This window comes from Mercenaria mercenaria, chromosome 10 (genome assembly GCF_021730395.1).
Source record: "Mercenaria mercenaria strain notata chromosome 10, MADL_Memer_1, whole genome shotgun sequence".
Classification (NCBI taxonomy): Eukaryota; Metazoa; Mollusca; class Bivalvia; order Venerida; family Veneridae; genus Mercenaria; species Mercenaria mercenaria.
The window spans coordinates 73,831,489-73,975,667 of NC_069370.1; the positions used below are offsets into that span (position 1 = coordinate 73,831,489).

A 144,179-nucleotide genomic window follows, 5' to 3' on the forward strand; every position below is an offset into this window, starting at 1 on the left:
AAATGTGAAAGTAGGTACTAGGTAAAAATCAAGGTCAAATTTCAATTCAGAACACAAAAGTGGTCCAAATTTGAAGCATGTAGCTTCAGAAATGTGAAAGTAGGTCACTAGGTCAATCTCAAGGTCAAAGTTCATTTCGGTACACAAAACTATGCATGTTGTCAAAATTTGAAGCCTGTAGCTTGAGAAATGTAAAAGTAGGTCACTAAGTCAAAATCAAGGTCAAATTTCATTTAGGAACACAATACTATGCATGTGGTCCAAATTTGAAGCCTGTACCTTCAAAAATGTGAAAGTAGGTCACTAGGTCAATGTCAAGGTCAAAGTTTGTTTCGGTGCCATATTTGACCCTAGGGGGATAATTTGAACAAACTTGGTAGAGAACCACTAGATGATGCTACAGTACAAATATCAAAGCTCTAGGCTTTGTGGTTTGGACAAGAAGATTTTCAAAGTTTTTCCCTATATAAGTCTATGTAAACCATGTGACCCCCTGGGCAGGGTCATATTTGACCCTAGGGGAATAATTTGAACAATCTTAATAGAGGACCACTAGATGATGTCACATACAAAATATCCAAGGCCTAGGCCCTGTGGTTTTGGACAAGAAGTGTTTCAAAGTTTTTCCCTATATAAATCTATGTAAGTTATAAAAATAAACAAAGGGCCATAACTCACTCAAAAATTGTGAAAAATTGTTGAACCAGTCTGATTTTCAGAGGGACACAACTAGGCTATCAATACATCATTCTGACAAAGTTTGGTCAAAACCCCCCCCCCCCCCCCCCCCCCCCCCAGCAGTTTCTGAGGAGATGCGATAACGAGAAATTGTTAACGGACTGACGGACCACGGACGCAGAGTGATTTGAATAGCCCACCAAAAAAAATGCCTTTTAGATACAAACCTTCAAGATTGATGTATTATTGAGTATTTCATCTTAGCAAAAATAAATATGGCTGGAAAAAAAACCCAGTCAGATGTGCAGGCATATAACTGAGTCAGAGTGTTTAAATATATTAAAACATGGTTGAAATAATTATATATTTTTTATAAAGTAGTCTTGAGTATTTATTTTCACAAAGATTGATAGTGATTATAGCGAAATTTATTCCTAAAAAAAATTTCTGATTCTAGAGAAACAGACAACTTCCCCACATGTATAAGAGATTGAGGAACAATGATTTCAGACACAGTCTCTTCTGTCAAATTGTTATGGCAAAACTTTCACCTCATACAGCACTATGGATAATAAATTGTTGTGTATAATATGTCCTTGATAGATTCTCTTTATATACAAATTGTATCAACTATATAATGTAAATAAAATAACTTAAAATAGTTTGAAAATAACTGATATGGTACTGTTGGTATAAAGATATAAACCAGAATGGATATAGACCATATAAAGGTTCAAAGTATAAACTAATATATTACTAAAAATCAGAATATTCATTATGTTAAGGTATACTGGTTGGGAACCAGATTCCAGACAGAACCAGTACTAAACAAATAAAATAACTGCTTTATTTCAGCATTATTTATGAAATAGTTTAATCCCAATCATTTAGATGACTACAAGGAAATATTTTTTTCACAAGTACAGTAAATGATTATGTAAAATTCTGAAATATTCTATCCCCGGCGTTTACAAAATTATCGTCCTTAGCATTGGGGCATGTAGATATCACTGCAATTCTAACTTGTTGAGGTAAGATAAAGATATAAATAATCAATCTGTTTATTCCATATATAATTTACAACAAAAATTACATTTTAATTTCATGGTATTCACTTTTTACATTCAGGTCTGATAACTTTGCATTATATCAATACAATATCTACCTTAATTATCAAATATTTGTGTAAGACAAACTTTGAGTTATAGAAAGTTGGTTTCTGCTGCTTCAGTTGGAGCTTTTTACTGTTAAGTTATCATCTACATACTTTTTTCTTCAAAATAGCGGTCATCCTCAAATTATATATCCGGTTAGTTTACCCTATGGAGAAATTTACCACTTTTAATGACCTCATTTGAGCTAAAATAAAATTTACGTCACTAGGATGGAGAGCTGGTATTTTCGGTTGAAATTAGAGCTGAAGTTTATTTGGTGTAAGGTTAAATTTTGTTCAGTAACGTCTAAGGAAATAATGAATGTTAAACAGAGAACTTCGTCTACAATCTGGTTCCCAAAATGTATACTGACAGACAACTAAAAAAATACAATATGCTGACTGCATCAGAAATTAAGAAGTACATGGTTATAATGTAAGATCTGGCCTCATGTTCACAAAACATTTTCAATCTCAGCTGAGTTTAATTATGAAACTTTATTTGTCATTTATTGCATGTTTAAAATCAAGTGTTAAATTGGTGACTATTTTCAAGTGACTGTTCAGTACTGATGGTCAGTCCAAATTTTAGTTTCATCTTGAAGTTCTAGTCAAATTTCAGTCTCAAACTCGACTGAGATCAAACAATGTTTTGTGTAAATGGGGACAGACAATTTTCAATCAAAAGCACAGATAATGCTTTAATGTTTAATGTGTGTAAAGTTATACTTTTAAACAATCATGAATAAAGTTCATAACTTTTTATTTTTCGTTTGTTTTTACCACTTACACACTTCAGACAATAATCAGTACCAACATTGTCCAAGACACTCAGAGAAAATGTTTGACAATGTACACAAACATAGATATGTCAATAAAAATCCACTAATCATTATGATCATCATATTGAATAATTTACACAATTCTTCACAGTAAACCTACGCTCCTTCACCTTGTGATGAAAACTAAACAATTTTCTTGGTTTTTATTGTTAATATAGATAGTATTTACACAACTAAAAAGAAACTAAAAAGACAAAATCAATCCCACACTATTATTTCTAAGTGTATAATAAATGGCACGGAATGTGAACAGAACTGCTCATACATTTCATATCAATGCTGATTCAATATTCAGTATTATAATCACTTACCGGGTACCACAAACCAATGAATACCAGTATACATATAAAACAAAAAATCAAAGCTATGTACAGGCTGATTAGGTTTGACCAAATTCGTTTAGTATTTGAACAAAATACAGCTATACTTATTTTTTCATATAAGAAATATTTCAATTTAAATTGATTTTTAAATTTGTTTATACGTTTAAGACTGAAAAATTAAAGACCGGATCTGGTCTGCCTACTGGAATGTTAAAATGATTAGAGAAAGATTTATCCTTCATTTGCTGATTGTACGGTCTTTTTAATCAATATCAGATGTACAAAAGCTAAATACAACTGGAGTTTTTTTCTAGTCTACTGCATGTTATCTTGGTGCTGTCTAAAACTAACAAATTTAGCTTTATTTTCACAACTTACTTTTGACACTTAACTCGGTTTGAATATTTTTTCATCATTTGTACCAACTAAATGAAGTAGATCTATCAATATACAGTCTAACCTGTACTAACGGTCACCTCCGATCAGCGGTCACCTCCGTTTAGCGGTCATTTTATGACGCCCCCGACGGATTTTACTCTATTTTATCACTTTATTCAGCGGCCACCTCCCATCCGGGGCCAGCAGCCACCAAAATTGCCTCCCGACCACCGTATTTGACCCCTTTCTGCGGCCATGTTTCTTCCAAAATTAATTATTTTAGGCGATGATCGCCGATGATACCCGATTTTTGAGAAACACGTGATTGGTAAGTCTCGCGTGACTTCACCACACGGACGCCAAAATGACATGAGCTTATCAATTAAAACTGATAACCAAAGGTGTGATCCCCTTTTTGTTCCGATCAAATGGCCAGTAATTATCGGCAATTAGCGTGTCACCTTGTGTCAATTTTGTTTTTTTCACAGTTTGATCTCGGTTAAAGATAATACTCGATATCTAATTAGAAGCATAATATTTGCGATTCTTTATATTTCTTTAATCAAAAGACTATTAAATGTATATGAAAATTATTGTGTTTGAAAGAAATATAAACCACTCGATCTTTTACGGAACATAACGGCGATATTAGATTTTAGCATAGACAGTAAGCGCGGAGAGTACCTTCCCTTACCAAAATGGCGAAAATTGTAAACAAACTTGTTTTGAAGTTGGAAAATTGTCTTTAACAATTTTTGTTGTTAAAAAAAATCACACTGGATTTTTAGATTGCTTAGAAGACAATTCGTATTACGAAGGCAAATGCATGTCAAGGTATCTTGGTAAAATAATAATAGAAACTGAAAAAGAAATGGGCCTAAAGGCTAAACTGGTCAGAAGTCTGAAAAATACATATACTGGCTGCACCTCCGATCAGCGGTCACCTGGCTTCAGCGGCCAAATTGTCTGCTTCCCCTGGCTGGCTGCTTAAGACAGGTTAGACTATAGGTATAACTGTATCTAGCTCTGTTTCATAATCTCTCTCCAGTAAAATGAATAGCGAGACAAGAAAACAAATCATACTGAAAACTGTTTACCAACAAACCTTGTTTGTCTAAACATAAATTACACATATCATAAAACACAATCTTCCTGGAATTGAGTAGTTCTGTTGATTATGTAATGTCTGCATCATTTTTATTTGCGTTGGAATTTACTAATACCACTGACTTTAATCTATTTTTAGCACTTTGTACATAATAATACTGATACATTTTCCTTTCCGTTTTGTGCTAAGTAGTTGAATTATACCAACATCTTTAACTTTTCCCTATCTTCAGTGCTATGTAGTTGAAAATTTACTGGTATCTTACACTCTTCTTCCTAATTTTAGGTTTTTATTTAAATAAAACTGAAGTTTATTTTGATTCAGTGCACAAAAACCCACCACGTGGTAATGATATATAACTTCAGAAAACAAAATCAAAATTTGATGTCATTAAGTTAAAGAAGGTGGCTGTGTAAGACAAAATGAAGTTAGAAAAAAAAAAATCTAGGAGGTTAGCTGTGTGGTTGCTCAAGGGAGGTGACTGCGTAAGACAAGGTGAAATTAGAACAAAACCTCAATGTAGTAAGTTAGCTGTGTGGCTGCTCAGGGGAGGTGGCTGTTAAAGGGAGGGGTGGCTGCTCAGGGGAGGTGTGGCTGCTAGAGGGAGGGGTGACTGCTCAGGGGAGGGGTAGCTGCTCAAAGGAGGGGGTGGCTGCTTTAGGGAGGGGTGTCGGCTGGGGGGATGGCTGCTAAAGGGAGGGGTGGCTGCTCAGGGTGGGGGATGGCTGCTCAAGGAAGAGGTGGCTGCTAAGACAGGTTTAATTGTATCTTTATTCAGCTGTAACGTTATACTTGAGATTTCTTTCAACAGAACTTGTACAAAAAGGAAATATTTTCAAAAACAGTTAACTTTCAAGGTAAGAACTGATTTTAACAACAATCAGTTAATAATATATAAATTAACAATAAAACTACATTATAATACATGCATATAGACAAAGCCTACACATTTTTCACTTTTCATAATTTGGTCACAGTGACTTTGTGAAAAGGTTATTCCTAATGCTACGACATTAAACACCACTACAGAATTAAAATATGATTATTTGCATTGAACAAATTCTAACAAATATTTACATCATACATATGCTGCGAAATCATTTCATTTCAAGGGCATGAACTTTCATGGTTTTATCACAAATAGCTACTTCTTGGGGAGATGAATTCACGGATTTTCAACTTTAATTTTTTTTTACAGTATTTAACTTTTTAAGCTGAAAGAATGGGAATTTTACTCGTTTGTTGCCATTTAATTTCGTGGGTTAAGGCAACTGCAAAATCCACAAAAATTAGTCCCCCACGAACATCAATGACTTCACAGTAACTGACTAACTAGAATATATCCCATGTTAGATATATCCTCTATTTCTGACTACTTTCCCACAAATCTTTATATAGCTTTATCAATGTTACCATAAGAGAGGCTGAAATTTTAAAAAGTGTATTAGGAAGTGTGTACAGAATTTCATTCAATGCCTACTATGTGGTACTGTTCTCAGAGAAATTGATAGAATCTTTCACAGCTATACACAGCTTCTCTAAACTAGGGTCAAATATACTGTGCTGGAAATACATCCCTCTACTTTTGGATTAAAGGTCCAATGCATTATGTCTTTAAATCTCCACCCGTTACAATCTTCAACTCTACACACTATGGTACACACGTTTAAAATCTCAATCTGTCAACTACAACTCATTCTAGGTTCTACATCTTATATTAACAGTGAAGAATATAATGACAATTTAGTAACAACCATGCAGAATGTGAATTAAATGACAATACATGTGAAACAATGAAAAAAATTCTCGTCAAAATCAAAATTAAACACTGATCAAATAAACAAGTATTCAAATAAGTTATAAATAGAAAGTTTCAAAATAAACAACAGAACACTTGACAGGGCAGTGAAGATGTCAGTTACCTATATTTCTGTCTACATGACAGCTGAAGATAAACTCATTCATAAAACAATGTTTTTTTTTTCCAGAATGGATCCATGATGTCATAGAACCCTTTCTAAAGAGAGCAACAGCAAAACACTATTAACCTTTCTCTACTGGAAACAACAAGATAACTGTCAGAGGACAACAGCATGCAATTTTTCAAAAGCTTCTCACTAAGAAAGTTAAATTAATGAACAATTAATAAAAACTAGTACGAAAAGGGCACCAATGTCAAATCATCAAGTTTCCCTTCTTATTATGCTACAAAAATGATAAAACAGGTGAAAACAAAAAAATCGAAAAAGGGGCAAAACTTTATGAAAATGCAAAAAAGCTTTGAAAAAACCTGCACACTGTATGCATTATCATAACAGAGAAGAAATGCGTGAAGTTTCAATCCATGCCCACTAGTGGTTAGTACTTAAGATACCAGATTACATAAAAAAAACTTGCCCAAAGAATGCTTAATTTAAAAGGGGCACAACTTCGTAAAAAAATAATGATACAGTTTTAAAACCCGAGTACTGTATATCAGGTGAACACATGTGACCAAGTATTGCAGTGGCAATACAGAAGTCCCCTACCAATGGAAAAATGTCAATAGTAACCTTGACCTTTGACAGACAAGCATAGGTCACGTGTTGACACATTGTCTTATCATGATTTCTGTGTAGCACTAAACTAATCCAAAAATAGATATAAGAGTCACATAAAAGGAACAAGTGGTGTGTGAAGTTTCAATCCATTCTGACTAGTGGTTACAAGGAAACCAGCTAACAGACAAACATACAGAAACTTAACAAAATTTTGACATAGACATAAATGCTGATACCCACAAAGTGCTGAGTGCAATAGTTCCACCTATTCTTCAAATAATTGAGCTCAAAATGGTTACAAACAGATTTTCAAGTAAACTGGTCCATCAAATATCACGTGACAGAAATCTTTCCATCTTGTCAATAAAAAAACTAATAAATTCCGTAGTAACAAACACAAGTCTACCAACAATAACATGTAAAAATATTCTAAGTCATAAACATGTATATCCCACATGCATCACATGCTAGATATGATACTCTTCCAACTTGAATTAATACACAGAATGGGAAGATTGTTAAGTTTCAGTTATAAATCAAAACAGTACTGGTAGCCACTTACAGGGGTTATTTCATTTAAAATGTCTCAAAAAAGCAAGAGCTTAAAAAAACCCTATCATTTTGCTTCTTCTAAGGGTTGAATTTTTAAAGGAAAGAATGTTTTCTTATAATTAGTATTATTACTTAAAAAGGAATGAAAGGAAAAACAATCCTTTATCTTCAAACTTACTTGAAAGAAAAATGTAAGTATCCTTTTCTCATCAATACAATGAAATAAAAATGAATCAATACTGTAAAACCATTAACATTTGTGGGGGACTTATTTTCAAAGTTGTGTCAATCCACCAAATTAAATCTCTACAAATAACCATTTTTCCCTAATTCTATCTTGAAAGTTTATAACCCACTAACTCATGTCCCTACAAAATATTTGACTTTCCTGAAACCATGAAATTTTACACTTTATGAAATTGAATGATTTTACAAAATTTATTTTCTCGTAAAACTTTTCCTCTTTGAGGAATGTTTCTCATTATCCCATACATAGTCATGTACCAAACCCACATATATCTTGCCCATCATCATACAGTAATAAAGAAAATTAGAGTTTAAAAAAAAGTGCATTTTACATCACCTTAACAATATTTGACATAATTATCCCAGTACAGTCTTAACAGTATAAAACCTGTGTTTTTTTGAAAGACTTAAAAGATTTAAAAAAATTAATTGAATGGTCAAATTCAACAGAAGTGTTTTTGTTTTTTTTATATATATATCTAATTCTCTTGTTTTGGTATATTCTCTAAGTAAATTTAACCAATATCAGTATATGTCAAATTCTGTGAACATATATTGAATAAAATATTTTGAAACAAAAAATCTTTCAAAGCTATAACTTATGTTAACTTGAAAATGAAATATGGAACGCTTGTCAAAATCTTCAGCTACTCTGTGAGAAAAAAACAAGTATATAGGATTATGTCATAAAAGTCATGAATTTTGCAATTTTTTTAAAACAGGAAAACACTTCCTTCTGGTGGATTCTTCTAAAAGTCTAACAAAGAAAAATGTGAGTTTTGAGACCAGTCTAAGAATGTAGCTCTGCCATTGGATAATTCCAAAATTATGTTTACAACAACCAATCAGATGTTGGGAATTTCAGACTGGTCTTCAAACACAAGTTTTACACCCTAGGACCCTAGTCTCTAGACTGTCCTACTATAGACAGTATGAAGAGGAACAAGTTGATGATGTCCAGATAAAGGTTCAGCGCAGCAAAGATGTACTCCTCCGGCGAGATAGAGTACTTGTGTTTCCCGCCCATCATCATCTGTGTATCAAACACAAGGTACTGAAAATAAACATAAATGGGTAATTAATGTGTTAAGATTAAACTATTTAAACAACAAGAGGGTCATGATGACCCTGAATCGCTCACCTGAGTATACTGAACCACATGTTTCAAATGGCAAACTGATGCTAAAATATTAGAAAGTAGATCAGTAGGTCACATTTATGGTCAATGAAAGACAGTTTAAAGATTGGTGTGCAAAACTGTACATGTCATCCAAATTTCAACGCTGGATCTTAAACTAGAGTGGTCACAAGCAAAAGTTTACACACGGACACACAGACGACGTAGACCTACTGACCTAGTTTTTGACCGCAGTTGATCCAGTTTCGAACTTGACCTAGATATCATCAAGATGAATATTCAGACCAATTTTCATACAGATCTCATGAAAAATATCGCCTCTAGAGAGGTCACAAGGTTTTTCTATTACCTGACCTAATGACCTAATTTTTGATGGCACGTGACCCAGTTTCGAACTTGAACTAGATATCATCAAGTGAACACTGACCAATTTTCATGAAGATCCATTGTAAAGTATGGCCTCTAGAGAGGTCACAAGGTTTCTCTATTTTTAGACCTACTGACCTAGTTTTTGACCGCACATGACCCAGTTTCAAACTTGACCTAGATATCATCAAGGTGAACATTCTGACCAATTGCCATGACGATCCATTGAAAAATATGGCCTCTAGGGAGGTCACAAGGTTTTTCTATTTTTAGACCTACAGACCTAGTTTTTGATCGCAGTTGACCCAGTTTCAAACTTGAACTAGATATCATCAAGATGAATATTCAGACCAACTTTCATACAGATCCCATGATAAATATCGCCTCTAGAGAGGTCACAAGGTTTTTCTATTATTTGACCTAATGACCTAGTTTTTAATGGCACGTGACCAAGTTTCGAACTTGAACTAGATATCATCAAGTGAACACTGACCAATTTTCATGAAGATCCATTGAAAAGTATGGCCTCTAGAGAGGTCACAAGGTTTCTCTCTTTTTAGACCTACTGACCTACTTGTTGACCGCACGTGACCCAGTTTCGAACTTGACCTAGATATCATCAAGATGAACATTCTGACCAACTTTCATAAAAATCCCATGAAAAATGTGACCTCTAGAGTATTCACAAGCAAATGTTTATGCAGGCACGGACGCTGTGCGATCACAAAAGCTCAGGTGAGCTAAAAACTAGACATAAAATAAATTTTAGCTAACTAGAGTAGAATGCAAATAACACAGCAGTTTGCACTACTGTAAAACATGACTGAAAATTAACCCGTAGTTCATAACCAGCCAAGACAAGTATTTAGAATTTAAAAAGGTATATAACTGCATAGAGTATTCAACATTAAAAATTCTAAGTGTTATCAGTGATTTTGAAGTCAAACTATTTTATGCAATTGGACCTACAACTGGTATCCTGAATTCTATTATGTATTCTCCACACAAGACTTCAACTTTCTTGACTCGAACAAAAAGCCTTGTGTTAGTTCGAGCTATATTATTAGCAGATGAATGCAGAAATAGCACAAGAATACTTTAAGTGCAAGAACATAGCTAATAACTGTCCACTATAGTAATGCAGTAAGTTATATCTACTCACAGCTGAAAAGAGAAGAGCTCCAAGTGATGCGTAGGCCAGGTTTGCAAACTGAAAATAAATACAGACAAAGATAAAATAATGAGATATTTGTAACAATTGAAACAACACATGGGTTTTTGTAACATGTGTACATTAAAATGACTCACTGAAAGATTGATGGTGTACCTATTACAGTAAAACCTGTAGTAAAGAACACCTTTGAAAACAATCTGACTCAAAAAGACCACTACAGTGAAACCCTGCTAGCTCAAGCATTGATGACTCAAGCACCCAGGTTCACTTGATCAATTCTTGCAGTTCCTGGCCATTTTCTATGTCTGAATCTCTGGAAACCCTGACTAACTTGAGCATTTTGCTTGTCCCCTTACAACCTTGATTTATTAAGAGTTTTACTGTAGTTTCTTTTCAGTTTATTCAGTTACAGTGTAACCTTTAATTAAAGACAACCTGTAAATAAAGATCACTATTTGACTCTTCAGAACATGGTCTTATACACAGGTCTGACAGTATCTCCAAACTGTTTTAAAATTGAATTTATTAATTGTTTTTAATACAGAGGTCTAATAGTAACTGTATATTACACAATTTCACATTTCAAATGACTTCAACTTGTTGCAACACTCTTTTCTTAGGAATTCACAGAATTATATTTCATAATTATTAGTGTCCCTTTCTTTTTGCTATTTTTGTACTAAGAGTTACATGTACTCAGCATAATTTACAAGTGACCTGTTTGCTTTTACTAATATAAGGCCAGCTTGGCTAAGTCTGTGTCATAATTATACTAAGAAGTTACTTGCCACTGCAAGAAAATGGCATGAAAGACAGGTCCAACGACTGTAAGGATATTAGGGAATCAATCTGATCAATTTTCTTCACAAAGCGATATCGGGACAGATCCCTCTACGGTAACATGCGATATATATACAGAATGAGATATACAATCGAATTAAAAAAAGTGGTCTTCCGGCATGTGCACAGAGCGTCTGACTTCGGATTTTTTGGAAGAATATGCTTTTCCTTGTGCATATTAAGCATCCACATAACTTGTCCAAACCGCAACATCTTGCACATCAGTACAAATATGCAGTGATACAAACGTGCTGATGGTCTGTAACGATTCCCGACTGAGGCATTGCCTTATTTCATATTATTTACTAATTTACATTACCAGGAGTGTCATGTTCAACAATTCGGTTGACAATAGTAAGAGGCACCTGGTAGTCATTTATGCATAATAAGATGAAGATGATTTTGCTTGAAAATCGCATCTTTTTTAACAAAATGTCAAGGGGTGAGATCAAAATATGGATACAGAAGCATTTAGTCTCTTTCCTTCTCACCTCTCCGTGTACTATTTATAGTAACATCATGTAACCTGGGTACAAAAACACCATATTTATCATACCTGACTCTGGATGATAGCACACAACAGTCCGAAGCAGAACAGGACAATGAGAAACACAAACAGCATGCCGCCCATCATGGTGAAGTCCCACTGAAATAGAATAAAATGTTTTTGCATTCCACACAAAATGAGTCTTAAAGTAATATTTGAAAATCCTGCACACATCTCTCTGATTATAACCCCAAGAATAAAATTTACTTATGAACAAAGGTAACTTTGCCATTTTCCCATTATTTTTCCTTGATGTAGGATTTGACCTTACATCACTTTGGTCATTAAAGAGCAATATAAAAGAAATCCCAAATGGCAGTAAATACATTTATAGATTGAATACCGGCAAGATGCACATCAAGGGCTAAATGGAAAACTGTCATAACTCTTTTACTTAAAGATGTACGAGCGTTTTTTTTCAGGATATCCGCCATTTTGAAAAATGTTTCTTCGAATATTGCTTTCTAACAAAGTTTTGCCAAAAATTAATGCTAAATAATTAAAATATGGCTAAAAATGTACCATTTAACCAAATTTATTATGCTTTTTGCGAAAAAAAATTTTTCACCCTTATTTTTGGCTGGCATTTGCCTAAAATTAACGTAAGATTTACAATGGGGTAGGGGTAGGTAATTTCAAATATCTATTAAAGTAGATCAGGTTTGGTTTTGATATTTTTCTGACTGATACATATAATGTTAAGCTATAAATAGAATAAAACTTTTCAAGATAGCACTTTATATTATCTAGAAAATATAAATTAAAACAAAAAGAACAAAAAATATCAAAATTCACCACTTTTTAGCTGTTTTTTCTTAATAAATCTTTTAGATGCACGGTGACCCCAACTTTTTTTCTTTCCATTTTGAAGCATTTTTGTGTGTCTTTAATGCTGCAAAATATTTTGAAAATCTTAACGTCAGAATTTTTTTTGTAGATCTAAATAGGTTTTTTCCATTGAAAATAATGTGAGTGGGGTAATTATGTCAACATGTAACAAGAGCCATGTTACACATGGCTAATCCCCCCGCCGGGCATATTATAATTGAAGGCTAAAGTTCCTGGCAAGTTAGTGTCTGAAAGTATTAACTTTGGGGAAAGCTTTGAAGAACCGTTTAGTTGTGGTCCGCATCAGGGGTTATAAGATGTGGAAGAAAGAATAAGTCAGTAGTGAGGTGGTTTACTTCTAAATTTTATTAATTTTCATGAACAGTATAGCTATGATGTTTTTCTATATGGCTACTGTAAAAAGAAGGAATGGAAAGCTAACAGGGAACAAGAGTGCCAGAATGTCGCAATATATGCTCGTCAAAGCAAATTTCTTTACTCTAGCAGCTGTATTTGCAAATGGAATGTTAATTTTGTGGTTGTTTAGTAATCATTGTAAGTCTTTTGTTTTTTAAAGTCCACAAAAAAACTCCTTACCAGGTAGAGATACCTTATATATAATAAAATACACCTAAAATTGAAGAGTAACATCTATGTTGTACCACAGAAAAGTGGTCTTGTTTTTTTTTTCCTAGGGTCAATTATAAAGATGTTACAATATAAGTTATTTATAGTAACAACTAAGGGAAGTTAATCTTTAAAAAAAAAAAAAAAATTGCAAGTCCACACAAAAATCTTTATCAGGTAGAGATTGGTCAAAATACACCTCAAAATTGGATTTAGCATGCTTGTTGTACTACAGAAAAGTGGTCTCGATTTTTCCCTACGACTAGTAATGAAAAAGTTACAATAAAAGCTATTTCAAGTGACAACAAAGGGAAGTAATTCTAAAGAAGGGAATTGCGCATGACACTTCATCTCATGATGGTGTATAATTGTGCCAAGTTACATCAAAATCCCTCCATGCATGAAGAAGAAATGCTTCGGACAAAGTCATTCTGGTATCTGACCTTTGGCCTCTAAGTGTGACCTTGACCTTAGGCCCAGTGACCTGGATCTTGCGCATGACACTCCGTCTCGTGGTGGTGAACATTTGTGCCAAGTTATATCAAAATCCCTCTATGCATGAAGAAGAAATGTTCCGGACAAGGTTTTTATTCTTGTATCCTTTGACCTCTAAGTGTGTCCTTGACCTTAGACCTAGGGACCTGGTTCTTGCGCATGACACTCTGCCTCGTGATGGTAAACATTTGTGCCAAGATATATCAAAATCCCTCCATGCATGAAGAAGATATGCTTCGGACAAATTTTTTTAAGAAAATATGATAAAGGGGAATAACTCAAAAAATAGGCAAGGTAGAGTTATTGTTCTTGCACTCTGTACTTCCTCCCAATGTGTTCTATCAGTGTATGAAGTTTGAAGAAAATCACTCCAGTACTTTTGGGGTTATGCTCCGGACAAAATGTTTTAAGAAAATATGATAAAGGGGAATAACTCAATAAATAGGCAATGTAGAGTTATTGTTCTTGCATATTGCACTTCCTCCCAATGTGTTCTATCAGTGTATGAAGTTTGAAGAAAATCACTCCAGTACTTTTGGAGTTATGCTCCGGACAAATTTTTTTAAGAAAATATGATAAAGGGGAATAACTCAAAAAATAGGCAAGGTAGAGTTATTGTTCTTGCACACTGCACTTCCTCCCATGTGTTCTATCAGTGTATGAAGTTTGAAGAAAATCCCTCCAGTACTTTTGGAATTGTGCTCTGGACAAAGATCGTTGCGGACGCACGGATGGAGAGCATTTCTAATATCCCCTTCGCCTTTGGCGGGGGGGATAAAAAATTAAAGAGATTTGTTAGTGACATTTATGCTTATATAATACTGACATCACCATATGTTCATATTAACCTGTAAGACCTGAAATCTCTATAAGATTAAGTAGGATATTATATGTTTTATATAGTACCACCATTTTTCTAATTTTACAAAATTTCAGAAATGCTTAAGCAGTGGGTGAAGAAAATGCCCTATAAAATTAAAACGAGTTCGGTGACCTATGTTTTTTCTGCTCTTGTTTGTCTTAGAAACTAATGTTCTTCAAGATCACAGGATATAAAAAAATTCTTAACGTTAGAAAAAATTCACTCGTACATCGTTAATATGAACAATTCTTGCATTGTTTTCCACAATATGAAAAGAAAATGATAACAATACTTTACTTGTAAAAAACTGGTCTTCACCTTTAACTCAAATATGATATTTGCCTTTGAAAATAAGAATTTCTGACATACTTCCATCAATGGAAAATGCTGAGAAAGCTTACAGACTGATGTGCAATGTTAGTAATAATGGATGCAGTAAATAATAATGCTCAACCATGCTGTGGGTTCGAACCCGCTGGGATGACAAGTGAATTCTTACGCAATAATTACTGTTGATTTTTGCGAGGTAGCTCGCCTAAGAGTGATTCCAGTACTCTGGGACCATTATTACTCATGGGGAGATCATTTTAATGGATTTTATTGCCAGCTCTGTCCATGAATTTAAATCCCTTTAAACAAGTAAAGTTCAAAACTTGAAATCCATGAAGTCATATCTCACAAAATTTATAAATGATTTTACAAAACGCATCAAGCTTTTTACATAATGAAACTGAATTGAGTTTTGTTTTAATTATATCAAACAGCCTTTTCAATTTATCCCATTGTTTTTTTTTTAAACATTTATATATTCCCCTTCTCTCAGGATGGTCAGTACGTCTACTAGTATTAAAGCAGTTTCAACCATCTTTTTTATTTCTTATCTTCTAAATGTTATGGCAGTTTTCCTTCAGACTGCTTTTCTAACACAAACAGTCAATGGAGTCCCCTTCCTAGGGTTCTTTCTGGCCACACTGATAGATGAAAGACATTAATAAAGTACATGTTACACAATTACCTTTGTTTGGAAAGCAAAGATGGTCAATGCAAGTGATACAACCTGCAAATAAACAAAATTATGACTAAAAAAGTTGAAATTTCAGTGGTTATAATGGCTTATTTACTATAACCATAACAACCATTCAAACTAAGAATCCAGAACAGAGCCTAAACTAAGAGTACAAAATTAAAATAAATAGTTTCATGAGATACAGGAGCAAAAAAAAAAATGTTATAAACTCTACAAAGAAACTGAAATATTTTCTATCTGGATACTATAAAACCATATATTTTTGCAGGCTAAAACTTCACTTTATTCAAAACTGAAACTGGTTCACAAGATAGAATATTTGCCATATATTGCCAATCTGTGAAATAGATAGACATTTTTACAAGAGGCCAAAATTGGCCCAAGTCTCTCACATGAGGAGGATTGCGATATTTCGAACTTGCTTATGAGCATGTTTTGTCAACATCCAAAAACAAGAGGGTTACTGACCCTAAAGCGCTCTCCAGTGTACAAGGCTTTAAGTGTGCTTGTATAAGTACAGAGTTAGGTTTCTTCTATGTTAATCCATATTACATACATGTCACACACACTTTTGAAACTAGGGCAATAATTTGAACAATTACAGTAGACATTGCAATCTGATGTCACACGCCAAATATCAAGGCTCTAGCTATTATTGATTCAGAGAAGAAGATTTTCAAAGTTTATAGTAAATACATGTCAGACACTGGGATGTGGCCATCTTTTGACCTTAGGGCAATAATTTGGACAAGTATGGTGTATATGTAAAGGGAAAAGTGACCTCGCCCCCTGGCAGCCATGTTTTTTGACGAATCAGAATAATTTGAATAATCTTGGTAGAGGGTCACACAAGAACCATTTGTGTAAAATTATTCTAAAATCTGGCCAGCAGTTTCACACAAGAAGATTTTTAAAGTTTCCACTATATACATATAGGGAATAATGACCACGCCCTCTGGCGGCCATGTTTTTTGACGAATCAATATAATTTGAACTAGCTTGGCAGAGGGTGACATAAGAACCATTTGTGTGAAATTATTTCAAAATCGGACCATTGGTTTCGGAGGAAATGTCGTTTGAAGATTTTTCTATTTTGAGCTCTGGCGGTCCCTATGTACAACCAAGCGGAACCGTTTGAACAAGGCAGTCTGAAAGACAGCTAAATCCCCCGCCACTGCTATGGATAGTGAAAGGGTAAAACCTTTGATTTTAGCTGTGACCTTGACCTTGAACTGACATGGCTGACTCATGAATTCTGCACAACGTCTTGATGAGGTGATCATTTGACCAAAGTTTCATGAAAATCCTTCAAGGGGTTTAGGAGATACAGAGCTGAAACCTTTGACCTTCAGTTGTGACCTTGACCTTGAGTTGACATGGCTGACTCATGAGTTCTTGATGAGGTGATCATTTGACCCAAGTTTGATGAAAATCCTTCAAGGGGTTAAGGAGATACAGAGTGGACACGAAATGGAAGGCTCAAACCTTCGACCCTTAGTTGTGACCGTGACCTTGAGCTGGCATGGTTGACTCATAATTTCTGCACATCGTTCTGATGAGGTAATCATTTGACCCAAGTTTTATAAAATTCCTTCAAGGGGTTTAGGAGATATAGAGCGGACACGAAATGGAAGGCTCAAACCTTTGACCTTCAGTTGTGACCTTGACCTTGAGCAGACATGGCTGACTCATAAGTTCTGCACATCGCCTTGATGAGGTGATCATTTGACCCAAGTTTGATGAAAATCCTTCAAGGGGTTTAGGAGATATAGAGCGGGCACAAAATGGAAGGTTCAAACCTTTGACCCTAAGTTGTGACCTTGACCTTGAGCCGGCATGACTGACTCATGGTTCTGCACATCGTCTTGAGGAGGTGATCACTTGACCCAAGTTTTATAAAATTCCTTCAAGGGGTTTAAGAGATATAGAGCGGACACAAAATTGAAGGCTCAAACCTTTGATCTTGCTTTGTGACCTTGACCTTGAGCCGGCATGGCTGACTCATGGGTTCTGCACATCGTCTTGATCAGGTGATCATTTGACCCAAGTTTTATAAAATTCCTTCAAGGGGTTTAGGAGATATAGAGCGGACAGAAAATGGAAGGCTCAAACCTTTGACCTTGAGTTGTGACCTTGACCTTGAACCGACAAGGCTGACTCATGGGTTCTGCACATCGTCTTGATGAGGTGATCATTTGACCCAAGTTTCATGAAAATCCTTCAAGGGGTTTAGGAGATATGGACCGGACACGATTTTGTTACGGACGGAAGGACGGAAAGACGGACGGACGGAAGGACGGACGGAAGGACAGACGGACGCAGACCATTCCTATAATCCCTCCGCCACGGCGGGGGATTAAAAACTTTAGTAGAGGACCATCCAAGGAACATCCATGCCAAGTTTCATCAAATTCCATTCAGTGGTTATCGAGGAGATGTCTTTTAAACACAATTGTTGGCGACGGACGGACGGATGCATGACGGACGACAGACACAGCGTGATCACAATAGCTCACCATGAGCATTGCTCAGGTGAGCTAAAAATTCATTAAAAGTTATTCAAACCTTCGTGTTTTTTTTTACTAAGAAGGTATATCCTAAAAGCGGCCAAGCAGAATCAGATGAAACAAAATTAAGAGAGGACCATACAAGGGTGCTACAAACCAAGTTTGATGAAGTCCAGCAATAGATTCATGAGAAGAAGTTAATAAAATGTTTTTCCTACTTCTTGCTCTAACAACCCCTAAAACAGTTACCTTCAATTACCCCTATTTGGACAAATTTGGGAGATGACCTTATGCTACCTAACAGGTTTGATGAAAGTTCATCACACAGTTCATTGGAATAAGTTGTTTAAAGATATTTCAATTCTTAGCTCTAGCATCCCCATAAAGGGGCCAAATATTCCCATTTGGATAAATCTAAAAAAGTATCTTACAATGATGCGACAGACAAAGTTTGATGAAGTTCAAATAAGCAGTTCATGAGAAGAAGTTGTTTAAAGGTATTTCTATTATTAGCTCTAGTGGCCCCTTTAAAGGGGCAAAGTGCCCCAATCTGAAAAAAAAATTGGAAAAAGCCTTAAAATTATGCTACAGACCAAGTTTAATGAAGAACCATCAAGCAGTTGATGAGAAGTGGTTCAATTGTTTTGTTTTTTTTTATCTATTTTAGCTCTGGGAAGCCCTGAACCATCTGACATGCTACTGACCAAGTTTGGTGTGATTCTGACCAGTAGTTTCACAGAAGAAGATGTTTAAGTTCAAATGTTGATGTAGGATATTTTAGATAAATGTGACACAAACTTGTATCCCATATATGCATATTTTTGACAATCAAGGGCTATAACTCTGGTCTGACTATAAAAAATCTTAAACAAAATCCCAGGTGCACAACTTCACATGCTGAATCATATTCCTATGATGTTTCATGACCCTAGGTCATATACCTTTTGAGATATGTGCGACACAACTTTTATGCCTCTTTATGCATATTTTTTTACTAAGTCAAGGGCCATAACTCTGGTCAGACTGAGTGATATCTCTAACAAAACCCCAGATGCACAACTTCACATGCTTAATATTATTCCTGTAATGTATCGTAATACTTGGTTAAATACTTTTTGAGATACATGCAACACAAACTTATGCCCTTTATATGGGTATTTTTGACTAAGTCAAGGGCCATAACTCTGGTCTGACTGTGTGAGATCAAAATTAAAACCCCTGGTGCACAGCTTCCCATGCTGAAAATAGCAATCCTGTGAGGTTTGATGACTCTTGGTCAAACACTGTTTGAGATATGAACGACACAAATTCCGATGGACGGAAGGACGGATGCATGGACGGACGTTCCTACATACGGGTACCAATGTGGCTACCCTTTTGTTCTCTCTATTGTTCCTTTAGCGTTGTAAAAGAAAAACAGCCACATAAAAGCTAACAAAATGAATGACATCAAAAAAATAGTACAGTTACCTATTGTTCCTATAGCCACCTAAGTATGTAAATGTAAGCTCGGACAGACGGACGGACGGACAAGGACAACTTAAAAAATTTTGGGGGGCACAAAAAACAATACATAAACTTTTCTGTTGAGTATGGAGAAAATAAAGACTTACTGCAGTAATTCCCACTGCAATGAGGACAGCTTCTGTGTCATAGTGACTGGAAATAACAAATAAAACATATTTCATAGTGACCAGAAATAAGTAAAATATCCATTCTGCCATTAAAGAGTTGGTTATCTTACTACAATTTGGACATGTTAAGAAAAAATATTAACAAAATATAATTCTAGCTTAGTTTACAATCACATTTATTAAATTTATCACTTACGAAATACGTATAACTGTCCCATATTTTCATGAACATTTTTAATTGATTTATATATGTGAATTTTTGTTATACATATATGTTTCCTAGAAAACTACAGCATAATAAAAGGATTTGGGTTTATCTTTCTATTAGTTTTAACCAAGTTTTACGCATTTTAGAGTTTCATAACAGTGGAAAATGTATGAGATTTTCGTTTTACTTAAAAGCAAGTATATTTTCCACAATGTCATGCAGCAACACAATGAAGTGTACAATGTAATTGTTCAGCAGCATAACAGCAGGGTGAATCTTAAATTTCTATCTTGTAAAAGACTAGTACAGGGACTTTAGTGTAATGCTACATTAATTACTTTCATTTTAATAACTCATTTTAAACTGTCTATTATACTAAATAAAACATTTTAAAAAGGCCTCCCCTTATATACTTTTTGTAAGCTAAAACCATGGTAGTCTAGACATGGGTACACAAAAACTTTTACTGGGTCTTTAATACCAACCATATTAATATGGCTTTTTCCATAAGAAACTTGCTAACTTAATCTAAGTTAGTCAATTCCATTTTCTGGTTACTCAGAAGAAACAAGAGCATGAACTCTGGTATACATATTAAGGTAATAGATCCATAACGACAATCGGAAAATTTCGTTTTTTTACGTATTCTTCGAATGCAATTTCAGCATTCTCCGCTTGTTATGAGAAATGACTTTCTGTTACGGCCCAAGCATACCGAAATTGTTCACTGAAGATAGGTAATCACACGGATATTGCCGACTGTCATGGGTCCACAGGTAATCACACGGATATTGCCGACTGTCATAACGGGTCCACAGGTAATTACACGGATATTGCTGACTGTCATTATGGGTCCACAGGTAATCACACGGATATTGCCAACTGTCATTATGGGTCCATAGGTAATCACATGGATATACACGGATATTGCCGACTGTCATTATGGGTCCACAGGTAATTGCTCGGATATTGTAGACTGTCATTACGGGTCCACAGGTAATTGCTCGGATATTGTAGACTGTCATTATGGGTCCACAGGTAATTGCTCAGATATTGTAGACTGTCATTATGGGTCCACAGGTAATTGCTCGGATATTGTAGACTGTCATCACGGGTCCACAGGTAATTGCTCGGATATTGCCGACTGTCATTATGGGTCCACAGGTAATCGCACAGATATTGCAGACTGTCATTACGGGTCCACAGGTAATCGCACGGATATTGCCGACTGTCATTACGGGTCCACAGGTAATTGCTCAGATATTGTCAACTGTAATTTCGGCATAATTCATGAAAAATTGGTGCAAGAGTTATGGCCCTTGTGTCATATGATGTGGGTGATAAGGTGGAACAACTATTTTAAGTTTGAATCAAATCCATTCAGAAATAACTGACTGAGATAGAGTGAAAGTGTATCAAAACTTTAACCTGAAATTCTAAGTTAAAAGGGGGGATAATTCATGAAATACTGGTGCAAGAGTTATGGCCCTTGTGTCATATGATGTGAGTGATGATGCTGAACAACTATTTTAAGTTTGAATCAAATCTATTTAGTAATAACTGAGATATAGTGAAAGTGGATCAAAACTTTAACCTGAAATTCTAAGTAAAAGGGGGGATTATTCATTAAATATTGGTACCAGAGTTATGGGCCTTGTGTCATATAATGATGTCGAACAACTATTTTAAGTTCAAAGAAATTCCATCAAGTAATTACAGAGATAAGGAGAAACAAGAGCTGTCACTAATGGTGAAAAAAATGCCCCCGCAGCACCTTGACCTTTGACCTGGTGACCTTGACCTTTGACCTAGTGACCCCAAATTCAGTAGGGGTGATGTACTCAATAAGTACTATCAGCAGGTGAAGTTTGAAGGTCCTGGGTGAAGTGGTTCGCGAGTAAAGTGCCTTCATGCAAAAAGTTAACATTGGCCCCTGTGACCTTGACCTTTGACCCCAAAGTCAGTAGGGTTGGTGTACTCATAAAGTACTATCAGCGTGTGAAGTTTGAACGTCCTGGGTGCAGTGGTTCGCGAGTAAAGTGCCTTCATGCAAAAAGTTAACATTGGCCCTGTAACCTTGACCTTTGACCTGGTGCCCCAAAGTCAGTAGGGGTGGTGTACTCAATAAATACTATCAGCATGTGAAGTTTGAAGGTCCTGGATGCAGTGGTTCGCGAGTAAAGTGCCTTCATGCAAAAAGTTAACATTGGCCCCTGTGACCTTGACCTTTGACCTGGTGACCCCAAAGTCAGTAGGGGTGGTGTACTCAATAAGTACTATCAGCATGTGAATTTTGAAGGTCCTGGGTGCAGTGGTTCGCGAGTAAAAGGCCTTCATGCAAAAAGTTAACGTTGGCCCCTGTGACCTTGACCTTTGACCTGGTGACCCCAAAGTCAGTAGGGGTGGTATACTCAATAAGTTCTATCAGCATGTGAAGTTTGAAGGTCCTGGGTGCAGTAGTTCGCGAGTAAAGTGCCTTCATGCAAAAAGTTAACGTTGTGACGAATGAACGAACTAACGAACGGATGGACAGTTGAAAACTAATATGCCTCCCTTCGGGGGCATAAAAAGAAAAAGTGTAAAAAAACTTTAACCAAGGTGGGACGTGGAGACGCCGACATCGGGGTGAGTATGACAGCTCTCCATATACTTCGTATAGTCGAGCTAAAAATGCAGAAATATTCTGACGTATGAACACTCCTCTAAATTCCCATAATGCAATAGTGATTATAACAAAAGGGAAAGCATACCTTGAAACAACTCCTAGCATGAAAGCTTCAAGTCCTGTCTGAAATGAAAAATATAAACATATCTTGTAAATATAAAATAAAAACTTCCATCTTTTAACAGTTATTGTTCATTCATCTTTTTAGTTTATTAATAATTATAACACAACTTTTATATATTAAATCACTCGTCCATAGTTTGTGATATTGCCCAGTTTATATTCAAAAGAAGTTTGTTCAGATAAAAACCTGGCTTGAAAATACTGTAAAAATTTACTTCTGATGTCATCTCATTAAACACTGACCAGTACTGAATGGCTTGCTTGGTAAGTTTATGATATTTAATACAGAAGAACTCTTTTTTGGCTTTGCAGCGCACCTACTTATGTTGGCATTCTCAAATGCTGTAAGAAATGAGCTAGCTCTTTTCATAACTTGGCATTTTTTTTATAAAATTTAAGCAAAAATATAATAACGACACATCACAGCTACTTTACAAACCTTCAAATCAAAAAGTTTGTTGAAAAATATCCGAGACCCAATATGTACTTACAAAGAGCCCAAGAAGGATGAAGTTTGTTGGGAAAGATCTCCGAACATTCGGACAGCAGGCCAGGGCAATCAGCAAAACAAACGTCAACACCCTGAAAATATAGATAGATTCATCAAATGAAAGAGTCTTCAACATTTGTGTCAAGCAATATTAAAATTCTTCAATGGACGGCAGAGTTATGGACTGGACACAAAAATGTGGATGTACTGACTTATAAAATGACAGATAGAAAAGCACATTTACCAGTTGGTTAGTAAAATTGGTAACCAATTAATCACAGATTTTCTTTAAAATAATGCAAACATCAGGTATTCATTATGCTTTCCTTTGAGTATATTTGTCAAATGAGCATCTTGAAATACCTTATAAGAAATATAAATATAATTATATGAAAGTTTTGCTTTTTATAGGCATTAAGAATGTCATCTGAGGTAGTAACATCGGAAATCTAAATAATAATATACTTAAAGAGTGGTGTCTAGATTTAAAAGTCAACCGTCAATAAATAAACAGATTCCATACATTTTATTCAGTTAACCCTTTGGAAGATTTAACATTTGCCCAATTATTACAATAAACAACATTCTGATCCCTAGAAATTTCCCCTGTTTCTCATGTGCAACACTTCAGCTTTATATATATGCCTTATGAGCTCTATATCTATACGAAGTTTCATATGAATATATGATTTCCGTGCAAAAACAGCAAACATGAAACCTTTTCTAAATCTAAAACTTAAACACAGAATGTTAAAAGAATTTTGCCACATTAAAAGGACACATGGGTTAATCATCAAAAGTGATTATAATGATTATTAATCCATTAATATTTCTCTGTAATCAGACTGAATCATTATCATGTGTTTTTGTCTGATAACTTTAATCAATTACAAGCAAAAAAACAAGAAGCTGCGTTCAATAATCGCTTGATGCCCCCGGTGGCATCCTTGTTGATACAAAGCAACCTAAGTCCAAAACGAGGTCAAGGTCAAACTGAGGTCAGGTGATGTCTGAAGATGAGGAATGGTCAAAGGTTACATCTGCATTAGTATCAAGTCATTCTAGTAAGGGGTATAGATGCTAGACCAAACTGTCCCATTTTGTTAACCAAGAGATGGCCGATATAAAGCAACCTAAGTCCAAAATGTGGTCAAGGTCAAGGTCAAACTGAGGTCAGGGGATGTCTGAAGATGAGGAATGTTCACAGGTTAAATCTGCATTAGTATCAAGTCATTCTAGTAAGGGGATTGATGCTAGACGAAACAGTCCCATTTGGTTAACCAAAAGATGGCCCATATAAAGCAAACTAAGTCCAAAATGAGGTCAAGTTCAAGGTCAAACTGAGGTCAGGTGATGTCTGAAGAAGAGGAATGGTCACAGGTTACATCTGCATTAGTATCAAGTCATTCTAGTAAGGGGTATTGATGCTAGACGAAATAGTCCCATTTGGTTAACCTCGTACAGACGGACAATCACTAATCAGCAGATGTCGGGGGCATAATAACTTAAAGGAAACACCTTAGTACTTTGGAAACAACTTACTTTATCACTTAAAATATTATTCTATATGTTTGTTTTGTTTCTTTACTATGGATCTGACAACACTTTTGAAAATAAGTTATGTAACAGTTAACTTAACATGTGTTCCTAGATTTTGTACCTGTATAAAGAAACTGACAACTTCTAGACAAAAATCAGACACAGAATGAGTTTAGGCATTACAGTATTTTCTTCTCTTATGTAGTCATGGAGAATAGTTTTCTCATCCAGAGATCAAACTTCTGACCTTCTGCTCAACCTTCCCAGCTAACTGGCTGGGCACTTAATATTTGTATAGCCACAATGCATGGTTTTAAGGCAGTCAATCCGTAACGACAATCAGAAATTTGCATTCCATTATGTATTCTCTGTTTTAGCATTTCCCATTATAAACAGAAAGCCAGTTGCTTGTACAAGCTACATTTTCATCAATAGAATGCCGAAATGCCCTACCGGAATATGTATTCTAATATGACTAACAATGCTTTTAATCATCACAACGATATAATGTTGATGTCATGTCGACGTGATATTTAGCGCAATGTATACATCTAGAAATAGCGCTTTCAAATTTGATCAAATGTTTTACTTAATAGCATGTTTTAAACGAAATGTCACATTGAACAACTGTCTTGATTAATTTACACATATATTAAGTTGGTTATTCCCTTTGCAGAATAATTCGCCACCTTTTGCACCCAAACTGAACTCTTCTGCAAGTCGTATTACCATTTCTTGTCCTGGCGTGCATAAACAAAGAGCGTAACGACCTAACAGTTGGCGCCATGCATGCGCCAAGAAACAGTTCTGTCATATTTGATCTAAATTTTACAATAAAATTCATAGTAGAATCGAAATAATTTATAGCAAAGCGTTGTTTTAACACTATTTATACACTCGGGTGGTTATACGTCGTTCGAAATAATTCACTCGGGCTGCGTCCTGAAATTATTACGCCTGGCGTATAACTGCCCATCATGTATAAATAGTGTTAAAGCACCGTTTTGCTATAAATTTTTTCTTAATTCTAATATGCTTGTTTCTGTTAAAACATGCTTATGCTAGAATGACTTCACGTTTATGTGCAATGACATCAATGTTTTTGTTGCGACCAAGAAAGAGCGCTACTCTATTCTATCTACTGTTTTAGATTAAGGGCATATTAGAATCGAAATAATGTATAACAAAATCGTGTTTTACCTAAATTAATACACTCAAAATAGGTTACACGTTACCAGAATAATTCACTCAGGCTATGCCCTCGTGAAATTTTTCCGCGGACGTATAACCTCTTTCCGTGTATTAATAATGTTTAAACACGGTTTTTCTATACATTATATCTTAAATCAAACAAATTACCAACTGTCCATAATATCATGGTTCTAAATATTTATAAATATCTGTACAAAACTGCTTTACCGGCTGAGCATACTTACATAGCTACAATCATCAACCATGGGTTGGCATACGAGTATTCTTTTGCTGCAGGTCTGTAAAAAGATCAACATGTGGCAATGAAACAATAATAAATTAATTAAAATTCAATAAAATTACAACTTCCTCTCTGCATCAAGTTTATCTCTTGCCTAAATTAAGTACCTATGGTATAATATGGTATTAATTTGCTATCTCAGATATTTTTTTAATTATTAGCTAATAGACAGTTTGAATGGGTATGTGCACTGTGTGTGTATGATGTAAAATCTCTATGTAAGTGTCTGAGGTGTTAAGATTTAGAATATTACAATTTTCACACAATATAGCAGTGCATGTTCAAAATGTAAACCTAAACCTGATATCTTGTTAAAACTTAGATCTAGAGTTACATGTAGTGAGCAACTCAATCAAATTTACCGTGCAAATTTTAGAAGACACTTATTCTGTAGACCATCTTGGGGTTCCAATCTCTACCCTTCAAACTATGTATACTTTAAAAGGTACCACAGACCAACATCTTAGCCCACTAAGCCAAAGTGAAATTTTTCATGTATACAGCAAAACTAAGTACCGTAATGCTGACCTTGACCTTCACCCCACTATTCAAAACTAAACTTATCATAAGGATAATGCTTTTTTCCAGTTTCCTTGTGCCTACTTTCCCCATATGCAATCCAAACATTGATGTTAATACAAGCTACATATATGCCAAGTTTCATTTCAGTGTGTAAATCCAGACTAAAGTTTTTGAGTTGTCAAGATGCGTTTGATGCTGCCTATCCATCAGTCGCTACCAACCCCCCCCCCCCCCCCCCCCCCCCCCCCCCCCAACATCCCTAATCTAACAACCAGGCTTTCAATTTTGAAACAAGAGCCATGTTAGACATGGCCAATCCCCCCGCCGGGCATATTATAATTGAAGGCTGAAGTTCCTGGCAAGTTAGTGTCTGAAAGTATTAATTTTGGGGAAAGCTTTGAAGAACTATTTAGTTGTAGTCCGCATCAGGGGTTTTAAAGATGTGGAAGAAAGAATAAGTCAGTGGTGAGGTGGTTTACTGCTAAATTTTATTAATTTTCATGAACAGTAAAGCTATGACGTTTTTCTATATGGCTACTGTAAAAAGAAGGAATGGAAAGCTAACAGGGAACACTAGTGCCAGAATGTCACAATATAATTATGCACGTCACAGCAAATTTGTTTACTCTAGCAGCTGTATTTGCAAATGGAATTTTAATTTTGTGGTTGTTTAGTAATCATTGTAAGTCTTGTTTTTCTATGTCCACAAAAAAACTCCTTACCAGGTAGAGATATCTTAAAATACACCTAAAATTGGAAAGTAACATCCATGTTGTACCACAGAAAAGTGGTCTTGTTTTTTGCCTACGGTCAATTATAAAAATGTTACAATATAAGCTATTTATAGTAACAACTAAGGGAAGTTAATCTTAAAAAAAAAAAAAAAAATTGTAAGTCCACACAAAAATCTTTACCAGGTAGAGATTGGTCAAAATACACCTCAAAATTGGATGTAGCATGCATGTTGTACTACAGACAAGTGGTCTCGATTTTTCCCTACGACTACAATAAAAGCTATTTAAAGTAAAACAAAGGGAGGTAATTCTAAAGAAGGGAACTGCGCATGACACTTCATCTCATGATGGTGTATAATTGTGCCAAGTTACATCAAAATCCCTCCATGCATGAAGAAGAAATGCTTCGGACAAAGTCATTCTTGTATCTGACCTTTGGCCTCTAAGTGTGACCTAGACCTTAGACCTAGGGACCTGGATCTTGCGCATGACACTCTGTCTCGTGGTGGTGAACATTTGTGCCAAGTTATATCAAAATCCCTCTATGCATGAAGAAGAAATGCTTCGGACAAGGTTTTCATTCTTGTATCCTTTGACGTCTAAGTGTGACCTTGACCTTAGACCTAGGGACCTGGTTCTTGCGCAAAACACTCCGCCTCGTGGTGGTTAACATTTGTGCCATGATATATCAAAATCCCTCCATGCATGAAAAAGATATGCTCCGGACAATTTTTTTAAAGAAAATATGATAAAGGGGAATAACTCAAAAAATAGGCAAGGAAGAGTTATTGTTCTTGCACATTGCACTTCCTCCCAATGTGTTCTATCAGTGTATGAAGTTTGAAGAAAATCCCTCCAGTACTTTTGGAGTTATGCTCCGGACAACATTTTTTAAGAAAATAAGATAAAGGGGAATAACTCAAAAAATAGGCAAGGTAGAGTTATTGTTCTTGCACACTGCACTTCCTCCCAATGTGATCTATCAGTGTATTAAGTTTGAAGAAAATCCCTCCAGTACTTTTGGAGTTATGCTCCGGACAAATTTTTTTAAGAAAATAAGATAAAGGGGAATAACTCAAAAAATAGGCAAGGTAGAGTTATTGTTCTTGCACACTGCACTTCCTCCAATGTGTTCTATCAGTGTATGAAGTTTGAAGAAAATCCCTCCAGTACTTTTGGAGTTACGCTCCGGACAAAGATCGTTGCAGACGGATGCACGCACGCACGGACGGAGAGCATTTCTAATATCCCCTTCGCCTTTGGCGGGGGGATAAAAAGGCTTGATTAATCAAGTATCTAAGCTTTTCCCCCTTTTCACTGTAAACTTCAAATGCTGTTGTTGTTCTTTTTTGCACTCACATTAAGTAACAACATTTATTTTGTTGTTATTGCTTTTCTCTCATTCCGTCAGATGAGTCATAATTTGTCATAATGACTGCCTGACCATAGACAATCATGATATAAAGTGTGATGGCCACAGGTCCAAGCATTCTGGATTTACATATCTGAATCATTTAAGTCTCAAGGTCACAGTGACCTTGGCAATTGACCTCCAGATGTGAAGACTACACCACTGATCATAAGGTTATGATGCTCGATGGCCATACTGGTAGGATTCAGCACTAGCCAGGTATTGATAAAACATTCAGTGTCAACGTAACTATGACCTTGACCTTTAGATTTACTGATCATAAAAACTACACAGGTCATTTACTGATCACAAATAATTATCCTATGAAATTTGACAATCACAGGCAAAAACATTCTCCAGTTTTGGATCTGACTCTAGGTCACAGTTAACTTGACCCTTAACCTACTGATCCCAAAAGCAGTGGGGGTTATCTAGCCACCACACAATCATTCTGTGAAGTTTGACTACTGTAAGCCAAAGAGTTCCCCTGTTGTTGATCCAAAACTGTTTTACTGCAGTCTCAAGGTCACCTTGACTTTTCCCTTTGACGTACTGACCCCCAAAATATTTGGGTTATCTACTGACCACAGGCAGTCACATGAAATTTGATGACTGTAAGCAATAGCATTTTCTAGTTACTGGCTAGAAACCAAAGTGTAGAGGCAGCAAAATAAGTGCTAGATACTTACACATACATGAAGATGCTCATTATTGCTATAGTAACAACAATCTGCATCAGAAGTATTCCATACACCTTCCTGATAAATCCTAGAAATTACAAAAAAAACCAAAGCAACCTTTATTTTTCAACGGTATTTCAGAAGTAGTTTAACATAGAGCCATATAGGGATAACAGGATCTGGACAGTTGCCCTCCAGGACATTTTAGATGGCTGACAGACAAACAACAAACGGGTTACGGGTATCAAATAATCAGGTATGCTAATAACAAGTCAAATCTCCATGAACAATTCTTGCCTCATTCAGGGATCAGATTTAAGACCTCCTGGCTGACAGTGTAGCATTTCATACCAAAAGAACATGGCAAAATCACTATTCCAATTTGTGCATAATTTCAGAGCTATAAAAAAAATTTGATTAATACCCTAAAATACCACTCTGTCAGAGAAAAGAAGGGCCCTCAATTCTACTATGCTGGGAATGCAAGTGGACATAAGAATAAAGATGAATATGAACATTCCATGGAAATCATGTGTATGAGCGTCACTGGAGTCCCAGAAGTTTGTACCACAATTTTAATTGTAACAGACCAACCAACCAACTGTAAGATGATTCTATATGAGTGTATATCAGCATAATCAGAGTCTAGGGGAACGTTTTAAAGAATCAAACTTTTGCACTCTGATTATGACTGTTTTGCAAATATAAATATGTCCACTGAACACAGGTTCTCATTATGCAAATAAGTCTGTCCATAAAAAGATGGTACAAATTCACAGAGGGTCAAAACCCAGAGAAATGTTGCCCACTTCAAAATTGAATATTATGGTGTTCAAGATCCTTGATATTTTTCAAAAATTAATCATCAATACATAAGATCAAAATAAAGTTCTGTATAAAAACACAATTTCACTTTAAAAAGGCAGGATATTTACCTAATCGAATCTCCTTGTCTGAAAATCCGGAGAATTCTCCGGCTAAATTTGCCTCCTCGTCATACATTTTGCCTGAAATATAATTTCAGAAAGTCAGGACAGTAGTTTCCAGCCGTATCATGATCTTAATACCATTGTTCATTATATACATATAATAATATATCTACTTCATGACTCATAAATTCCGTTTATCTCATTGGTCGATAACTGGTCACATGGAGGTCCATAAAAAGTGATATTCACCGCAAAAAATGACATTCTTGCAAACAAAATTTAAGAGGCAGCTATTCTTGAAAACAAATTCACAAGCTATACTAAATCTAGATCTGTCATCTGGTTTCTGTAAACATGTAATCCAATTTCAATAAAACTCTGTACTGACCGTCTGTACACATTTTTTCTTAGGAATGATCTGAGATATCGAACTGAGATATATACCATATATTGCTATTTTTTAAAGTATAGTCATTACACTTATTGTATGATAATTTCTGTAAATATCTAAGCCTATGGACCTAACTAAGGTGATATAAACCTCACCTGTGACCATCATACAGTATCTGTTTGATACATATGAAGGAAGAAAAAATAACATTGAACTGAAAAAAACTTTTATATTTCTCCATTATTTTTTCATTATCCTCTGACGGAAAATGCACTTATTGGTGTTTTTTTTTTTTAATAATTAATACAGCTGTATAAAAAGGAAACATAACTAAAAATGAATGAAGAATATGGAAACAACGACATAAAGCTTTACATTAACCTTTAACAATAAATTTTAACAAATTGTCAAAAAAAGTCAAATTCGCCTCTTTAAAATAACTGAAAGAACATGCTTCACTTATGTCAAAATAGAACGAAAGCATAAATAGACCCTTTTCCCACTGGATTACAAAAATAGAACAATATGAAATGTAAATTTTATTTTTAAAGTCTGAGCTGTTATGAGTCATCACTGTTTTGTGTTGACATGAAGAACAACTTCCATTGGTTGTACTTTTTTAAAATGTTTGTAACTGTTTTACATGCTGTCCTTTTTCTGGCAATTCTTTTAATATTTTAAACTTTTATAAAGATCTAAACAATAAAAAAACTTTTACAGACAACGTTTTACTTACTATACATAATGTAGGTCAACTTGTTAAAACTTGCTGCATCGGAGTAAAATTTTTGTTAAATACAGTCATGTACTGATTATATACATATATATTATTGATGTAACGTATTTGTATGTAGATGAGACTAAAATAAACAGTAAATATATAAATATACTTAGTGAAAGGGCCGTCATTTAACATTTTTTTAGGACAAAATTCTACCCCATTCCCCTCTCCCAAAAGAATTAGTATAATGACATTTGTCTATACAAGAAGGCTTTCATAATGTATTTTGCAGTTTTCCTAATTGTTTCGCTTAATAAGTAACACAGTTTATCCACTTTGCTTTTCTGCGTGTAAAAATTGTCTGTTAACTTGTCACCAAACACTTCCTGTCTTACATGATTATTTTCATATTTTAATAAAGGCCGAAGAAAATTCAATAATAAAAATTATTTTGCCTAAAAATAATTACTTTTATTTTTCCCGAAATTTATGGCTATCTCGTTGCTAGGTGTGTTAGCTATAAACTATCGTCGTTGTCAAGTAATCCAGTTTTCTAGTTCCTTGTCTAAACATAACAGATTAATGATAAACGCCTATTCGTCAGGGAACCACTCGAGCGTTATATTAAATCGAGAGCACGTGCAATCTTCTCAGTTGAACTAAAGGTGTATTGGCTAGCGCTTCAGATCGATGTTAAATTGAATAGCCATGCCACGTGGTCGATGCAGAACACGCCTGAAAGGTAGAGGCGAGCCAGCCTGTCGAGATGATTATGAAGGGAAGGAAATGAAAGGCGAACTAGACGGCGGATTTGCCAGAAATTCCAGGCATCAGACAAAATGCCGGTAGGTTTGTTATTGATTTCGAACAAATTTCGAAGGAGTCGCAATTAATTCTGCAGTTTGGTAATGACAGTACTTACGTCAGTAAATAGTTATACACAGTTAATCTCTTCCCGTTAACATCTTGCACCGATTATGAATTGTGTATTGTATTAACTGTAAACTTAATACGGGGTGTGTGCGACCCTATTTCTCATAATTTTACAGATTCGAACCAAAACAATTATGTTGCTAGTTCAGTTAACTGTCGTAATAGTTTCTTGATTCCGACAGGCAGTGGTACTTTCAATACACGTGATTCACATAGGGCATTTCCGTTTTATTACTCGTATGGTGCTCGCAAAGTAAATAGTAACATCGGTGACGTCACATTTCATAAGACAGTGACACTGTTGTGCTCATTTACTTCCCGCAATTTAAATAGCAAATTTTTTGAGTGTTTTACGTTAATGTCCGCTTTATGGGACCGTCGAATAGTTTAGTATTGCAAGGGTATAGTATACGGATTAAGATCGGATGGGTTATGGAAACCAGAAAGATTGTAAGGAAAAATATTTATACATCGACGCAACTGTAAGATATTTAAGTAGGTTTTCTCAACACTATTAATTACGACCCTCACTTTGCGATAAGTTTTACATGACCAGGAGAATCTGTCGGCATGCAAACGCAGGCATCAGCACCTGTTAACGTTGGATCAGGTTAGGTCATTTAACTCTTTCGATATCATAAACAAATATCACTAACAAATTCACTGGTTCAATATTAGACTTAGATGTACTTACATTTTCCTCCGATTGGTTTCGGTAATGATCTTCAAATACACTGCACGGGAACACGTGCATCCATAGAATCGAAAATTTAAGATCCACAATACTTAATCCAAAATAAATAAAGATGTTGAACTTGCTAGGTTGTATAATACAGGTATAATGTACATGTCAGGTGGGTAATTTAGGCCCTTCCTTTGATAAATGTGTTTTCGCAACATTATCTGAAGACTTATTTATTAAATCTCTTTTCAGCATAGTTTGTCAAGTATAGAGGAATAATTTTCTTATGCTGGGAAACAAAATATGATTGAAATTTAACTAAACACACCGACGTACATATATATCGCTACATTAATTCATGCAATGCACATTGTCTTCGCTTAATATGTCACTGTCAATTTTGAACTAAATTCTTGTGTGCCTCATGTATTTTTCATGCAAATCATGTAGAGTTGTCATCACAGATTACAAAGAATACCGTTACTTTGTAGTGCATCTTTGAAATAGAGTGACGCATGTTGTTGATAAATTTTATGTAACTCGTTCACTGTTATTTTAGGCTAAATGCTCGCAAACGTTTTACAAAAAAAAAAAAAAATAAAAAAAATCGCGTGGTCTATTATAAAAATAAGATTCAAACGTTTTTAAACAGTATTAGTTGGGCAGTTTGTTCTTTGTTTGGTGTTCAGGATTGTTAATTGTTGCACTACTACGTTTGTTAATTTGGTGAGGAAATTCTGTTTCGTTGAAGCTCAACTTTCCGTACATTAAATTTGAAACGATTGTTACGTTTCCCGAAACACATTGTTACTTGAATTTTTCGAAGAAACGGGGTCAGAATCGTGATGTCTGTCAATTTAGAGGCTGAAAAAACATAGATATTTTGTTATTTTCCATACAGAACCGGATTCTATTATATTATTATAGATTCTATTGTTACCAGAGTCAAATAAGATATCACGAAAACTTTGTTAATTCAAGTTGCGGCCTCAAAAAAAAAAAAAAAAAAAAAAAAAAAAAAAAAAAAATCTTACACCATTCTAAACTTTAAAACTAAAGAGAAATCGATTGAATTTATACATGTATATGTGGCTAGCTTTCCTATGATATTTTATTGGTTGTCATTAATTCTTAATAGTATTTAGTTAGAGCTGTTCGTATTTATTTCTAAGGGCACTGGTGTCAGTTAACATGACATTTTAAAATGGTGTGACATTGCAAATAACAGTAGATAGAACTGTTTTGCACTTGGTTTCCCGTTATATAGTGTCACGTTTTTGTTTGGTGTTAAAAGCTAACTAATGTAAGATTAGGTCATCATAGTTGTAAATATGTAGCGTTAAGATATACTGCCAATATTTAGCTGAATCCAATATCACAGATCATATTAATGGTTCTTAAAATTTTGGAAGTCATCATACTGTATTACAACACTCTTGACTGATGATTTTATCACTGGAGTATGTATGTGTAGTGAGCAAAACTTCAGAGCTGGTTATCATGGGATTTGGTTGAAATCTGTAACAAACTACCAGTCGTTTGTTTACGTTATGTATGAATGAAAATTTTTTGGTTGTCTTAATTTTTCTCCTGTTCCAGTAAGTGAATTCTCTCCGAATAGCCCATGTAGCACTATATCATGTTAACGAAATTCTGTAGTTTTTTGACCTTAGCCCGGAACCGGATTTCATAAATCAGTGTTGGTTTGTTATATAAATTATTAAAGTCGGATTTTTAATATTTAAGTAAAAAATTTCTTTGACAAACCAAGCCGAAATTATTTACTGAAGACAGATAATGTTAACGTCATTATGTATTAGAATTACAAAATAAGGTTGAAATTGTGTTTTCGTGTAAGTTGAATATCTGGACATATTTCATGCTGTATAGCGCAATCTATTTATAGAACGATTACGTATTTAGAAGTAGAAAAGCGATAGCGAAACATTATTGGAAAAGTCGATTATTCAGGGTCTTCATAGTAAAGTATGGTTTTCTTTTAATATACGATTCGACAGAAGTACAACTACTTTAACACGTTATTGATAAATATATCGACCTAGTTCCGCAGTAGATCTATTCATTTATAAATACATGTATAATTGCACGACAATTTTTAGGGATGTGTGACCCATCCGCTAGCTTCGGTATTCTACCGCAGTATTATTATAAATCAATAGGGCAGACATGCCTTGATGTATAAATCCCACACGGTAACTTAAACGATAAAATGTTTGATAACTATGATTTTCTTCATTAAAACGTTTCAATACAGAAACAAATTTTCAGTATGCACTTAACTTTTTTCATTGACAATCTTCTTGAGTTCAACGATGCATGAGAACCAAAAACAAGCAAACGATAATACAATGTATAAACATGCAGTCGTTTTAATTAGTATCAAGTTAATCTATACTATGTTTAAATTGGTACCGTAGTGTATTGGATTGTGTTGTCATACCCGACCCGATTGAGGCCTGGTAAACTCATTGAAAAGCTAACCAAAATGCAGTAACAACATAATGCTTGTGGATAAAAGGGATAATGCTTGCGGATAAAAGGGATAATGGTCTTTCTGGATATTGATGTATAGCCTTGAAGGGGCACATATCAACATGGTTGGAATTGAATTTAATTGAATTACATTAGGACATAAATCTTAAGATAAAACGTGTATCCAAACAAATATATTTTAGGTAAGCATTTAAGTTAGTTATTTCTTTCAAAGATAGAACTATAGATTATCATCATGATGATGAACAAATGATCCGAATCACTCAAGACGATAATCCTTCCGCTCCTTGTTTCATACATTGGCAAAACGTGATCACGTGATGTTGGCGGGATTTGCTCTACTTGTCTTTCAAATAGCCTATCCGATTATGTTATAGTTATATGGATGAACCAGTTTGGTTTTAAAGAACAAATATAATTGTTGTAAAGTTGAGATAGTATTTTTTAGAATTTAAGAAATCGTTGCACAGAATTTTTGGGGGATAAATTTTGGCAAATTTATTGTGGCCTGGAAAAATTCTGTCGACCGTGGGGGCGATCGGGCGTGCTTTGGGACGTTTTGATGGTACGGATGTTACGGTGTATATTAAAGGTATTGCTCTAGTGCCTTGGCAATATCTGACTAGCCTTGCTTAAATGTATCATAGCCTTGCTGATGTCATAGCCTTGCTCATCATATAATATTTGCCTCGCTTAGAATTACAGTACGTTGCCTTGCTCCATTGGTCCGCTAAATGTTCCTCATTACTTTGCAGGTAACGTCGAGTTATGGGGAATATTTAATTTACTGTGGTGTACTGTAGCCTTGCTCATTATAGTATTTGCCTTGCTTAGAAGTACAGTACGTTGCCTTGCTCCGCTAAATATTGTGGTGTACTGTAGCCTTGCTCGTTGCTTAGAATTACAGTACGTTGCCTTGCTCCGTTGGTCCGCTAAATATTGTTGTGTACTGTAGCCTTGCTCGTTGCTTAGAACCACAGTACGTTGCCTTGCTCCGTTGGTCCGCTAAATATTCCTCATTGCTTTGCAGGTAACGTCGAGTTTTGGGGGATGTTTAATTTACTGTGGTGTACTGTGGTATCCCTTGCATCCGTGTGGCGCTGCTTGTTGCTCTACAGGTAACGTGGAGCAATGACGTGGTGCTTTACGAGTACGTCTGGTTTCCTCCCGGTCGACTGGTTTTTCAAATAGCTTTCATTGGAGTGGCCATACTCTGCCAAAATATGATAATAACTTTATATTGAAAGGAATATTTCATAGGTTGAATTAGCACTGTTTACAGTATCTTACGTGCCGGTAATTGAAATATGTGACTGTATTCATATCTGAAATGTACAAATAAACATGTAAAAATGTGAATGCTACTTGTCTTCTGGTTATAATTTCGGGTAATAAAATAATAAAAATTATTTTGCCTAAAAATAATTACTTTTATTTTTCCCGAAATTTATGGCTATCTCGTTGCTAGGTGTGTTAGCTATAAACTATCGTCGTTGTCAAGTAATCCAGTTTTCTAGTTCCTTGTCTAAACATAACAGATTAATGATAAACGCCTATTCGTCAGGGAACCACTCGAGCGTTATATTAATCGAGAGCACGTGCAATCTTCTCAGTTGAACTAAAGGTGTATTGGCTAGCGCTTCAGATCGATGTTAAATTGCCCACCCGCCACACCCCAGTAATAATAATAATAATAATAAAAATTGTTGTATACTACAATTCATTATATTTTGTACCTTTAATTCTGTTATGACAATCTGACTGTTTTGTGAAGTATTTATGTTGCAGATAATATGCTGCCATTGGGTGCCAACTCCGGAAGTGATCAGACTCCAGGTACTTTCCACAGACATTAATTGAACGGATTCCTGGGCTACAAACAATTTGTGAAACAGACAAATCTAAAAGGATATCATTCTTCCGGACTGTTGCTTTATGAGAAATCAAAAGGACAATTTAGAATTAATACATGTATAATTTTTATTACTAAAATTCCAGTTAATCATTTCCATATTTATATACAATTATTTTTATGTCACTCCTAATTGTAAGGGCCTGGAAAAATTCTGTCGACCGTGGGGGCGATCGGGCGTGCTTTGGGACGTTTTGATGGTACGGATGTTACGGTGTATATTAAAGGTATTGCTCTAGTGCCTTGGCAATATCTGACTAGCCTTGCTTAAATGTATCATAGCCTTGCTGATGTCATAGCCTTGCTCATCATATAGTATTTGCCTCGCTTAGAATTACAGTACGTTGCCTTGCTCCATTGGTCCGCTAAATGTTCCTCATTACTTTGCAGGTAACGTCGAGTTATGGGGAATATTTAATTTACTGTGGTGTACTGTAGCCTTGCTCATTATAGTATTTGCCTTGCTTAGAAGTACAGTACGTTGCTTAGAATTACAGTACGTTGCCTTGCTCCGTTGGTCCGCTAAATATTGTTGTGTACTGTAGCCTTGCTCGTTGCTTAGAACCACAGTATGTTGCCTTGCTCCGTTGGTCCGCTAAATATTCCTCATTGCTTTGCAGGTAACGTCGAGTTTTGGGGGATGTTTAATTTACTGTGGTGTACTGTGGTATCCCTTGCGTCCGTGTGGCGCTGCTTGTTGCTCTACAGGTAACGTGGAGCAATGACGTGGTGCTTTACGAGTACGTCTGGTTTCCTCCCGGTCGACTGGTTTTTCAAATAGCTTTCATTGGAGTGGCCATACTCTGCCAAAATATTGATAATAACTTTTATATTGAAAGGAATATTTCATAGGTTGAATTAGCACTGTTTACAGTATCTTACGTGCCGGTAATTGAAATATGTGACTGTATTCATATCTGAAATGTACAAATAAACATGTAAAAATGTGAATGCTACTTGTCTTCTGGTTATAATTTCGGGTAATAAAATAAAGAGTGATATTGTATCTACTTCCCTATGGAAGACGTTTGAATGAATATATGATTATTGCAGGAAGTTCACAGCAACCTGTTCATGGGTCAAGTTTGCAACAAGCTGTTTGCAGCAACTTTTTCGCAACAAGTAGTTAGTACGCAAAAACTTGCTCACAAACTTGCTCACAGCAAATCTAATTTGCATGTGAAAAGTGAACACCAAACAAACATCCCACAGTAAGTGTAACTACTTATTTAAAAGTGTTTGCACCATGTTCATCATATATTTGCTGCATGATCAAAACAGTGTTCAGTGCAAACTATAATATTTCTGTAAGGGACCATATTTATTAAAAAAAAAAAAAAAAAAAAAAAACACTACTTTTCCAATTCACTCCATTTCAAACTAATACAAAATTCCTCTGCTAATGGACTCTGACCAAGTCCTCTAAAATAGAGTGAGGGCCCTGAGCTGTCATTTTGTCCAAGTTAAATGTACAGGGTTACTGCTGTCAGTAGCCAATGGCTACAGGAAGTAAATTCTGGCGCTAAAAATCTTCAATAGTGGTGCCAACAAAAAAATACAACAAAAAATCGGTGATGAGATTTTTCTCACGGACGTACACTGGAAATCGATGCAAGGTAAAGGTTGCACGTGATCGATTACATGATGTGTTGTTTATATCACCTGTCACATAATGACACTTTGAGATGTGTGTTTATAGTAGTCAGTGACACTTCCGTTGTCAAATTAATTGTGTAATTGGATTAACTGACGAGTTTCATCACCCAGCTGATTAGATAATTATGCATGCAGTGGCTGACATTTGTAGCAAGTTCAAAAGAATGAACAGCTGGTGAAAAGAAATGTTGCTTAGTAATGTGATGTCATTATTATTTAGTTTTAAATTAGGGTACAATTATCTCATGAACATTAAATGAATGGCTAAAAGAAAAAAGTATGTTTCTGTGTATCTGATTTTATAGTTTTTATGTGTTTTTTTCCAATACAAATGTGTTTTTTTATATTATGTGCTGTTTCATATGTCACAGTTAAGGTAGTTCTGCACATTCAGAATGAAAAATTTTCTACAGTGTAGAATTTGATTAAACTCTGATTTTTCAAAACTTTAGAATATATTCAGGGAATCCAGCAAATAAAAAAGACCGGGACATGTGCTTGATTTTTTGCTAGACTGATTTGAAAAATTTGGCCCTCACGCAATTTTTCATAAATAGGAGTCTATGGGAAAATCATAACTTAAATTTCTTAACATTTTCACGAACAGAAATTTTTCTACAATGTAGATTTTAATGAAACTTCTCACAGTTGTAAATAAACATATGGTCTATAATGTGATGAAATAAAATGTATATGTCCATGTGCTTATTTTTGATTTATTTGACCATGATTAAAGTGAACCACACATTGCACACTAATTTTAAGACATTATTTTGAATTATGTTTTAATATCATATTTTAACTTTAGAAAGATAGTAAAAATGCCATTGTAATATATTTACTCACAGGCTGCCATATTAATTCACAAAATGATTTTCATTTTTATTCTATGCTTTCGGGATAAATGATGTACATTACGCCATCACTTTCAGTTTTATCAAACATGCAATACTACCTTAACTGATGTTTAAATGATTGAAATAAAATTTTGATATTTAAATGATTGAAATAATTTTTTATTACTTTACATGTGTTTGTTACTGACTGCCTGTTATTGTTAATATTATATCCTTAATAACGAAAGTGGTATGTCGCCTGTCACTGCACGCATGACTACTTGCTCCAATTTTTTCTGATTGGCAAATTTGTTGTCGCAAAGTCAAACTGACCAAAAGGAAACCCTGAATGTACATATATTAAATATATAATAATTATAATTTGACCAAGCTAATTAACTAATTTTTAAAAACAAAACAGAAAGTAAAAATATTCAATTACAAATTTATTCAATAAGAAATATAAATAAGATGCTTAATTAGAGCAGTAAAAGAGCTTACATTTTTAAAAAGTAAATGTTTATCCTGCATAACAAAATAAATACAAAGAAAACTGTGATATTATTATGACGGGTGCGACCCTTTATGTACCAGTTCATTTATGTACCAGGTACTTTATGTACCACTTTGAGACTTAATGTACCACATATATTATATAGTAGCTATACTTTCTATCTATATACCTATTGTGCATAGGTGATAATAGGTGATAATTTGGTTGTAATTTACTGTGAAATTGTTGATTAAATCAACAATATGGGCCAACATTTTAAATTGACTTAAATTAAATATTTAAAGTGATTAAACAGTTTAATTAACAACGCATTTCACAAAATTGGAATAAGAAACAATTCATAGAGATCAATTAATGCTGGATTTTTTTAAAATTTTATTTTATTTTATATGTGGTACATAAAGTCTCATAAAGTGGTACATAAAGGGCTGGTACATAAGTGGACTGGTACATAAAGTCCCACATTCATTATGACTACTGGTACTGATGATAAACCCGGACAGATGATAAAGTAGACCAACTTGGAAATATTCGACTGCAATCGGTTGTTTATAAAATTGAACACACCATTTAATAGTTTCCATTTACAACACCAACTGGTGTAAACAAAAACAAAATTGTTAAATATTCAGTATAAATAAATGACTTACATTTATTTGTATAAAAAATATTTATCCAAAATAACTAAGGACGAGGGTGTTTTTTTGCGCATGCTCACTGTCAAAACATGAAGGCCTGACATTTGGTAAGTTTTCATTACTTGATATGGAATGACTGTTGCACCTTTTTGGGGAAAGTTTCAATATAATAATGCCAAAAAAAAAATTGTAAATGACAAAGTGTTCGAATTTATCATCAGTCAACGTTCATACAGTCCCCATTTTACATACCCCTTTCAGGGCCTCACTTCGTGTGAGTTTGCTTACTAAATATAAATTTGAATAATGTAATGTTTTCAGCAAAGGTTAAGCTTTATTTTAATACCGACCATTGATTACAATTTGCAGAAATAAAAAAGTTACAGGTAAAAAACCTCATTTTCTGTTCGGGTTTATCATCAGTACCAGTATCCCAATCAAACTCTGAAAATCTAGCCACGAAAGAAAGTAATGACAAGGACCGTGGTGCATGTTTAAAAAAGCTGTATCTAATATATTTATTTACTTTTGAGACAAATCTGTTAACATCCACTTTGGGTTTCTTTTGCTGCCAAAAATCTGCTACTAATATCGTCGCACCACGTAATTTTACGCACACCTATTTCGACGCCATTTTTGTTTTGACCTCGTTCTCGATTAACTTGGGGTTTCCGATGACGTAGTTACTCGGTGTAATGACAGAAAACATCATGGTTACTTTTACCGATAAAAAGTTGGAAAGTTCAGGATTTGAAGATATTTATCAACTTACATTTATCCTATACATGATTTTTAATGTTTCTACTAATGCAAATTTTCATCCATTTTAAAAACTTCCCTGTGGAAGCTTAGATTAAAAAAGCTACTGGAAATTTTGTTGTACGTCTGCAGCCGACTTTGGTGCTATCAAGGTCACATCACTGCCATGTGACATATGTAGTCGCACTATTTTATGCACTGTTTTGGAAGGTGTACGCATTATATATCAATGCGACCATTACTACACACTTCATTTTTTTTCTCTTGTCAAGTAGGCTGCGAACACTGGGATCATCTAAAGTTTTGTATAAAACAAAATGTGCCAAATTCCTCTGTAAACACTGCAGTCCAGAAAAATGAAAGAAAAAACATCAGACAGTGTGTATTAAAAAAGCAGAGTGACTATTTATGTTCTTAGCCCCTTATGTTCATGAATGTTAAAATGTTTTCAGATTTATTTAATCCTTTGGCCTTAATATTGATTATCTACTTGCATCTGCTTTTGTGTCAAGTTTTATTGCAGCATCCATGACAGTTATGGTGTAGCACATTACTTACAGTGATTGCACAAATATTTAAGCCAATCAAAAGCTTCGTAACAAGTATCATGTAGGATGCGTCGAAATAGGTGTGTTAGAAAAAAGTATGGCCGACCACACTAGTTGTTGTTTACCTTTTGATTTCTGGCAGTCAGTTGTTTAGAATAAGATGTTATTGGTATGATTCAGTGCATAAAAGGTTAGTGCACATGCAACATCTAATAGAGTCACGTATTGGTACTGAATGAAAAAGCGCGGCCATGTTGCTTGTTATGTGCGTCGAAACTGGTGAGTCTGGGATACACACAGTATCCGAAAAGTGAACTGTCCAAATACTGTGAACAGAACATACCACCCACCATGTGATTTCTTATGATTGTCATCTAATATTGTATTTACCAATTTATTTCAAATATTTATATGTAAATAACTGTGTCTAACACAATACCTTGACGTAAACAGCTAATTCAGAGTTCTGAAAGTGGAGTTTTGGATTTTTAATGAGATGTCAAGGTACACAGACGCTTGTTCCGTCAATTCCAGAAATGGACGATTAACAGAAGGAAGTCCAGAGATACGGATCCGTGGAAATAGGCGGAAATTTCCAAGAAGGAAACAAATTTCTTAAAAATACTGACAGATTTCTAGTAAGGATTAATATGAAATAAGGCAAAGCCTCAAAGCGACCTCAAAGAAATCGGATTTATCTAAAAATATTATGCATCATTTATTTGTCACAAAGAAACTATTCACTAGTCACAAGAACTGAGGAGAACCTATTCACTGAAAAAGTCTACATTTAGTGTCACCATACTTATAACAGTGAATATCATACGTTGCAAAATTTATGGGAAGCCGGTGTCACGGTGACGTCATTACCGCGTTCCCGTTTCTTTTTGCTTATTATGACATTTTTTCCATTTTCTGACCGATGCTCGATCTTTTAAATGAAAACAATATTTTTTTCCAAACAACTGGAAATCATTTTTTCATTATTGTTAAGTGATGAATAATTTTTAGCAATTGAATGAAGTTCTGTATTCACTCCGGAAAGAAGTACTTCCTGTGAGCACCAGTCCGCTAGGGTGCGCTTTTTTAAAACTTCCGACGAAACTTTTCAAATCCATCACCAAGTGTGAAAGTATACTTGCGTTACCGTAAAGCTCGATTCTCGAGCAGGCCCTTCGGGCCTGCTCTTCGAGCTCGCTATAAATGAATTCAAATCTGGCATAAATAAAGAGAAAGAACGTTTGGCAAATAAGTGGGAACGTATAAAAACCAAGGATGAAAATCCAACATGTAAAGCCACGTTCTAAAAACACAGCCTCCCAAAACGTTAAACAAGCACGCGACCAACAAACACACACTCACACAAAGAAAACATACTAAGCACTGCATGCCTAGAATCTCTATATATCTATATACGGGTTCTGAAACTAACATGATGTTCTCCACTTGTTCTCCATTGATTGTTTAAATTTCTAGTGTTACCTTCAAATTGATTCAACTCTCTCACCGATTCTTCGAATAAGTCAACTTTTGTATGCAATGTGGAAGTTCCATGACTTACAAAATTGTTTCAAAAATTTTCCCTAATCAAGAAAAAAGAGATAGAAATAAAGCAATTATTTCCTTTTCCTTCGCTACTGACTTAAAAATTTTGACATTCAGTGATGGATTTGATCACTAAAAACTGCAATGCAATTTTACACATCAACCTTCAAAATAAAGACCGCCAATATTTATGCATTTTTTTCGTGAATAAAGGGATTGAATCCCTTAAAGAAAACAAGGACAAATATCAAACAGGGAATGCCATGTTCCAAAAATGCAACCTCCCCAAAAGGAAACCCACAGCAAGCAGACGTGCACACTACAAACACACACACACGCGCATACAAAGCAAACACACAAGGACAAAACGAACAAATAAAGGAACACAGTGGAGCACCGCCTTGGAATGGTTAGTGGCAAAAACACCACTTGGGAGCTTAAACTGGTTTATGGTGTCCACCCAACCTCACTCTTACCCTCACCAAGTTCCAAAAAAACGGGATAGTGTAAATAAAAGTAATCCCTGTCAGTTGAATATCTTAACAGACGTAATGGAAACAAAAAGGAATGGCATGTAAACACAAAAATGCTCCTGTATAAATATATAAAAAGCAAACCTTAAGAACAAAAACGTATGTACTCAATGCCTTTGCAGAAGACAGAGCAACAAGAGAACATCCTTAAGGGCCCAACGAAACAGGCCAAAAGACAGATATCAAAACAGTTCAGTTCTGGTGGGATTTAAAAACTGCATATCATAGAGTCCTCCCCCTCTTCCGTAAGACACAATCAAAGAGGGAAGCGTAGTGTCCAACTGTAAACGGGTTGAACACTAAACATGCGGTATGTCTCAAAACAGCTGGGCTGTAACCAGACTTTCCCTGTTTGATATTTGTCTTTGTTTTTTCACAATGTTGCAAATATCTATTCTAAGAAAAAAAATGTATTCTTTAAGCAATACCATTTGCCCCTAATTCAATTTATACTGGACTTCCTTGGTATTTCTACAAACGATCCTGACAACTTCATTGTATCAATCCATTTATTACTTGAGAATAATTCTGTCTTCTAAGCAAAGAAGGACCAAGTCAGTAATTGCATATAATTTTAATAAATCATGTGGGATCTGTTTAATAAGTTTGTAAGTTTCTATATTTCATGAATATCAAGAATTGATGTCCTGTTTGGGAATGCAGTTTTCCGTCAGGAAATGGTTGTTCCCATTGTAACTAATTGTGAAGCTTTATCTTTGTATTGCTATGAAAGGAATTTCATGCTGAGCCTTCCTCCAGATACACAGTCAGACTTTATCACTCCATTTTACAGTACTTCATGCCATCTGGATGATATTTAAAGTAAAGATATTTCGGTTTTACTCAAATGGTCAATACTATTTGTCACAAGAAGCTCAAGTTATATAATATAGCTGAGGATTCTGATACCACTGTATCGTTTTTAGATTTACACCTCTCTACATTTATAGTAATATAGGTGAAAAACTGATGGTTTTGTCTTTTGACAGTTCCTGTGATACGCAGGCTCCATAACCTCAGATCCCCTTCCTAAATTCCAGTTTGTTTAGTTCTGCCCATTGTTTTCTCGTTTGGGGCAAACCTTTTACTTTATCTGGGGACCAAACGCCGCTCTTCATGGAATTACACGCCTCAACACGTGTATCATTGAAGGTTCCATGTTCACCGCCGTTTGAATACATCTGCGGATGTCTCTAATTTGCTTTTTGTACTTTTAGCATGTGTAAATGTTGAGTTCTGCTCAACCCGGGGCTAGAGGGCGTGGACGGTAGCATGCATTTCCACTACCGTCCATGAACAGGCTCAATCAAACCGAGCCTGCAACATTTTCGTTTTTGTCGTGTTGAGCGACCTGTGAAGTTTCCACTTTTCTCTATTTTAATATAAATTTTGTAAGTTCCCCTATTTAGACGGGAATGTATCTCGTGCAAAATCTCATAGGATATAAATTTTTCAATCAGCAAGTTTTATTAAAGCATGAAGTCATGAACGTGATTTATGTTGTTTATGGTTGTAGAGATAAGAGATAATATACAACATGCGTACTGCATAACTATAAGCATAACTATACGTTTACTGGGTCCTTAGTTATTTCCACTTCCAGTTCACAGATTGTAATAATATGCATAAGTACTTCACTTCACATTATCTGTTTACATTATAGTTATATAACAAGAACTTTCTTGTTATTTTAAAACTATATACACTGGTCTCAACGCTGTGTTATATAGTCTATGAATTACCTACCTTAATCACTTTAACTTTAGCACCTAGGTGAAAATTCAGTAAACACAACAGAAAATTTCTTTAGTGTAGTGAAGGCGTAATCAATATATTACCCCCGAAAAAAAACCCCTCCTTTAGCAGGGATATTTTGATAATGTCCTAAATAAAGCATCCTGTAGATGGAAATTGGTGAACTCAACTATAACATGACAATAGATGAAAAGTGAAAGACTTTGAAATAGACTTGTGATATTTTTGACTTAGTAAACATTGTGTTAAAACTTTTTTTTAAAACAAAGCTAGCCCTATTCTTACTGACGATGTATGAACAAATAGTAAAATCTCAGGTAGCACGTATTACTTTGACTTTGGACTGCGGGATTACTGTAACTTCACTGATACCCAGTTAAAACAGGAGACGCAAACAATCAGAAGATATTGTTTGTTCTTATTTTTAAGTTTTAAATATCTTAATACAAAAATTTACATTCTAATCTTAAAACAAACCTTTTGCAATTAGACACGTGTCTTATTGATGTAAACAGAATGTACAGTGATTTTAGTGATCATTGTTTTAGCAACTGCATGCACCTTTTAAGAGAAAAAGAGTTTGACAACGACCAGCTCCCTTTATGAAGTAAACATTAAGAATGCAGTACACAATACGAGAATTTATTCAGTAAATACAATAAAAAAATAAAAATCCCCCACCTCCCTCTCAAAACTAGGAAAATTTTGGAAAGCAAGGAAAATCGTTCGTCGGTATTATTACAAGAAAAGAAAAATGAATAGTTCATTGACCAATGTGTTCGGGGTAATAAATCTGCTAGCTTTGAATTATAGACAAACAAAAATTGTGTAATATTCTAACCTTGTAAATGTTGTCTAAAATATTGGAAATGTTTAGAAATAACGCAATACATGTACACGGAAATCGTTTTAGTATAACTTCAATTAATCCATATAACTAAGTTCAATCTAAACTTTGTTTCCATCCTGTCGATTCTTCTTTTATAGATAAATTATGTATCGATAAAGCCTCATGAATAAATCTTTTTAAAATAGCACGCACAAGTAACATCTTTACACAAGAAAAATGAGCACCTTAGATAAAAAAAACTTCCATACTGTCACTGCACTATCCGTCATTTCTAAAATATTTGAGTAATCAATTGATACACAATTGATCCAGTTTTATTTACCAATAATTCAATACATATCTTTCAGCATTTAGATCAGGCTACACTTGTAAAACAACTCTTCTAAGACTAATCTGGAAATTCTTTATTGTTGATTGTCAATTGCATAAGTTAAAGTGCATTGGAATATGACAATTCAAAAGTGATTAACAAGAAATATATAAAGATGTTCATCAATGCTAAAAAATTAGATTCTGTGCTTTTTAATATTTTCCTTAATGGCAAATTTCAAATTCAATAAGCGATACAGATTTGTATATGATGATTATATTAGAACTTATGACCAGCTACATGTTAAAGCAAAATTACCATCATTGCATGTAAGAAGACAAAGAACAATGGCTATAGAAACCTTTCAGAATTTCAAACAATTTGGCACCTCCAGGTTTATCAGACTGAATAAATAAACGTTCAAATTCATATTATTTTAGATATTCTAATATATTACAGGTACATCAGGTCAGTACAACTAAATTTTGTAAGAACAGTTTTAGGTATGCTGCCCCTGTATTGTTGAACTCCTTACCTGACAACTTCCAGCAAACAAATAATTTTAATAATTTTAATAATTTTAAAAATCTTATATCCTTCTGGCCAGGAAAGGTGTGTACTTGTGTGGCTTGTCGGTAAGTATAACTTGTCCACAATGCAGTGGCATGTTTGCCTTTCCCGAACCCCTGCTTGTTTGTCTGTTTGATTATTTCTGCATGATTTTTCCAGTACTGTTATAAATTATTATTCCTTGTGCTTCTATGATTATGTGCTAATCCTCCAATACCTTATTTTTTAAGCTTTTTTGTAACTTATTCTTGCTTGTTTTAAATGTGATGCATGCTTGTCTCCGTATTATAATTATATATGCTTGTTTTATTCCAAATCTGAGATGATTATACTAATATGTTCTCCTTAAACCTGGTTTGAAGGAATACACGTTCTTAGCACTTTTTAGTCTACACATTTGTGTCCGTTTTTCTCTTTCAGTTTCTTAACCTTAGGTTCTTAACTAAATTTTAGGCCTCTGGTCATGATTAGCATAACCCACTCAGTTTTTACTTTTGCTTTGCTTGTATACTATGCTTAGCTTTGCTTCTGTGTGCTGTATATGCTTTATGTTTGTGTGTTTTCTTTGTAGCTCTTTATTTGTTCATTTAAGGATGTACGAGCGCTTTTTTCAGGATATCCGCCATTTTGAAAAATGTTTCTTCGAATATTGCTTTCTAACAAAAGTTTTGCCAAAAATTAATGCTAAATAATTAAAATATGGCTAATAATGTACCATTTACACAAATATATTATGCTTTTTGCGAAAAAAAAAATTTGTCACCCTTATTTTTGTCTGGCATTTGCCTAAAATTGACGTAAGATTTACATTGGGGTAGGGGTAGGTAAGTTCAAATAACTATTAAAGTAGATCAGGTTTTGTTTTGATATGTTTCTGACTGATACATAAAATGTTAAGCTATAGATAGAATAAAAGTTTTCAAGATAGCACTTTATATTATCTAGAAAATATTAAATTAAAACAAAAAGAACAAAAACATCAAAATTCACCACTTTTTAACAGTTTTTTCTTAATAAACCTCTTAGATGCGCGGTGACCCAAACTTTTTTCTTTCCATTTTGAAGCATCTGTGTGTTTCATTAATGTTACAAAATATTTTTAAAATCTTAACGTCAGAATTTTTTTTGTAGATCTAAATACGTTTTTTCCATTGAAAATAAAGTGGGTGGGGTAGTTATGTCAACATGTAAAAATTAAAGAGATCTGTTAGTGACATTTATGCTTATATAAAACTGACATCACCATATATTCATATTAACCTGTAAGACCTGAAATCTCTATAAGATTAAGTAGGATATTATATGTTTTATAAAGTATCAACATTTTTTCAATTTTACAAGATTTCAGAAATGCGTAAACAGTGGGTGAAGAAAATACCGACTTTTGTTAGTATGTCTTGCCGACTTTAAATAAAATTTGTTGTATTGTATTGTATTGTATTGTATAGAAAAGTCCCTATCCGCAGATAGGGTCTCTTTTCGATACAGAATGATAAAGCGTTTTGTAACGTCGATAACGATTCGGATTACTCGAGAGTTTTCGTAGGAAACGTCACCATTGGAAAAGTAAAAAATAATTGTTATTTTAGCATATTTTTAAAGTTTTCTTTAAGTATATTTTATTCCTGTTACAACTAATTATACCGTATACACATAAATGTCACTGCAATTTTGTGTCTTCTGGTTTATCGTCACCACTTGCACACGGGTGGGGCTCTATGTTCGGGTCCTGGAGCTTTGGTCTGTCTTTTAGACAGTTTTTTGGTGATTATTATTTGATAATAAATGACAGTTTTGGATCTATTATAGGTGTAAAACTAACAAAGGAACTTTGTTTTTGAACTTTACTTCACTGTCACTGATAACTTTTATGCAGTATACCGCACAATGGAAATTGTTAAAGGAAGTGGCAATTCGGCTCTCCCGTAAGAATAGTGAAAGGCCCGCAGGTGGTTACTCTTACGGCAGTTTTGTATTACAATACATTGTACTAAAGTCATTCAACTGATATATTTTCAACCGATTTCGGAAATGACATGTAATCCAGGGTTTCAGAAATCTGCAAATTTATTGGTAGCCCATTGGGCTACCAAAATTTTAATCTGGTAGCCGGAACATTTAAGTTTATTTGGCAATGGTCATTTCGGTTAATTTACTATGTGCTTCTGTACTACAGTGGATGGAATGATTAAATTTCATAATTTTAGCCATACACACATTGTTATAAATTTTGTTCTCTTAAATAGCAATTATCATTACTCTTTTTTATCATTTTAAAAGATAAAACTAGATGTATTTAAACTGAGAAATATTACAAGGAGTACTCCTGATAGTTAAATTATTGCAACATGGCAGTGTAAAAGGAATGCAAATCAATTTTCATAAACTTGCATTTTTTTAGAGCTGTATGAATTGTGATTTATCTCAAAATTATTTAAAGTTGACATAATAATTCTGTCTGATTCTAAACACCTGTCTGGTTTAATAAGCGGACTAGAACCGCGTATATAACGTCTCTCAGTTTCTTGGCACTGTATATTCACTTATCCGAAATTATGTTTGTCCAAAATTCTGTATACTTTCTGATATTTTGTTAAATCATGGTCGATGTTTTTGCATGTTAGGCAAGTTTATAAATTGAAAAGCATAAACAGTTAGTGTAGTGCAGTTCGCTCGATAAATATTGAGGTCAGCGAAACCGAAAGTACACTGGCAGGTGGCGCTAAAATGACGTAATTTTAAGACTGGTTTGCATATTGCTTTAAACAATACCGATCAGCGTATTTGATGTTATAAGATCAGTCTAAAATCACCCGTGCACATGTTTTTGTAAACATTTGCCTGCGGGTACGATTAAACGGTTAATTGTTTGCCGATTGTGACAGTAGGTGGTAAGATAATTAAAGCCTCGGGCGTGTATCTCTTGATAAACAAGAGGATTATAGACAACTTTCAAAATTATATTTGAATACTAAATCATTGATTTCCGGGCTAACCGATACGGAGTTTCAAGGTAGTCCGGCGGGCACGCTCTGAAAAAATTTAGTAGCCCGACAGAATTTTCTAGTAGCCCCCGGGCTCCGGACATGGGATTTCTGAAACCCTATGTAATCACATTTGGTCATTGTGTTACAAATAAAATGTCCAGTCTGAATTGATGCAAGGCAGTGGTTACGATTACGTTACCGTAATCCTAGCCTCCAGTTCTAGGAATACGGAACTGGATTAGGGAAGTTTCGTATTCCTAGACAACCCTATGAGGATAGGCTAGGATTATGGAAGTATTTTAAGAGGCATACCGTAAATGTTAGGACATGCATAAATGATGTTGTAAACTTACTTATTTCACTTAATTTTTCATGCCTGCCTTATTATTTTGTGTTTTATATCCTCCGTTTTGGGTTAGTATAATCCTAATGGTGGCTCGCGGAAATATATTAGAAATATGAGTGTCAAAGTTAGATTTAAAAAAAAAATTCTATACTTTGCCATATTGTATGTTATTAAAGACCATTTGTGTTGACTAGATGAAAAAAAAAATGCAGGTATATACGAAATATAGATAATTCTATAATATTTCCGCGCACCGCCATTAAGATTATGCTAACCCAAAACGGCCGAAGCACGAAATATTTAGTGAAATTAAGTGAAATGAGTAAGTTTACAATGTCATTTATGCATGTCCTAACATAAATTTGATGCCTCTTAAATACTTCCGTAATCCTAGCCTATTCTCATAGGGTTGCCTAGGAATACGGAACTCCCGTAATCCTAGAACCGGAGGCTAGGATTACGGTACCGTAACTTGTATTGGAACTTGTATTGGTCTTGTAGAATCTTCTTGAGTCCTGGAACTCGTCTTCTACATCTATTAAAGTTTTCTACCAAATTACTAGTACACTTCCGGTGTAAAATGGTTGTTAACAGTAGAGTCATAATGATGGTTGATTAATAAATGTTACTGGTATCAAATCTAGTATCACCATGATATCTATCCAAATGTGTCTTGAATTGTAATACATTATTAGCACTGATAATATTGTCAGGCAAACTGTTCCACATATCAGTTGTACAAACACAGAATGATCTAAGATGAAACGTTTTCAAACATCTGGGTTTTATCAACTATTTATTATGACCTCGGGTTTGATTGTCTGCAAATTCAAACATACCATCCATAGGAATGTCATCAATATTTTCTATGATTTTAAAAAGTTGTATTAAGTCCATGCGGTTTCTTCTACGCAGCAATGTGGACAATTTCAATTCTTTTAACCTATCTTCATAACAAAGATTGTACAACTCAGGTAAAATCTTGGTGTTTTGTATAGAATTGATAGAGTTTCTCTATTCAGATAAGAAAATGAAAGTTTAATGAGACCTACAAGTCTGTTTGCACGATTTACTGTTAGGGTTATATGCTTTTTAAACTTTAAATCATGTTCTATATGAATTCCCAGATCCTTTTCACTGTCAACAACTGTTAAATTTCTTACATGTCCATTCTTGTCTGACATTTCATAGTCAAAACAGGGGTTTTCCTTCCCAATGTGCATGACCTTACATTTATCTATATTGAAGTACATAAGCCATTTGGATGTCCATTCACAAAGTTTATCAAGATCTTCTTGAATTGTTTCAAAATCCTGGAGATTGTGTAAGTCCTTGTAGAGCTTGGCATCATCAGCAAATAATTTACAGTATGATTTTACAAGCTGATGTTTCACAAACGTCAAGTATAAAACTAAATTAAAGGGCAATAAACATGTTTAGAGTGGTAAGAGATTTGTACTGTTGTGAAAAATTTGCATGTATATACACGAAACATAGATCAATAATTCTCTAACTGGTTTAGTTGAAAACACTTGGTCAATATTTTTTAGTGTTTCAGTATTAATAACGTAATATATTTACATCTACATCTGTACAACCAACAAAAGCGTTTTCCGATTTATTTAGAAGACAAATTTCAGTTAAATAAGTATTTTACGCTTACGATAAATTCGATGTATTAAAATTGTTTGTTTATGTAACAAATGGAAGGAATAAAATGTAATAAAATGCGTTATACTAAGGGAAATCACTTCCCTTTTTTGTCCTCTGGATTTCCTTACCGGAAAAGTAAAGAAGTTTGGTGAAAGTATATCAGTCAAATGAATTCAGTATGATGTGTAACACAAAACTGCCATAGGAATAACCATCTGCGGGCTTTTCAAAATTCGTACGGGAGAGCCATAGGAATAGACACATTTGGGCTTTTCACTATTCTTACGGGAGAGCCGTAAGAGTAGCCTGCGAGGCTATTCCTACAGGACCGTAAGAATAGCCACTTCCTTTGTAAAACAGTCCAACTAATTTGACATGATCCTAGGAAATATCAAAGAGCTATAAAAATAAATAGATCGGCAACTTGAAAGGCATATAGAGCAAATCTCGCCCATAAAAACATGACAACTGAATGAGATCTCGTTTACCGGAAGTAACGCGTTCTCCATGCACCATTTTGTATGCGAAAGCAATTATTCATCGGTACATTATCCTAGAGTAATCGTTTTTCGCGCACCTAACAATTTGCGATCGATTTTCTAATGAATAATAGGTGGCCTGAAATATACTAAATTTTAATTGTCTTTGCCAATCATATTTCAGTCCGTAGCAATGTTTACATACTTTACAAATCCTGGGAAACCCCCACTAGCTTGTCATAATGCTGTCTATCCAATATGGTGGAGGTCAGAATTACGTCGTCATAATTCGTGCACTGCATGGCAAGTGTAATATGCAGTCCAATGCCCGCGGAAATTTCAAAAGATGTGCCGAAATTTTGCAGTAAATAAATCTTACGAATTTTAGTTGAAATGTCATCTTATTAGTTAAGTATATAAATGCATACAATTAAGATTCAAACTGTCAACAAAATTAATGATAGATAAACGTTCAAACAAGAAACAGAATTTACATGTTTTGTCTTTGTTTATGTCATAACTACTCCTCTATGGTGGTACAATGTACCCCATGGTATGGACAGTAAAAAATGTCCTTTCCACGCTGCCTGACGACATTACAACAATATTTTAAATGAGTCCAGTGTCTGCAATTGTCAAACATGCACTGGCCCCAATATGTAAAATAAATATTATTTGACTTGCTATCTGTGATATAAGGGCCTCATTCCGTATCGGCACCGTACAATAGTTAGCATTCATTAATATGCAAATAATAGTCACATGATCTGGGCATCCTTGGATGTCGGCTCAAGTAGAAACAGCTGTAAAAAATTTTCGTGGTCAATATTTTATTTTCTGGGCAGAATTCCGAGAAGCTGTTTTGGAATTAGTAAAAATAGAGGTGAATCTACAGAATCATGCAAATTTTATGATAACCTATCGGAAAAGACTTTACTTTCCGCATTTTTTTTTGGGACGGCGCTTCCGTGTTTACCTTTTGCAGAAACACCTCTTATGACGTCATACGTTTATGCGTACACAAATGGGATACCGGAACAAGTCACTGCGCGATTATTGATGTGCGTGAAAAACGATTACTCCATGATAATTATCACCGTATGACCACGCTTCTTTTGATGGTAAGAAACGTGTACTTTGTGTCTTAAGACTATTTCACATTAAACTTAAGTTGTTTTAGAAGCTAACATGTATTTTAAATGTAGTTTTAAAGGTACAAATTGTAACTCCATGCTCGCCGATGCTTGTTTTTACTAAGATAACGCTGATTCACGCTCTGACACGAGATCACGCTAGATTACAGCCAGTTGCCATTCTGTTTATTTTATACTTCTTTGGAAATATTGAGTTATTTTTCTTATGGGCAATATCTCCACTAGCGTCAAACACCTGAAAGACCAAAATAGTGGAGGAAATTCTGATGAAATTGACATTGCTGCATATTTTATGTTTAAATGCTGCTTTTTTGCAAATATGAGATGAATTCAAATTTATAAGACTTACATGACTATCAAAAGAGATTCTGGGTGAGCTATTGCGATAACTCGTTGTACGGCGTCTGTCCATCTGTCCAAACTTCTTTAAGTAACATCTCTGAAATGGTATGGTGGAAGTTGAGGAAACATGGCCCAGATGTTCGTTGGATGGCCTTCTTCCAAAATTGTTCAGATCTTCTAACGACATATCCTCCTAAACCACTGGTCTGATTTTGAAATGATTGAAACAAATGGTCCTTATGTAACCCACTACCATGATTGTTCAAACTGTTCCAGTTCATAAAAAATAGCCACCTGGGGCGTGGTCACTTTTCACTATATGAAATCTTGAAATTATGAAACTGCAGACCTGATTTTAAAATGATTTCACACAAATGGTCCTTGTGTGACCATCTACCAAGATACCGAATTCGGCGTCCCCGTACGCATTATTGGTCCTGGTATACACGGTTTAATGAAGCTTGGGAGTCCCTGGATGCAAGTTTCTGCAGTGGGACGCAAACTTTAACTCCGTAATTAGTTGTTTTCAAACACCTGCAAATACACAAGGTTTGACTTTGAGCTATATAAGTGGGCGGAGTACTCGCTTGTCATCAATAGCCGCATATAGCCAATCAGGGTTGCCCATTTGCATTACACCACGAGACATGACGGCATGTGTATTACCTATGCAATTACATGTTGTCTTGGTGTTTGCATAGGTGACAACTGCTGATTGAAAATGGATAGTTTATAAAGTTTTCAAGTAGTTTTGATTGTTTTCTCACGTACTAATAACATGGCAGAATTAAAGGATATTTAAGAAAAAGTTATGATTAGTCTTAATTGTAGTTCTTCGAGTAATTTTAAGATGCTGTTGATGTGGTCGTACCGTGATTATTTCTCAGCAAAATTTCAATTATTTTCAAATTTTGTTGCAATGAATGCTGGGTCAGCAAACATTGTTGAGTATAGGGGTAAAGAGAAATAAAAATGATGCTAGTGAATCCTCAGACTCTTGAGATTGATAGTGACATGCAAAAATGAGATGAAATGCACTGTGCGTTATTGTATTCCAGAAAAAAACAAATGTTTTAATGCAATGTTGTTAATAAATAATAAAGTATTGCATTTCACCTATTCTGTATTTACCTTTTTAGCTCACCAGAGCATTGTTAAGGTGAAGTATTGTGATTACTAAAATAAATGTCACTTAACATGTCTGTACAAAAGAGGCCAAAGTTTTAACGAAACACTTTAGTCTATCTCGGTCTACTTAGGACTGCAAGTTTTACAGCTTTGGGAGTCCCAGGACTGCAACTAAAAATTGCTAGTGAGAATCCTGTATGAAACTTTTGTATATTACATGTATATTTATGTGAACATATTAAGTTCATTTATTTGTGAAATAATTACACTTTTTGATTGCTTACAGGCGAAAGACTAGATTCATTGTGACACAGTCAACATGCCATGGATTGAGGGTATAGGAGATGAAGTGACCATTGGTGTTTCAGTTCTTCTAGGTCTTTGTATACTGTTTGTTGCCTGGCTGTCTACAGGTATGTACACATTTATCAAATAATACATGTCACTTGGAAAATCCATTGTAGTACTTATTTCAGGCTAAGAATTATTTGGAGTAGGCTGTTAGAGTGAGTACATCTGTACTCGGGTTTTTAGCTCACCTGAGCCAAAGGCTCATGGTGAGCTTTTGTGACTGCTCTGCTCAGTGTCCGTCGTGTGTCGTGTGTCCGTCAACATTTTCTAAAAAAATCTTCTTCTTGATAACCACTTGCCAGAATTACACCAAACTTCACAGGAATGATCCTTGGGTGGCCCCCTTTCAAATGTGTTCAAAGAACTGAATTCCATGCAGAACTCTGGTTGCCATGGCAACCGAAAGGAAAAACTTTAAAAATCTTCTTGTCCAAAATCACAGGGCCTAGGGCTTTGATATCTGGTGTGTAGCATCATCTAGTGGTCCTCTACCAAAGTTATTCAAATTATCCCCCTAGGGTCAAATATGGCCCTGCCCCGGGGGTCACATAGTTTATATAGACTTATATAGGGAAAACTTCGAAAATCTTCTTGTACAAAACCACACCGCCTAGGGCTTTGATATTTGGTATGTAGCATCATCTAGTGGTCCTCTACCAAGATTGTTCAAATTATCCCCCTAGGGTCAAATATGGCCCCACCCCGGGGGTCCCAAATTTTACATAGACTTATATAGGAAAAAAGGTTTAAAAATCTTCTTGTCTGAAACCACAACACTTAGACCTTTGATATTTGGTTTGTAGCATTGTCTTATGGTCCTCAACCAAAATTGTTCAAATTGTACCCCTGTGGTGAAAAGAGGCCCTGCCCTGGGGGTCCCAAGTTTTATATAGACTTATATAGGAAAAATCCTCTTGTCTGAAACTGTAAGACCTAGGCTTTTGATATTTGGTATGATGCATTGTCAAGTAGTCCTCTACCAAAAGTGTTCAAATTATGCTCCTGGGGTTAAAAGAGGCCCTGCCCTGGGGTCACTTAGTTTTTATGTGAGTTATATAGGAAAAATACCTAAAAAATCACTTGAACCTATTTCCAAGACTGTTTAATTATAATTACCTGATGACCCAAAGTAATATGATGTCACTTGACTGTGACCTTGACCTACTGACTTACTTTCTTGTTTTTAAAGATACAACCTTGAAATTTTGATGATGTACACTGTTTTGCACACCAATCATAAAACTGAATTTCATTGACCATGAATGTGACCTACTGACTTTCTTAATATTTTATCATCAGTTTCACATTTGAAACATGTAGCTCATATTACTCAGGTGAGCGATCCAGGGTCATCATGACCCTCTTGTTTGGGAATAAAATGTCATTTTTATATTGGTATAACCGACATAGTTGTGCCCACTCTCCCAACTCCTTTTATTTGGGTCTTTCCATCCATTTTTGTTGGGTGACCGGGGTTGGCATTAAAGCAGGAAATACTCATATTTTCCCAGGATGTCTTTTAGCACATATATATTTTCCTGCCCCAGGGAAATTCCAGCCAACCCTGTGGGAGACCCTTTACCAAGCTTATTAAAATTATTGAGATTAGTCAAAAGTCGACAGAGTTAAAAATAAAAAATCTCAAAAAACTACCGGTATTTCCTTTCAAGGTGACAATCTATCAAAAGTGTTTAGATATTATTTTGATTTGTCACAAAAAAAATCTTTAAACGCCATCTTCTGATAAACCACTGAAATGTTTCTTGGGTCACTTCTACTAAAATTGTTTGATATTAATTGGACACAAAAAAATGAATGCCGGGTACAGGTCTAGTCCTCCTTAAACGGTTGTATGAAAAATTTGAAAATCTTCCGCTCCAGGTCTGCAGACCAGTTTTCAAAGAAATTTGGCAGAACTGTTTCTTTTCATAATTATGTATTTGAGCTATGGAACACTGGTGAGTGATACAGGGCCATCGTGGCTCTTTTGTTGCCCACCTTCTACTGGTAAAGTTAATCCTCTAGGTATAACTTTTCCTTTTTTGATTCCTTAATTATGGAGATAATATGAAAGGTTGACAGTTTATGTACTAATAAACTTTGATAATGTGGCAGTTGAGTCCAATAAGTCCAGGGGCGTTCAAAGATAATTCGTCACAAAATTATGTTGGGGCTATATTGCAAAGTAATTATTAGTTACCTGTACTGGAAAATAAACAGTGTCTATTGTATTGAGGTCAACTGCCACATTATCTAAGCTTATTAATAAGCTTGGATTGTCAACAAGTAATATGTGACCTAAGAGTGAAAGTAAGTGGGAGGACTGGTATTACTGTCTTCCGATTTACATCTAATTTCTTTTTTGAATGAATATTTAACAGTAGTATTTAACAGTAATTTCAACTTACTACAGAATGACTAGATCAAATAAATTGCAACATCAATTTTGATAGTTTGTACATTTCTAGGCATTCTTAACAATAGGCTACGTAAAAAAAAGTCAATGATGCAATATTCTGTAAGATGAAATGTGGCTAACTTTGCAGTTGCACTGTAGACAAATATTACAGCGTTCTCGTACTTTTTTGTGTTTCAGGAATAAGAGAGATACCATTTATTAGTGTGATTATTGTGCAGCTGACTCGACGCAGAGAAGTGCAAACTGAAAATAGCAATACAAATTCCAACACTGAAAATGTAGAATCTGTAAACAATTCAAGTGGAGACAATGCTGAAAATGCAGATCAAGGGGAGGCAACTCAATCTACAAGTGAGACTGTAGTTGACTCCAGTAAGGATACTGCTGGTAGGACAGAAGTTGAAAAGGAGAATACAAGGGAAAAATCAGAACCGGTTGCTTCTGGAAGTGTCTCAGATTTGGGAACGTATATCACAGAAACAGGAGAAGTACAGAAAGATTCTAAACAGACAAATAATGAAACAGATAACACTGATTTAGATACTGTTGATAACATTGAACAAGAAACTGATGCCTCTAATGAAGCTGTCAGCGCGGAATTTGAGCCTGAAATTTGTCCTGTTTCAAATACAGAACTTAGAGAAAGAAGAATTAATTTCTTTTCTAGCCAGACACCAGGGAAAGTGCCTTGTGACAATCAGTCGTTGAATCAGTCTGAAGAGAAATGTCCTGAAAGTGATAGAACAAACAGTGAAAGTAAACCTTCCAGTGACGTAAAGCCAAAATCTTTGTCCAAACTTGCTTCTGATCTTTTATCTGAACCCTTACTCTCAAACAACAGCCCTAGTAATGATTCTGTCAGTGTTAATAGTGAACCCGCAGATACCAGCATTAACAGGGATTCTGCTGAACAATCTGGTTCCCAGTCTGAAACAGGAAGTGGTTTGCAGGATCCCGGGTTGGAACCTGGCGAAATAAGAGTGAGGATAAAATTCCTTAATGATACCCAGAGATTGGTGACTGCTCTTGCAACAGAAACTATTGGCAACTTCAGAAGGTAGGTTTATAGTAGTATTAGGAATCTAAATTTCTTAGTTGATTATTCAGCTGACCAGTACAAGTAATGTATTTTCTTGTTCATTGATTTAAGGCTGACACAAGGCTGATGTTAAAATTGCTTCAAACAGCTCTTGTCAAATTTTGAAGGAATACAGAATCTCTCTGGCAGTTCTTTGAATAGTATGTCCATGACAGAACAATTTTAAGCTTGTGTTTTTTGAAAAACAAGAAAGGCTATTGTAATCGCCCTGGCATCAGCATTGTTGTCACCATTTTTAGCTCACCAGAGCACAAAGTGCTCAAGGTGAGCTATTGTGACAGGTCATTGTGCGGCATCTGTCGGCGTGTGTCATGCGATGTGCATCGTCCATCAACATTTGCCTTGTCAACACTCTAGAGGCCATAGTTGTGACCCAATATTTATGAAACTTGGTCTGAATGTTAGTTTTGATGATCTCTAGGTCAAGTTTGAAACTGGGCCATGTGGGGTCAAAAACTAGGTCACTAGGCCAGTTCACATGAAAATCTTGTTAACACTCTAGAGACCACAATTTATGTTTGAAACTCATGAGAATTACTGTAAACCTAGAAATGTTTTCGTGCTTTTTAAATTAGCGCCTTTCGCAGATAGTATGTTTCCGTGAAATTAAATAGCCGTGAAAAACTCTGATCTAGCAAAAACGCGAAAGATTCTAGCTTCAGCTTAAATAGATCGACATAAAATTGTTCTGTACTTAAACATACCTGGATATTAATGACTCAAATTCCAGTACCATAACTGTATAAAATGAGTGCACAAGTCCACATTAACTCAATTTATTGACAAGTTATTTCTGTATGATGTAACAGCCTTTTCAATATTGATCCGTCAGGCAAACAGGGGATAAAACAGAAACAATATGCATCTATCGAACGACATATACATGTAATTTGTAGTCAGCAGCCAATGCGATATATTATTTGTAAGTAAAATATTGTGTCTATTTCTGCTAAGTGTGGTTTAATCGCCTAACAAATGATACTGCTTTATAGCCTTTAAATGGCAAACAAATGACAGTGTAATAACAGCAATTTACTGACTGTCAATAATCGGGTTTGTGAAAAAGTCCGTATCTAAAAAGGATTTCTCTCTATCTGTTCTGGGGGCTTTATCTCACGCTGTACCTCTGGTCAGATTGCTCTGTGTCTGTACTAATAGAGGATGATTTTCGCGCCCTGTGCGGCTACGTTTCCTATTTGTAAAGCGCCTTTGAACATGTTTATCATGAAAAGGGCGTTATATAAATCTGGTATAATAATAACCGTTGATATGGATGAAAATGATTGGGGTACATTTATAATTAAAGGGTACAATAACTGAACGTTTTCGAGAATACTATCAATGCAACTATGCCGTGACTCTTACCCTAGTATACTAAATATGTTCACTTGCGACTTCATTTTCGCAGGATTCGCGATGGATATGGTTCCGCGAATATTTGTATCTGCGAAAATGTCCATGTTTTGAAAAACGCGAAACATAGTATCCGCGAACATTTCTAGGTTTACAGTAGTCAGAATGTTTGTCTTGATGATCTATAGGTCAAGTTCGAAACTGGGTCATGTGGGATCAAAAACTAGGTCACCCAGTCAAATCAAAGTGAAAGCTTGTGAACACTTGAAACTTGAAAAATTTGAAACTCCTGAGAAGTGGTCAGAATGTTTGTCTTGATGACCTTTAGATTAAGAATGAATCTGGGTCATATAGGGGTCAAAAACTAGGTCATCCATTCAAATCAAAGGAAAAACTTGTTAACACCCTAGAGGCTGCAGTTGTGTCCCTATCTTTATTAAACTTAGTCAGAATGTTTGTCTATATGATCTCTAGGTAAAGTTTGAAACTGGGTCATGTGGGGACAAAAACTAGGTCAGTAGACCAGATCAACTCTGGTGACCACCAAGCAATATAGGGCCATCATGGCCCTCTTGTTTCCAGGTTAATGTTGTATGGCAGTCTTCTCAGTTTCACTATAATAACTTCTTTGTTACTGCCCCTGCGATCACCAAACCTCACAGATGGATTGGTCTTCCTAAGGGTCAGACATCCTCTGGTAAAGAGTCATTTACCCCAAAGGTCAAGGTCACTGGCTTTCGATCTATTGTAATGGTTAAAGTTGTTTGGTCAACTTCTCAGTTTCATTGTTTTTTAGCTCACCTGTCACATAGTGACAAGGTGAGCTTTTGTGATCACCCTTTGTCCGTCGTCTGTGCATGCGTCCGTCTGTCAACAATTTCTTGTCTGCGTGATAGTGGTTTCATTTATGATTTTATTTTAACCAAACTTGCACACAACTTGTATCACCATAAGATCTCAGTTCCTTTCTTGAACTGGCCAGATCCTGTTATGGGTTCCAGAGTTATGGCCCCTGAAAGGGCCAAAATTAGCTATTTTGACCTTGTCTGCACAATAGCAGCTTTATTTATGATTTGATTTTAACCAAACTTGCACACAACTTGTATCACCATTGTATAAGATCTTGGTTCCTTTTTTGAACTGGCCAGATTCCATTATGGGTTCCAGAGTTATGGCCCCTAATACGGCCAGAATTAGCTATTTTGACCTTGTCTGCACTATAGCAACTTCATTTATGATTTGATTTTAACCAAACTTGCACACAACTTGTATCACCATTGTATAAGATCTTGGTTCCTTTCTTGACCTGGCAAGATTCCATAATGAGTTCCAGAGTTATGGCCCCTGATACGGCCAGAATTAGCTATTTTGACCTTGTCTGCACAATAGCAGCTTCATTTATGATTTGAATTTAATCAAACTTGCACGAAACTTGTGTCACCATAAGATCTCGTTTCCTTTTTTGAACCGGCCAGATCCCATAATGGGTTCCAGAGTTTGGCCCCTGAAAGGGCCAAAATTAACTATTTTGACCTTGTCTGCACAATAGCAGCTTCATTTATGATTTGATTTTAACCAAACTTGCACACAACTTGTATCACCACAAGATCTTGCTTCCTTTATTGAACTGGCGAGATTCCGTCATGGGTTCCAGAGTTATGGCCCCTTAAAGGTCCAAAATTGGCTATTTTGGCTTTTGCAGCCATATAGAGACTTCATTTATGGTTTTAATTTGATACAAACTTCCAAAATATCTTCAACAACAATAAATCTTGGATTCCATGACAATCAGATCCAAATATAGGTTCCAGAGTTATTTTATATCTGATTACCTCCCCTGATTGTAATCAAAATGGATTTATATCAGTAAGTACTTATAGGACTTATTTGAAATTTCATTATTGTTATTAGTTGGACTGAGACAATCAGGGTAGATAACTATGAACTGATTATATGTCAAATTACCTCCCTTTATTTCAAATTAAAATGGGTATATCTCCATAACTAATGAATTTCATTTATGTCAACAGATTTATTTGGCAGATCCTTCTTTTGTTCACTTACAATATATATTTTTTTTAGTTACTTCCCTTTTTACGTTAATATAAATAGCTTATTTTTAGTAACTTTTTTATTATTGGCCGTAGGGAAAAACCGAGACCACTTTTCTGTGGTACAACATGGATGGTACCTCCAATTTTTAGGTGTATTTTGACATATCTATACCTTGTAAGAATTTTTTTTTCGTTTTGGTTAAATTTCTTCCCTTTTTTGTTCCTGTCCTTTCGACTTAGATATTTCTTCTGAGGACCTTCTTGTCCTCAAGTGCAATGATAACAGGTGAGCGATATAGGGCCATCATGGCCCTCTTGTTTTCTAACTACTGCAGGATAATGATAAAACCTCACATAAAGATTAGTGGTAGTAAGTGGCAGACAGCATGCAAGTTAAGGGTTGGGTACCCTGAAGTTTAAGGTCACTTTGGTCAGATATTGTAATAGTGTCACTTTAAGTTATATAGCTTGCTTCTGAGTTTCATTGTATCTTCTTGAACTAAATTTTTAACTCTCTTCTTGAATTTTGCCTTCAGTCAAGCACTTGCAGACAAACATTGGCACCCGCTGATGATGCTCTTTTAAAATAGTTGTGTTCTTCCAAAAGCTCTTGTTCATATTGGATTTAATTGAAATTCCTTATACATGTGCATTCATAGAATAGCAATTTTGCCAAACAAAAGGTTGTTTAACGAGTATTTTTAATTTATTTTGTGGAATTTTTAGGACATCAAAGTTTTCTTTACCGAACAAGAGTCATTTAATTTATGTTTTATTTTTTCAGGAGACATTTTTCGATGGAACTATCCCAATCAAAGTTAGTGCGTTTTATTTTTAATGGACAAGACTTACGCAATGACTCTTCAACATTACAGAGCTACAATATCGGTGATAATAGTGTCCTTCACTGTTTAGTAACGCAACCACCTGCGGAACAGCATGCTGGTAACCATGGTGATGACGAGGGATTAGATATTGGCGTCTTTATGTTTCCCTTATTCGGCCTTCTACTTGGCATTGTTTGGTATATGCGATTCATGTATCGTCAGTTCTTCAATGTGACGTCGACGTTGACACTAGGCGGAATAACTTTCTTGTTTTTAGCTGCGTTCATGTCTTACGTTAGAGGGCAGAGGAATCATGAACATATTGATTGATGCTTGTAGCTTGTGTTAAAGCCATTAATTTACAGACGGGGTTAAATTGTTCAGTATTTTATCACATTAACAGAGAGTGACAAAAATGCATCATTTTTCATTAATTCACATAACAAAAGAAAATGAAAATTGACATTATAATTACTGGTTTGCTTGTGAGCCAGGTGAACAAAGTTTTTAGTGAACAGCGATACTTTTGAATAATAAAAATCATAATAATACCAAAAGCAGCTTTAGCTATATACATATTTAGTTACTGGCTATTTTTTGTCAAGCCCACTTGCAGAAGCGAAGACACAGTGTTCCAAATGACTGTTCGGTGTATGCGTCTGTCCATCCGGATTTGTTTGCCCAGACCATAACTTTGACATGCATGGAGCAATCTTGTTTATATTTGGCATGAATGTTAACCTCAGTGAGATGGAGTGTCATGCACAATTCCCAGGGTCCTATCTCAGAGGTCAAGGTCACAGTTGGAGGTCAAATGTCATGTCAGATCTTGTCTGGTCCATAACTTTTACATGCATTGAGGAATCCTGTTTATATTTGACATGAATGTTTAACTCAATGAGACGGAGTGTCATGGGCAAACCCCTGATTCCTATCATAAAGGTCAAGGTCACAGTTAGGGGTCAAATGTCATTTTAGAGTTTGTCCAGGCCATAACTTTGATAAGTATGGAGCAATCTGTTTTTCTTTGGCGTAAATGTTCAGGGCTGTAACTTTGCCATGCATAAAGCATTTTTTTTTATTTTGCATAAATGTTTGCCTCAATAAGATAGAGTGTCGCATGCAACTCCCAGTCCTTTTGACAGCTGGTGGGCTTGACATGTTGCCCATGGGCATCTAGTTTTACTAAAAATCTGTGAGTATTTAAACTCTTTACCACAAAAAGTTTTAAAGATAAAATAGTTTGAGGGGGATTATGGAAGGGAGGGGAATGGATCTGTATGTTCTATTTGATTTCAAGTAAAATGATGCACTGGTAAAATTTTGCATGTAAAAATATGCATTTATCCACATGGGACATATTTAAGATTTTGCAATTGAGACAACTACCTGTACTTTCAATTGTTTAGTAATTGTAAGTTAGAAGTGATGTGATTCATTTCATTGTAAGTTCTAGAAGATAGATAGATAGATTTATTTCAACATAAAATGTACAATTTACATGGCGACTTATAATTAAAACATACAATCAAACAATAAACAATTATGTATGAATTAATATAGCCATGTCAATCAACATTATATGTTAAGGATCACACAAAAAAGAGTTAAAATAAACTCTTATTTCCATTGTGGTCCTTAAGATATAGTATTGTATGACATAGGAAGAATAATTTATCACAGTAAAAAAAATAAACACAGCAAATGCCCGAAGATAAGTTTGTATAAAAATCCTTTGCTTAAAAATGATTGACTAGTATAAAAAATTATTGACTAGTAAAAAAACACAATGCAAAAATCTATCTATAATGCAATCTAACTAAAAGTCATATTAAGCTTAAAAAATGTTCCTTAACCTTACGTTTAAATGAATACATGGTTGTGGCATCCCTAACATTTTGTGGCAGACTGTTCCATTATAAACAACAACCATTATAAGCAAATGTTTTTTTCCCAAAACCTTTGACCACTGGGAGAGCATATCTCTTACTATCTGACATTGAAAAACCTGTACCATCAAAGGAGGCATTTGCCTTTGCTCTGAACCTTGTGGGATAATCATGAACAGTATTGATAGGGGTAAAGTGTTCACTTAAATATGAAGGAGCAAAATTAGAATTTATTTTATAAACATGACAGAGTTATTTGATTAACTCTACTTGAAACTGGAAACCAGTTAAGACGTGAAAAATGCTTAATTCTAATGTGTGACATGGGATTTAAATTCAACACAAAACGTATAAGTTTATTTTGTGTGACCTGTAACTTGTGTTTTAATTCCTGTGTTAAACTATTAAACCAAGTAGACGAGGCATAGTCGAAATGACATTGTACAAGTGATGTAACTAAGAGCTTTTTTGTGTGCAAAGTGAGGAATTAACTTTTACGGTAGAGGAATTTTAACCGAGCATTGGATTTCTTAATAATAGACCTAGCCATTGACTCAAATGACAAACTTTGATCAATGGTTGCACCAAGATATTTAACTGAAGATTTAGATTCAATAGTTTGACCATTGCAATTTATATCAAGATTACCATGTTTTTTTAACCTTTGCACTGACCCAAAGTCTTACCAAGGTGAAGAGATAGTTTATTATATACAAGCCATTGACTGACAATATTCAGATCCTGACTTAAGAGATTTTCAATATCACACTTGTTTTTGGCAGACACAAGAATTGCTGAGTCATCAGCATAGAGAAGCAGCTTGTTTTTTACAACAGCTGACATGTCATTCACATAAATAAGAAAAAGCAGAGGACCTAATATAGATCCCTGGGGCACACCACATGTTATATTGGCAGAAGAAGACAAAGTACATGATATTTCAACCAATTGGTGTCTATCAGACAAATACGAAGAAAACCATCTGATAGAGGACTCTGTGAGACCCAATGCTCTTAGTTTCATTAAAAGAATTGAGTGGTTGATGGTATCAAACACCTTTTGTAGATCTAAAAGAACCATACCCACAAGATGACCTTTATCCATCTGAAAACGAATATAATCTGTGAAAGGATGTGTTTTTATAGAAACACAATGTATAGCCTGAACAAAATTTAGAAAGATTCCATACTGCATATAAGTCACTCCAGGAATAATTTGTATCTAAATGTGTATATTTTATGTAAAATATGTTCACAACCCTGAAATTACAGAAATTTGACCTTAATGTGTATTTTCTATGTACAAACAGTCTTACCTGTAATTATGATTGATTTGTTGGGGGAGATTCACTGCTCATAGTTATATTGGTTTTTACAACACTTAAAAAAAAGACAGTTGCACTTATTCTTAACCTTTAGCCTGCTGGTGGCGAATATTTCAGCCTTTGCGACCAGTGCAGACCAAGATCAGCCTGCACATCTGTGCAGTCTGATCATGGTCTGCACTGTTCGCTATTCAGTCAGTAAATTTTCAGTGAACACCCCTTCAAATAATAAAATGGTATTGCCCAAATTTAATGATGGACCAGTCCATTTAGGAAATTTAGCAAGCTAAGGGTTAAGAACATTGTTCAACAAGATCACATGATTTATTTGCTGTTAACAGCACATTTGATTATTATTCAGTTTTGATATGTGAATACTTAAATTATAGAATAATTAAGAATTGTATTTTTATCTTGACTATTTAAAGAATATGTAGAGCTAATGATCTCATCTGTTTGTCTACATTGGTGTCCTGATTTGGTTAAGCTTTCGTATGTAAACTTGTTTCTCAGTAACCTACATTGGAAGTGGATTGAAATTTCACACACTAGTCTTGTTCTTGTGATGGTCTGATTTGCAATGCCCCGGTTTCAACTTGAAATTTTTGTATGTCAGTTGGTGTCTCGGTAACTGCCAATGGGAACAGTCTGAAATTTCACACGATGGTTCACTATGATGATTTGGCATTTTCTGCACATGTTCCATAATTCTACTTTTCTTTTTTGCAAAGTTATGCTCCTTTTTTGACTTAGCAATTTTTGGTATGTTTTTTGTTTGTTTGTTTGTTTGTTTGTTAGCTTGTGTCACAGTTACCACTCATGGGTGATGTTAAAAGAAAAAATTTTCTCTTAAAACCACTAAATTTAAAGGGAAGTAATTTCATTTATAAAATAAAACATTTTGTAAGTCTCCTTAGGTATATAGCCTTGTTTTAAATGTTTAATAAAAAATGTTAGAATTTGTTAAAGAAGTCATCTTTGATCTCTTAAGTTTGACCTTGACTTGAGAAAGGGGCATAGGTTTTACATGTGACACATATCATGTTCTGGTGAATGATTTTGCCAAGTTATAACTAGGGCTGGGACGATTTCAAAATTTTGAAACCGGTTAATCATTTGTTTGAAATCGAATCGAACCGGTTAATCGGCCGCCATATTAAAAATGCTGTTTTTTTCCTGACGACCTTATTAAGGTACTTCCAGTAGCTGACTTCATTAGGAACTTACCAACTTGATCGTTTGCAAGCAGTGTGACAATTAATAAGTCATATTTTGGTGTATTTTATTTCAAATATATCACAACATGCAAATCTCAGACTACTGATTATGTTCAGTTGATGTGTTTTTGCGGAAATATACTGTGGATCTATGTGCTGGTTAAAGAAATGTATAAAGATAAAGAATGACTCGTGATGTTTATTGTTTGAGAGCGATTACCGATTTTGCAAAATTGAAACCGGTTTCACATAGTAATCGAATCGAATCCGATTAACCGAGTAATCGTCCCAGTCCTAGTTATAACAATATCAATCCATGGATAAAAAAGTGAAAGTTTAGACCATCTTTGAATTTTTGAGTATGGCTTGGACCTTTAAGCAAGTGGCCGTGGGTATGTACGTAACACATAGTCTATGTATGAACACATGTGCCATGTAAGATCAAAATCCCTTGATAGATGGTAGAGTTGTGGACCAGGTGAAAATGGGGCATTCTAACAGACTGACAGACAGATGAGGTGTAAACCTGTAGTTTGATGAAATTGGTTTGCAAACAGTAGCGGACTAATAAGTGAAATTAGAAGTGTTTGCTGTATATGCTTGGGGTAGAGGAATTAAGCCAAAGAGTGGTAAAAAATTTGCAATTAGGAAAAAAAAACCCAACTGTGTAGTTTTTCATGAAACTTACTTTCAAGTCAACCATTTTCTGTCAAGCTTTTTAGTAGTAATAATGACAATAATGTCTATTTCAAGAATCAACACAGTTGGACATGGCCAGTCTTCGCTGTGAGCCATGCAGTTAATGTTTTATGGTAATGGATCTGTAATGACAATAAGCAATTTCTGTGTGATTTTGTATTCTTGTTGGCTAGTTTGCCATTTTCAGCAGAAATTGTTATCTATTTTCTGAGACTGTCGAGAATAGAATTTGGAGAATATGACTGGATTTTCCTATTGCCAGTATGAGTCCACTACCTTTAATTAACTACTACTAGTACCCAACTTTGTATCTGTAAAATCAGAAGCTGTTGAAAATAGCATATGAAGAATACAGTAAGAAACTGAACATGTCCATTGTTATTATTGGTTCATAACCTTAAGCAAACTACTACTCAACTCTGTTTTATTTTGTTATTCAGTTAGTTGTCTCGGTCATAACCTCTTGTCGTAGTGTTAATCTGTATTCATTATTTATGCATCACCCTGGTATAGTAAATTTGTTTATCATTTATTCAGTCCGTTTTTTTGGTTTTGTTCAATTGTTGGCTCATTTATTCAGTCAGTGTTTTTGGTTTTGTTTAATTGTTGGCTCATTTATTGTTTTTGAAGTGATACTGGACTTAATAGTTTAATTGTTGTTATGTTATAATATGCAGAAGATTAATCATGTTATAAATTATTATATTTTGTTCATAATTGTGTTATTGTAAATATTTATGTTATTAAAGTTGAACATGGCTAGTTTGAAAAAAAATCCTCATGTATAATATCATTGTCTCAAAATTCATGTTGATCCTGTTTCTTCATGAAACATTTAAGTTACACCTGGTCAAGCACTAACCTTACCTTTTTGTTTATATTGCTTGAAATTCCGTAATACTGCCATTACAATTAAACATGAAGCCAAATACTTGTTGTTGTTTTGTTTGTATGTTTTGCCAATAGTTTCGATTGTTTCATGTACTGTAAGCATTGTTGTATTAATGCAGCATAACTTTGTTGCTACAACAAAAATTGTAGTTTTTTGCTTGTCATTACAGATTTGGATTTGCACACTGGCCATAGCTTTATCAGATCAAGTGGTTCCAACGTTGTTTGAACGGTGAATTTTACGCCAATCAGGTGGAGAAATATGGCCGATACTACAAATTTCCGGTATCATAAGTATGATTTAAAGGAATTTCTACCCGTTAAATAACGGATCAAATGAAAACGATGGGTGCACCTGGAGCGCAAATGTGTCTATGTTTTAGCACATGTGTCCATTTAGCTGAGATTTGTGCCGTTTATTCAAACACTTCTGTACAGTCCGGCGGGGGAAGGAGATTTTTTACAGTTTTTGACAATATCGCCTCAAATGTTGTGTTTATCGGGAACAAGTAACTGTTAAAACACTTTTTATGTAAAGGGCTACATCTTAAAACAAAGCGTGTGTATTTTCGTAGATTTATTCAGAGTTGTTTCTGAAAAATCGGCCGAAAACCTAATGCAACGCCGTTTCGAGTGGGTCGCTATGCAACGCAATCAAGTGGATACCGTTCTGTGTCTTACTTGCGAAGTCTTATCCGTCTTAAAAACAGTCATTAAGGCCTAACAATGAATAAATTTAGAGAGTTTTATATCATTATAATGATCCCGCCATTTCTAATACATTGTACTTTTACATTTTTATGCTCGCTTAACATTTAACATATTTTTGTGGACATTGTCAAGAAACATCAACACAAAAAACATAAAGCAAGGATGAACACCGAACAATATCATAAAGTAAATAATAGTATTAGTTCGTTAAAACAAGAACCATTTCACTGATATTTATCTCCTCCGCGAATGGTACTGAACAGCATACTAAAGGCGGATTGACTCTTTAAAATCAGTATAGTTACAGTTGGTAAATTTTAGTCCTTTAAAACCAATACATTGCGATTTCATTACTGTTATGCATTTAAGCTGTTCATACAAAATAAATAAAATTTGGTCCATGATAAAAGTATTGATCAGTTGTTTGTATATATTTTCATTCATATTCCTGGTGAAACGTTCATTTATTTTCAGAGAGATAAATCACAGAGACCGTTAAAATTGGTCAGGGAAAAGACAAGATTTTCTTTTTGTCCTCCATAAAACAGAAACGACGTAATAAAACTCTATGGTCGCCGTTCAAAAATGAAAATACAAATGAAATACAGACACCAATAAAAAAAAAACGGACCAGCAATTCTAAGAGAGACGTGTCACCAAGCACACGATTAAAAGCGTTTTCTCTATGTGCTCAAAGTGAATAAAAAACACACACAAAAACCCCCCGAAAATTCTGCTAATTCCAACTTCAAGCACCAAAATATCAAGAAAAAAAACCCTGTTCACAATAAGGAATTAGAAGAAAGAGTTTTATCTGATGAAATGTTTGAAGAATTAACAAAGGAAGAGACAGATTTTTTAGATATAGACATTGCAAGCGACAAGGCTGTCCTGAGACAACTTTCTGAAGCAAAAGATACATTATTTTACAATATTTCTAACTCTTATCAAATCGAATAAGTACCCCTTGGCAAACTTTATTTACAGACAGTTAAATAGTATAACTGTGACACGTCTCTCTTAGTATTATTGCTAGTCCGTTTATTTTCTTTCACTGGTGTCTGTATTTCATTTGTATTTTCATTTTTGAAAGGCGACCATAGAGGTTTATTACGTCGTTTCTGTTTTATGGAGGACAAATAAAATTTTGTCTTTTTCCCTGGCCAATTTTAACGTTCTCTGTGATTTATCTCTCTGAAAATAAATGAAGGCTACACCAGGAATATGAATGAAAATGTGTACAAACAACTGATCAATACTTTTATCATGGACTAAACTTTATTTATTTTGTATGAACGGCTTAAATGCACAGCAAATCAGTAATGAAATCGCATTGTATTGGTTTTAAGGGACTAAAAAGTAACCAACTGTTACTATACTGATTTAAAGAGTCAACCCGCTTTTGGCATGCTGTTCAGTACCATTCGTGGATGAGATAGATATCCTTGAACTGGTTCTTGTTTTTACAAACTGTAACTATTATTTACTAAATGATCTTGTTCGATGTTCATCCTTGCTTTATGTTTTTGTGTAGATGTTTTTTGACAGTGTCCGCAAAAATATGTTAAATGTTAAGCGAGCATAAAAATGTAAAAGTACAATATATTAGAAAGGCGGGATCATTATAATGATATAAAACTCTCTAAATTTATTCATTTTTAGCCTTTAATGACTGTTTTTAAGACGGATAATACTTCGCAAGTAAGACACAGAACGGTATCCACTTGATTGCGTTGCATAGCGACCCACTCGAAACGGCGTTGCATCAGGTTTTCGGCCGATTTTTCAGAAACAACTCTGAATAATTCTATGAAAATACACACGCTTTGTTTTAAGAGGTAACCCTTTACATAAAAAGTGTTTAAACAGTTACTTGCTGCCGCTAAACACTATATTTGAGATGATATTGTCAAAAACTGTCAAAAATCTCCTTCCCCCGCCGGACTGTACAGAAGTGTTTGAATAAGCGGCACAAATCTCAGCTAAATGGACACATGTGCTAAAACATAGACACATTTGCGCTCCAGGTGCACCCATCGTTTTCATTTGATTCGTTATTTAATGGGTAGAAATTCCTTCAAATCATACTTACAATACCGGAAATTTGTAGTATCGGCCATATTTCTCCATCTGATCGGCGTAAAATTCACCATTCAAACAACGTTGGAACCACTTGATCTGATAAAGCTATGGCCAGTGTGATTTGCATGTTGCCAAGGTGCAGATGTTAAATTCACAAACTCTGAGTGTTGCAGATTATACAGAAAACAACAAAGATACAGGAAAATGAGACCCCTTATAAATGACCAACAGCTTTTTCCAGAGAATTGCAAAAAATAGTTGCATTTCTTTTGTATAGGCCACAATTGGTTGAATGATTACCTGTGGTCAGTAGATGACGGTATTGTTTTTAGGGGACAGTAGATGAAAGGTTAAGGACACAGTGACCTAGAGACTTAAAACGGTTTCTGCTCAGTTATTAATTAAGTCATCAAACTTTGTAGGATGACTGACAATGGTTAATAACTGACCGCTATTGTTTGTAGGGTCAGAAGGTCAAGATGACAGTGACCTCAAGACTAAAACGCTCCGTAAGTAAAGAAGGCTTTGCCTACACTCCACAAACTTTATATTAAGATTATTGCAGTAGAAGACTCCTTCAATGTTAGGGATCATTAAGTCAAAGATCACTGAGGTACGTCATAGTGATTTCAAGGCTGAAATGGGACAGGCCATAATGGTAGTACACGTGGTCAGAGACCACCAATTCAAAAAAGTACAGGGAACTTCCTGGGAATGAGGTGTTTATACCTGAGAATAAGGTAGCGTCTGTGCGTTCTGATTGGTCAGTCATGTAAACAAACCCAAGAAGTGATTATTTTTTTTCAAAATGGAATATTTTTACAGTATTACATCATACATTTTAACAAAATTTGCTACGTTTTATGTGTATTGAAAAAAAGTTTTATCAAATAAATTTCTCCCACCATGACAACGATGTAAACAGGGGGTCACCTCATTCACACGAAAATTACTTAAAGTATCACTATTCATATGTTTTTTGTCCGATATTTTGATTGAACTAAGATAGTTCTTGAAAAAAATGTCATTGGATATACATGTTTCGATTAATGGAAGGCTGTACACGCCATAATGTTATAATGGAAGTCTATGGGAAAACAATTGGTGTTCTCTAACCACATGTTTTACAAACAGCTTGTTATGTTAAGTAAAATAACTTTACTTGTGCATTAACTTACAAGTTACTTAAACAAATTGAAAATAAGAATAGAAAATGCCCTGAACCTAGAGACATTACAACATTTTAACCAGTTACCCATACATGCTACCCCACCATCGTTTTTTGTGCATGAAACAGGAAGCGCTTCAGTTTCAGAAGCCTACCATACCTCTGTTACGTGTCTAAGGCACCTTTTTACAGAATTGTTCTGTATAAAAGTCTCATCTGAAAGAATGTTTGTAATTTTAATTGCAGAAGTTGGAATCAAACTAATGACTGGTTTCACTTTCTTGCCACTGAATCTTTATTTAAATCTTAGGCTGAAATAAATCTGCTTCTGTCTAGATATACTTCAGATTATCTCCCTTTTGTCTAACGCGGTGAGAGTGCAAATGAATCTTCTGAAAGTTATATCTGGTTATTTATATAATTATTAACCTAAATGTTGTTGGCTATCAAATTTAAACTATATCATAAAAAGATATAGTTTCAGAAGCCTACCATACCTCTGTTACGTGTCTAAGGCACCTTTTTACAGAATTGTTCTGTATAAAAGTCTCATCTGAAAGAATGTTTGTAATTTTAATTGCAGAAGTTGGAATCAAACTAATGACTGGTTTCACTTTCTTGCCACTGAATCTTTATTTAAATCTTAGGCTGAAATAAATCTGCTTCTGTCTAGATATACTTCAGATTATCTCCCTTTTGTCTAACGCGGTGAGAGTGCAAATGAATCTTCTGAAAGTTATATCTGGTTATTTATATAATTATTAACCTAAATGTTGTTGGCTATCAAATTTAAACTATATCATAAAAAGATATATTTGAAATTTAACATTTAAGACCCAGCTTTTAAATGGCTTTGTATGAAAGGGAAATAACTCAATATCAGTCAAGTCAATGAAATAACTGCATGCTTAAAATTAAATATAGTGTGTTTTAATAGAAGCTGCTTTTATAATTCTTGATCTGTAACCATGCAGTGAAATAAAATAACAGATGATAATCAATATAAACTTTTTAATGATGATAAGCTTGAGTACTCTATGCTTGTGACATAATTACAAGCCAGAAAAGATAAAGCAATGATTTTTCTCTAGAAGCCCAATGTCTTAAGTCATGGCAGTTATTTTTACAAGATACTTCTGTACATGATGTACATCTGTGTCTTACATGTGAAGCCAACCTTCATCATATTTGGTCAGAGACCACTAATTCAAAAAAGTACAGGGAATAAGGTAAGTGTATACCTGGGAATAAGGTAAGATTTGTCCGTTCTGATTGGTCAGTCATGTATACAAACCCAAGAAGTGGTTATTTTTTGCAAAATTGAATTTTTTTACTTCATTAACAATGTTAAATCTTTATATTTTGACAAAATTTGCTACATGTGTATTGAAAAAAGGTTTTATCAAGCGAATTTCTCCGGCCATGCCAACAATGTAGTCTCATTCACAAATTACTTAAAGTATCACTATTAGGGTTTTTTCAACCAATATTTTGGTGAAACTAAGATAGTTCTTGAAAAAAATTGTGATAAGATACACTTATTTCGATTAATGGAAGGCCGTACATGCCATAATGTTATAATGGAAGTCTATGGGAAAATAATTGGTGTTCTCTGACCATTTATTAATTAATCCATCCATCCATCCAGGTTATCCCATTCACACAAAAGTTACTTATATAAAGTATCACTATATTTTGTATATTTTGGTGGAACTAAAATAGGTATCTAGTTGTTGAAAAAAGCGTGGTTTCGATTTATGGAAGGCCGTACACGCCATAATGTTATAATGGAAATCTAGGCTATGGGAAAACGGTGTTCTCTAACCTGTAACTAAATACACATTTATAATTTAATGTCAACCAAGTTTTAAATTAAAAAAAAGAGTTAGCTATCATTGTTCTATATCCTATATGCATCTGCTTTTCTCTTACACTTACGAACGTATTCTCATGTATCATTGTCGTCTCAAGTTACTATGGCAACTATGTACATTCCATAACGGAAGTAAGAATTGCGTATGCTCGGCGAATTGAATTGTGGGATTGAATTCCGTACACATGAAAACATAGCGTCGAAGAATAAAGTCGAAAATAGTGTATTATTTAATTTTCTGATTGCAAAATGATAAATTGAACAGTTATTTCTTAACAGTACAACAAATTGTGGAAAATTATCAATATGGATCCAAAGATAGCGAAGAAAACTCAGGATACACTGGGAAAATTCATCAAGAAACCGCCGTTGACGGAAAAACTTCTGACAAAACCACCGTTTCGGTTTTTGCACGATGTTATGACATCTGTGAGTTCAATATTAAAAGTGCAAAAGGCTTTGCTTAGTGTAATTTATAATATGTGCGCTTTTGAAAGTAATCAAGTGATGCAAACATTTTTGTTGTCATCAAAAAATTCTACCCGAAATAAGACTGTTTACTAGCGCTGACAGCCTCTGTGGCATAGTAATAAGGAAACTTGGGCCTCTTTGGCCAAGTGGTTAAGGTCTCTAACATCGAATCACTTGCCCCTCACCAATCAATGTGTGTTCGAAGCCCACTTGGGCATTGAATTCTTTTTTTGAGTAAACCGGCTGGATGGTTTATGGAAGTTTGGTGGTTCTATCAGGATGCCTGCCCGCGGTGAAATAATGCACGAAGAGGCATCTGGGGTCTTCCTCCACCATTAAAAGCTGGACTGTTGCCATATGACCTATAATTTTGTTTGTGTGACATTAATAACAAAAAGAACTGCCTCGATAGCCTAGTGGTAGAGTGTCCGCTTCGAGTGTGGGAGGTTGTGGGTTCGATCCCTGGCCGTGTCATACCAAAGATGTGAAAAATGGTACTTGAAGCTCAGCATTAAAAAATGGAAACTGGCCTCTTTTTCTCATACCCTCGTGGTGATGGATTCCATCACGAATGAGGTGTGGAGAGTGATTAATACAAATTTAAGAACTTCCTTCACAATCGACATAAAATAAATTATGTATTAAACTAAACTAAGAACAAAAAAGTATGAACACTTGTAAACACGAATTTTAATGACTAAGTAAAGAATGATCAGCCCTATCTTAATGGACAGTTGCTTGTGAAGCCCCAAACCTATGGTTACTTATTTCTGGGGTCAGTCTGCCAACATTATATTGTTTCCCCTGCCACAACAAAGAATGATAATTTTCAACAATGTTCAGCATCATATGATTATTAAACAGCAATATGTCATTTTTTGCCATTCTGAAAACAAAATTTTCTTATTTGTCATTTTTCTGTGTCATCCTTTCACCATGTGTTACTTGGAGAAATTCATGGGTAAAATGCTTTTTATTCAGTAACCTTGTCAATTTTAACAAAAAATATGCATCAGTTGGCAACGTCAGCATTGGAAGTAAGCAGCCAAATAACTCGCGCGTACCTTAAGATTTAATGGGAAGACACCATGATGTATGGCAATGCTGATGGCTATAAATTAAGGCATCATTTATCTAAATTTTATCATTGAAAGGTATTATGATATATATATATATAATAACATGCACTTCCAGTGTTGTCTCAGACCTGGAACAACTGATAGGGGGACTGGAAACCGGCATTTATCTTATCTTATGCTGTCGTCCAATCGAAGCATATGCCGTAGGTTATTCTGCTATTACTCAAACACTTACGCCTTACAGTTTAACTCGTCATTTCAGTGAAAATCTGGGAAAGCATTTGTTGAATTTTTTGTTGAAAACAAAAGTTCTGCCATGAAATTATTGCCAGCATCTGTTTTTAAATGGAAAATATCTACATTAATGTTACTTTTCGCCCTGTGAAAATGGCTAAATCTAGACTTGTCTTACCCAGAGAGAAAGATGTCGTTTTTTACATGATATTTGCCTTGTTGATTCAGAGTATTTAGAACAAAAAAATTAGGACATATTTTAATGAAAATAGCAAGTCAAAACTGTAAATTGTTGCTTGAAAATATTTGTTTATGATATTGCTCTGTTCTTCACCATTTAAATGCGTGTTAAACCTAGATGATTTTCTGCGGAATACTAAATGTAACTTCGTTGTCTGCCTTTAAAAAAAATATTGTTATTTTAATTTAAATACATTGTATTTTTCACACATCAGTTTTAAGATTAAATTTATTAAACTAATTTTTGGAGTTTAAACAACAATTTCGTTTGAAACATTCCCTACGTTCAAGAAGAATGTTTGTTTCTGTATGTAGAAATCTGACATTATAAACATTAATTATAATTATGGCTCTACAGGATTAAGAAAAGTGTCAGATTTCTGTTATTTTCCATTTTTTTTATTCAAATCCAACAAAAATCGGCCCTTTGATAAAGGTTTGAAGTTACGTGGTAAAATATTTCTTCAGGGAAGTAAGCTCGAGTTAATTCATAATAATTAAGCATATCACCACATGCAGTCGCATGCTGTTTTTGCTTCAGAATCCCTTTAGATCAATCTCTGATCATCTAAATATCGCCACTTAACATGTGACTGGTAAACCCTTTGAACAATAAGTGTTATAGCTCCATGATTAACATGAGGTAATATGCTAATTATACGCTAATCGATAGTGGCGAAAACAAAGTATCGATCGCTAACGACTGGTCGATATTTACAGGTATGGACGACAGCATAATACAGATAAATGTATTGATTTATACAGAGTTTCTACTCCCCGTATTAGACCTTCCTGCTCAGACCAGATGCTGTATTTGGCACTGGATATATAAGATACCTTCAGGAATGATATTTATTTAGTAGGCAACACAAATTAATAAAAGTAGTGACTCTATATAAAGGTTCAGAAATATACACCAGTGAAGTGAAGACTTGATATGAGAAGTTTGAGAACTGAACTTTAGTCTTTAATAAATTCTATTTTGTACATGCACGTAATCTAAGTTGTTCTATTTAAAACAGTTAGAAAGTAAGTTTAAAATGTGTTCTTGTCTTTATAGATAATTAAAACAACCGGAGTCATGAAGGGTCTGTTTACAGAGTCTGAGATGAATTCAGAAAATGTAAAGGTGAGGAACTCCAACATTTGTTCTTTTTTTTTTTCATATTTTTTCCTGCAAGCACTATAGATCCATTTATGATAACTGTGAAAATTTTGCTGGGTTTAATTTTCATTGGTTTCATGATTGAGAAAAAGCCTTACATTTTCATGCCCATGAAATTAAATGATTACAAAGTTGCTTAAAATGTATAAATGAAAAAAAAGAGAAAGAATATAATATAGGATTGTAAACAGTAAAACTTCTGATTTTATAATGTACATTTGTAAATTTTTGTTATAGCATGAGGGTATGAGCTGCAGCAACAAATATGCTGAACGAAGTACATATATACCTGTTACCAGTGAATTCAAAAATGAATTCAATTTTGTTGTCTTGAAGTAAAAAAGATATTGTATTGGATGTCTTACATTTATTTAAGTGATATTACATTGAATATTTCAGGACAGAGATAGCAAAATAGCATTTTTACAGAAAGCAGTTGATTATGTCAGTAAGTATCATCATTGTATTAATAAATTTGATAAGTATCAGCTTCCATGAATGATTTCATACTAGGGAAGTCATTAAGTTATGCCTTCAATGTATTACCAGTCATGGCGAAATACCGTCGGACAGTCTGACTTGTCTGACAAAATGTGGCTAGGTCCGACATGGAGGATCAGGGCGTTGAACTTTATATTCGATACAGTACAGTGCAGATCAGTTTTTACTACCACCGAAGTGTTTTACAGCCCAGTTTTCTTATGAACTTGAAATATGTAATAAATACCTTTAATATCATTTTTTTACACATTTTTTGTTTGTTTGTTTTTGTTAAAGATAATTCACCGTAGTTTCAGTGATGTTAAACATTAGCTTATACTATCTTCATTATTTAATTACTATTTTTATTTATTTCTAGATGCAGCTAGTTCTAAACAGTTAACTGTGAAACCTGCAAAAGTTGTGGCTGGCCATGAACCAGAAAAAACAAATGAATTTCTTCAGGCATTAGCTCAGGCAATTAGCTCAAAAGTAAGTTTGATTGTACCAGTATACTTTTTGTGTATCAAAGTTTATTCATAATTGTCACTAGTTAACCATTTTGACAGCTCCTTGTAAAGAGTGCTACTCTGGGTAACACGGTATGACAGATAAAGCAAGATACTGAACACGCTCCAGTTTCAGTTTTCTGTAATGTTATATTATGTCAGTGTCTCTGACATATAGCCATCACTGGTCCGTGATACAATATGTTACTAAGAAGACTGATGTTATTGACTTTAGTTGGAGGACTCCTGAGGAGAGAGGGATATAAGGCCTGGTAAAAAAGCTTTGTTTCTGCTGGCAATACCAACCCTATTATTTTACCTTATACCTCAAAGTTTTTATTGCACAAAATAAAATACTAAAATTCATAAAATGACAAAAGGTTACTTCCCAATGATACCAAACTAATTTTCAATAACAGTAGTATTGTACTTTACAATATATATATACACAAGCTTGTTAATAATGAATTACACACATCGGTGAACAATCTTGTCTGGAGCCTTTACTATATTGCAAGTAAATGAACTATGAATTGCTGTTTTTAGCCTTGGACCGTACTTCCAGCTGTTAATCTGAAAAAGTATGTTTGCAAATCCTGTGAATATTTCAAAGAAGTAGGTGGAGTTCAGATAATTAGGGGTGTAACGATACATCGAACTATCGATGCATTGCGATACTAAGTGTCCCGATAGCATGCATCGATAGAAAAGTCACGATCCAATAACAATCGCCGATAGTTCCTTCAACAATCGATAGTTTCGATAGTTTTGAAATTTTTGTAAATCAGAAATAATTTATAATTTAAAACCAGAAACTGAGCCAGCTTTCATTGCGCCTCGGAAAATTTAACGTTCTCCATTACAATAATTACCTCACGAATTAAACTACCATAAAGGGCTGAACATCTGTGATGATAATTAATAAATTTAGTTTCTTATGAAACTTTTGATTTAATATTATTTAAATAACCTGTAATTTTAGATGAGAAAGTGTACTAATGGACAGGGTAAAAGAAGGCTATATACTTGTATTATACAGCAATCTGTTCGTATGGCCCTTCATTTAGTGCTGTAACTTAATCCGATCCGTTTAATTTTCGTCTTTTTGATGCTTTGGGTTATTAAACATGTTGACATTCGCACAAAATGGCCGATTCATTGAGTTACCTATGCATAGGTTTATTGTTTTACTTATTTTTCCGAAGCCAAGGAAGCAAGAAATATTTAATGTTAGAATTATTTCTGTCGTTTACAGTTATATACAAACATCTAATGTGTGTTTAACAGCAATTATAAACAATGCCGTCTCTTAACTGTGTAACATGCCAGTTGTAAGCTTTACTGTATAAAAATGATGGCCGATAACTATTGCAATATATCCAATAGTACCTGCAATTAGAATAGTATCGCAATAGTTTTTAAGCACTATCAATAGTATTGCAATAGTCAAAATTGGCCTCAATAGTCACCCCTACAGATAATGTCCTGAGATGTGTAATTCATAGTTGACAAGCTTGGGAATTTTACCTGATTCTGTGAAGTTTAAACTATGCCCAAAAGTTCAAATTATGCACCTTGAACATGCTTCAAGGAGTTAAATATGTAATTAATAATAGACACACTTTAAAGATGTTACTATGCTCAGGTAAATATCAATCATTGCATATTAATTAAACCTAAAGAAATCCTCATCAAACAGTTTTAACTAAGCCAAAGTAAAAACAAATGTGTTTGCTGCAGTCACAATTAATGTCTGTATAGTAACATTATTTGTTCCAAACAAACTTCCATATTTTTGGTGGCGTAACATATTCATACTGTGTATGTGTGGCAGCTGTAAAAAGTCTACAGGAACTTGGATTCAAGGTTGTTATATTTTCTGGTCTTTGGGGATCATGGAGTTTGTTCAATACCTATGTAACAGAGTTCTGCTTAGGCTGGTGCTAGGGAGTGTAAGGCGTGTTGCACTTTCTATAACCTTTTATGAACAGACTCAATCAAACTGAGTCTGCTATTACCTTGCTTAGTTGCTTCTGTGCTTCCAAAGGATCTTCTTGTAGATTTTGTTACACAGTTATTAGTATGTAGCATTATTACATTACTCACAAACATGTTTATTTTACTGTCACATAGATAGTATGTGATAATTTTTCTTATATTCTAATTCAGATATGAAATTTCAGCATAATATACCTTTAACATGTAAAGTTTATGCACTGATGTTTGTAATTGATAATTTACAAGCTTATTATAAGGTATTCTGCTATTTGGCACTGTTTGAATTTATATTAAAAATTTAAAAAGTAAAGTATTTTGCGATTTGGTAACATTAAAATTTATATTCAAATCTCCATGTATTCATAAAAATTTATGTTTGAAGAGTTTTTGAGATACAAAAGAACAGTCTGAACTAAAGCAGTTCTTTAGTTCTTTCACATGCCCAGTGTAAAGCATTGATACATTGCATGTGTAAATAAAAGCCACATTGTAGAGATTTAAAACAAAAAGGTACTAATATTCATTTTACATGAATATTTATTTGATATATATAAAATATTGTATAATGCATTGAATATAACTGATTGCATCCAAATACAATCACTTACTATGGTTGCATGACTCACTTGTTGATTAATTACGCAAGAACCATTTACTTTGTTAACTCCTCAGACTATGGTATCACCATGAACTATGGTAAGAACACTTGCTGTCATAACTTTGCTCCCTGTGGTAGCAGCACTCACTATTGGGAGCACAAACTTAACTGCAGACACAAAGAGAAGTTTGAGCTAAATAATTCAATATGAAGTTGAGAGCAAGAGGGATGTTTAATGAATTTCTTCCACTTGTTTTTGCCTAGGTAAACAATGAAGAAGTACTGGATTCAATGAATAACAAAGGTAAATCAAGTAAGAAGGAAGAAAAAGAGGAGAAACCAAGAGAGAGAGAAAAGAGTAGTGACAGAAGAAAAAAGGATGAGGTAAGGCATCTTACAGTACTGGCAAAGATTTTAAGCCAATTTATATTGTTTTATGTTTAATCATACATCTGTAATTTTGACATGATTTGAAATTGGCTAGAGTGCTTTATTGATTAAAATAGGGTGTCCTGACCAATCTGTAACTTCGGTATTAATTGATGATGTCATGATTAATGAAATACTGCTATCTTTGTGATCTAATTTGCAAGATACAACCTTTAAGCCACTTTAAACTTTTTTCGCTTAAGAAAGATCAGTGACAGAATCTAAATATTCTAAATGATGGATAGTGGCAAAGAAATGCTTGTAAAGAATAAAAGGAAAGTCATTCAGTTGTTGATATTTAAGACATGTTGTTAGAATATCCTAACAACTTGTTCTTCCCAAAAATGTTTAAACATTGTATAATCTATGAAAATAATTCTGAATAGGATAAAAGAAGTCGAGACCGAGGCGAAGAAAAAGAAAGAAGCAGAGATCGTGAAGACAGACACAAAGAGCGCAGTAAAGATCGTGATGAAAGACACAAGGACAGAGATGAGAAGCATAAAGACAGAGAACACAGAGATAGAGAGAAGGACAGGGAGCGAGAGGGAAGACATAAATCTGGAAGGTCTAGGGTAGGTTGTAATCATAATATTATGTTCCTTTAGAAATTGAATATTTGCATCACATTTTATTGTGCATCAAATAAGTTTTTACAGATGTCGTGGAAACATTAAGCTCTTATCCTGTGACTTTTATGCCATTTATGTAGAATAGAACCTGCCTTTGAATAGGAACTCTAGAATAAGTTGACAAAGGTTTAAGGTAGGCATTGTATAGTACTCTGTGTATAATACAGATGAGATGGCTTGTTCTTCAAAATGGGTATAAAGACCATGTTATTTAGTTTGAGTCGCATAAACTTGTGCTGTGACATCATGAAAATGTAAACATTTAGAGGAAAAGGTAAAGGTGCAAGTGAAACTAATAAAGGAATATCTGAGAAATTTATGGGTAAGACAGCTTTGTTATCAAGGTAGAAGTTGAAGACAGACATTCTGTAAAAGATTTTAATTTTCTGTCTAAGTTAATCTTTTTTAAATCATTGGAAGTGTGACTTTTCAAGGTAGGTTTTTCAATTTCATGTTAGTATATTTAAGCATTTAGCTATGACCTTGATATAAATGAAAGTATAAAATACAGTACCGGTATTATCTTCCAGACATGTAAAATGGCATCCTATCGATGTTCTATGTTGTATCATTTAAACTATTTATTTTATGCTGCCAAAATGTGCTTATTTGCTCCAGGTTGAAGCTAAACCTTTCCTTCAGTAATGAAACAAAAGAGAAAGTGTCAAGTCGCTATTTTTTAATATACAGAACTTAGTTGGATTTATTTGCAGTGGTTCTAACTTTGCTGTGTTTTTTTTGGGAGTGTGGGGGGGGGGGGGATTTTTTTTGTACACAGTGTGACAAATTTAAAACTGGTATGAAGTATTAGGTAAAATCAAGCTGTAGATATTTTTAAGTGTGAAATAAACATGTCATGCAAAATACCCTCTCTACAGCATGTCCTTCAGTTTTGATCTGACTTGTACACAAGAAGCATTGATTGAAAAATTTCAGCACAAGAAATTGAAAGAGAATGAAGAAGCTTTTGATAGAGATCTGGGTTATCGTTACACACCAGATGACATAGACTCGGATGTACTTCTCTCAGATGGAGAGTTTGATACTCTAACTGGAACAGGAAATGCTACATACGTCGTTGACCCATCACAAGAATACAGGGATCAGAGTCCAGAAAGACCACAGATGTATAGACCAATTCCCAGACAGGTGTCGACCTATCAGGAGATGAAAAGAGGAGAGGATTCTCATGAAGAAGGTGACCTTGATGTGGACTTGGAAGATACTGATATACAGCTTTATGGTAGGGAAAGTGGACACAAGATTGAGAGACCCAAGGCTGCTCGTCCAAGACGGGGTAGGGCAATGACACCATGTAATGGGAAAGGTTACGAAATACCCAATGAAGAACCTCGCACCCCCTATGTCTCTGAAGATAACTCCTATCCACGCAACGAAATGGATAAAGATAACGAGTTTGATGATGAAATGGATGCAGTAGTAGAGACAAGTAAACCTAAAAAGAAGAAGAGGATAAAGTCGGGGAAGGGTGAAGACAGTCAACCAGTTACATATTCTGGGAAAGGAAAACTAAAACCAGGAGTATACCCTAAAACAAGCACACCCAACAGCTCTCCTCAGTCACCAAAAAAAGATAGTAAACCGAAACCGTATGTGAATAAAATTACAGACAAAGGAAAATCACCATCTCATAGAATTAAAGATTCTGAATTGGACGTCATTAAACAAAGTTCGAACACAAGTAAACTGACAGATAAAAGATTGCCAAAGAAAGTTATGCCAATAAATAGAATAGAAAAGAAAGTTGTTGCTAATCAAACACAGTCGGGAAGCAGGAGGGAAAATCGTACAGAACAAAGTTTGAAAAAGATGGCAGATGCCAAGAAACAATCGTCTAAAGATAAAATCCAGAAAAAAATGGCAAGAAACGATTTTGAAATGATGGAGAGACAAGACTTAGAAACTGGAAGTATGAGGAGAAACAAGAAAGAAAAGAGACAGAATGATATTTATAGTGAAAACAGACGTAGATCCAGGGACCTTGGCAGTGATGATAGCCCGATTGACCAAAGTCCAAAAAAGTCCAAGGATAAAATTAAGTACAAAAATGATGACTATGCGCATGAAAAAATAAAATCTCACACAGAAGCATACTACAAGAAAAAGCAGCCACATAGTGTTGGTGATAGAAGGAAGAGGAGCAGTTTTACATCAATGTTGGACAACAAACAGGTGTTTGTATGCATGTTAAATGGTTGATTGTTAATTTGTTCACCTTGCAATTAAAGGTTTTTGTTGTTCAATTATTGTTTGTTGTTATTCATTACAGTATATTATTCAGTTATTTATTCTGACAGAGATGCAGAAGTAATTTCAGGTACTTTAAGAGTTATTTAAGCTTTTTTGGTGAATGTCTTGATTTTATTATGTTATACCTATAATTATGTTTGAAATTTGACAGTGAACAATAGTTTTTTGTATCTCGGGGGTCAGAAGGTTAAGGTTTCTGACTTGGAATCACACCATTCCCCTGTGTTGATCTTTGCTCTGGCCTTAATATTAGGAAGCCATCCGACTGGCTTGCTGAAAGTTGATGTTCCACCAAGGTACCCGCCCCTGCATATTTTATTAAGTTTGGAATAACACCTTGTGTCTTCCTCTACCGTTAAAGCTGGAAAGTTGTTATATGACATGGACTGTGTCACTGTGATGTAATAGCAAACTCATAAACTGAACAACAGCAAAGTCAGCAAATGGCAGCCCAGGTAATATGAGGTCAAGGATTTGATTCCAGACCAGAGCAGGGACAAATTTTTCTCTGTAACTGTTTATATGCCCATATGTCTGAGGTTATTTGCCCTTCATAACTGATTCATTCAGGGAATTTTTCAGTTTTCTTGTTGGAAAAAAGTACTAAAAGAAGATCTAGGAAAACTGGCACATGTTTATGAAAGAAATATTGTTGAAAAATATTGTTAAATCTTACAGTACAACAAAATAAATTCACTTGGGAAAAGTTCACTGTGTATTACATCTGCATTATTGTAAATAGTATACTTTCATGTTTATTGTTATTTAATCATTTATGCATGAAATTCTTTATTGCAGTTCATTTAGGTATGTTTACAAACTTTACATACCTATATACTTGACATTTTGCAGTTTAACCATACTTTATTTTGCATTATTTTTAGGTCACCACTTGCTAAGATTTTCATTATAAATAAAACTGTTAACACATACTAAATATTTTCTGTGTATATTTGATAGACCAGCTTTCAAAGTTATTGACCAATCACAGCACGCAACTTTAGTTATCGATCAATTTCAAGATTGATCTCAGAATCAGCAAATCAGAATTTGGGACTTTTTAGTTTTGATTCCAAAACAGCAGTGCTTCATATTGTTGATTTATCAAGCTGAGTTTCAGCCTTAAACCTTATAACTTGATTTTGCTCGGAGAGGTCTTATGTAGCATTTCTTTGATCTTGTTTACGAAGCATGATAATTTCCTTTATTTACAGCAGAGAAGAGAAGAAGATGGCAAAGAGAATGATGCTCCGAAAGAAAATATGGTGAATGGAGACCATAAACCTGTAAGATTTTTTATACACCCATTTTGAAAAAGCAGATTGATTGATATTGTTTGTCAATCCATCCATCTGCCTTTCAACATTTTCTGGTTTGGCCTGTAAGTCAGAAAGCATAAGCACAACTTTAGGAGAACCCCTACAAAAACAATGGAAAAATGGTCTTAATGCAAGTGGTCCGTTTATAGACATTATCTATTAAGCAAGTGTGACTAATGTTGTTTTTTTGTTTGTTTTTTTTTTTAAATATGATTTATATTATTTTTTTATATGTATTCTGGAATAGAAGGTTTGGATGTTGAAATGTAACTTTTATTTTACTTTATTTAGAGTGATGCACCTGCTAAAATGCAGAGGCCGTCATCGGCAAAGGGGTCTCGGAGAAGAATGGAAGGTAATAGAAGGTTTTATATACATAAAATGGTTACTTTGATACTGTCAGTGGTTATTAAAGATAATAGAGTTTTGGTTGGTGTTCTTGCATGGATTGATAGGTTCTGTTTTTAACTTTCTCTGGAAAGGAATTTCCCAAGATGTTTTGCTTACACTACATGCATGTAGGTAGGTGTATTTGCACAAAATCAGACGTACCATAAATACTTTTGATGCCTGAATTTTTTCCTCAAGACACAAAAGTTGGTTGTACATAAAGCATAATTATGTTCAGCTTTTCCATGTCTGTGTGATTGTTCACTTTAAGGTTATTTCACCTCTTAGGGTAAGTGTTACTGAGCTTGCATAACCAACCAATGACTGTAAAGATCTCCTCGTATAGAATTGTTATGTGGAAAAACTGAACAGAACCAGACTATTCAAATCAGTTTGTTTTTTTCACTTTTATCTCGATTTTTATTGATAATAATGTTTTTCACTAACTAACTTGGTTGAATACACTTGATGGTTGCATGACTTGTATGTACCTCAGTTAATAGTGTGGTCCTTATTTTAGTGAGACATACCTCCAGAATAAATCACAGTATGTATTTTCCCGAATAAACGCCCCCAGGGGCGTTACATTTTCCAAAGAGGTAAAAAAAATTGAGGTAAAAAAATAAAAAATGAAAATTTGTTACACAAAATTAAAAACTGTTCAAACTAATGAAAGTGTTTCATGTGTTGTTATCCCTAAAAACAGTAATTATTTGGATACCAATAAGCAGTTTGTGTCTTAAAATATGTTATTAATAACGGTTTCATGTACTCTGTGACAGAATCTTTGCATACAGTAATTTACGTATCATTTACCGACAGCTGTGTACTCCGATAACATTTTCCTTAGTACATGCGGGTAGCAATACACAATGTCAGTGGTTTGGCATGCTGCTTATGTGCCAGCTTTAAATTAAAAGTTATTAAAACTGCCGAAGAAAGGGTTAACACTTTGCAGCAAATTTGTTTAAAGTCGACAGGAAGCTTGTGCGCGGGTGGTGCAAAAACAAATCAAAAATGGATTTACCATTTAGTTTTCTATTTGATGATTGGATACGTACCGTACTTAGTATAAACTTTTTGGATTTACGGTACATGGACTGTTTAAAAGTGTGTTTAATTCTTAATACATTGGATACATACTGTAAATTACTTATTATGTTGACTTATAAAAATGAGGTAGGTGAATTTTTTTTCGTTCTTGTTGACTTTTTTTTCCCTCCAAAACGGGTGGGGGGGCGTTAATTAGAGGGGGGGCCTTAATACGGGAAAATACGGTATGTAAATTCAAAAACATTTGGCCAAGTCTATAAACTACCAAAAAGCATAAACCAATACCATTTAAGTTCGTAAAGTTGATAGGTTTGACATAGATCTGGATGCATGCCGCTTTAGAGAGCAATATGAATGTTGCTTACAAAAAAAAAAATGTGTGTACATGAGAAGGTATGTGTGCATGTGTAATAGGTTGGAGCACTGAAATAACAGCATGTTCTTAATTATAATTAGAGTACCTTTAATGACACAGTCAGTTTTGTACTCCATAAGAGATGCACTTGTTTTTATATTGAAAGGTTTCAGTAGTACTCTGTGAGCAGAATCTTTTGCATAAGGGAATTTAAGTATTAACTTTAGAGCTGAGCCGAGACTTTCAGGTGTATTTAGTGTAAATTTGTTGCTTTACAGCTCCAGTGACTTTTACAGAAGGTAATTTTGATATTTCGAGTAACAAACTATTGATGCTGTTACCATTGTTTTATTTGCTGTGACGCTATTAAAACACAACAAAATCTGCATTAATCATTTTGTAGAGAACTTATTTCACATTCTATAAACTCCCTAAAGTCACGTTTGTATGAAAGTACTAATATTCCCATGTATGTTTCAAGATTTTTTCCTATCTTGTCTTTGTTTGTCTCATGAGGAAAATGTGTGAGTAGATATAGCAGACAGCAGAATATAGCTTAGTTATGCTAAGCTTCTGTTAGGTTGTTAAAGCTTACTAAGCATTATAACATGGTTATGTTGAGCTTAGCTAAGCTTACATGAATGCAAAGATTCAGACTAGCATTTATCCATTACCGACGGTTGAGACTGTTTAGCCAGTGCATTTTTCTAACAATTTTAAGTACACATGATAATGTTGATTTTTGTGTGACCTCTTACAGACTTGTATGAGTTGTGCAGAGTTCAGATAGAGCTCATCTGAGCTGGAGTACTTTCTCTTGCTGTTGTTGTTTACTTTTGTCAGATTTTTTTGTTGTTACACACTGTTACTGAACTATGTCATAGCTAGGGATGTTATACACTGTTGATGAACTGTGTTGCAACTAGGGAATGTGTATTGACAGATTAGATCCTTAAAACTCGGTGGAGATGACATAATAGGTTACATATAACTTGTTAATGTTGCTAAACATCTGCAGCCAGGTTTTTAGTGCATTGCGGCTTTGTTTTGTGAGATCCAGATATTAATTCAACATCATATTGTAGGTCTCTGAGAATGGTAGCAGAACCTTCTTGTTTCTGAAGTATCTTTAATAATGTCAGTTTTATGGCCAAAGACGTATTCTGCCATTGTAAAAATGACACCAAGCTCTGATGCAGGCAGCAGCGGGGTTCAAACTATAGATACTAGTTCCTATAGTCACTGGAGAAACCGAGATGAACCAGTTTGTTTTCATATCTCGCTTGTTTCTGATATATTCCACATCACCTAAATACATCGAAGACCAGACCAGACTTAAGAGAAGTTCGAAATGAATATTCTCTGATATTGTCATTCCTTAAATCTTAATTTATCACCGTCATTGTTTCTTTAATATGTTGGCATTGCTAGACAATTTCTGAAGAACCTACAATGATTTCCCAGCTGTCTGAATAAGTAAACCTTCTTTCCTGCAGCTTTACATGCAAAGTTTTATAAAGAATCCTGAACAAAATCATCCTTAGATGTTGATAGAGATAAAAGCTTCTTTAGTAGAAATGGAAGTTCTGTATGAAGGATAGAACTAATGTGCCTCATTTAGCTGAAGCTCTACCATTATTTCTTGTTGAATGTTCTCATCAATTATAATGAATTCTTTTCTGGATTTTTGTTTGTTTGTGATGCAGTGTAAAACATGCAAACTTGAAAATACTTCCACACATGATTTGGTTCAAATATTCTTAAAAAAGTCTTGCTTTCTAGTGTCATTCTTAAATGTACATATTGTTTTCTATGTGAAAAAGTACAATAACATACATGATTATTTTGCTTACATTTTGTCAGAGTATTGTTAGTTTGCACATTTTATCCTTATATAACTAAACAAATCTTTCAGCATAAATTCTGAGAGTCGTATACAACAAGGCTTAACCGAATACTGCTTTAGATCCAATGCAGTTACATCAGTTTCAGGTTAGGGATATTATAATTGGATATAATGTTTTTGTAACTTATATAGAAAACTTGTATTATTTAAGAATGAAATAGTCTGATTTTTATTTTTTTTCAGTCCCGATATTACAAAGCTTTGCTTCAACTAACTTTTTCAGGCTGCTGTGTTAGTTATGTCACCTTCATCATAATTTTAAGGTAGTTCTGCACATTTGGTTAAATGGAAGGGACAGCATAACGTCATGTATCTGGAAAATCTAGAAAAATACCTGGTGGCCCTTATACAGGTAGCATAGATGTTGCTGGGAACCTGTTGTATACTGTGTATTATGTAGTTGGCACTATACTGTCATTGTTTAGGTTAATGTTGACAGTGGATAGGTTTTGATGTAAAGTAATTCAAAATAATAACAAAACAAGCAGGAATGTAAGATTTATTTGGCCGCATGATTGAAAATAGGTAAATCTACAGCTGTGAAAAGTGCATTAATATCTTCATGGTGATCTTTTTTATATGCAAAAATGTCATTTCCCATAGAATCCTACTGTGAAAATTGACTGCAGTACCAATATTTTCAAATTGGTCGAATAAAAATTCAAGCACATAACCCTACCTTTTAATTTAGGGTGAATTTCCTTTGGATACAGTGGGGCATTGATAAAATCTGGCTTAATAAGTCTCCCTGTACTTGGACTCAGTGTTGTTCCTTTTCTGGTTCTTCAGAATTATGGTGAACATTTATTCAGTTTTACTATATAACGGCCCACATGGAAAATTGTTTAATCCAAATGTGTAGCCTCATAAAATAAAGACGTTATTAAAGAATTATATTTAAACCAGTGCTAGGGGAGTTGAGAGGTGTTGCATATTTCATAACCTCTCATTGAACAGAGTCAGCCAGATCGAGTCTGCTGTTATTGTGCTTGGTTTCATTCTTTGTTTCAAAAGGATTTTCCCACAGATTTTATCGAGCCCGCCCGCTTAGCCCTATAGAGCGCGGATCACAGGGCTGTGAGTTCGATTCATGGGTGGAGCATATGTTTTCTGTGACAATATGATTAAAGACGTTGGGTCTAAAATCAATTATCTTCCACCTCTGATTCATGTAGGGAAGTTGGCAGTTACTTGCAAAGAACAGGTTTGCATGCACTGGTACAGAATCCAGGAACACTGGTTAGGTTAACTGCCCACCATTACATTACTTAAATACTGTTGGAAAAAGGTGTTAAATCCAAAACAAACAAACACATTTTATCAATAAAATTTTATATTGTGGAAAAAAATTTGTGTCAAAAGTGCAGAACTACCTTAAACAATTGAAATATGCAGGATTGTTAGAAGAATTACAAAATGTGTTTTTGAGTTTATTACATGTTAAGCTGCAGTTTTCTTTATTCAAGTTCCAGTGTTTAGAAATAAGTTTCTACATTATGGTTTCTGCATCTCTGGAGCATAATAGATTCATCTCTTTTCCATCTGTACATCAATATGTTCATTCAGAAAACCTTAAAATGATGTTGAAATGTTTAGCAGGGATTCATTATACATAGGAAAAATTTCAATCCATCAGTTATGTACATATGACAAAGGAAAATACTTTTTAGATTATTGTCCTTTGTTAACTGCTTATTTTCAGGGGACACTCATATCAAGCATCCATGTTTTAAATACATTCATTTTTAGCTCATCTGATTTTTAGCTGATCTGATTTTTTGAAAAAAAATGATGAGTTATTGTCATCACTTGAGCGGTTGTCGGCGTCTGCGTCGGCGTTGCCTGGTTAAGTTTTATGTTTAGGTCACCTTTTCTCCTAAACTATAAAAGCTATTGCTTTGAAACTTAGAATACTTGTTCACCATCATAAGCTGACCCTGTATAGCAAGAAACATAACTCCATCTTGCTTTTTGCAAGATTTATGGCCCCTTTTGTACTTAGAAAATATCAGATTTCTTGGTTAAGTTTTATGTTTAGGTCAACTTTTCTCCTAAACTATCAAAGCTATTGCTTTGAAACTTGGAATACTTGTTCACCATCATAAGCAGACCCTGTACATCAAGAAACATAACTCTATCTTGCTTTTTGCAAGATTAATTGCCCCTTTTGGACTTAGAAAATCAGTTTTCTTGGTTAAGTTTTATGTTTAGGTCAGCTTTTATCCTAAACTATCAAAGCTATTGCTTTAAAACTTGCAACACTTGTTCACCATCATAAGTTGACCCTGTACAGCAAGAAACATAACTCCATCCTGCTTTTTGCAAGATTTATGGCCCCTTTTGGACTTAGAAAATATCAGATTTCTTGGTTAAGTTTTATGTTTAGGTCAACTTTTTCTCTTAAACTATCAAAGCTATTGCTTTGAAACTTGCAACACTTGTTGACCATCATAAGCTGACCCTGTACAGCAAGCAACATAACTCCATCCTGCTTTTTGCAATAATTATTGCCCTTTTTGGACTTAGAAAATAATTTTCTTGGTTGAGTATTATGTTTAAGTCAACTTTTCTCATAAACTATCAAAGCTATTGCGTTAAAACTTGCAACAGTTTTTCACCATCATAAGTGGACACTGAACATCAAGAAACATAACTCTAACCTGCTTTTTGCAAGAATGATGGCCCTTTTTAGACTTAGAAAATCATGGGTAGGACAATATTTCTATTACACAAAAAAAATCAGATGAGCGTCAGCACCCGCAAGGCGGTGCTCTTGTTTGGAGAATATTGTCATCACTTGATCGGCGTCGGCGTAGGCGTTGCCTGGTTAAGTTTTATGTTTAGATCAGCTTTTCTCCTAAACTATCAAAGCTATTGCTTTGAAACTTGCAACACCTGTTCACTATCGATAGCTGACCCTGTACACCAAGAAACTTAACTCCATCCTGCTTTTTGCAAGAATTATGCCCCTTTTGGACTTAGAAAATATCAGATTTCTTGGTTAAGTTTTATGTTTAGGTCAGCTTTTCTCCTAAACTATCAAAGCTATTGCTTTGAAACTTGCAACAGTTGTTCACCATCATAAGCTGACCCTGTACATTAATGAACATAACTCTGTCCTGCTTTTTGCAAGAATTATTGCCCCTTTTGGACTTAGAAAATCAGATTTCTTGGTTAAGTTTTATGTTTAGGTCAGCTTTTCTCATAAACTATCAAAGCTATTGCTTTAAAACTTGCAACACTTGTTCACCATCATAAGCTGACCCTGTACAGCAAGAAACTTAACTCTGTCCTGCTTTTTGCAAGAATTATGGCCCATTTTGGACTTAGAAAATATCAGAGTTATTGGTGAAGTTTTATATTTAGGTAAATTTTTCTCCTAAACTATCAAAGCTATTGCTTTGAAACCTGCAACTGTTGTTCACCATCATAAGCTGACTCTGTACATCAAGAAACATAACTCCAGTCTGCTTTTTGCAAGAATTATGGCCCTTTTTGGACTTAGGGTAAGACAATTTTTCTATTATACAAAAAAATCAGATGAGCGTCAGCACCCGCAAGGCGGTGCTCTTGTTTTTAGATACATTAAAACAAGATGCAAAGATCATTTTCAGTTCTAGTTTCTTTTCTTATAAGGTCTGGTTACAGAATAGCAATTATATGTTATTGTATTTATCATTACTATGATTATTATTGATATAATTAAGTCATGGTCATTTGAACTTTGCAGGGGGCAATTTAAGCAGTGACGAAGGTAAAAAACAAGTGCAAAACACAAGAAATTATATATTACTACTTTGTACTTTGTATACTAGAAATACATTTACCGCATGTTTCTACTAATCATGTATAACCATATAGCTAGTGTTAGCCGTAGATAGCCATTATATATGTTTATGAGGTGAATGAAATTAATGTTTGACTTTCTCATGCCACTTTCTGTGAAATCATTCAATTCAGTGGAATGAAATTCCGTGAGCTATTTTGTTGGAACACAAATTCTTGTTTTATGTCGAGCTCGCTTGCGGAAGTGAAGACATAGTTGTCCTGTCCATCTGGATTTGTTTGTCCGGACTATAACTTTGACATGCATAGAGCAATCTTGTTTATATTTGGCATGAATGTTAACTTCAGTGAGACAGAGTGTCATGCGCAAACCCCAGGTTCCTATCTCTAAGGTCAAGGTCACAGTTGGAGGTCAAAGGTCATGTCTGATTTTGTCAGGTCCATAACTTTGACATGCATTGAGGAACCTTGTTTATATTTGGCATGAATGTTTAACTCAATGAGACAGACACTTTCTCAAAGGTCAACGTCACAGTTAGGGCTCAACGACTGGGCTCCACATGCTGCCCGTGGGTATCTAGTTTAAATGTTAAAAATACAGTATCTATGAAAATTATTTGTTTGTTGGAATTGAATTCCTTAAGTCAAAAACTGGATGGGAAAACAAAACATTAATTTCATTTTGCCTTTTGTTTATTGCTTCCTTGTACAGCAATCAAGTCATTCCCTTGTTTTCCTTTGCTTTTTCAAAAATATTTAGAGAAACTTTACCAATTTCAATTTGTTCTTGTTTTCCTATTATTTGTGACGGTTGTAGACTTGTTCTTTATTAAGATTGATTTAATACAGTAACCATTGATTATATTTTGTGGATTTTCCTACTTATGAATGAGAAAATATGAAAATTATAATGATCAGAAAAAAGTTATTAAAAATTCAAAAAGTATTAGCTTAGGTATATGAAGTGGTCTCAAAGAATCTGATATTGAATAAGACTGTAAAAAACAAAATTATGTGTAATTAACCCAGAGGTCAGTTTTCCTGTTTGAAAGTTCTGATTTTTAGTTTTGTACTAACATGTACTACATTGTTATTGTTGTTTTACATACAAAAGATTACAGTTAAAACAGCATCTTAACTATAACAGCACAAGGTTTTTAGAGGGTAACTCCTGATCTGGAGGTTGAGGGTACATAACCCAGTAGGTGACAGTGCTGGTCAGAAATCCAGGAAGCTGTCTTTAATATAGTTAGGGCTGTCATTGATTGAGTCTTTGGCATATCGACGATACCGATATATCGGAAGACAGATATCGACGATACATCGATATATCGATTATTAAGTTAGATTAACAACCTGTTTGTTCATGGGCATGCTATATACCTTCTTGTTAAAGTTATGTTTAGTTTTATTGCCTACTTTTTATATTACTGTTTGATTGTGTTGTATTTGTATCTATAAAATAAATGAAAATTAATGAAATCTTTTATAGATCTTCATTTTGCCTTCACTCGCCTTTTGCATTTATGCTACTTTACAACCTAGTGAACTATAATACCAGGCACTGGAGTCGGGTTTCAAACAGCTAAAATTCTGCATTTCTCTTCCACAGATATCTATTTATTTATGTAATTAATTTATTTATTTATTTACCATGTTTTTATTTATTTTTAGCCTGTTTCATACCCTGTCTAATTTTTACCTTGCACTTACATTCGATACTGGCACCCCGTGTTTTTTTTGGGGGGGGGGGGGGGGGGGGGGGTTCTTTTTTAACTTCTGCCCAAGTTTTCGATGGGCCTCAAATTTGTAGTGTTTGACTGTTTGTTTGTTGTACTGAAAGACATGTTTAAGCAACACCTTGTGTTTCTACGAACCCAAACAAAGCTTTTCTTTCCGTCTTTTGACTCTTTTTCCACTATTTAAGCCGGCGACGGCTTCCTCTTCGGCCATCTTTGATTGTTATTGTTACGGACACTAGCTAAATTCTGTACCTTTCACTGAGTGATCAGCTATATGCGAACAAGTAAAAAGCCGAGATTGACGCAGAAACAGTATATACACTATGTTTTTACATGCACAAACAACGAAGCGACCTTTCAAGACAGGACAACGTAACTTTTTGCAAATAGATTCTGAAGTTGAGCCCTTTTTACTTCTACCCATGTAGGTAGTGCCGGCTAGTGGGAAAAGACTGCTACGGTACAAGTTTAGACATGACCTTTTTTGACAACTTCCATAACTTACGGCACATTTTTGCAGGCAAAAAAAGTTGTTTTAGAGGGTCCGAGTGTTTATCTAGACAGTTGTTTTTTCTCTCTGTAAAATATCGATTTTTGAAAATTGGAATCGATAATCGATCGACCAAAAAATATCGTTGATACATCGATATCGTTTCTATCGATGACAGCCCTAAATATAGTGTAGTTTACTTTCTCAACAATTGATATTAAAGGTGGTTAATCAAATTTTGGTCAAGTAACCGATTTGTTTGAAACTTTTAGAGGTGGTCAATCACATTTGAGCAACATTGTATGACATTTTTCATTTCATAGAGTAAGATCCCTATTAGAAATTATCATTTTTTTTTTTGTAATTTTGTAATTACTGCCCTTTGATATGAAAGTGTTAAAAAAAGATGACTGCTGCTTTTGATTTCAATATAATTTCTAATTTTACATTTTGTATTTGATGGATATTGGGTCATTTCATCAGTCTGAATCTAAAGGCGAGTTTAAAACAGTGAGTAGATTCAGAATTCATATATTCCCAATCTGTCCCGGTTGCAAAACCAAGATATGTAAAGGGAGGTAATGATATTGGTGCAACCTTCCATTTCTAATGAATTTCGGCTTAATATATATTTTTCAGTATGAATATTTGACAGATATAATACAATAGCTGTTAAATTCATGTATGCATTTTTAGGCAATGTATGTTTATTAACTTACACAGTATAAAAGGTCTTTTTATTCCTTAAATAAATCTGTCAATAGATTTTATATATGAAAAAATGCAGCATTCAATATGTGGGACAATCAGGGAATACAAGAAGAGAACGCCTATATGGCCACTGCAATGGCATACGGACACAAAATTATTGAAACTTGACCCATCTTTTCTGAGTGTTCCACGTACCTTATTCTTTTTATATGAAAAAATAGTAAAATGTCATAAAATGTTGCTTGAATGTGATTGACCACCTTTACATAGATTGGTTTAATAATTACATAATGTTTCTTTCACAACTTTGCCATGAAAATTAACAGTGTAACACAAAGTAGCTAGTTACTTGTGTATCAACACAACTTTATGGTGTATGGGTTGTTGCATTAGATATAGACTGGTGTACCAGAAGTTTTTCCGCAAAAGTGTATAATAGGAACTTTTTTTTTTCTTTCTTGTTATATCTGCAACCCAGTATTTTTGTTCAATTTTGTTTCCTTGTAATCTTACCACCTTGTTTGTTCAGTTACATAGAAATCAGTGGTTTATTTTCCTTTTTGTTTTAAAAAAAGCATGTTTAAATAGTTTTCCCAACCTTATGTACATTTTTTTAATCACTCTTCATATTTAGTTTTGAATTTGAACATATTAAAGTAATTTTTAAATTTCTTAAAATGTTTTTTGTTTTTGTTTTTTTTTTCAGTGTAAAACACCATTACAACACTGTTAACAATGATTTTCCAAAAGTTAGAATGATTGATTTTTTGTGATCAGATGTTTTTAATTTTTTATGACATAAGTGCAGTTGCATTTTCTTACTTTATTACTTTAATTGAACAATACCATTATTTAATATTGATTTGTTTAGGTCCTATTTCTTGATATGATTTCTGTAAAATCTGTGTGTGGCTTTAAATGTATTCCTGTCTATATCTGTATGTATATATCATCTACATAACCAGATTTGTTAGCTCACCTAAGCCAAGGCTTTTACGTAATTTGGTAACTATGGCATATTACTTAGAATTTCAATATGAAAAAAGCTGAATAATGATATTGCAATGGTTCATATATATATTCTATAAATTTTCAATATGAGGAAACATAATATCATAGCATATTTGTCATTTTATGCCTTTTATCACTTTGACAAACTGATATTGATCTAGATATACATGTAGTTTCTTATCAGTTGTTTTAGCTCACCTGAACACAAAGTGCTCAGGGTGATCTGTTGTGACTCACCATCTGTCCATCTGTCCTCCATCCATCCATGCTTTTAACTTCAAACAACATCTCTGAATCTCAGAAGTTGATGAAACTTGGCCTGGATGTTCTCTGGATGGTCTTCTTTCCAAAATGTTTCAAGCGGTTCAGCTTGATTGCACATAGGGGGTCACCAGAGCTAAACATAGAAAAATCTTCAAACAACATCTCTTCCTGATCTACTGGTCCGATTTTGAAATCACTTCCCACAAATAGTCCATCTGTTACCCTGTACCAACTTCAATGAAATTATTCAGATTTTCAAAGAACATGGCCAGCAAGAGGCATGGTAACTTCCCCTTGTATTTGTATATGAAAACTTTCAAAATCTTCTTGCCTGCTTTCAAAACAACATTATACAAATGGTCCTTGTGTGACCCTCTACCAACATATTTCAACTTTTTCTGATTTGTCAAAAAACATGGCAGCCAGTGTGCCTGGTCACTTTTCCAGATATGTACATTTGTTGTATATAGTGCAAACTTTAAAAATCTCCTTTTCAGAAAAAACTGCTTGCTCGATTTCAGAATAATATTAAACATTTAGATAGAACTTTTACAAATTATTCCTTTCTGTCTGAAAACATGGCCATCAGGGGATTTGGTCACTTTTCCCTATACATATGTAGTAGAAACTTTGAAAATACTCTTGTTTGTTATTGTCATCATTCCCCAAACCTCTTATCCCCCTCCCCCTCCACACACACACACCCACATTATCAGCCCAAATATATTTAGTAGAAACTTTTAATAGTATTGTCAGAAAACACTTGCAGTATTTCAAAATATTTGCACTTTTTTTTTGTTACATAATCATCTACCAAGACTGTTCAAACAAGCAGTGTAACTCAGGTGCACAATTGAAAGTCATCATGGCCCTCTTGTTTATGGAAGTTACTTTCATTATCACCAAATATACACCAGTTAGGATGTTACTTTATGCTTGCCATTGGCCATAACAAACTGAAAATTAGATCATCATTCATACAGAATTTGTGAAGTACATAGAATGTTTGTTTTACTTTGTTTTTCATAAAGAACATTGTTTGATTTTCAGATGTACCTGTACAGCGACAAGAACCAACTCTTGGAGATGATGATTTGCCTCCACAAGTTACTGGGTACGTTTTCATTTGTTGTAGAACTGTCAGAATTTTTCCTAATTTTATCAACCTTTTCAAAGCAACAGCGTCTGTTAAGAAAGCAATTTTCAGGTAAAATCAGTGCTTTGGGTGCATTGGTATCAGCAATAGCTAGGATTCAAACCTATATTGACATGGCAACACTGGCTAGAATCATCATATCCCAATTCTCTGCCAGTTGCCTAACTGCCCCTGAAAAAGTTGTAAAAATAAAAACTGAAGTTCATTATCAGTAAAATTCTCCGTTACACTGTTAACTTGAGGGCTGAATGGAAAAGTGCCGTAACTGTTTCTTATTTAGTATGTTATTTTTTTGCTCAACCCTCAAGTTGCTTTATACCTATGAATTTTATTATCAAGGTAGATTAGCATTCAAATAGAAAATCTAAGAAAGAAATCAGTTTATTATAAGCAGTTTCTGCTTAATAACTAAAGAATACTTTGGCTTACAGTTGTCAAACTTTTATCATGGTAGATTAACCATATCATTTTGAGGGGCAGTAGGCCAAATGTCAAGGTTACAGTGACCTTTAGAGTCAAAACGGATTCAGCTCAATGAATACTAGGTATCAGTTTTCATAAAATGGTTGACTACAGTCTGTATATGATCCCTTTTTCCTTTGATGTCATTAGTTTAAAGGACAAGATACAAAAATTGCATATTGAATAATTCTTTTGCCTCTATATGGCCATGATGTGATACATAAATATTGTGTGTTTTTTACAGACAGCACTTTTTAATTTCAGTCGGTTAGCACGACCAAGCAGTGCAAGACCAGCTCCACCAAAGAGAAAGGAAGACACAGTAAACAATGAACCGGCTATGAGGTATATTCTTTCTGGATGTTTACATTCTATAGGTCCTTTTGTTGAAAACATTTCCAGAAGTAAATGTATCTTACATGGGCATTTAAAAATCTGCAGTTTTGTACGTGAGAGAATGCTTTGTCCAGGGGATTACAGCAGTCATTTCTCATCCAAATATCTCATAGTACAGAATGCACAAAACTAGCCTGTTCACTAAACTCAGTAGGAAGAACTCAGTTCTACTGAACATGGAGTTGTGAGTTTGATCCTCAGGCATGGTGTATGCTCTCTGGATGAGTTGATAAAATACATTGTGTCTGAAGCCATTATATCCTCTAACTCTGAACCATATTGAGAATTTTGCAGTTACTTGCAGGGAAGAGGAAAGTTCTGCTAGAGAATAAAGGAACACAGGTTAGGTTAACTTCCCACCAATATGTAACTGAAATACCGTTGGACATTGATGTAAAACCAAAACAAAACCAATTTGTAGGTTGCAAATTCCGTCTCCAGGTGTCACAAAAGTTTTCCAAGACAGTTTTGAAAGAGACATTTACTTCTAAAATGCATTGTTCTCAACTTCCAATTCATGTTGGAAAGTCGTCTTTAACTTGACAGAAACAGTTAATACTGGTGAGAATTAATAAACACAATCTGATGAACAGGGAAGAAACTGTAGTTAAAAAACTGCTTAACGTCAATATTGAACAAATAAATTGAACAGATGTATATTTTTTGCCTTTAGATTAGGGAGTGGTAAGCCTCAGAACCTAATTCTGGATGATGGCAAGGATTCTGATGAAGATGAAACATTTGTTGTGGAAGACGCACAACCTCAACATGAAGAACCCCTAGAACAGGTTTGCACACTTATAAATACTTTGTTTTCAGTGGCTGTTTCTTTGCTTAAACTATATTCTTTTCAGAGACACAAACTCATAAAAATTTAAAAGCCAAAACTAATGTCTGTTTCTTAAATATTGAATGTTCCATTGTTCACACTAAAATTTGTTCAAAAACTATAGTCTGTTCCAGTCCTCAAGCCAAAAGGTGTTCCAGGTCACAAACCTGTTTATTCAAGTTCTCAATTGTTTAGCTTTTATTAGCTCACCTGTCACAAAGTGACAAGGTGAGCTTTTGTGATCGCGCAGCGTCCATTGTGCGTGTGTGCATCTGTGTGTGCGTAAACTTTTGCTTGTGACCACTCTAGAGGTCACATTTTTCATGGGATCTTTATGAAAGTTGGTCAGAATGTTCATCTTGATGATATCTAGGTCAAATTCGAAACTGGGTCATGTGCGGTCCAAAACTAGGTCAGTAGCTCTAAAAATAGAAAATAGTTGTGACCTCCCTAGAGGCCATATTTTTCAATGGATCTTCATGAAAATTGGTCAGAATGTTCAGCTTGATGATATCTAGGTCAAGTTCGAAACTGGGTCAACTGCGGTCAAAAAATAGGTCAGTTGGTCTAAAAATAGAAAAATGCTGTGACCTTCTTAGAGGCCATATTTTTCAATTGATCTTCATGAAAATTGGTCAGAATGTTCACCTTGATGATATCTAGGTCAAGTTTGAAACTGGGTCAACTGCGGTCAAAAACTAGGTCTACGTTGTCTATGTGTCCATGCATAAACTTTTGCTTGTGACAACTAGCTTTGAAATTTGGATGACATGTACAGATTTGCACACCAATCTTTAAACTGTCTTTCAGTGACCATAAATGTGACCTACTGATCTACTTTCTAATATTTTAGCATCAGTTTGCCATTTGAAACATGTGGTTCAATATACTCAGGTGAGCGATTCAAGTTCATCATGACCCTCTTGTATTGTTATACAATAGTAATTTCTCTATATCCGAAATATTCTACTTTTGTCTCCGTAATCTTATGTACAAAGTATTTATGCAGTAAATGAAATATTCTCTATTTTGACAGCCAACTGCACCCCTGGTAGATGATGATGATGAAGATCATGGGGGCCTTGTGAAAAAGATTATGGAGTCAAAGAAAGAGTATGAACAACCAAGAGAAACCAAAATTGTAAGTTAGAAGTTTATCCATTGTCATTATTTTACTATGCTGGAAAAATATATATCCACACTGGTTCTCAGACTGTGCTACAGATTACAGTTCTGATGTGCCATAAGCTGAGCTTCATAAAATTTCAAACAACACCAGATCATTGAGTTTATGTAGAAAGTAGGGATGGAAAAGAATAGTGAAATCAATATTCGAATATTCAGTTTGCCATATTCGAATATTCGGCTTGTTTAATGGATGCTTTAAATACTTATTAAGTCATTGGCATATACACAATATATTCCAGTATTTAAAACATGAATCGTTGTAATAAATATGGACTGTTGGATAAAATGGCAAAGGCTGTATTTTTATGCCCACGGCATCTACTGATGTGGGAGGCATATAGTGATTGTCCTATCCGTCCGTCCATCCGTTCGTTCGTTCGTCTGTCCATACGAGGTTAACCAAATGGGACCGTTTCGTCTAGCATCAATACCCCTTACTAGAATGACTTGATACTAATGCAGATGTAACCTTTGACCATTCCTCATCTTCAGACATCACCTGACCTCAGTTTGACCTTGACCTCATTTTGGACTTAGGTTGATTTATATGGGCCATCTCTTGGTTAACTAAATGGGACCGTTTCATCTAGCATCAATACCGCTTACAAGAATGAATTTGATACTAATGCAGATGTAACCTGTGACCATTCCTCATCTTCAAACATCACCTGACCTCAGTTTGACCTTTACCTCGTTTTGGACTTAGGTTGCTTTGTATCGACAAGGATGCCACCGGTGGCATCAAGCATTTATTGAACGTAGCTCCTTGTTTTTTCAGTCAAGATACGGAAAAATAAAAATAAACATTGATAATTTCATTTACAAATATACATGCATAATTCAATGTGTCAACTTCAAGTGTAGCTTATACAGCTACAAAAAGTGTCACAATCATAAACGTACAATGGTAACTACGTATTTTATCAAAAAATATACAAACAGCTTTTAAAATTTGTTATACATGTATGAAACAAGCGCCAACTAAAATGAACAAAAGATAAAAAGACATCACATTTATGCCTGTTGCAAACTGCAAATCCGTAACGGTGGCCCCTGCCAATTATGCCTTGCAATTTTTTTGTTAACTCGACAGTTTTTGATGCGCGATAAACAAACACGACAGAACAGTTTTATTCTGCATAATTAGCATGCTTATATTGCTCAAAATCAACGATACCTATTTGGAAAAAAAACAAAACAAAAAAACTATACACAAATTTACGAATATTCAAATTTGATGTTCAAATTCGAATATATATGCAAGAAAAAATTTAGGTTACTTGCTTTAAAACAAAAAAAAAAATAAAAAAAAAAGGCAAAAATTGAAAAGTAACATGTTTGCCAGAAATCAGATTTAATTTTCCAGAAGTTTTTACATATTATTATCATTACAAAAAAGTAATACCATGTGCAAAAAATATTTTTATTTTAGCACCGCATTTACATTTAATTTATCAGTGTTTCTGAATGTCATTAATCAATATTCCCACATTCCAAAGGTCAGCATCCATTAGTAATTTGCTCTTCCTTAATGAGAACAACTCAATAGTAAGACATCCTTCTGTGATCAATGGGTGGTCTTAATAGCAGAACTTGACATTTTGGAAATTCACAATTTGTTATCTAATTTACAGGATAGACCAACTCTATCTGATGCTCAACGGCGTAAACAACGTGAGGCAGTACAGCGTGAAATAGATAAACTCAGGGGAAGTATTCAAACACTAACACGGAGTGCAAATCCACTCGGTAAAATTATGGACTATGTTCAAGAAGATTTAGATTCAATGCAGAAAGAATTAGAAAAATGGAAAGAAGAAAATAAAGAACATGGGTTAGCATTAAAAAGAGAAAAAGCGTAAGTATTGATACAGTCTCATGGGTTTTTTACTGATCATCTTTCAATATGCCTACTTTTATACAATTGAAATTAACTTATTTGAAAAATTTATGAATGGACCCAGTACTGGGATCAAAAAAAATTTCATTAACTTTCTTGGTGGATAATTATTTACACATAAGACATACAGTGTCAATATTGAATGTCTATTTTTAGCTTGACTATTCGAGGAATAGGGGAGCTATCCTACTCACGTCGGCGTTACCGTCACACAAATGTTAAAGTTTGCGTACCACCCCAAATATTTTCAAAGTCCATCGAGATATTGCTTTGATATTTTGCATACTTGTTTACTATCATGACCCCAGTCTGTTAACAGGAGCAGACAACTCTATCAAGCATTTTGACTGAATTATGGCCCCTTTTCGACTTAGAATATGCTTATTGTAATGTTAAAGTTGCGTACCACCCCAAATATTTTCAAAGTCCATTGAGATATTGCTTCCATATTTTGCATACTTGTTTACCATCATGACCCCAGTCTGTAAACAGGAGCAGACAACTCTGTCAAGCATTTTGACTGAATTATGGCCCCTTTTCGACTTAGAATATGCTTATTGTAATGTTAAAGTTTGCGTATCACCCCAAATACTTTCAAAGTCCATTGAGATATTGCTTTCATATTTTGCATACTTGTTTACCATCATGACCCCAGTCTGTAAACAGGAGCAGACAACTCTATCAAGCATTTTGACTGAATTATGGCCCCTTTTCGACTTAGAATATGCTTATTGTAATGTTAAAGTTTTACTCATAGCTTATATTATACTATCAAGCACTGAGAATAGTCGAGCGCGCTGTCAACTGACAGCTCTTGTTCTGTATAAAATTAATTGAAAAACCAGTCAGACCTGTATTAAGCAACAAGTCAAGGGAGCAACACAGTCTGGCTGCTTTAGGCATGCAGCTAAAGACAAAAGAAAGTCACCTTGTGAAGTAAGCTGCAAGGCTGTTTAAGGCAAGTGGGTGCTCGTTAAATGTGGCCACTCAGACAGGTTCCACTGTAATCAGTTAAAAACCTATCTCAATATAAAACAATGACATTGAACGATTTCAAGATTATACTGAATTTGAAACAACCATTCGGATGGTAACATTGTTAGACTGGTCTCTAACCTTGCAACCAGTACTTCACTTATTTAGCTAATTAAGGAAAGATCAGTCTGTGGAATATCAGTTTTCATTTATATATTTTCAGTATAACAGAGAGAGCAGTTGAACCATTGAGGGTACAGTTATCTGAGGTAGACCAGGCCATAAAGGATCAGTTAGATCTAATTGGTGCTGTTAAATCAAACATCATCAGAAACGACCAGAAAATTGAGAAAATGTTACGGACAATAGCAAAGTCATGAAATCCTTCTATCTTAGTGTTAAACTGTAAAGCTTATGCATTTCTTACTGTTGGAATATCTTCAATCATTCATCTTAAAAAAAAGAAGGGTTTTGTAGCTCTTTTGAAAACATGCCACAAGAGGGGTCTAACCTTTCAAGGGAGCCTACTCTGAATGTTCAACACTTATAGCAGTTTAATAAAGCAGTTGACTGTTTGAAAATTGCAATCTTAACGAGAGAACAGTGGAATATGTTTTTGTAGTATTTAATTTTGCAGGAAAATAATATATTAACTATTTGTAAATCTATGGTAGGAAATGCTTCGCTATGGGGCTGCATAAATTAAGTTACATAAATTGGCAACCATTTGCTATATAAAAATGCTAGTTTTGAATTCTTTCAGCATGATAACTAATAGCTTTAAAATCAATGATCTGGTTTTTCCCTTGGGTTTTTGCTTTAATTGGGTGATAACCTTTCTCAGACATATTAAAGTAGAATTAAGTTTAAACAGTATTTCTCAAATCAAATGCTGAAATGCAGCAAGTTATTTATGTAAAGTGACATTTGAAGAAAAAAGAAATTATGCGCCCTTTATATAGCAATTTGGAACAGAAAATGCAGAAAGCAGTTAAGGATTGGAGTTCAAGAGCTGAGAAGCTGCTGAAGTGTAAGAAAGAGTGACAAGGAATGTATCTTTAAGATATTGTTTATTTTATGGTCAGGCTTGCACTTTTTACATCTTTATTATGGAACCTGAACTCCGATCTCTATATATAAACAATTACAGTGCACTCGCACTGAGGCAAGTATAAGGAAGGTAGTATGTAGGAAAAATTTTATTGTCTTTTAAGTTTTTGCTTTTCCAAGTTCATTATTCAGTTTAATATTCATTATTATCTTACAAATTCAATCTTCCTTTCTGTGATTTGTAAAAAGTGGTAAATGTTAGAGGTCTCAAAATATCAGATTGTCATAGTCTCACCCTTGAGACAGAGCATTCTGAACATAAAACAGTGTGAAATTATCTTATCTTACATCACTTGTCCTAGACCAGTCACTCTTATATTTAATTTAACTTCATTTTTAGATAGTTTGACTGGATTATTTATGCTTTGTTGATGCTAAAGTTAGTTCAATCTATCATACACTGTCTCTTAGCCATCTTGTTTAGAAAAAAAACATCTACTGGTAGACTTGGTGACATCAGAACGGGCTGGTTATATGTTTCCAGTGATGGATAATTAGTTACATAAAATGGTCAAAATAGTGAGAAAATAAAGCATCCCCACCAGTTAAATTGTGGTAATTAAAAAATGTGTCAAAAAACTTCATAGAACCTAGTTTGAGATTCCCTTATTCACAAGTAAAGGGATAGTAGATTCATTTTATCCAAGATTTTCATCTTCTTTCCTGTAAAATTTTCATTTTCAAAAGTGAGAAGAAACTTTTTATTGCTTATGTGTAATGTTGTGTTACAAATACATATCAGTTGTTTCCATTGATATTTTGCATTTCAAGATAAGATTTAGCATAGACTATGTTTACTACTGGAAATTTTATAATGAAGGTTGTTTAATTGAAATGTTCCATGTTTTAGCATTGGCTGTGATGAAACATTGATACATATCATGGAATATGTTACATTAGTCAGTAGTTCAGGGCCTTTGTTTCACTTTCAGGAGCACACCTTGAAATTTATGTCAATTTCTAGCTTACCTGAGCACAAGGTGAGCTGTTGTGATTGCCCTATGTCTGTGTTGTCAATATTTGATTGTTAACACTCTAGAAGTCACAGTTTTGGCCCAGTCTTAATAAGACATGATCAGAATATTACCTACAATAAAAATCTAGGACAGAAATGTTTTTGAGTCATCTAGGGTCCATGAAATCTAGTATGAATAAGTTCACAAAAATGGTCCAATAGTGACCCTGTAATAATATAAATTTGTAAGAATAATCCATTTTGTCAAAACTTGGCCATTTGTGACTCTCTACCAAAATTGTTCCAGCAATCTGTGAAACTTGGATATTAGCAAGTTAGGGCCATCATGACCTCATGTTTTTGAATTTGAAGATTAGAAGATACTGTTATTTATTATTTTAGTGGCTAAAAGTAGTGAGTTAGTATAGAAATTTGTTATCTGTGGAATGTGGAGAAAGAAGGCTGTCTGTACTGTGCTAGTCACAATTTTATGATATATGAATTAATGTTGTACGTGTATCATTCTTATAAAATGTCAGCTTGATTGATACTGATTTATAAAGTTTGATAGTTAGTTGAGGATGCTACCTGTTTTAACAATGTTGGTATTTTCTTGTACATTTGGAGGCATGCCCCTTTAAAAAGTTTATGATCGGGCAAGGAATGGAGTTATGCTGACAAAAAATTAATGCATGTTATGAACCATTTATTCTATTAATATTACTATTAAATGCTGTTATGAAAGTATTGCAAAATGCTGTATATTTCACTGAACGTATGAATTTAGTAATGTATGCTTAATATGCATTGAACTTACTACTGTACAGTAAACAATACATGACATTTTGTACAGAGGTTAAGAAAACAACACTGCACAGTGATTTTGAATTCATTTTGAATGAGCTTTAAACTCTTCTCTTAATACCATTGGTACTTTCATTTGAAAAGTATTAGTTATATTATGCATCATATTATATTTGTATTATCCTCACTCACACACATACGTATATACACACACACACAAGGCGTTTTGTGTTCAGATCATGCCCTGTCTCATATATTGTGCTATCATTATGTTTATAAATGGCGAATTCAACCTAATCAGGGAAAAAATGTTCCTGAGGTAAAATGGTAATATAACAAAAATCAACAGATATTTAATGAGGAGAAAATACTGTTTAATCATCATGTAATAACATCAGTTTAAGAAAACTGTGTTTACTAGCAGTGTTCAAATGATAGCATGTGGAATTCAGTTAAAAATTACAACCCTCTTGCCCATTGATTGTAATTCTGATTGTAATTACTACAGTTGATGAATAAATGATATTAGTTTAGAACTGAAATAATCCTCGTGCATATAAGATTTAGAAACATGTATGAGGTACATTCTTTACTTGATTTAGTTGAGTTGTTTCAGTGTATGACTACCTGGATACACGATATATGAAGTAAGGGAAGGTACACAACTCTTTATGGCTTCTCTTGAATGCAGTTATAGGTGTTAAAGAGTTATCTCTCATGGACCAGTGATTTGTTTTCAAATATCCGAAATAATATTAAGAAATATAATACTTTGTCAATTTTGTTGTGGGGTGGGAGTTTGAGATATTTTAGGAGAGAAAATTCAGAATTTTAAAACTTGAAGGAATAATGCTACTGCTATTTAGACATTGTCTTGAACACAGCTTCCTGAAATCTTGATACATTTATTCTGAATGTTTGTTGTAAACAGTGTAAAGTGGTAACTACACTCAGGCACATAGAATGGTAGAGAATCTCATTCTGATTTTATGCTCAACATGTACTATATTTTTCTAATTTTGATTTTTACATGTAAATTTTGGACTGTCCCCTTGAAATGAAAATGAATGAATTCCATTATAATGCAGGATACTCATGACAAAGGCATAATTACTTCTTTATCCTGCCATATTTTAGACAATATGATAAATGTGGCTTGATATGTGACAGTATCTCAGAAATAATTCAGTATCTACCACTCAGTTTTATTTTAGATGATACTTGCATGTTTATAACAAGTAAAACATTCAGGTCCATCGTTTATATGACTGAAAAATTGTTGAAAAAGACGTTAAACCCAAACACACACACACAAAACATTCAGGTGTATTTTGTTAGTTTTTAAAAATGGATAGAAGCTTTAAATTGATTAAAATGATGTTATAACATAAATGGATTTTGATAAAATTTCAGTATGTGATTGACAACTTATTTTTTTTAAATGTACAAGAAATGTCATAAACTTGTACTAGTTGTAGTATGAAGGATATTGCAAAAAAATATTGAGGGGGTGTAAGAAATTTTGGTTAGTTATTTGAAAGGGCACTGGTATCAAGTGGACACATTTTGAATGTTTATCATTCAATTATTTTTTCCTAAGTAAAAAAACAATGCTGTCAATAAAGGATTTTATTTTTAGCTCACCTGTCACATAGTGACAAGGTGAGCTTTTGTGATCACCCTTCGTCCGTCATCCGTCGTGCGTCCGTGCATGCGTCAACAATTTCATGTCTGCACGATAGTGGTTTCATTTATGATTTTATTTTAACCAAACTTGCACACAACTTGTATCACCATGAGATCACGTTTCCTTTCTTGAACTAGCCAGATCCCGTTATGGGTTCCAGAGTTATGGCCCCTGAAAGGGCCAAAATTAGCTATTTTGACCTTGTCTGCACAATAGCAGCTTTATTTATGATTTGTTTTTTACCAAACTTGCACACAACTTGTATCACCATAAGATCTCGGTTCCTTTCTTGAACTGGCCAGATCCCATGATGGGTTCCAGAGTTATGGCCCCTGATAGGGCCAAAATAAGCTATTTTGACCTTGTCTGCACAAAAGCAGCTTCATTTATGATTTGAATTTAATCAAACTTGCACAAAACTTGTGTCACCATAATATCTCGATTCTTTTCTTGAACCAGCCAGATCCCATAATGGGTTTAAGAGTTATGGCCCCTGAAAGGGCCAAAATTAGCCATTTTGACCTTGTCTGCACAATAGCAGCTTCATTTATGATTTGATTTTATCCAAACTTGCACACAACTTGTATCACCACAAGATCTTACTTCCTTTCTTCAACTGGCCAGATTCCATCATGGGTTCCAGAGTTATGGCCCCTTAAAGGTCCAGAATTGGCTATTTTGGCTTTTGCAGCCATATAGAGACTTCATTTATGGTTTTATTTGATACAATCTTCCAAAATATCTTCAACAACAATAAATCTTGGATTCCATGACAAATCAGATCCAATCATAGGTTCCAGTTATTTTATATCTGATTACCTCCCCTGATTGTAATCAAAATGGATTTATATAAGTAAGTACTTACAGGACTTATTTGAAATTTCATTATTGTTATTAGTTGGACTGAGACAATCAGGGTAGATAACTATGGACTGATTTTATGTCAAATTACCTCCCTTTATTTCAAATTAAAATTGTTATATCTCCATAACTAATGAAGATACTGATCTGAAATTTCATTTATGTCAACAGATTTATTTGGTAGATCCTTCTTTTGTCCATATACAATATTTTTTTTTATTACTTCCCTTTTAGGTTACTATAAATAACTTATTTTTAGTAACTTTTTTATGATTGGCCATAGGGAAAACACAAGACCAGTTGTCTGTGGTACAACATGGATGGTACTTCCAATTTTTAGGTGTATTTTAACATATCTATACCTTGTAAGATTTTTTTTTTTTTGGTTAAATTTCTTCCCTTTGTTGTTCCTGTCCTTTGGACTTAGATATTTTTTCTGAGGACCTTCTTGTCCTCAAGTGCAGTGATAACAGGTGAGCGATATAGGGCCATCATGGCCCTCTTGTATAATATATTTGATATAATCTTATTTGATGTTGTTGTTATACATGCCACTTGATTATAAGATAGTGACTAAGTGTATTTGTAGCCCAAACATTTAGAAAACAGATGTTTCTATTATTGTATATAACTGGTGCATTCCATATTTTTTGAAAGAAGTATATCAATTCTGTTCTCCATAGTTTTTTTTGTCCTGCATTTATTTGTAAAAGCAGTTTTGATCAACAGTAGTGTATAAATAGGTGAGTCCAGTATTACCGGTATGTGCTAGTGAAATACCATGTAACTTTAAAGGCTTCATAGAACAATTAACATCATATTTTATGGACAAAATTTTAGACTGTTTGCCAACATATGCTATAGAATTGTTATTTGGCATATGTGAAAAAAAAAGACACAAAGCAAATATTTGAAAACTGTTTTCCAGAAGTTCATAAAATATAAAAAAAATCTTAAAAGAAACACCAGTGTATTTCACAAAATAGAGGTTTATCTGGAGTTGAAATGTAAATACCATTAGTTATGTCTTTAAAATCAGATATATTTGTCAGGCTTAAAGTTCACTGTATTTGACATTGGAATTAATTAGCATGATATAATATTGGCGATACTGTTAAACATATAAGACTATTTATAACAGTGTCACCACTTTTACAAGACTTGGTTTCTATTTTCCCCGAAGATGGGGCAGTAAGCAAATAAAGAGAAAATTAAAATCCCTCGCAGAAACTTACAATTTTAGTTTGACATTTTTTTTGCAAGATAGCCATTTTCTGAATGTAATGACTTGCAATTATTTGTTTGCTATTTGTTGTATATGTACGATTGTTAGAATTATTATACATGTAGCTCACGATTCCGTCCAAATCTGGTAGTTGCCTGCTAGAGAAATTATATATATTAAATTTCAGTCTATAATCTGTCATTGAATGAGTGTTTGTAAATACTGCTCTGTGAAAAGTGGGGATTGAGGTAAGAGCAGGTTTTCACCTAATGTGCAGCTGTTTTTAGCTCACCTGTCACAAAGTGACAAGGTGAGCTTTTGTGATCGCGTGGCGTCCGTCGTCCGTCGTCCGTCCGTCCGTCCGTCAGTCCGTAAACTTTTGCTTGTGACCACTCTAGAGGTCACATTTTTCATGGGATCTTTATGAAAGTTGGTCAGAATGTTCATCTTGATGATATCTAGGTCAAGTTTGAAACTGGGTCACGTGGGGTCAAAAACTAGGTCAGTAGATCTAAAAATAGAAAAACCTTGTGACCTCTCTAGAGGCCATATTTTTCATGAGATCTTCATGAAAATTGGTCAGAATGTTCACCTGGATGATATCTAGGTCAAGTTCGAAACTGGGTCACGTGGGGTCAAAAACTAGGTCAGTAGGTCTAAAAATAGAAAAACCTTGTGACCTCTCTAGAGGCCATATTTCTCAATGGATCTTCATGAAAATTGGTCAGAATGTTCATCTTGATGATATCTAGGTCAAGTTCGAAACTGGGTCACGTGGGGTCAAAAACTAAGTCAGTAGATCTAAAAATAGAAAAACCTTGTGACCTCTCTAGAGGCTATTTTTTTCAAGAGATCTTCATGAATATTGGTCAGAATGTTCACCTTGATGATATCTAGGTCAAGTTTGAAACTGGGTCACGTGGGGTCAAAAACTAGGTCAGTAGGTCTAAAAATAGAAAAACCTTGTGACCTCTCTAGAGGCCATATTTCTCAATGGATCTTCATGAAAATTAGTCAGATTGTTCATCTTGATGATATCTAGATCAAGTTCGAAACTGGGTCACGTGGGGTCAAAAACTAGGTCAGTAGATCTAAAAATAGAAAAACATTGTGACCTCTCTAGAGGCCATATTTTTCAAGAGATCTTCATGAATATTGGTCAGAATGTTTACCTTGATGATATCTAGGTCAAGTTCGAAACTGGGTCACGTGGGGTCAAAAACTAGGTCAGTAGGTCTAAAAATAGAAAAACCTTGTGACCTCTCTAGAGGCCATATTTCTCAATGGATCTTCATAGAAATTGGTCAGAATGTTCACCTTGATGATCTCTAGATCAAGTTTGAAACTGGGTCACGTGCGGTCAAAAACTAGGTTAGTAGGTCTGAAAATAGAAAAAAATTTGTGACCTCTCTAGAGGCCATATTTTTCGCGGGATCTTTATGAAAATTGGTCAGAATGTTCACCTTGATGATATCTAGGTCAGGTTCGAAACTGGGTCATGTGCGGTCAATAACTAGGTCAGTAGATCTAAAAATAGAAAAACCTTGTGACCTCTTTAGAGGCCATATTTTTCAAGAGATCTTCATGGAAATTGGTCAGAATGTTCACCTTGATGATATCTAGATCAAATTCGAAACTGGGTCACGTGCGGTCAAAAACTAGGTCAGTAGGTCTAAAAATAGAAAAACCTTGTGACCTTTCTAGAGGCCATATTTCTCAATGGATCTTCATGAAAATTAATGAGAATGTTCAGCTTGATGATATCTAGGTCAAGTTCGTAACTGGGTCATGTGCGGTCAAAAACTAGGTCAGTAGGTTGAAAAATAGAAAAACCTTGTGACCTCTCTAGAGGCCATATTTTTCACGAGATCTTCATGAAAATCGGTGAGATTGTTCACCTTGATGATATCTAGGTCAAGTTTAAAAGTGGGTCACGTGCCTTCAAAAACTAGGTCATTAGGTCAAATAATAGAAAAACCTTGTGACCTCTCTAGAGGTCATATTTTTCAATGGAGTTCATGAAAATTGGTCAGAATTTTTTATCTTGATGATATCTAGGTCACATATGCTCAAAAACTAGGTCACTATGACAAATAATAGAAATAACGACGTCATACTCAGTTCAACACTGGGTCATGTGGGGATAGGTGAGCGATTCAGGACCATCATGGTCCTCTTGTTACTGTATCAAGTGAGTTTTTGAAATTGTTTACTCCATCTGTGAATTAATTGCTTTAAAACATTAGTTTCAATATCTGAGTAGGCCTGTGCCATGCTTTGATTCTGTGCATGCAGAAATGCCTTCTTTAGTTAAAAGTTTACTTAAATTGAGTAGTTACTAAGTGTTTGTATTTCAGAAAATTTTGTTGAAAAATATGTTTTCAGTAAAAAGGTCTTTACCTTCATTAAGATACTAAGAAAAATTACAGTCAAACCTGTGCTAAAGACCACATGTTTCATTTCCAAATCAAGCAGTTTCACTGTATTTAAACAGGTGAATGAACAAAGATCAGCTTCTTGGCAGGTATGGTCTTTGTAGTACGGGTTTGACTGTAAACTTGTTTTATATGGGTAGCTTGTTGTTTTAACCATTATAAAATGATATGAACGATGAGATGTATATATGAAATGTTAGATCTGTGTATGTTATGTACATACTTTCATTATATTTATGTATTTATTGAATATTTTTTTGAATTTCAAAATGAAAAGAGTGATTATGAAAATATACCCTGAAGTGTCTGTTTTATTTTACATGCCCAGAGCTCTATGGGCCGAGCACATGAATTTCTATTATTGGTTGTAGGTACAAATCCTGGCTGGGCATAGGTTTTTCTCATTGAAAATTGAATGAAGACACTGCCTATGAGGTCATTTGTTCTTCATCTCTGACTGAGGAAGTTGCCAGTTACTTGAGGAGAACAGGGTTGGCTGTGGTTGATAACTAAAATACTGTGGAAATCAATGTTAAACTCGGCAAAAGAAACAAATCAAACTGGCAAGATTTGTCAGATAATGTGATGTTGGACTGTTGTTGTGTTTTAAGAAGAATTAGTAGTCCCCTACTGGTAGAAAACTAGTTTTGAGAACTGTAGGTTTGCACTGCTCTGTCATCCATCAGGGATTTTTAGCTCACCTGTCACAAAGTGAAAAGGTGAGCTTTTGTGATCGCGTGGCGTCCGTCCGTCCGTGTGTCCGTGCGTAAACTTTTGCTTGTGACCACTCTAGAGGTCACATTTTTCATGGGATCTTTATGAAAGTTGGTCAGAATGTTCATCTTGATGATATCTAGGTCAAGTTCGAAACTGGGTCAGGTGCGGTCAAAAACTAGGTCAGAATGTCTAAAAATAGAAAAACCTTGTGACCTCTCTAGAGGCCATATTTTTCATGAGATCTTCATGAAGATTGGTCAGAATGTTCAACTTGATAATATCTAGGTCAGGTTCGAAACTGGGTCACGTGCGGTCAAAAACTAGGTCAGTAGGTCTAAAAATAGAAAAACATTGTGACCTCTCTAGAGGCCATATTTCTCAGTGGATCTTCATGAAAATTGGTCAGAATGTTCACCTTGATGATATCTAGGTCAAGTTCGAAACTGGGTCACGTGCGGTCAAAAACTAGGTCAGTAGGTCTAAAAATAGAAAAACCTTATGACCTCTCTATAGGCCATATTTCTCAATGGATCTTCATGAAAATTGGTCAGAATGTTCATCTTGATGATATCTAGGTCAAGTTCGAAACTGGGTCACGTGAGGTCAAAAACTAGGTCAGTAGGTCTGAAAATAGAAAAACCTTGTGACCTCTCTAGAGACCATATTTTTCATGGGATCTTTATGAAAATTAGTCAGAATGTTCACCTTGATGATATCTAGATCAAGTTCGAGACTGGGTCACATGCGGTCAATAACTAGGTCAGTAGATCTAAAAATAGAAAAACCTTGTGACCTCTCTAGAGGCCATATTTTTCAAGAGATCGTCATGAAAATTGATCAGAATGTTCATCTTGATGATATCTCGGTCAAGTTCGAAACTGGGTCATGTGCGGTCAAAAACTAGGTCAGTAGATCTAAAAATAGAAAAACCTTGTGACGTCTCTAGAGGCCATATTTCTCAATGGATCTTCATGAAAATTGGTGAGAGTGTTCAACTTGATGATATCTAGGTCAAGTTCAAAACTGGGTCACGTACGGTCAAAAACTAGGTTAGTAGGTCTAAAAATAGAAAAACATTCTGACCTCTCTAGAGGCCATATTTTTCATGAGATCTTCATGTAAATTGGTCAGAAAGTTCACCTTGATGATATCTACGTCAGTTTTGAAACTGGGTCACGTGGGATCAAAAACTAGGTCAGTAGGTCTATAAATAGAAAAACTTTGTGACCTCTCTAGAGGCCATATTTCTCAATGGATCTTCATGAAAATTGGTCAGAATGTTCACCTTGATGATATCTAGGTCAGGTTCGAAACTGGGTCACATGCGGTCAAAACCTAGGTCAGTAGGTCTGAAAATAGAGAAACTTTGTGACCTCTCTAGAGGCCATATTTTTCATGGGATCTTTATGAAAATTAGTCAGAATGTTCACCTTGATGATATCTAGGTCAGATTTGAAACTGGGTCACATGCGATCAATAACTAGGTCAGTAGATCTAAAAATAGAAAAACCTTGTGACCTCTCTAGAGACCATATTTTTCAAGAGATCGTCATGAAAATTGATCAGAATTTTTATCTTGATAATATCTAGGTCAAGTTCAAAACTGGGTCATATGAGCTGAAAAACTAGGTCACTATGTCAAATAATAGAAAAAACGACGTCATACTCAAAACTGGGTCATGTGAGAGGAGGTGAGCGATTCAGGACCATCATGGTCCTCTTGTTTAATTTTTGTGCAAATGTTCCCCATCATGAGACAACATCCGTAACCCGAACTCAGTGTTCAAGGCCACACTTGGAGGTCTGTCAGCTTTTTTTTTCCTGCCTGGTTTCGTAACAAACCATCCATCGAGGGATTTTAGTATAATTTGGCACAAAAATTTCTCCTAATGACATCAGAATTTCCAGACACCATTTCCAGTCAATAACTAAAGAACCAGTTTACCTAGAACCTTTAAACTTCATAGTGACAGAGCTCAGTAGATGACCCTTGAAGTTTTTGGAGTCACTTAATCAAAGATTAAGGTCACAGGGGCCTGAACAAGGAAAGATGTCACAATCAATATCTTGGGAACTATTTGACCCAAAATGTTGAAACTTCCATAAGATGATTGGAAATGCAGAGTAGATGATCCCTATAGATTTTGGGGTCACTTGATCAAAGGTCAAGGTCACAGGGACCAGAACATGGAAAACAATTTCCGATCCATAACTTGAGAACCACTCTACTAGAACGTTGAAACTTCATAGGATGATTGTATTTGCAGAGCAAATTACCCATATAGATTTTGGGGCCAGTAGGTCAAAGGTCAAGGTCACAGGACCAGAACATGTAAAACCTTTTCCGATCAATAACTTGAGAACTATTTGACCCAGAACCTTCAAACTTCATAGGATGATAGGGCTCTTGGAGTAGATGACCCATATCGTTTTTAGGGTCATTCCATCAAAGGTCAAGTCAGAGGTGCCTGAACATGGAAAACCATCGCCGATCAATAACTTCAAGAATGTTGATACTTAACGGAACGATTGAACAGCATCGATGACCCCTATTGATCTTTGGGCCAGTAGGTCAAAGGTCAAGGTCACAGGGGCAGGAACATGGAAAACCGTTTTCAATAAATAACATGATAACCACTTGACCCAGGACCTTTTAACTCCACAGGATAAATGGATATGCGAAGAAGACCCCTATTGATTTTGGAGTCACACGGTCAAAGGTCAAGGTTGCAGGGGCCAGAACATGGAAAACCGTTGCTGATCAGTAACTTAGGACCACTCTACCCAGAATGTTGAAACATAGGATCACTGGACATGCCGAAATTTTAGGATTTGTAGGTCAAAGTCAAGCTCACAGGGCCCTGAGGTATGAATACTGTTTCTGATCTATAACTTGAAAACCACTTGACCGAGAACCTTGACACTTCCTGGGAAGATTGGTCTTATTGTCCCCACCCCCCACCACACACACTTACCTCCAGACCACAGGGACCTGACATAACCATTTCCATAAAGACGACATTGCATTTCAATCGCTCAGCCAACCATTAGGGTCACTTTGACTGGCTCCTGCCAACTGTTGCCTATGACTATGCTTTCGGGGGAGACATATGCTTTTCTACAAGAGCATCTCTTAGTTAAAATCTTGCCCCTGAGATCAAAAAGCCTCACTTGTTTTTATTTGACCTTGTCTAAAACTTAAAAATCCAGAGCATAGACATTTGTTATGTAGCATTGTCTAGTGGTCCTGTGCCAGGTTTGTTCAAAGCATGACCGTTGTGTCAGATTTAGCCCGGCCCAATGGTTCACTTGTTTTACATAGACTTGTACAGGATAAAACATTGTCTTCTTGTCTAAAACTTGAAGACTTATAGCGTAGATATTTTGTTTGTAACATTGTGTAGTAGTTCCCTACCAAGCTTGTTTAAATCATGCCGTTTAGGTCAAAATTAAGTTTTTTTAATTAGCAAATACTTTTAAAAATCTTTATATCTTAAACCGTAAAGCCCTGAACTTCGATATTTGGCATGAAGCATGGAGAGGTAGCCCTCCACTAATATTGTTCAAGTCGTGTCAAAATGGCCTGTCCAATGGTTCACCAAACTTTCTTGTTGAAAACTTCAAGCCTTTGAACTTAGATATCTGGTATGTAGCTGTGTGTAGTGGTCCTTTATCAATTCTATTAAAATCTTCACAGGAGGTCACTTGTTTGAATAAGAAACACTTCAAAACTCTTGTCTAAATTCAGAATCCCTGGAGCTTAGATATTTTGCTTGGATAATTTGGTAGTGGTTCTCAACAAAGTTTGTTGAAATCGTTTCTCTGGGATTAAAATTGCCCCTGCCCAAGGGTCATTTGTATATAAGAAAAGTTTTAGGAATCTTCTTGCCTTGAGCTGCAAGACCCAGTTCTTTGGCATTTGATATGTAACATCGCCCAATGCTCCTATGCCAAGTGTTCATTCAGATCTTGTTCCTTTGGTAAAAAATGGTCCTTCCCAAGGGGATCGCTTGTTTTACAGAACTTTAGAGATCGTCATGTTTAAATCATCAAGGCCTAAAGCTTAGATATTTGGCATATAGCATTGTGTAGAGGTCCTCTACCAAGAAACCATGTGCTCATTTTGAGTCATGATATTAAAGCCAGCCATCATGACCCTTTACTTTTGTATATTAATGAATGTAGATCTTCAGTATGCAAATTTAAATAAACGTTTTACCATGTAGCATAATAACTTATGTAACATCATTGGCAAATATCAGATCATAAGGCTGTGATGCAGTTGAGATAAATAGTCAGCTTCTAGCAGGGGACTTTGTGTTGTATTGCAATACTTCATCCCTTAGTTCAACTAGTTGGCTTGCAGATGGCTGGTGGTTCTACACACCTTCCATATGTGATAATGCTTCGGCAGTTGCCATACGGCCTTTGCTGCAACTTTGACTAAGACCCCAACATCAAAGATATCCCTTTTCAGAGTATATATAAAGTTTTAAGATTGCAAAAAGGCCACTTAATATGCCCCCCTTCGAAGAAGGAGGGGTATATTGTTTTGCAGATGTCGGTCGGTTGGAATGTAGACCAATCCGTTTCCGGATGATAACTCAAAAATGCTTGGGCCTAGGATCATGAAAGTTGATAGGGAGGTTGGTAATGACCAGCAGATGACCCCTATTGATTTTGAGGTCAGTACGTTAACGGTCAAGGTCACAGTGACCCTGAACAGTAAAACGGTTTCCAGATGATAACTCAAGAACGCTTAGGCCTAGGATCATGAAAGTTCATAGGGAGGTTGGTCATGACCAGCAAATGATCCCTATTGATTTTGAGGTCAGTATGTCAAAGGTCAAGGTCACAGTGACCAGGAACAGTAAAATGGTTTCCAGGCAGTAACTCAAGAACGCTTGGGCCTGATGTCAGGAAAATTGACAGTTAGGTTGGCCATGACCAGCAGATGACCCCTATTGATTTTGAGGTCATTAGGTCAAAGGTAAAGGTCACATTGTGGGTCAGTATGTTAAAGGTCAAGGTCACAGTGACCCTGAACAGTAAAATGGTTTCCAGATGATAACTCAAGAACGCTTAGGCCTAGGATCACGAAAGTTGATAGGGAGGTTGGTCATGACCAGCAGATGACCCCTATTGATTTTGAGGTCAGTATGTCAAAAGTCAAGGTCACGGTGACCAGGAACAGTAAAATGGTTTTCAGGCAATAACTCAAGAACGCTTGGGCCTAGTGTCAGAAAAATTGATAGTTAGGTTGGCCATGACCAGCAGATGACCCTATTGATTTTGAGGTCATTAGGTCAAAGGTCAAGGTCACATTGGTCAGGAACAGTTAAAACGGTTTCTGATCTTCTTGTCCAAAACCATAGGGCCTAGGGCTTTGATATTCGGTATGTAGCAAAATCTAGTGGTCCTCTACCAAGATTGTTCAGATTATTTCCCTGGGGTCAAATATGGCCCCACCCCAGGGTCACATGGTTTATATAGATTTATATAGGAAAAAACTTTGAAAAACCACTTGTCCAAAACCACATGCCCTAGGGCTTTGATATTTTGTATATGACATCATCACTAATAGTGGTCCTCTTCTATGATTGTTCAAATTATTCCCCTAGGGTCAAATATGGCTCCGCCCTGGGGTCACATGGTTTACATAGACTTATATAGGGAAAAACTTTGAAAATCTTCTTGTCCAAACCAGAAAGACTATGGCTTTGATATTTTGTAATGTAGCATCATTTAGTGGTTCTCTACCAAGTTTGTTCAAATTATCCCTCTAGGGTCAAAAATGGCCATGCCCCAGGGGTCATATGGTTCATATAGACTTATATAAAGGGAAAAACTTAGAATCTTCATGTCCATAACTTACATCATTCAAATTTGGACCACATGTATAGTTTTGAGTGGCAAGATGAACCTTGACATGAGTTGACCTTGATCTTGACCTAGTGACCTACTTTCACATTTCTGTAGCTACAGCCTTCAAATTTGGATCTCATGCATAGGTTTGTGTACTGAAAAAAAACTGTGACCTTGGTATTGACCTAGTGACCTACTTCCACATTTTTGAAGGTACAGGCTTCAAATTTGGACCACATGCATAGTTTTTTATTCCGAAATAAAATTTGACCTTGATTTTGACCTAGTGACCTACTTTCACATTTCTCAATCTACAGCCTTCAAATTTAAACCACGAGCATAGTTTTGTGTACTGAAATGAACTTTGATCTTGAGATTGACCTAGTGACCTACTTTCACATTTCTGAAGGTACAGGCTTCAAATTTGGACCACTTGCATAGTTTTGTGTTCCGAAATAAATTTTGACCTGGTGACCTACTTTCACATTTCTCAAGCTACAGCCTTCAAATTTGAACCACATGCATAGTTTTGTGTACTGAAATGAACTTTGATCTTGAGATTGACCTAGTGACATACTTTCACATTTTTGAAGCTATGTAGGCTTCAAATTTGGACCGCATGCATATTTTTGTGTTCTGAATTGAAATTTGACATTGATTTTTACCTATTACTAGTACCTACTTTCACATTTCTCAAGCTACAGCCTACAAATTTGAAGCCCCATGTGGTTCTGGGACGATCTGTGTATGAAAATAATTGGAACCACTGCCTTACCCTTGCATGATCGTAAGAGGCGACTAATAGGGTCTTAACACTTGGTTTTGCTGTAACTCTGTGATTCCAGCAGGTATGCAAATGTTGATTCCATACCCCATGTTTTTATTTCGGTAAATGAGATGTGAAACCGAAATTTTAGTCCTGTTTGGCGCCATATAACCTATACTGTGTTGGTGCGCCGTAAAACCCAAATAAATAAATAGAATAAATAAATGAAGCACATGCATAGTTCTGTCTACCGAAATGAACTTTGACCTTGAAATTGATCTAGTGACCTGCTTTCACATTTCTCAAGCCACAGCTTTCAAATTTGGACCACATACACATTATTTTGTACCGAAATGAAATTTGACCTTGACTTTGACCTTGAGCTAGTCTTGAAATTTGGAACATTCAAAAATGGCTCAGTGGATGGCGCCAAGATCACTCTAATCTCTTGTTAGGTTAATAGGTTAAAGGTCAAGATCACATTAAACCAGAATGGTAGAACTTTTGTTTACAGTGAGCATATAATTTCTGCTCTTGTGCAATTACTGAATGCATCAAGTGGGGGGGGGGGGGGGGGGGGGGGGGCATTTCGTGTTCGACGAGGTCTTGTTGATATAAAAGATAGGCCTTGTGACTTGAGCTTTCGGCGCGTGACAGGTATATAAATACCAAAAAGTGTCTTACTGAAACTGTACCAGTTTCTTACTTTATGAAATCTAAATGAAATTTAATTGTTTCTCTGTTTCTTTAACTCGAATTTCATTTAAAAACCTGAGATGCGTTTTTATAGAAACATTGATGAAGATTGAATTGTGAGCAAGTTGGCACTGTAGTATGGAGTCCAGAAAGATAAAGATTAACTGAAAATTTTGTTTAAAAACGACGTTGAACCGAATTAAAAAGTCATGCATTTGTGTCATTGAAATGACCGTACCAAGTAAAATTTCAGAAAGCTTCTGAAGCACATAAGGGACTGTTTAATTTACATCAATATGTATCTCCAACCGTCGGTCTTGGTGTTAATATGTTGTCATTGTTTCAATTTCTCAAATTATGTCAAGGAAAACTTATTTAGAGGTAGTCGACAGTAACCGCGTTGCGCCAGTGTCATTACAAATACAGGTGGTAGATTTTAGATCAGTAATGAATTTGTTCGAAACCTTAACAGCGGATTATTACACTTATTTATGTTCACCTACCTGTTGTATTTTGGGCGGAGGTAATTTCTTTATGATTTGGTTTGCCTAACCAAGATAGAGCTATTAACTTTCCTAAGGAATGATATGAATATACATGTAAGAACAGTCAAAGATTGCATTGCCAATTATTTTAACTTTAGCCAAATGCAAGCGTGTAAAAATATTATTTCCTCTTTTTGTTTATCTGCAAAACAAAGATAGTCTGGAAATAAATGAATTTTGATGGCTATTGTTGAAACAATTTTCCTTTGGAACTTTCAAAAAATGCCACCAGCATTAACTTTATCATCAAAACAACCCGAAGCCAGATTATTTATCTCTTTAGTTAGCTAGACATTTTTTCCATAGTTTTTATATGTCATGTGTCATTTTCCCGTTTATGAGCCCCCTTTGATATATTACCATTTCTCTGTTCTGTCGTCTGCTTTGAAGGAATTTATGCGGCAATTACTTGAAAACCTCTAATTTTCGCTAGTTTCAAGTGTAATGATTTATGCTAAACGGCAAATGCCATAACGGGGAATGTGATTTGTATAATTGTCAATTTACTGAATTAGAATCTTTATGGCTCCATAACTTTTATAAGTACCGTTCTCGTTGTTTCTACGGAGAGAAAAAACAATGCCTTTCGGCAATTCATATAATAATATCAACGCCAACTTGCACACGCTTACTTTACAACAAAAAAGAACCTATGTTTCAACATCTAAATATTTGGTTTCTGTGACTGCCTTTGCACGCTTTTGTGAGTTTCTGCAAGAATGTGCATAATTTCAGAGTATGTGTAAAGTTTAAGTTAATAAGTATTTTTTGTTCAGGAGTAAAATCAAAGATCACATTTTTGCCATTAACTATCTTTGTGTGTTTTAATGTGACACTGCATATCTTTATGCGTCTCTTTGCGTCTTGTTGTGTCTTTGATTTCTTTATGTATCTTTTTATGTTTTGGCGTGTCTTTGTATGCCTTAAAGCGTCTTTGATTTTATGTGATGCTGCGTGTATATGCCTGCCTTTACACTTCTTCATGTGCTTTTAAATGTCTTTGTTTGCCATCGAATGTATTTATGAGTCTTTGCACGTCGTCGTTCATCTTTATGTGGCATTACACTTCTTTATTTCTTCGCATTTACATGGTATTTGTTTTCTCTGCATATCCTAGTTTTTCTTTGCATGAACATGCCTTTACATGTCGTATGCGTGTTTTGTATTTCTTTATGTGTCTTTATGTGTTTTGCCTGTCTTTGCATGTTTTCATGTATCTTTATCTTTCTCTGCACGTTTTAAGTGCATTTTTCGGTCTTTGTGTGTTTCTTTGCGTGCGTTTCTTTACATGTCTTTATGTGTTCTCATTTTTGTGTGTGTCTACATGTCTTTATGTGTTCTCATTTTTGTGTGTGTCTTTACATGTCTTTATGTGTTCTCATTTTTATATGTGTCTACATGTCTTTATGTGTTCTCATTTTTATGTGTGTCTTTACATGTCTTTATGTGTTCTCATTTTTGTGTGTGTCTTTACATGTCTTTATGTGTTCTCATTTTTATGTGTGTCTACATGTCTTTATGTGTTCTCATTTTTATGTGTGTCTTTCCATGTCTTTATTTATATGTTTCTCTCCGTCTTCCATCCTGGTGTGTTTCTTTGCGTGTATGGATGTGTTCTTATCATTGTGCGTTTTTGCTTACCTTAGCAGTGGTAAGTAGCACAGCCAAAGATAACTAGAAATGACAAAATCCCATTGCTTACAAGTTTTATATATAAACATACATAATCTAGTATTTCAACATCCCTGATATACATAAAATATTTATAGCTTAAAATTGTTTACATTGAAATAAGTCGTATTGTAAAGTAGGGCATCTCGAAAATAGTTCATGGCAATGCCTAGTCTTGTTATCGTGCATTTTTGAAGAAAAGAGAAGGTTGTCATGCAATGTATTCCGCATATTTGCATGTCATATCCTTATTTGTGATAAAGATGATTTAAAATATCTCACATTTTAAATATTCTGCCGAAAGAAAAATATGTTTCTTTATCGCAAATTGCGGAAATAACTTTCAGACACGAGTTAAAAGGCATAAAATATATTATTCTGATATAAATATTTACGCATTTGTCTAACCAAGGCCGAGTCATTTCTTGCTGACATGACAATGGCCAGTATATATCAACAATCGGGTTCAGTCTGACACTCATCATTAGACAGTAAAATTCTAATTTTTCTAATCCTTTCCTTTTTTTTACCAAAATGACTAGTTTTTATCAAAATCGTGCGTTAAAATATTTCAAATAATGATAAAATGGCCTGCGAATGTTGCATTGATTAATTTTGTTTTATACATTTCAAGTTACTCTATTTAGTACGTTGCTAAATCTAGGCCCTGAAGAGGTCCATGATCGAGCAAAGACAGATATTCAGAAAACTCAGATTTTTATGGGTCGACCTTTAGACAGGAACAGATATAAGTTCGGTCCTATTATTGAAAATTCGTGTTATCTCAAAACCTTATCTCATGACTTAGTCTGTAGAACAATTTTAAACAATTCATTTGGTGTACATATTCTAGTTGATTGTATGATACATGTAGTTCCATCAACATCGTAAAGTATACTATTTTTGACGAACCCTGACCATTACATGCGCATGCATGTATACCATAAAATGCACAAAACTTTCGCATTTTTCCTACAGATTTATATACAGGCATTTTGAATGGATAATGTCATATTGTTATCAGTAGAAGATATTAAACGATTTTTAAAAGCCTACACTATGTTATGAGGATAATTTTCGCAAAACGGCCGAGAACAGAAAATACGAACAGAAATTACAGTGATTATCCATTGAAGTGCCAAGTTCTAATTTGCCTTAAATTAGACAATATTATAGAGTGGATGTGAGCGATTGATAAACAAGGCCCTTTCTAGCCTTAATGACAAGGTTGCCAAAATTGAAATTAATTACCGTTTTTCATTGAGGTAAACAGTATAATTGCATAAGTATGGTGATTTTTTTTCTTCTAATTTGTGTATATAACGACCTAACGAATTGCAATAATATGCAGTTGAATATAGCCAGCCTGAATAGTTTTATGTGTAGTTTGTTGAAATATATTCTGATTTAGTGGAATTTTATTATTTTTCAAATAAATTTTGCGATATTAAAATGGTGTGAAAAAATCGCAAAATAAAGCTACATGTTCATGATCATGCGCGAGAGGGTTTGCCATATTGCAAAGATAGATGGGTAGAATGTGTCTTGGATTTTTACATGAAAATCGGTTCTTAGATACTCATATTGGATCTTAAACTTGAAAAAGTGAACTGAGTTTAGTGTACGGAATAAAGTGTCCGGATTTTACTAGTGGTACCAAGCATAGAAGCTGTTTAAAACGGTCTGTGTGACGGTGTTCTTGCATTCTTAGAGTGTAGAGCTGTCGTTACTGTGAACAGTCCCGACGATATATCTATATTTGTTGAAATAGAGGATGATAATACAGTTTTGTAGAATCGGTGTAACTTTTAATGTTTGGAATATCCTGAGCTTTTTATGCAATATTATTTATTCAAATTCTATGTACACTCATTCAATTGGAGTATTTATCATCTGGTAGTACCCCCAACCTTATATGAGTGGAAGCAAGCGCGGATATATACTTTAATTTCACTATAATGTTTAGAAAATGTTACAACTCATTGTTTTTTTGTCTCTTGGCACTTCTATAATGTTATGTATCTTCGAAGTATCAATGATTTAGGAAGCTTAGGAGGCTGTTGAGCAGATAGATAAAAAAACATGTTTATTACTTATAATTGATATGAATGAAAATATCTGTCGTTCCTGTAAATAAAATGTTTATATATTTTCTGTATAAGTAATTGGTTATTATTAACTTGTTTATATCCAACTGCTTCACTGCCACATTTTCCTTAAGGATTAGTATATATGCAGTTGAATTGTTATTATTATTATAAATGATTATGGTTATAGATATGCATTAAAAAGACATGTTAATACAAAAAAACACACTCGTAATATATTGCACATGTTCAGGAAACGGAGGGGGTAGCCTGAATTTTCAAGGGGCCGATTTTATAATGGAAATAGAGTTCATTAGGTTGAGTGAGGCAAGATGGAAACAGATTTTATATAGAGATTCAAAACAATTTTTAAGCGAAACAGGAAAAAAAAAGTAAGACAAATGGGGAGATAAAAAGACTACACAAAAAACGAAATCATTTTATATGGATCAATTTTACTAAAAAAAGGAAGTATTCAACTAGCACAATACTATCAAATTAGGGGCTGCGAGCTCGATCCCCAGGCAAGGTGAATTTATCCCTTTGAATATCTGAATCCTTGTACGCTTCTGATACATGTAGGGAATTTGTCGTTTACTTCCGGAAGACAAGTAGGTAGTGGAACAGTGGACGCTTCTGATCTTTGATTGATTGATTGATTGATTGATGTGGCTAGTCAACCTCACGCGTGTTACCTACCTGTCACTAGCAAGTAACTGACAACTTCTCCATCTGAATCAGAGCTTGAGGACGACTGACTTGAAGAATAGTTGTCTTCTGCCAACCGTAAAGGAAAACACTGGCTTCGTGCGGGGAATGAACTCGCCGCCGTCTTGCGAGTACTGAGCTATTCGTGCGGGGCCTAGAGACACCAGTTACAATACCAGTTTATAACTGGACCAACAGCTGCATCCAGTGAAGTTTTACTTACAAAAACAAACAGCTGTAAAATGCCTCGTCATGGACCGTTTTTTTTTTTATTTGTTTTGTTTTCAGAATAATTTTACGGAGAAGAAACAAGAACCTACTTGAGTTTTAAGAAAGTTATGACAAGCCCATAACTCATGGATAGGTATTTTACTTTTTAACAAAACACCAGAAATAATTGCAGGACCTTCGATCAACTTGTCAGCCAGTACCATTGTCTGCCGATCGGCAAACGTTTATCTATACATCTTTGATCCGCAAAGAGCTGAAAACCACGCAATGTAGCGTCATTCGGAATGCTTCGGTATCTTCGCTAGATTTAACACAGGATGGCGATTATGGGTAATTTTCATTTTCAAAATAATTTCTTTTCAATCGCTGTCGTCAAACTGGTGAAGATTTGCCCTATAATGAGCACAATCGTCCTCCAGGAGGGTAATTTATGAAATCTCATCAATGTCTCTAGCCGCCTTGTACAATATTAGACCTTGCAACAGCAATTAAAACGAATTTTATCAACGCTCGTGCGGCCATTAAAATTATCGGTTATTGGTCGATTTGTAATCCAATCCGTGTAAAAGATTTACATACTTTAACTTTTCAGTAGTCCTCAATATCAATACAATACTACTGTTATCAAATTTTGTAAAATTTCGTTTCCTCTAAAATTGCCCATGTTATTACCAAAAAAAAAATAAGTAGGCTAATCGTTAACAGTTATTGCATCTTCACCATTTGGATAGGCTGTACTATGTTTTTGTTCCGGTCTGTTTCAGTTTCATTTTTAAGTATTTCTTAATTGTACTTATTTGAATTTTGAATACATGTATATTGATGAGATTGAGGCCATTTTTAACATAATTTCAAATTTTGAACGGTGGGCGGTTATTTTCCAACATTATGTAAATTAATTTATTTAGACAGTAGGTAAAAAGTAAAACCAGTACTAAATGCATACACTTATCGACATATTAAAATACCTTTTTTTTTTTACTTTATTTGTTGGATAGCACATTTATATTAATCTGTAATCGTAAAGCAGTGAACTCACCCAATCTGTAATAAACTCAGTTTGTGCAGCGAGTTCTGGATCTAGTATTGCCACTTTATTGCGGAATGATTGTTATTTAGCGACGAACATGGTTGCCACGGGGTCTGCTCTTGTCCTCTTTCTACGATTCTTCGATATTTAAAAGCTTTTAGTCCATATTCAGTAATTTTCTTAGTTTATTAGGCACCATCGGTTTGCCCCATAGACCCATTTAACCGTAGAAAATATTGTTATTCCGTAATATAAATGTTAAACATTTATACGAGTCAGAGAACTAGCACGCCCATTCTTGTTTTTAATTGGCGTTTCCAAGCATCATCCTTCGGTTGAAATAAAGTGTATATTAATAGATAAAAATGAAAAATCAACTCAATTGCACATATTTTTGAAGGTAATACAAGTTAGGCTAGACTGGCATCAGTCGTTTCTGTAAAATCAATCCTCTTTAATAGCACTTTCTGAAAAAAATTACAGTATCTCTTATCTCTGATTCTAACCAACAGTAAAGGAAGGGAAAAGAGGATTTCTAAGGCACGCTGACATAATGTTTCTTAAATGGAATGGGAAATGTTTGATCTCAACAGACTATTAATCTACAGTTAGGCCTACCTTTGTTAAAAAAAGAACTTTAAAAACGTAAGGGTATGGATTTTAGGTAGGTAAGGCCGGGTAGCCCTAAACAATCTTAGACCTTAACTAAGTCGGAATAACATAATCAGGCTACAACCTGACAAGATAACAATATTATTTTTGTAGCAAATTAAATATAATAAATTACACATTTTTGCTGTACACTTGACTGCATGATAAAATAATTTCATTACCTTCAAAATTAAACCAACTACTTTCGTCTGTTACTTCATATATTACAAAAAAAAAATGTTTTCAAAACCAAAATGGCAAATGCATGCGAGTTCACCAGGTTAGGGACTGATTGCTTGTATTTAAGCTTACTGTATAGCTTACTGTATAGCCACCATGGCCCGGAACTCCTCTGCATGCCTGTCTACCTGGAGAAAAGTGCAAGACACCGAAGTGGCTCCAAGTTCATTGGTTCTTATGCGTGCCACTGTGTCAAGCACGGGACTCTTATCCAAAGCGGGGACTCGAACTCACAACAACTGGATTCTAGTCAGAGTTACCATTGGACATGGATCACTGTTCGCTCTCTTAATAGGGGCAATAAAAGACTACCAATTTATTGGCTTCAAATTCGACCCACCGGTAAAAAGAATGCCTTTCATTGCGACTTCGTTTCCGGCTAGATACCACGAGTCTGTCCATCGCTTATTCATGCAGGACCAGTTTTTAAAATGTAGACAAATAGTTAATACTGGTTCGGAATCATGCCAGGGATACTCATTTGGATAAATAAGCGCCTGTTACCTAGGTTGTTGAAAAATGGCAAAGAAACCATATTAATTCTTGCGTGTTGCAGTCAAAATTATAAAATCTTTACAACTGCGTATGGAGTACGATTGTTACTTGAGAGAAGAAATAATAAAAGTAGACGGATCGATTTTATTAACCTCCAGTACTTAGTCTTTGCAATGGATTTTCTGCTCATTAAAGTAATTTTGCAATTTTCCCTAATTTAGACTTGCACATATAAAAGGTTGCGACATCCAGTGGACATGAATTTAGTAAGAGAAATACTTTAGAGAAAAAGCTGTTTTTGGCACTGAATGTAACGCTGTTATTTATTTTATTTGGATTTAGCTGGACATTTTTCGTGTTGTTCTTTATTTACAATGTTACTTTACATTTGTATGATAGCTGCTGTTGGATGTATAAAATCATTTTAACATTTTAAAGAGATACTTTGTGGTTGTGTGGTAGATCCTCGATCTCCTGAACAACAGGTCTTTAGCTCGAATCTTACATTGCTTAGGTTGATTCGGCTTCTCTTGTCTGTTGGTTCACCGTCACCGCCGCCATCGGTACATTAATTCTCACCTATTGGATGGATGTACGACCGCATTGAGCGAATATACGCTTACTAACGGTTAACGTTAGGTTTCATTTAGGATTTTAATAGTTTACAAAAATGATTAATTAATTGATTAATAATAAATAAAGAATAACTGGTGTATTATATCGAGTACTTAAGGAAGATGCTTTAAAACAAAAGTAATAATACTAACCTTTAAATTCATAAAGAAACGTTTAAAAATGTCATGATAGTATAGGTTAGTACTACCTAGATAAGTGGATGTTTATTGCTATGGTATGAAGCACACACTCCAGAAATCCTTCTGTTTTAAAACCATTTTAGTGCGTCACTAACGCGATAAAAGATCTTCTTAACTTTTTACAAAACTGCATATATGTATGAAAGCTCGTTTATACCTTTCACATAAATTTGTACTTAAAAACATGTATGACGTTATTTCCGTTGTTTATTATTATTATTCCCTGAAGAAGGCATGTAGCTGAAACGTTGGCACTATAGTAAATTTTGAAATTGACAGCCTGTTTGGTCTTTATCTACTTCATTACTTAAAAACTTAAAATTACTAACAAAAGATATAATATTTTCCAAATTTCCAAAAATGAAACACATCTGTCTGGAGGTGCATGCCCTTCTAAGGTATACCTTTTTAAAAATATATAAGAACAGCAGTGGCAGAAAGAAAAAAAAAACAATGTTTCAGTAGACAGTAAATTAACAGCAAACAAGAGAACCTTGAAACTGTTTCCATGCGGATCTATTTAACAGATTCTGATTCTGGCCATTCTCTAGCTCGAGTATCGAGCGTGTCTATTTCTTTCTCTTTAATTGCTTGTTTCGTGCAGTATACATTTACTTAATCACGCAACAACGCGGCATGCGAACCTATTTTTTTTTCTGCGGACTTGATATAAACATGCAAGAATACGTAACTTTGTGTGAGTGTGAGTGTGAGTGCAGTAATACAATATAAGAATACCTGTAAGTTTAGGACAAAAGCATATATATTTATTCTGCAGATTTTGGCAAACGGGGTTAGGCTTTAAAATCAGAAATATCATGTCACATAGTTACATTATTTTGTAAATTTATGGTGAAATGAAACTAGGCTGTTAATAAAGCACAAAATGTACAGGTGGACAGACGCAATTAGCTTGTACCATAATATGTGCTCATGCTAATACTGATGATGATAATAATGATGATGATAACGACGATAATAATAATAATAATTATAATAATAAAAATGATAATGATAATAATGACGATGATGACGATGATCTGGTGTTCGACTACTGATACATTAAATTCTAACTTCTTTATTCAGGCAGGTCAGCAGACAAACAAATAAACATTGCAATAACACATATAGCAGTGTGTACATATGGGAGAGCAAATAATGCAGCGATTTTCTATGCAAGAGAGGAAAACAAATTGATAGCAAAACATGGAATAACTGAGTGAATGTATCTAATGAAATTATAAAAGAAGTCATATTCAAATATTCGAAAAAGATTTAAATTAACTACGTTTTCTTTTTTTCTACTTTTTTTCAAATGTGGTAGTATCGTATTTTGAATGCGTTTCAGCTGAATATGAAATTCAACAGTTAATAAAAGCAGAAAATTAAAAGAGAAAATTATCAAAACTACTTCAATGTATTGATTAATAAGCTGCGATAGATATACAGGACTGGGCTTTCTCAAAACGCTAGGAATAAAAATAAATGATGAAGCGAAGTCTGCGCTTTAATGCCGCAACATAAAACCAGGGAAGCGTTCCATTTGAGGATGTGACTTGACAGTATAACGCATTTTAACACTGGCAGTGTTTGGTTCTTAAATCTTTTAAAGCACTTTCGGAGACAAAGATAATTATAGAAAATTACATCTTGGGATTTTACGGTAATGGAGGACAGAGGGATGTATTTCTGGGAACTGTATGCAATTATTTTAATTAAATCATTATGTGCATTTTACCTCTCTTGTGCGACGTACGCTGAAGAAAAAAGTTTCAGATATTTTTTTTCCACTCGTAAGTAATGGAATTCGAACACGAACATGAAAGTTTTTTTTTTTGTATTGTCTGAACATGAAATAGAGAAGCAAGTACAAACTCTGGCCGCCAACATCTCATGTCACATAGTAATTAAACGTTTCGTATTTCATCAACATTTTTATTTCTATATAAAATGTTGTTGTGGACAGAAAATTTATTACAGAATTAATATTTCTTCTCTTAAACTTCTGAACAATGTTATAAGTTGTTAACAGATTCTGGATCTTGTATATGGATTAGCCTTCCTACAAAGTCGTACCAACCTGCGTTGTATAAATGCCCGCCACATCCCACCTCGTTGTAATTTGATTTAAGCGAAATATAATATGGTGACCTATCAATTTTCTTTTTGTTTTAGATTAGGTAGACATAATCAAAGGTATGTGCAGAGTTTGATTAAATTCTATTATGTGAAACTCGATAAAATAGCAGAAGTACCAACTTAAAACTGACAAAAATATGCAAAAATAGCCCTTGGGTCTGCTGAACAAGTATTCATTTCTTTACAAAATCATTTTCTTTTGATTTCTCTGAGCATGTTTCAAATAGATATATTGTTTTCCGTTATAAAAATGCTTAGATAATCAAATTTATGCTGATTATTGTACTTTACTGAAATATAGTTTAGGATTACAGAAATTTTGAAAAATGTTTAAAATAGCACCATATCTAGGGGCAAATTGAATTGAAACAATGCTGGTGACCTAGTATTTTTATTTCATTTTTCAATACATCGGAACATGATCTTTTAATACAAAACATTTCATCAAAATCTATTACTGAGAAAAAAAATTACGAAACTCTAGCGATGCACATACATGGACAATTAAAAACAACATGTATAGTAAATACGACATAATAACATAATGCATACATGAAATTATAAATAGCCACGACAGGCACACCGTCACCAAGGATTACACAAAAAAAGAGAAAACTCATTGTGGTCCTTTGTGTTGGTGGCATGACATAGAAAGGCATAACAGAGTTTACAGAATTATGTGACTAGATGGAAATTGAAGTATGTGACTAGATGGAAATTGCACAATTATATCAAAAAGTAAAATGCGAGCTTATGTTAAAGTGTTCATACATCGAAAGCCATATAAATAGTTACTAAAACACATTAAATAGTTATTAAAACACATTAAAGTAATTATGCTAAACTGCCTAGTAAATAATTCTTTACTAATGTTTTAAAAACAGGTAATTTCTCAGTCTGTGCTATACTAGCAGGCAACTTATTCCATAAGGAAATACCGGAAAAGAAACAGGACTCTAACCCAAAACCTTTGACCTTTTGAACAGCAAAAGCACCTTTGTGACTTAACCTTGTCCTATATGAATGTACAGTATCCTGTTGGATAAAATTGCCTCCCATGTAGTCCGGGGCTAAGCCATTTTTTATCTTAAAAACATGACACAGGATAATCTGGTCTACATGTTTGTTGACTGGTAACCAATTGAGAGATTTAAAGTGCTCTGGGGCAATGTGCGACCTAGCATCAAGGTCCAGAACAAACCTCCTCATTAACTTATTCTGCGTGGTTTGGAGCCTGGATTTAACTGAGTCAGACTATGGTACCATATAGAACAGGCGTAATCAAAATGACATTGGATTAGGGCCATGACAAGAAGTTTCTTGGTGTGTTGAGTAAGATAGCGTTTCTTCCGATATAGATATTTTAACCTTGCGTTAGCCTTTTTTAATACGGAGCGGAGCGAGCCGTGGAATCGAAAGATAGGGTCTGATCAAGGGATGCACCAAGATATTTGACAGTAGAAGTTGGTTCAATAGTTGTACCATTACATGTAATATCAAGAGTTGGATTTGACCTTATTCTATGTTTAGATCCAAAAAGATTGACTCAGTTTTACCTAAATGAAGTGACAACTTATTATCTACCAACCATTGACTGACAAGATGCAGGTCATCTTTCAAAGATGCATTTGAAGGTGGTCTTCATTCGGAACTTAAGATAAATTCCAGCAGGTCTCTGTACACCGAACTGACTGTAATATTTTATCCACTAACTGACTACTATTACTACGAAATATTGACCTATTTGGAAATTATCGAACTCGGCACATTGTTTGAAAGCACTAATAATAGTTTGAACAGTTTGTAATGCCTAAAAACCAATAAAACCGTGTTGACATACACCTGTATTCATAAAAATTGTACTCTTTGGTGACATGCTGTTAGATCCACCTATTCCAAAACAGGCGGTGTCATTTATATATTATGTATATATTTTTGTTGAAAATATTGGTATAATTCATAAGGCTAAAAGAACTGTTTGGAACTTAAATTTTTTTTTCCAAAATATATTTATTTGTGTTGACTTGATTAGATCTTACAAAAGTTTAAAGATATCTACGACGAAGACGGTATTGTCGCTTTTGTAAATATTGTTGATGATGATAATGGTGATGATGATGATAATAGTGATAGAAATGGTGGCTGTGGTAATAATGGCGGTGATTCTAATGATGGTGGTGGTGGTGTTGAGGATGACATAAGTCAACCAAACTACATGTGTATTCTGTAACAAAAAAAACCAAAAAAAACAAAAAACGTCAACGTCCTACCCTACTATATATATTCAACATCAGCAACCAACCCACTTCTGTCAGATCCAGGTTTTTTTTCGCTTAATTGCAGCTTAATTGATATCAGCGATATATCATTCTGTAGGTCTCTCATGGTGTTAGTAGAATATCTTTATATTTCATTTTAAAATACCTTTAAGAATGTTAATTTTATGGACAAAAATGTATTTTCTTGTTGTTAAAAAAAATCGGGCAAAGTCAAAATTTCGAAAAATATTTTCTTTCTAAATTTTACATAATGAAATGTTATTGTTGTTACGCTAACTAAGATATCATGACTGTTTTAAAGCAATACACTAACAAATAAAGCCAAAATTGAAATTTTATTTTTTGTGTAATTTACCATCAAAATAGGATGTTAACTTCGTAAATAATGGAGATATTTAGAAAATTAAAAAAAGTTCCCTTTACCACCTTCGGAGTTCTTTAGAATGATTTCTAATCTCATTGGTGATGTCTCGTATTTAAAGAGAAATTAAGGAAAAACTTTGTCACAGAAAAGGTGTATCAAATGCATGTTGTACTCGCCTTAGAGTGTCTAGTGAGAAAAGACTGTTAGTGGGAGGACAGTGCAAGATACAGAAAACATTCCAATTCCAGAAGCTTCCCTGGTTCTGTAGCTTGCCAGGTGTAAAGCACCCATACACGGGACTCTTATCCCAATGTTAGTATTTTTAGTTGGGGGACCTACGGCTCGAACTCAGGACCCGCTCGAACTCAGGACCCGCTCGAACTCAGGACCTCTGGTTTCGTAATCAGACAGTGTTACCACTGGACCACTGCGCCCGCTCTATATGTGTGAACATATCTGGGAAACTCTATCTTTACGTTAAGAAAGCTGAATGGCTGAGGGAGATGGGCGTGGCACCCTTATCCCATAAGGAGCGGAAATACTCATAACAACTGTTTCTTACAATTGTTACTTCCATGCATTCAGTATACATGCAATCGGAAGTAATTTAGTCAAGTTGTCGAGGAAAGTTGTCTAAACACGTAAATTAATTTAAGAAATGGCGACAATGGCGATATTTGTATGATGTATTGACGTTCAGAAATAATGTAGTTTTAATTATTCAGAGTTCCTTTCATTAGTCAGACCATTTGTATCAATTTTTTTGTTTTTCGGGCTACCATGTATCAGGTATAAGCAAAACAGGGACCGATGAACTCTCAAGATAGCGGATTTACTGCGTCAGTCATACAATCCACGACTGACAGACAAAAAGAAGTAAAAAAACAGAAAGTGAAAATTTGGTTTCACATTTCACGCTTTCAATGCCGTCTCGACATAGAGCTTTAACGTGATAGGCTACTGTAACATGAATGGAGGTAAAACATCTGATAGGGCTGGGATAATTATTTTGGACGTTAAGATGCCGGATACTATAGTATATAGCGTCTAAACCCTAGCATTGCTTGTCTTTGATACGTAAATTGTATTTTCTATTGTTCGTTCTGGTTACAGAAAGCTTTAACATATTCATATTACTACATATCGAAACACTCCTTGAGAAAAACAAAACGATACTTATGTCATCAATTTGATTAAAATCATCTCCTATAATTATAGATACGCATAGGACCGAGTACTTTAGCCGGATTTCTGATACCATTTTATGTCAGCTGGGCCGAACTAGTAACCTTCAAAATGACAGAATCAGTCTAATGTTTGGGTTAGAAAGCTAGTCATCGAAAATACCATAGTACCACTTTGTTACACCTATAAATGGTAGCAACGCATTTTGGTAGTCATTACCAAAATTCGGCGGAGTTTTGGTAGCGGCAAAATGCGTTGCAAGGGTACATATGATGCGTTAAGGATCAGGGAATTGAACGTATTTTGGTAGTTTTTTTTACATCAGGGGATGTGCTCATTTTTACATTACGCACAAGAGAGAGAGAGAGAGAGAGAGAGAGAGAGAGATAAAAGGAGGGAATGTCTCCTATAAAAATGGTGGGGAGGGGGTTCGGAGTTCCACTTTCGCATAAAAACAACCAAAATGTAGATTCTTGAGCGTGTGAAAGGGGTCTCCAACGACGCTTCCAATGCAGTAACATTGTATTGTTTTGTTGTTTTAAAGTGCTAGTGTTGTCAAAGGGATTGTCCACCGAGATTTTTTAAAGCACGAAAATGTTGAATTCTGTAAAACGAAGTATAAATGTGAGGATGGCACACTGGTCCTCCACCTAGATATTTTTAAAACAGCCCACATAAACATAAATGGTGAATTCTGTGCGTGTTTTAGAGGTCTTAGATAAGTATATCCGGCAAAAAAAACAACAACATTTTTTCTCTTTAAAGATGAGGGTTTCGAGAGTCCACCACAGATATTTTGAAACACAGCGTAAAAGAATGATAAAATTTGGGCGTGGGATTTCTCGAATAATTTTCCTAATCGTTAGATTCAGATTTTTATTTTGGTGTCCTCCCCGGACAACGCATGGAAACGGTGGGTCTGTGTGTTTAGATTGGTAAGAAATATATCATTTACTCAGAAATGAAGCTTCCTCCGCAATAAGGTATACAATGTCATATACATGTATCTTATTATTTATCTACATATATAAATGCGAATGATTTTTTTAAATAAATTTTATCTAACTTGAGCAGTTCTTATCCAAAGTTCAACAAACTTGGTCAGAATGTTAACATCTCGGGCAAGTTCGACAATCAGCCGGATCGTCATGACTCTCTTTGAAATAAAATTGTCCATTCGTCGCAAAATATATATATTTTTTTTTGTCAATCATGAGATTATTATTAATACCGTTTTGCGTTGGATGTGTACATATATCCAACGCATTTTGGTACTACATTTTTGTAAACTACCAAATTGCGTTGAGTGTAACGCATTTTGGTAGTGACTATCAAAATGCGTTACTACCATTTTGAGGTGCAACACCACTTGCAAAGCCAACTGCTGAGCACTGAAAGAAACACAATCCACTCTCTACATATTTAAGATAACTAAAACAGTAAAAACTACATGACAACAGCAACGAAGGCACACACCAAACACAAAAGTAAAACATGTGACGGCAGGAGGATAAATCCAGATGTTCCTTATAGATCGATGGTTTTGCGTTTTAACGCTAAAGGACCTTGACACTAAGCTATAAATGGAAAATATTCTGCGTCATAGAAGTTATTTCCCTTTCCTTGGTGGAAAATTGGCTGTGATATTTTGCGTGTTTAGAGCAATTGTCATACGAAATTGTTATAATTTATATAATAATATATAATTTGCGTCCAATTAGCACGTCTTTTGCACGATTACCAACATTTAATGTTGATACACGAATTTGATATTGTTCCTTGATGTTATCACTATTTGTGGAAACAGATATAATTTGATTTCATTTATACCTTATAGTACAAAATGTTTTTGTAGATTTGCAACAGCTGTTATATATAAAACCAACAGACGCAACTTTTTAATGTTCTACATCTTTTAATTACTGATGTTACCGAAGTTGTTTACATAATTGACGAAAATGTCTTGACAGGTTATTTTTGCATTTTAAGGAATAATATGTAGAAAAATTATGTTAAGAAATACGTTCATTATTTAAGAAATAATGTATCTCAAACAGATATTTGTCGTTGAATAAATCAATGTTTGAAGTTCAGATGCGAAGGAATTATATTACGAAGGCGCAGCCCCTCTTATATAATAATACGCATTTGAACTTAAAACAATGATTTTATTCAAAAACAAATCACTTTTTGAGATAATTATGTTGTTCCGATTCTAACACATTATTACTGATTATTATCTACCTTCTAAGATATTCACCAAATCGGATCGTATTAAGAATTTTCTGTAATAATAAAATAGAATAATTATATAGACCTAATCATTTGTATAATAATGTTTTAACATTTCAACATATCTTTATAAATGCCTCTCCTTTATAGTGAAGTTTTTTTTCGAAGATTGTCTGAAAGTTTCCATGACATTTTGTGCAAAAAGACATGCTCATGGAGTATCAGGTAAAACATGACGTCGGTCGAAAAATTGCCAATCTGAACTCAGAATCAACCAATACGACGCTCGAAATGGTCGAATCACTTTATCGTTACGGAGAACATTTGCCTAGCTCGATGGTCGAACTCCAGACTTGTTAATTTGCAGTGATTTTATATTTGCTGTACATGCGAGCGAAAACAATCATTTTCATTTCATACATGAATAATGAAAAGAGCATTATATATTTTTATAACATAATGTTTTTTTTAATCTTCCTTTCACTTATTATGCCCAGTGTCAGGTTTCGGATATACAAGATCGCGTGCTAAGAAGCAATATGTGGACACATACAGTCAACAAAATGTCCACAAAGAAAATGGGGGCCAAGTGTCAAAATTGTCCCATCGATCATTCAATGCTAAAGAACGCCTAAAATATTGTCATTGACTCAACGATGAAAATATAATTTGAAACAGATTTATTTGTATAGGTCTGACATGGGGAGCCGCGAAAATTGCTCCTGGGTCGCGTAATAGCGTGCGAAACCCTAAAAAACAATGGCCGATATCTTCCATAAATTTAAATAGATAATTATCACAAGTTTTCTACCGTCATAATTACATGACTTTTACATTTTTATTTCTATTTTGTTCGCTTTCCTTTGATATATCAATATTCCTTGACATTCGGCGACCTTGATTCTTATCTTATTGTATCACTGGTATAGCCAAATAAACACTCATAACCTAAATTCTTTGACAATGATGTGAAAAATATTATATTAACAAATAAAATCATTGCAATGTGAAATCCAAGTAAAAACAACAAGACATGAAAGGACAGTGGTTCTGTCCTAGAACAACAGTTTTTTTTTTATTCTTGGTGCAGCTTTGTTCTTAATCTCATTCTGTCTTCTACGTATTCTTGTATCATATCTAAAATGGGAAAAGTATGAGCACTTCAACATGATATCAAAATGGAAGCCATTTTGTTTTCATGGTGAAGGAAAACCATTACGGCGGATTTAATTAACCGATTAGAACAGAACAGAACAGAAGAGAAATTTTATTTCACATATTAGTAATTGAACTGTTATAGTTCCTCTTCCAGACATTACTGGTTGGGAAGCATTTTCCGGACAGAACCAGTTTCCAGACACTTGTAATATCCGCTTTACTTCGTTGTTATTCATGTAATTGTTTCATCTAGATCATTTAGATGTTTGTTCTTAATGTATACAACAAACCACTTTATTAAAAGGCTGTATAATGTTTTGGTTTTTGATGATAACTCCCCTGCGTTTACAAAACAACTTTCTGTCTTAACGGGGCATGGAGATAGCATTGCGCATGCGCAGTAGTTCACACTTGCCGAGGTATCAAGTGGGGAAGAAATAATTAAACTACCTAATGATTGCCTGCTGATAACATGTTCTACTTTTAATTTCACGGTAAAAGTTACGTAAGATGCAGGGTTGACGATTTTTGCACTAATTTTATTCTATTGGAATTATCAAGAATTCGTGTTAGACGAAATTCGAGTTTTTATAGTCAACCTCGGTTTGCTTTCGTAGCTGCTATTGAACGTCGGGTTATGTTGCATGTGCAATTTTAAAGAGGCGAATGATAAAGAAATGTGTAGAAATAGTTTAATTACATATGTTGATATCAAATTAACAGCAAAACACCGTCAAAATATTTGTCCGGCAACTGGTTTACCTGACGGGGAAAATAACTTCTTTTAGTGACCCCATATGAGGCCCCATGGAACCCATATTTTACGTCACAACGCGATGCTGATTACAACATTGGATGCAGAAGGAGCTGAAGTTTGTGCAGTGTGGGCTTCATTTATGTAAAAAAAAAATTTAGGGAGTTATGGAGCCGAAATATGAAAATGTGTCCGGAAAATGGTTCCCAACCAGTACATACAATGTAAAAAAAGGTCAAATATGTACAACAGCATCTTATATAACGTACTATTTTTGTCAGAACAAATCCGATTAGAACTGTCAATTTTTAATTCTGAATGTTTGTAACTAGAACGAAAGAAAATATCGTGATTTAATTTACAAACTCGAGAAACTATACAAATTAATCAAATGAAAAAGAGTATTTGCTAAATGTGTAATTTAACAGTGTGTAAAAGACGCCATACTGAACGCAAAAACGGCTTCGTCTATAGTTAGCCATTTGCTTCAATTTCAAACTGCCATATCTTTTCCAGTTGTTGTCCAATTTTAAAAGCTTCGTAAATGGCTGGACAATAACTAAGATACATTGTCAACTGGTGGTTAGGCATTTCTTCCTTTTTGAAGATCTGATACAAGAAAACAAGCGTTTAAAGAGCAACACGCCGCCTCAACCCACCATTCACACCGCAACAACAGACTATACTGTGGCTTATAACACCACATGTCATAGAACAGCCCACCTGAACAAACCAGATACAACTTGCCACAGAGGAGCAGTTAATAAACGTTAATTCCCCGATGAGACAAAAATAAATAATAAGTTTACTATAGAAAGTATGTGTAAGGACATTCGTCAGGCATTTGATTCATACGGGAAAGGTCTATGTTACTTTGACAATTTAGATTTTAGGTCCGAAATCAAGGACCAGTAAAAAGATTTAAAAATAAGTTTTAAAAAATGACCCTAAAATTGTCAACAGATCTTGACTTTTAACCATGTTTTTTCCCAAGTGTTCAAGAAGAAGGTTTCATAAAAAAGTTTTCCATAATTAAATAACCCTAGGTATTAACACACTCTCCTGTGGCTGCCCTTAACTGATTTCTGAGACTGAGTCAGAAAACACTTTGTTAAGGTCTTTTAGTAATCTATGGCTGCATGCAATATAACTACTGTAAAAGTTTCAACTTTTCCATATGTAGCTCTATTTAAAACGCTTACCTATCTGTTGGCACAAAATATGGTCTTCGGAACTTGGTAGGGACAATTTTTCAATGTTTTACTCTGTTTGAGAATGTTAAAGCATTGAACCCAGTGGCGGTGCCAGATTTTGTCCCCTGGTCCTGTCTTGAATATACTTGGAAGTGCACCAATTTCTAATAATTCTTTTAAAACATTTTATCTCTAAATCCTGTACTCTTACTGAAGATTATTTTCATGTTTTCTCGTGTCTGTCTATGTAAAAGTACTTAAACAAGGATCAAACAAGCAAGTCATGAGGAAAAGTCGATTAATTGTTAATCTAATTTTAGCTATGAAAGCCCTTAAATGCAATCATGTGTAGTCAAGTGGCACTATTTGTTTCAGCTTGAGAGAGGTATATGCATCGGTGCTTCTGACCATGTTTGGTGAAGATCTACAGGCCCGTTCATGTGAAGGATTGATGTTCAATAAAATATATACACCAGTCGGACGCCGGGTCATCCACCTGTACTAATATCTCAAAACTTTGGTTTAAATGAGATGACAAACACCAAAAGTACATTTTCTTGGACACAGCAAATTACGCCATAATTGCCTCTTAACTATGAATCTGCAATACATCACAGCAATTTAAGAATTGTGTTGCAAATCACATCGATTGTTTAGTTTAATAAACTCAACTGAACAATCTGTTAATGGTTAAAACACAAGAAAAAGAAAAAAGGAATAAGTCCACACTCATAAACCATTCCGTAAGTGAAAGAAATGAATCCAACGAAAATAAAATGAAAAGAAATAAATCAAGAAAATCAGCAGCAATTTCAGTGCTCGATTCATCACAATTTAAACAGTAAGTTAGATATATGATACAAAAATGAGT

General features: G+C 34.7%; 3 protein-coding genes across 9 annotated transcripts; 2 read left to right on the plus strand and 1 right to left on the minus strand.

Annotated features, from left to right (window-relative positions):
• Positions 1 to 2,801: 2,801 nt before the first annotated feature.
• Positions 2,802 to 43,296, minus strand: LOC123561289 (protein lifeguard 1-like). 3 transcript variants are annotated; one of them, XM_045353545.2, is made up of 11 exons: positions 43,202 to 43,296; positions 30,665 to 30,736; positions 29,739 to 29,817; positions 26,327 to 26,380; positions 23,353 to 23,443; positions 22,824 to 22,861; positions 19,845 to 19,890; positions 15,713 to 15,754; positions 11,895 to 11,984; positions 10,487 to 10,534; positions 2,802 to 8,874 (listed from the first exon to the last, which is right to left on the minus strand). In XM_045353545.2, the coding sequence occupies exons 2-11, from the start codon at positions 30,729 to 30,731 to the stop codon at positions 8,722 to 8,724; spliced, it is 708 nt and encodes a 235-aa protein (XP_045209480.2). In that variant the 5' UTR covers positions 30,732 to 30,736; positions 43,202 to 43,296; the 3' UTR covers positions 2,802 to 8,721. The 3 variants fall into 3 exon arrangements, with proteins under 3 accessions (XP_045209480.2, XP_053409342.1, XP_045209479.2); XM_053553367.1 differs by lacking the exon at positions 43,202 to 43,296 and adding an exon at positions 41,982 to 42,005; XM_045353544.2 differs by lacking the exon at positions 43,202 to 43,296 and adding an exon at positions 31,786 to 31,812.
• Positions 43,297 to 49,801: 6,505 nt separating this feature from the next.
• On the plus strand, positions 49,802 to 70,580 carry LOC123561288 (transmembrane and ubiquitin-like domain-containing protein 1). The gene is made up of 4 exons (XM_045353543.2): positions 49,802 to 49,891; positions 56,701 to 56,827; positions 59,362 to 60,241; positions 64,475 to 70,580. Exons 2-4 carry the CDS (start codon positions 56,734 to 56,736, stop codon positions 64,845 to 64,847), a joined length of 1,347 nt encoding a protein of 448 aa, XP_045209478.2. The 5' UTR covers positions 49,802 to 49,891; positions 56,701 to 56,733; the 3' UTR covers positions 64,848 to 70,580.
• A 5,948-nt stretch (positions 70,581 to 76,528) lies between these two features.
• On the plus strand, positions 76,529 to 112,729 carry LOC123561286 (TRAF3-interacting protein 1-like). 5 transcript variants are annotated; one of them, XM_053553368.1, is made up of 17 exons: positions 76,529 to 76,800; positions 79,456 to 79,524; positions 79,960 to 80,008; positions 80,420 to 80,532; positions 83,410 to 83,529; positions 83,961 to 84,149; positions 85,143 to 86,399; positions 87,692 to 87,763; positions 88,088 to 88,151; positions 89,873 to 89,893; positions 95,231 to 95,254; positions 100,555 to 100,618; positions 101,387 to 101,467; positions 102,192 to 102,306; positions 103,384 to 103,488; positions 105,170 to 105,393; positions 106,634 to 112,729. In XM_053553368.1, the coding sequence occupies exons 1-17, from the start codon at positions 76,678 to 76,680 to the stop codon at positions 106,788 to 106,790; spliced, it is 2,847 nt and encodes a 948-aa protein (XP_053409343.1). In that variant the 5' UTR covers positions 76,529 to 76,677; the 3' UTR covers positions 106,791 to 112,729. The 5 variants fall into 5 exon arrangements, with proteins under 5 accessions (XP_053409343.1, XP_053409344.1, XP_045209474.2 ...); XM_053553369.1 differs by having other exon boundaries at positions 87,695 to 87,763; XM_045353539.2 differs by lacking the exon at positions 95,231 to 95,254.
• The last annotated feature ends 31,450 nt before the right edge of the window (positions 112,730 to 144,179 follow it).

Coding starts and splice junctions, on each gene's coding strand:
- LOC123561288 (XM_045353543.2), top strand. CDS start 56,734: ATGCCATGGATTGAGGGTATAGGAGATGAAGTGACCATTGGTGTTTCA. Junction 56,828..59,361: donor TGTTGCCTGGCTGTCTACAG/GTATGTACACAT, acceptor TTTGTGTTTCAG/GAATAAGAGAGATACCATTT. Junction 60,242..64,474: donor ACTATTGGCAACTTCAGAAG/GTAGGTTTATAG, acceptor TTATTTTTTCAG/GAGACATTTTTCGATGGAAC.
- LOC123561289 (XM_045353544.2), bottom strand. Junction 26,381..29,738: donor ATGAGCATCTTCATGTATGT/GTAAGTATCTAG, acceptor ATCTTTTTACAG/ACCTGCAGCAAAAGAATACT. Junction 22,862..23,352: donor TCATCCTTCTTGGGCTCTTT/GTAAGTACATAT, acceptor TTTTCATTTCAG/ACAGGACTTGAAGCTTTCAT.
- LOC123561286 (XM_053553368.1), top strand. CDS start 76,678: ATGGATCCAAAGATAGCGAAGAAAACTCAGGATACACTGGGAAAATTC. Junction 79,525..79,959: donor TGAATTCAGAAAATGTAAAG/GTGAGGAACTCC, acceptor TGAATATTTCAG/GACAGAGATAGCAAAATAGC. Junction 84,150..85,142: donor ATAAATCTGGAAGGTCTAGG/GTAGGTTGTAAT, acceptor GAAAAATTTCAG/CACAAGAAATTGAAAGAGAA.